Source organism: Lissotriton vulgaris, chromosome 1_2 (assembly GCF_964263255.1).
Source record: "Lissotriton vulgaris chromosome 1_2, aLisVul1.2, whole genome shotgun sequence".
In the NCBI taxonomy this organism is placed as follows: Eukaryota; Metazoa; Chordata; class Amphibia; order Caudata; family Salamandridae; genus Lissotriton; species Lissotriton vulgaris.
Window position 1 is genome coordinate 199,590,885 of NC_141686.1, and position 144,179 is coordinate 199,735,063.

Below are 144,179 nucleotides of genomic sequence, written 5' to 3' on the forward strand. Positions count from 1 at the left end.
AATACTGTGAAGGGCTACTGGTGGTCACGAGATCTTCCTGCCTATGCTGTCCAATTACCTGGGTTGATATAGTTTCAATCTGTGCTTTTCCACAGTTGTTGGTGTTGGCTGTCCTTATGCGCTGCCAGGGCCTACTTTGCGTTGTCCTGAGGATAGGTCTTTCTTAGGGTGATGCTGGGTTGTGGCCCTAGATCCCTGGATGCTGTGGGGTTTTCCGCACAGTTTGTTTACTCTGTGGTGGTTGACCTTTTCCTGCCATGTTGTCCTGTTGGATATCCTGTCTGATGCATGGCTTGCGGCAGATACGCAGGGTTTTCCTCGTTTTCTGGGATGGTGGTTTCGCCTGGCGGACTTTGTCTCTCTTTCCTGCATTTCCATGTGTTGCTTCTTCTTTTGGGGTGCGTGCTGGCTCTTGTTCGGCCTGTACTTCACTTTTCCTTCTCATGGGTTGTGTGGAGTTTGGCTGTTTGCGGGCCTTCCTTCCTGTCTTGGCTTGATGGGTTGAGTCTTCTCCTCGGCTGACCTGGTCCTGGTGTCTTGGTCCACTGTCTGTTTTTCTGTGGCTCCTTGGCTTTTTGGCTCCCTCTACTGACAGTCTGTGTGGTGGTGCTCTGTCTTCCTCTCGGCCCTTTCGTGGTCGGGGGTGGGGGAGGCTGTGTTCCGTTTGGTTCCCGGCCTCTGTTGCGCCTACGGCTGCCCCTGGGTGTTGGTCGTCCAGGGTTTTGGGTATTGTTGTGCCCTGGGAGGGGGGTCTCTGTGACCTGGTGGTTGCAGTTACGTCTCTTTTTCTTTGGGTCTGTGTCCCACTCCTGGTGTTCATCTGGCAGTAGGTTCCCTGTCTCCGTTGCTGTTTTTGTTACGGTTTTGGGGGCTCGGATCCGTTGTTCCTGGCTTGTTGGTCCGGTCTGCTTTCCGACTGGTGGGTCCTGTCGGGCTTCGCTCTTGGTTTCCGGATTCCTTTCCGGGCTGTCCCCTTTTTTGGGCTGTTTTCACAGTTGCTCCGTTGTCCTTTGACCCGTGTTGCATTTACCTTCTTCTTTGGGCGTCGGTCTCTTTTTGTCTCTGGGCGCTGTTGTGCTGGTTCCGGTGGCGGAGCGGGCCAAGGTTCCTCTTCCTCTTTGCTCTTGGTCCTGGCGCCCGTTGGTTCCTTTCTGCACGGTTCTGTGTCCCGGGGCTTTATACCATTTGGTGCCGCTGGTCGGTTGTTCCCCTTGCGGTCTGTCATTCCCTTCTTCCTGGTGCTTCCCTGGATTTGGGTGTTGTCTGTTTTTCGCGTTCCATCCGTCTGGCTGGTCCGCGGTTCCTGCGGTTTGCTGTGGATGGGTTCCTTTCTCTGGTTCGGAAGTTGCCTTTCGGCCTCTCTCCTGTTCCCCTGGTTTTTTCCGCGGTGCTGGCTCCTGCTGTGCAGGTTTTTTGCTGGTTGGCGGTTCCGCTTTCCTTGCACCTGTTGTTCTTTTTACTGCAGGGTCAGGTCTGGTCCATACCTGGGTGGGTGACCGCCTGGGGGGTGCTGTTGGCTTTTCCCTATGTGGCTTTTGTCCGGTTTCTGCTTCCACCCTCCTTGTGACTGTTCTGGCGATGGTGGCGTTGTGGCCTTGCTACGGTTCCTGGGGTTCGTTGTGGTTCTGGCCATTTTTCTTCTGGTTCCTGTTCGGGGCCTGTTCGTCACTTTGCAGGGGGTTGTTTTCACCCTCCGTCTTGGTTCTCTTCCCTGTTGGCTCTTTTGTGGGTCCTGCTGGGTCGCCCTTCTGCCCTTTGAGGTTGGTTGCGGTTCCAGGAGGTGGTGGCTGCCTCCACGGCTGTGGTTCCTTGGGTTTGCCTGTTCCTCCTGTCCTTGGTGTTTCTTCCGATTGGCTCTTTGGGTCCTTTCCCGTGCAGGTTACATGGCTCTGGTTCCTCTCTCCCCTGTTCTGGTTCCTACTTTGGCCTGGTGGCTTTGCTCTCCCGACCTGGTGTTTGGGGTGCGTTTTCAGCTCCCTTCTCTCCTCTTGTTGTCCTTGGACGCCTGTCCTTGGGGTTGGGCGCCACGTTGGGGTACTTGGTGGCGGCCGAGTTTTTTGATTCGTGCTGGCCTTCCCGTGGCTATTTGCTGCTTGGGCCTTCTTGGGGGGACCTGTTGCATGTCTCTGTTCCTGCTGGCTTCCATGTGTTGTTCCCACGACACTATGGCTCATTGGTGTGTCTTCTGCCTCTGGTGGTTCGGGCTCCCGCAGCTCTCTCTGGGCAGAGTCTCCTCTGTGGGCTTTGAGTTTGTGTTCAGGACTGTCTGCGTTTTCGTTCATGGACGCTGCTTGGGCCGTTTCCTCCTGTCCTCTGTTTTGTGCCCTCTGTGCTCGCTTCGGCGGCGCATTTTCTTTGTTTGGTTCAATTTGGTGCGGATTTGCATGGCCCCTGCACATTTCCTTGGCCTTCGGGTTTTCTGTGTGCCTTCCCTCCTATTTCTCCTCCTGCATAGTCTGGGGATGTAAGGGGGTTTGTGTAGGTGTCTGTATCGTTAACCTCTCTGTCTTTGATTTCTGCTCCTACTGCTGCTGGCGGGGGTCGGGTTTGGCCGGACTTCATTGACTCCGGCTCCGCTTTTTGGTCCACAGCTGGTTTTTGCCCTGATGTCACTTGCTTCTGACGGCCTGGCTCTTGTGCGGCTGTGGTTGGCGTCTTTGGGCTGTTCCTCTGTGGTGGCTCGTGGCGTCCCGTTGTCACGTCGGCCTTCGGCCCTTGGGTGCTGTGGTCGTCTTTGGGGTTCTTTTTTCTCTTGGTGTTCTTCCCATTGGGTCGTTCCTGTGCTGGGGGATCCTACCTCTGTGTTGGATTTTCTCAGGACATTTTTTTTGCAGGGCCTTGGCCTTTCCGCTTTGTCTTCTCAGTGGGCGGCGGTTCGTGCTTGTCGGGGTCCTGGAGCCTCCTTGGTGGTTTTTGCCCCTTTGGAGAGTCGGTTTCTTCTAGGCTTTCGGCTTAGTCGGCCGGTCTCTCCTGTACTCGTGCCTTCTTGGGTTTTTGCCTGCTGTTTGGGGGGGGGGGGTCTGATGTTGCCCCCTTTTGAGCTCTTGCTGGTGGCTGTCTTGTTCTGGTTGTCAGCTACTGTGGCTTTTTTGCTGGCCGTCACCTCTGCTCGTCGGTTGGGTGCTTTGGGTGCTCTGCTCATTTCTTTTCCCTGTTGGGAGTTCCTGCCGGATTGGGTTGGTTTGTGGCTTGTTCCGGTCTTTCTGCCTGGGGGTTCTTCCCGTTTCCTTTGGCAGCTGGAGGTGTTTTTCCTGTTTTACCTGCTGCGGGGGTCCCTTGTTCCCCCTTCCTTGGTGGTTCGCTGGACTCTCCGGTTTTTCCCACCTTTGTTCCCTGGTGTTTTTCCATTTTCTCCTGCCCTGTTTGTCTCCTGTGGAGGTGTGGCTTGGGGGATATGGTTTTCCGGTTCTGAGGTTGGTCAGTGGGTGCGTTTGGCGGTCTGCCTGCCTTTTCGGTCCTTTGGGTCTGTCTCCTCAGTCTCTGGTGCTGGGTCGTTAGACACGTTCTGTGCCTGCTTCCTGGGCTGGGGCGGCTGGAGTTTTCTATCCGGGAATTTGTTGGGCGGCCACCCGCTGTCCCGTCTCGTATTTGTGCTACCTTCTTGGCTTGTTGTTTTGCATGCCTCTGCTGGCTGTTTTTCTGTTGGCGTCTTGGACTTTGCTGTTCATTGATCTTTACTGATTTGTACTCAGCATGGATCCCTGGTGTCCTGCGTTTTTTGTTGGTTCTCTGCTTGTGAGTTCCTCACGTTGTTAGGACTGGGACGGGGAGGACCCATGAGGGGGTAATGTCTTATTACTTACCGGTAATCTTCATTACCCCGATTAGGGTCCTCCCCGTCCCAGTCCTGTACCCTCCCGCCCTCCCGCTGTGTTTGTGTCGGAGTCTTGTTGATAACAGGCATAGCGGTAGGTGGGAGGGGCTTATGTAGCTTTTGAATACTGGCGTTGTGATTGGCTGGGTGGAGGCAGGACTGCCTCACGTTGTTAGGACTGGGACGGGGAGGACCCTAATCGGGGTAATGAAGATTACCGGTAAGTAATAAGACATTAGTTGCTATAATGCATGAGTCAACGCCTCTATATAAGTTACTAGTTTTTGTTAATGTTTTTTCTGTCCAGAGTGTGTCTCACTAGGGGAGCCAAAAAAGTGAAGAATGGAATGCCCAAACTAATCTCAGCCACTCTTAATCACTCGGGCCCCATTCTAGTTCATCATTTTATGCCCACTAGGGCACTCTAAAGCAAGAACAACAGCCTTTATTAATCTGCCTTGTACCAGAGCTAAAACCAAGCTTCAAAGGCAGGAGGAAAAAACAATATTTTGGAGTCGATATTCAATTAACTTTGGGTGGAGTCTCTAACAACAAATTCCCACAGCCTATATTTTAATTTACTTCTACTAGAGTGACACCCTCTACAATGAAAAAGTGGATTGGTAACACCTCACAATCATCAAAGCTCACGCTACATTCAACCCTCACCAGGTCCCTTAACCCAGTTGTAATTACTACCATATTATAACTACGACTATAAATGGACCAGTGCTTAATTTGTGCTGGTGGCTGCCGGTTTCGGAATCAGCACTTATTTTGGGGGCCAGTGATTGTTATCAGACTTTGACCTAGAGGAAGAGAGAGAAGAGAAGAGTAGAATGGAAGAAAACCCTTGACAAAAAGAAAAGCTGGGATGAAAAAGAACCTATAAGTGTGAGATATAGAGAAACGTGGTGTAGGGTGCTAGTAGAACTTGGCATAAGGTTGAACCAAAACCAGGAAGCCTTAGCACTGGGTAACCCTGCTAGTTAGCTTGGTCGACGTCGGGCTGCTAAAAAAACATTAGGGGCCAGATGTAGCTAATTCATATTTACCGACTCTTAAATACCGAATTTTACCGATTCGGTATTTAAGAGTCGGTAAATATGAAGGGGGGGGGGAGGTAGGTAATTTGATTTTCAGAATTACCGAATCTGTAGGATTCGGTATTTACCGATTCAGTAAATACCGAATCGGTATTGCCCATTGATTCCTATGGGCCATGAAGCCCATAGGAATCAATGGGCAATACCGATTCGGTATTTACCGAATCGGTAAATACCGAATCCTGTAAGGGTGCAGGGGGTGTCACTTTGACACCCTCTAGCACCCCAAATACAGGAATGTGTGCCATGTGGCACACAGACATGCCTAAGGGCATGTCTGTCTGTCACATGGCATAAGTGTGCATGCACACATGTGCATGCACACCAGGATTCGGTATTTTACCACCCAATTGGATTGGGTGGTAAAATACCGAATCTGAAAGGCCTTTGGGACTCAGAAGAGTCCCATCTAATCTGGGTTTTACCGAATCGGTAAAATTACCGATTCGGTATTTTACAGAATCGGTAAATTTACCGATTCGGTAAATTTACCGAATCTGTAAAATGATGCCCCTACATCCCAGATTCGGTAAATTTACCGAATCTGTAAAATGATGCCCCTACATCCCAATCACCAAATATCGGTCGGTAACGGCCGAATTCGGCCGTTACCAACCGGTATTTGGGCTCCTACATCTGGCCCTAGGTCCCTGCACTTTTTCCCCCCTACTAAAAACTGCATAAACCTACTAGAATCCCTTAACCTAACCTTAACTATGCCACTTATCCTAATCCTAGCCCATCTCCTAATGCTAATCATCATTGTTTACATTATCTTAACCATCACTGTACACTAAACCGAACTGACCAGATACATATGTCTAACACTTGCTCTAAAATAACCCTACCTCACTCTAACATAACCCAACCCATATTTTTAACTCTTTACCTTACCGCAATTGTAACCTATAGCAACATATGAAATTAAATAAATGTCAACCAAAAACTACCCATTCACCTCAGTGCTAAAAATGCTACTGTTGTAGAGACTTATCAGTAATTTTCTTTATATATACTTTTTATTTTGGGGATAATGCTGTAATTTTGTACCACACATAAAATAGCATTCGGGTCTTTGCTGGAAATACCAACGGGTGGACAGCGGCTTTGGCTTGACCAGTAACAGAGGATTTAGAACTGAAACACCCCTTTTAGATCTTCTGCCACAGCAACCAGAGATAAAAGTATCACTCATTGACCGTGCCACAATTCAGGGTTACGGGTTGAACCCAATTGAGGTAGGATGATGGTGGCTCCTCCACGGGGGAGAGGGATGGTGCAATAAGTAGATCCTTCACACACCATCACACCACACACATATGAAGCTGCTAAACGCTATCCTAAGCCGACTGGACGGATTAGGGAGCAGACCTTCGGTTGCATCAGGAACCGGGCTGCCTTTTATCAGTGTGAGATTATCAGAACTTTTGAGTAGCTGCAGTTCAATACAGCAGTTTGAGGAATGAAGCTTAAGAGATGGGGAGAAGCAGAAATTCCTCTGACAATGGAATAGGCACAGTTATTGAGCTATCCTCTGGCTTATTGAAGGTGATATCTCTAGAAAAAGGCCTGGGGAAGAATGCAAAGAATTAACTCCAGTCCTATTTCTTTGCAGAGATGTCAGTGCAATCATGAGAAAAGAGGAGCAGAGATACATCAGGCATTGAGCCTTACTTTCCAAAGAGAGAAATTAATGCACAAATAAAGGATTAGTGCCCATAGTGGATTGGATGGCCACAGAGGCCGAAATACCTCCCACTCCCACGCCTTTGGAGGGGTAGGGTGAAAGCAATGAAGAGTCAACATTCACAAGCCTTCTCTTCTCTAAATAAACCCTCAATGGTATTGGTTAGTAACACTAGCAGGATACAGTCTACAATACACACATGGGAATTGATAGGATTCTTCTCACTAGCAGCTGTATTACAATAAGTGCCCCGGGGGCCCAACGGGCGTTCGCACTCCCTTTGCACTCCCCCGGGGCACTTTGGTAATACAGAAGGGGGCGCAGACGCTTATGCGTCCCCTTCTATAATACCGATAGCGCTGGCACACTTAAAGGGCCAGCGCTACCTTCAGAGGGTGTTCCTTCATTTGCATAGGGGCCTGCCCTATGCAAATGATGGAAAACGTCTGACTCTTTGCCCGCAACATATAACAGAAGCGGGCGCAGAGTCAAAGGAGCCCTCAGGAGGCGCGATGACAGTGCACCATTTAAAAGGTGGCACACTGTCAGTGCGCCTCCTGACAGCAGCTCTTGCAGGAGGGAAAGGGGGTCCCATGGACCCCCCAGACATCCCCGCCTGCAAGGGGATCTCTAAATCCCCTTGAAAGTGATGGAGCAGCTGGGGGCAGCGCATAAATCATAATAGGGTGCAAACAATCACAACGCATAATGTGTCCCAAGTCCTATGAAGGGCTCAAGTACTTATGCAGTGCCTGGGGGTTGAAGGGGTCTTCTCTCTTGATGCTTGAAGGGCTCAAGTGCTTCTGAGGTGGGTGAGGATTGATCGGAATCTTCTTTTTAGATGCATGAAGGGCTGAAGTGCTTTTGTGGTGGCTGAGGATTGATCGGAATCTTCTTTTTAGATGCATGAAGGGCTCAAGTGCTTCTGCGGTGGCTGAGAATTGATGGTAATCTCTCTTAATGCGTGAAGGGCTCAAGTGATTCTGAGGTGGCTGGGGAATCATGGTAATCTCTCTTGATGCTTGAAGGGCTTAAGTTCCTCTGCTGTGGCTGAGGATTATTGGGAATCTTCTCACTTGATGCATGAATGGCTCAAGAGCTTCTGGGGTAGGTGAGGATTGATCGGAATCTTCTTTCTATATGCATGAAGGGTTCAAGTGCTTCTGCGGTGGCTGAGGATTGATCAGAATCTTCTTTCTAGATGCATGAAGGGCTCAAATGCTTATGTGGTGTCTGGGGATTGATGGTAATCTCTCTTGATGTATGAAGAGGTTGAGTGCTTCTGCAGTGGATGGGGATTGATCAGAATCTTCCTGCTAAATTCGTGAAGGGCTCAAGTGCTTCTACGGTGGCTGAGGATTGATGGTAATCTTCTCACTAGATGCGTGAAGGGCTAAAGGACTTCTCCTGTTGCTGTGGATTGATGGGAATCTTCTCTCTAGATGCGTGAAGGGCTCAAGTGCTTCTGCGGAGGCTGGTGATTGATCGGAATCTTCTTTCTAGATGCATGAAGGGCTGAAGTGCTTCTGCGGTGTCTGAGGATTGATGGTAATCTCTCTTGATGCATGAAGAGGTTGAGTGCTTCTGTGGTGGCTGGGGATTGATCAGAATCTTCTTTCTAAATTCATGAAGGGCTCAAGTGTTTCTACGGTGGCTGAGGATTGATGGTAATCTTCTCACTAGATGCGTGAAGGGCTAAAGGACTTCTCCTGTTGCTGTGGATTGATGGAAATCTTCTCTCTAGATGTGTGAGCGGCTTAAGTGCTTCTGTGGCGGCTGGCTGTTGATACGAATCTTCTCTAGATGTGTGAGGTTCCCTAGCCTCTCTACTGTGACATAGTCTACTTTTAAGTAGGAACACAGTCCCAGAATTGCAGGGCTGTCCAAAAAATTGCTTCTATGAGCACTATACATTTCTGCTTTTATTTCTGCTAGATTAGGAATCATGAATCAGCAGATGATGCCGGGAGGCAACGGTATGGCTATGAATCAGCAGATGATGCCAGGAGGCAACGGTATGGTCATGAATCAGCAGATGATGCCGGGAGGCAACGGTATGGTCGTGATGACTCAAGTCATTCCCCAGCAGAATCCCATACAAGGACGTCTCAATGGTTTCCAAAACGGCTGGTGTCAGGTTCCGCAGCCCCTTGAGAGGTTCATCAAGGGGGAACCAAAGGCCTTAGGGGTAAGTTGGATCTTGCCTCCACTTCCACATCAGTGAGCGGCAAAGGGATTCAAAGTAATCCTGGAAGGTGAGTAAGAATGTGCAGAAACCCAGAGAACCACCTGTGAACTCATGAATCTTATGCAGACCAGTCTAGCTCATTAAGAGGTTTCATATCAATGTGGTCACAAAGTCCAAAATCAGGTGCACACAGTTTGGCAGCATTACAGATTCGCATAATTATCACAAGCGCCTGTGCTTTTCACTGGAAGTTACCATCAGGTTATATGTAGAGGAATTCATGCATGCAAAATGGTGCATTAGGGTTTATTAGTTGTTGAAAGCTGGACGCAAAAACTGTTTGCACACTTTATCCTCATTGCTTAACATTAAAGTATTAACGAATACTAAAACAAACTAGGACACATATTTACGAGTTTGGTGGCGCAGGGCAGCACAGCAAATCACCGTGCAGGGCTGCCCTGCATTACAGGAAAAGGGCAGGAATGTGCAGTATTTATTCAATACTGCACATTCCTGCCGTTTTCGCTTGCATTGCCGCTGTTTTGGAAGTCTAGCGCCAAAGCAGGAAGCCTTGCACCATGGTGCAAGGGTGCCTGTGTTGTAGATAGGATTGTTTTTGTGCCGGAAGGAAAACCTTCCGGCACAAAACGAATCATGAGAGGCTTTTACCTCTTTCTATGTGTGCTGCATCCTGCAGCAGACATAGAAAGAGGAAAAAACAAGGGGAAAAAAAAGTTATTTCTCCTCATTACTCCTTGCCGGGGAGGCGTATCTTTTTAGTGCATTCTCAGGATCACAAGGTCTTGTAAATCTGGGAATGCGTACAAAAACCATGGGAGTTGTGTGGGAAAACCTTTCCAACGCCCATGGAATGTCTACCCAGGGCAGAGTAACGCAACATAGTGATTTGCGCTGTGATGCGTTACTCCATATTTGTGGAATTACTCAAAGCCAGACAACGTGGCTTCAAAAAATATGACCTTTAGGTTTGCGTCACTCTTGCACCACATTGCGTGATATAATAGTGACGCGAAATAGGTCATAAATATCGCCCTAGAGAACAAAAGGACACATTTTCTGCACTGTGGTTTATTGCACCCATTATCGCCACCCACCTCGGAAGTAAGCCTTTTCTATTTTACTGTCTACAAATTAAATGTGGTGTCTTCTGCTGTCCTCTCTGTGTTTTTCCACGAAGTTAATTATTTTCTGTGTTTTTCTGTTTTCCTACGCTCTGGAACGATGCTACAGTGCATGTTCACTACCACGTGTATGCTAATCGTGTTCGTAAAACTTGTGTTTGGCCTTTGATAAGACGCGTTATTCTTATGTTGCATGCTTTTGTATAGCGAACACCGCACCTGGAAGGGCATCCCGGCGCTGTTCTCAATGGTAGTGATACCACGTGTATGGGTCTAAGGCTAATTTAGAGATACAGGGTCCATTCTCCATCGTCTGAAGATTATTTAGTAGTCTCCAGTGCAGGTCTTCAGTAATACTGGGTTTCGACCCCATTATTTGTAGGTGACATACCGAGCTCTGCAGCAAGCATGCAGACCACCGAGCTGCCCTACCCATCTATAGCGCCCTATTCACAAAGGTACATTTGGTCATAATTGTACGCTTACAACCAACTTTACCTCTTAATGTTTACAACTGAAATAACATCTTTTACATATGCCTGGAGTTTACAACGGCATTCCAGGCAGTGGTAAGCCCACATAGGGGAATGGAGGTCTCACCCTGGGGGGTGCAGGTATCTCTACAGCTGTAAAACACTCTTGTGGTACCACGCAGGTGGACGGCGTCCCCCCACTTATTTTACCGGGAGCTCGATAACTGGAGGAAATGGAGCCACACTTTCACTTTTTGGCCTCTCTGAGCCGGGATCGGAGCTCATTCAGAACGCTGCTCACGCGCTGGCTTCTCTGATGCAATCGCATCTAAGGGGTGAGCTAGGGGGGGCAATGAGTCTGATGGTGCAAGCCACCTTTCGTGACGTCACTTCCTGTCGTGACGTCAGCAACCCCCACTTCTTTTTTTAAGACTTCTCCTTGGCAAGTGGGTATTCACAAACACCTCTCATCCCTTTCCACTCTGAAACGGTCGGAGAATTGCTTCAGCAGATGGCTGAAGTAATGCCCTTTCAGCAACACAAAAACAGGGCTTTAAAAGGGAAAAACAGGTGCCTGAACACTTGCACCGCCAGTGTGCCACTTGTAATATGGGAAAAAGTGACGTACCAGCGGCACAAGAGGCTTGTAAATAAGCCCTTGACTGTGCTTCATAAAAAAACGCACACCGCTGCATTCAGCACGTGCACTGCATGGTCTTGAATGAGGCCCACTTTGCATGAGCGGAATGACTGTGACCTTCCAGCAGCGTCACGGGAGAGCAGCGTGCCTTTCCACGTGGTTGTGTGTGAAATCCAGGGTTGTCCACCAGACTTCCTTCAGGAGAGTTCAACTCTTGAGCTGGACTCCGCATGAAGCAACATGCCAGCTGAGGACATCTACCTGCCCGTCCACACACAGGTGTGCATCAACTTTAATGCAGAGCACCTCTGAACTACAATTTAGCCCGGTCCCCTCCAGACAGAAACATAGGCAAACCTGAACTGGCTTGGCCTACATAGGCTTTGTCTTTGAGAGGGAGAGGTGTATCTGGAATCTGGTGCCACAGTTGAATGCATTCAAGCTGCACCTCACTGACAGGAACTAAAGAGGCCAAAATGGTCTGTCTTTACTTGTTTCCCCTTAATCGGTACACAAGCATGGCAGCTCGTGCTGGATTGTTCCATTGAGGGCAAGGACAATTCTGATTTGCATTATGGCGATTTTTGTCTTCAATACAATGGGCAAAAAATTGATGGACTGGAATGCGGCTCATATTATTTACTAGTGGCCGAGATTAATTCAACCATTCCGCCCATCTATCCAAAATTCTCAGGAGACTGGAAAGCCTCATAAATGTTATGAAGCAGGAAGCATTTTGCAAACCCCAGTGAATACCTGTAAACACCGGGAAGGGGGCCTGTGAGGGACAGCAGACCTCCATCTATGTGTTTGCTTTTCTTGCACCTTGCATGTAATTTTTAATTTTATATAAGCAGTCAGGGACAGCTTCCCCTTCACAAATCAGTTACCAGCCATGGTTGGGTGCTGGTAGGCCATGACAATTTCAGCCTCAAACTATTTATGTATATGCTTCTTATCACTACTAATAAATAGGAGGAGGTTGTCTCTGTTATGCTGCCCTATATGTGCCATTCAGAATGATTTGCAAATATTACTTTGCATATATACTTTTTGTGAGAAAGTCCATTATTAGTAGTACATCAGAAGTAATTATAACGTCACTATTCTTGATAGGTCCAGTAAAGGTTTAATTAATTTAAACCTGAGCTCAACCCCTGGTAGCTGTGGCGCAGATTAGACAGGCATAACTTAAGAAAATGTGTAAAGCATCTAGAAGTACTAATACAGTTAAAAAGTTGAACACACAACACACTAAAAATCTCACTTCAATTTATAAAAATAGAGAATAAGTTAATGGACAAAATGACACTGAAAAGAAATAAATACAACAATGAAAACCAGACATGTGGATTTTTAGAAATTTAAATAAAGTTATTGTCAAAAAGTGTTACGTGCCAAACAACATCAACTGGTTGTGCTTGATTGTTATCTAGGTGCAATTTAGAGCAGGTTGTGATGCAGACCAAAACCATGTTCATCTTGGGTAGATATTTTACATTTTGACTTAGCTTCGAAATGGGAGTGAAACATTCTCCGTGGAACAAGGCAGCAAGTTGTGGTTGCAAAGGACTCCACAAGCTGTCAGAAGAAGTCTTGGTAAAGCTGTTGACTTTTGGTGAGAGAGTTCAAAGTGGGAAAAATTCAGAATTCACTCCCAAGGAATGCCCCTTGCTGGCCAGATACTTTCAGTGTTCTCACCTGGTGAAGACTACATTCTGACTTAATGTAATCAACAGGAGAGAAAGGGTCAGAAGGCCACTCTTATACTCCTTTGCAATACTAAGTTCAAATCAACAAAAGAGTGACGAGAAAACACTCAAATACAAGAAGAGAGGCAGTAAAACAGTTTGATTACTACCACCAAAGTACAAAGTCAGAGACGACAGACAAAGGTAGGATTTGCATGCACTGTGTAGAAAAAGAACCCTCAGGCACCAACTGAAAGTCGGTTGCCAGTTGTCTTCATTGGGTTCTTGTATAGAATGCGTAAAACTAGTTACCAACAGTGATGAATAGGTGAATTAAAAGGAGTGTGGACTACTCCCCAAACCAGAAAATTCTTTTAATAAGGGGGTAGTTCTAACTCCATTAAAACCAGTGAAAAAGCGGACATACAAATGGTTATGTTAGTTTGAACCATGAAGTCCTATACATAAAAATAGAGGGGTCGACATGTTTCTGCTATAAAGAGCCACTAGTCAGCTCAGCATTCGTCAGGACCAAACCAGTCCTCGCCTCTTGGCTGGCGCACGCTAAGGCGCCAAAGCCAGATGGGGCGGGGCAAGAAAAACAATTTACAAACTTGAGTGTAAATGTTGCACAGGTACTTCCTCGTGCGTCCTCTTCAAAGCGTAAGAGATGGGAAATCTGTAATATATCAAAAAATATAGGAAAGACAAAGAAGAGGTAAACTTCTAAACATTTCCCAATTTGATTGTCATTAACAAAAAACAATTATTGTCAAAGGATGTAAAAAGCAAAACCCACCAGACAGTCAATGAATGTGATAACACAGAGTCAATTCAGTGTGTCCCATCAAATAATGTTAAGCGGCTAATATCACCCGATTGCATTCACAAACATGTGCCTACAATAAACCTCTGCATCAACGTAGCAGTGTTTTTGGCGTTGTATCAGCCTTTAGGATATCTACCTCATCAAGACACACATAATCCATTATGATAAATGCGCCATGAGGGATTCCCAAGAAAATAAATGAAAAAGTGCCAGTTTATAAATAAATACGTTAAAAAACACACCTTCAGACAAAAAGGAACAGTAAGTCAAATCGTCTTAGGGTACCTATCCTACCTTTGTCTGCCGTCTCTGACTTTGTATTTTGGTGGTAGTAATCAAACTGTTTTACTGCCTCTCTTCTTGTATTTGAGTGTTTTCTCGTCACTCTTTTGTTGATTTGAACTACATTCTGACTTAGTCACTTTTTTGGAGCTTGGATTCCTCCAGTGGGGCACAGCTGCAACCCATAGCTGAACAGGGCTCCACAACGCCGGATACACATATGTGCTGTGGAAAAGCCCCAAGTGGGAACAACCTGAACCTTTAGCTCAGTGGCAAACTAGCCTTCATCGATTGACTTGGCAGGTTTTTCCCGGTCCTCTGGAAGTCTTTGGAGCCAAAACGTGTCTAATTCCCAGGTTTCTTAACTTGTTAGTAGGAGTACATTTAGACGCAGCCAAGGGTCCCAGGACCTAAGGAACAGCACTTGTGGGTGAAGGCTCACTCCAGCAAAAGCCACCAACAGGGCCAAGGTACATCCAGATGGAATTGGTCAGCTGTTTTTTTCAGGGAAATGGCTTCTAGCTGCCAGTTGTGTCCCTGCTGCTTAGCAAGATGTCCGCCAATTGGCCCTTGGATTCCCCTTTTTTGTCCCGGATACAAATGGGAACAGGTTGAGGCTTTTGGGTCTTCTGTCAGGTTTCAACATCAGATGCAGTCCTTCTATCTTCCACAGGTTCAGTGCTGTTCTGAAGAGAGTTTACACTGGGGGAAACAGCATTTACAACTCTGTCATTACATCGCATGACTATTACAACGCAGTCATTACAATGAATGTGTTGTTAGTACGGGATGCATTTACATCGCAAGTGATTACAAGGACCTGCTGTAGGGGGCGCTGAGGTATTGGAAATTAATTCCAACACCTTCCCTACTGTTGCGGAAACTGGAGTAGGAATAGTGACTAATACTATTCCTAAATCTAGCGCGCCCCCTACAGCAAGTCATTCTAATGACTTGCGATGTAAATGCATCGCTTACTAACAACACAATCATTGTAACAACCACGTTGTAACACATCGCGTTGTAATGTACTGTATTCGTACACGGGTAACAAATTCATGCCTGGAACCAGCCTCTTGGTCAGGTGACTCCTGGCTAGTACCTACCAATAACAAAAAAGTTCCTAGGGGTACCACTACCCATTTGTGTAGTCACTCCTGTGTGCCCTAATGCAAACAATCTCCCACTGCCCATATATGGCCAAATCCAACATGAAAGAACCTTTCTTCTCCTATGCATAGCTCCTGTGCCCACCCCAGATGTGTTGCAATGGAAATAAGCAAGCCTCCTTTGAGGTTCAATAAACCTGCTCTGGAAGCAGCCCCTCTCCCATTGGTATTGGAGCCTCCCTGAAGTGGTGGACAGAAAAGGGCCCTACCCAGGTGTCAGCTAACATTTGTAGGGGGAGCCTCTTTGCAGTTAATTAAGTTACTGGGCTTAGCCCAGGTGGTCCTCCTGTCAAAGCAACAGAACACCTTCCTACACCCAAGGTATTTGTCTCAGCTCTGGGAGTAAGTTTACACCTCATCAAGGGGCTATTCAGCTTCTGCATGCCAGTTGGAAGTGCATGCAAATGGCAGGTCAAAGGTTACATTTTAAGATACATTTTGCAAAAATATATATTACTAATCTGACTTTACCAGTAAATTGGGCTTGTAATAAAAACATTTAAAAGCCCAGGAATTAAGTTTACAGGAGTTTTCTAGGCAGAGATTATATTATTAAATTGAATATTGTATTGTAATGCTCTACTATGGTACAGCTAACCCTGCTACAGCAAAAATAGCTTTTGAGGCCTTGTCACTTTAAGGACAAATTAATATTTTACATGACCTATTTTAAGCTACTATGCACCGAATGTACTGTGTTAAAACTGCACAGACAGGGTACAGTCGGGTCTGCAGTCATGTTTTCATCCTGTCACTGTAGTGGGTTGCTCAATGATAATGATAATGATAATGCTATTTATAGAGCGCGCAAATACCAAAATGATGTCTCTGCGCTAAGGACAGCAAGAACCCCCACAAAACACCCCTCACTGAAACAGCTTTTTCTAAAACTAAGGAGGGAGCTCGCCTTCCTGATCTCAAGCGGGAGAGAGTTCCACAACCTGCAAGTGCTCTACTGGAAACTCCGCCCGCCACAGTGCAAGGTCCGAAACTTAGGCACCACCAGCAGATTTGCCCCAGCAGAGCAGAGCTGTCTAGCTGGCTGATACCGCACAAAAAGCTTCTGAAAAAAAGACGGACCATTATGCATCAGGGCTTTATGGGCCACACGGAAAGCCTTAAATTTAATTCTTTGCTCCACTGGCAGCCAATGCAGCTTCCGAATTTCCTCTGAAACAGACTTATACCTCGGCAGATTCAACAAGAGGCGAGCTGCCGAATTCTGCACTACCTGGAGTTTCCTCAGGCACTGCTTCTGGGCATTCAAATAAAGACCATTGCAGTAATCCAGCTTCGACTGTATGAGGGAGGTAATCACCACTTTCTTGGGCTGCGCTGGAATATAGATTAGTAACTTCCTCATTTTCTTTATACGGAAGTGGGACGCAGACACAATGGCATTCGTTTGTTGAACAAACGACAGTCTGATGTCAATCAACACACCTAAGTTTTTAGTTTTTGCCGTTGGAGTAGGCAGGGCACCCATTTCTACTGGCCACCAAAGATTATTTCAAGAGGGCTGTAAGTTCCCAAAAATCAAGACTTCCGCTTTTTGTCGGAATTAAATTTGAGACAATGCCTACTCATCCAATTGTTGATCACAGCCATGCAGTTTTGAAACTGCAAAGCAGGAGAGACCTGGTTTTTATATGCTGCTACCACAATCTGCGAGTTGTCAGCATAAGATTTTAACATAAAGCCAAAGTCTCTGACCAACGGAGCAAGTTCGGAGACATAGAACTCCGCATGGCAGCAGATAGGGAGTCGAATTGAACCCATCGAGAGACACTGCTAATCTCCTCTCCTGCAAAAAGGAAGCTAGCAGTGCCAGTGCCATGCCATCCACACCCATGATTTTTAATCGGTGAAGCAGGAGAGTATGATCGACAGTGTCAAACGCGGCAGAGAGATCGAGGAGGATCAATGCGGCAGTGCCTCCTCCATCCATGAACGCTCTGATCTCTTCGGTTACCTTAATGAGTGATGTCTCTGTACTGAGTTCCTTGCAGAAACCAAACTGAGAATGATCCAAGAACCCATCATCATCAATGAACTGAGTCAATTGATTGTTCATGATTTTGTCGACAATCTTTGCCGGCAAGGGAAGACGAGCAATGGGGAGATAATTCAGCGTATTGGACGCATCTAGAGTAGGCTTTCTTAGTAAAGGGAGAATAGATGTCTCCTTCCAGCCTTCGGGAAAACTGCCAAAAGAGAACAGCTTGTTGAAAATATCTGCAAGCACAGGACTCACCACATCAACCAGTTTGTTCAAGAAGGCCAATGGACATGGGTCCAAAGGTGAGCCTGCCTTGGAATCCTGTATATAACGGCTCACCATAGCCGCCGACACAAGAGAAAACTCCGTAAGACTACTCATGCCGTTGTCAAAAACCTGCCCCTTAGATGCCATTTGTGGACAGATACCATCCTTAAAAGCGCTAAAAATATCCAAAACTTTAGTTTTGAAAGTAGAGGCCAAATCATTAACAAATTGTTGGCTCTTCAACTTACCCAGAGCTTTAGAAACAGTAAGTTTGTTAATGACTGCAAATAGTTCTTTCGAGGAGTATTTTGCAGCGTCAATCTGGGCTTCGAAGTACTTACATTTCTCCGCTATCAGAAGATCTTCATAGGTCCTAAGTGCTAACCTATAAACCTGCTTGTCTGAATCCAGATAGTTCACGCGCCAGCGACGCTCCATACGACGGCAGTTCTGTTTCTCCTTATGAAGGAGATCAGAGAACCAAAGGGCCGATGGAGCGGGCCGGTTGCAAGAAATCTCGTAGGCACAGCTGAACTAATGGCGTCCGACAACCAGTTAATGTAGTTATTAACCGCAATATCCACATTATCAGAGTCTTGTGGAGAGGAGCACTCCAGTGTAAGTCGGAGGGCTGTTTTGCTGGCTTTGCTCCAAGCTTTACAGGTGGCTGCCCGTGGTGTAGTATTATAGACCTGCCCGGAAAAGCTCATAGGGAAGTTAAAACTAATAAAGAAGTGATCAGACCATGGGAGAGGTTTCACCTCTTTAATTTTGATCCCCTTTGTAGATGAGAAAATCCCATCCAACGTATGTCCCGCCACGTGAGTGGAACAGCCCACTAATTGGGGGAGTCCAACTGCGCCTAAAGTGTCTACAAATATAGCTGTCTCTTTATTATCAAGGTCCTCTAAATAAAAATTTAAATCACCCAGAAGAGTTAACTCCTTATTAAACAAAATAGTTTCTAGCAGCATGTCAAGATTTCCTAGAAACGTAGTTTTGGACCCTGGAGGACGATACACAAGAATGCCCTTAAAGGATACATTGGCACTGAGTCTAAATGTGAACTGAAGTGCCTCACAGGCGGAAGAGGAAAAAGGGTGAACAGTGACTAAAAAACATTCTCTAAAAATAATCGCTACACCTCCCCATCTTTTGTTCAGAGGCCTATCCACTCTGACAAATCTATACCCCGCTGATGTGGCCGTAATATAATCTGGATCAGACGCAGCATCTGCCTATGTTTCAGTTATAAAAAGCATGTCCAGCCCCGCCTGTTCTATCAATTGGGCTATTTCATACCTATGTTTCACTAAAGATCTTGCGTTAATGAGCCCGCCCTGCAGCATAGTATCACCCCGGGCATTAGGCCCATCGGAGGGCTGATGACACCCGGTAATACCTGATGGTAAATGACCATTCCTAGGCGTAAAAGCAAATCCACAACCTGCGCAACTACTATTTTCCCTCAAACTGCACAGACCGCAACCATCTCTCCCTTGATTAAATGCGTAAAGTTCTTCACCTGAGTAGCTTACCCGGAGTCTAGGTAAACCGGCAGCATTTAGTGCGCTAGGCGCGATCCAGGCGCGGACGGGCGCAGATGGGCTTGCCTTAGGCACGCCTTCGGCGCGATGCCATATAGCCAAATATAGAGCTTTCTTCCGGCGGGTGACTAGACCGCGTCCTGCCCGAAGTGGAGCCACGAGTGAAAGAAGAAACCGCCCTCCGCAACAAACGCATGTCAGCAGCGGCGGACCGTGGTTGGTCACAGGCAGGACAGAGCAGACAGTAAGTATGCAAATTTTAAAAACAAGTGTTACACTCGAAACAGTTAAAAAATATCTCAGCCTCCCAGTGAACAGTGTTAGCAGGGCTACTTGAGTCCTGGGTGCTGCAGTCGACTAGTGCCATCTAATTTACAGGCCCTGGTACACTTTGTACCATACACTAAGTACTTATAGGTAAGTTAAATATGTCAATTAGGATTTTAGCCAATTTCTATATGTTTTAGGGGTCAGAGCACGTGCACCGGGGCAGGGTTAGCAGACCCCCAGTGCACAGAGTAAACAAGCATTGGCATAGCCATAGGTCTTGCCTTTGGGACCTTATAAGTGTTTAGTTATCCAGCACAATATTCTTGGTGCAACAACATCAAGTGTTGCATGGCTAAACACTTATAATGTCCCAAAGGCGAGACCTATTGGCTATGTCAATGCTTGTATTATACGTTTACAAGATATTTCTCAGAAGCCTACTACAGTTGGCACCATCGGCTGTCCCTGGCAGCACTGCAAAACGCCAATACCGACGCTACGTGCAAACGATCACACGCAAAATTGACAGTTAGTCTATTTCAGGTCACCCAAAGCTAAAAGAATAGCCCTGGCATTCTGGAGTGGCCTTTTTAGGATATATTGAGGTTTATTGATTTTTTAAAGATGTTGCTGGTCTAATCTGTTTAAATTAAAGAGACAGCACCACCATGTGCTGGAATGGCATACAAACGTACCGGTAAAAAGAAATTAGTGTTGGTGCCAAGCCCAGACAAACACCAGTACAAATTAATCACTGGAATTCATGCAACTAAAAGTATTTTTTCTATTTACCCAGGGAAATGGCATCTGCAATCTTCGATCAGTAAGTACACAAAAAATGTCCCTTGCATCATTCTGCATATGTCATCACTCAGATCATCGCCTGTGGAATGACCAGGTCTCCATGAGCGACTGCGCCATCACACCTTTCTTTGCATATTTTGTGTATTTCAGCAAAAAGAACTGCTAATGGCAGAAATAGGGGAGACGTATTGTCTTTGCCAATGCTTGGTGGTGGATGGAAAGCCCTCGAGTAACCTGAACATGCTTGTTACGTTGCAACGTTTCTGTAATATGACCCGCCAAGAACGTAGATGACGTTAGGACCAACCCAAAGATCAAATGAACTCATCTGACAGTGAGTGAATAACCACAGAGAGAAACCGGAAAACACTGCACCCCGTGATGTCACACTCAACAGCATGCACACATACACAAAGGACAGGTCACAGGGACCAACCAAGACACCACCCTCGTGCAGCTGACCTCTGGAGGAAAATGCTTTCATTATTAGTGTATGGAAAAGAAGGTTTCAAAGTTGTGCTTCTGTGATGTGATTACTATGAATTCAAATTTCTAAAAATTTGCCTTTTAATAGCGAAACCTGATATTTAGATTGTTAATGTACTCCTTGTTCTGCCAAAGGCTGCAGGAAATGGACAGAAATTTGAGCAATGTGCAGTGATGGCAAGAGAAGGGCAGGGTGCGGTGGGGCATTGGCTTTGGGTGTCAGTGGCATAGAAGACTCAAAACAGATAGGCAAGGGTGGTAGGAGGTGGGCAGATGTGGAAGGAGATGGACAGGGCCAGTAGGGGCCAGACAGAGGGTGGCAGAGGTTGGTAGGGAAACTCATTAGGTCGGTAAAGTGGAACAAGATGGGCAGAGTGGAAGAAGGTGGCAGGAGGTGGGCACGAGTGGAGCAATTGGAATGCTGTTAGGGGATAGGCGGAGAGTTTCAGGAGTTGCCAGACATACTCCTTAGATGAGCAGATGGGTGGGGATCAGAAAGAAAAAGGTGGCCAGAAATGGAAGTTGGTGGCTGGAGATGGGTGGGCAGAGCTGGTACTTTCATGCGTTGGGCAGAGTGGCTAGACAGGGGGCCATACAAACTTTACAAGGAGAGGTGGTTGTTGGATACAGAGCACCCGAAAAGGGTTTTGGGGCCTAGGGGGGTAAAGTTTGACAAGGGACTAGCAGGTTTGGCAGCAGGTGTCAGCAGGTAAAATGATGGGCAGCCCTGACACGTCACAGGCAGAGATATCAGGAGGGGAAGTGGGTGAACACGTTCCAGCAGGAAATGGGCTTTGGTGGGTAGCAGCCTGACACAGTCTGACAGGACCCGGGCAGAGATTGATGGGAGGTGGGCAGGGATGTACAGGACATGGGAGGGGGTAACGAGAGAAGGTGGGTAGATGTGGCAGCATAAGACAGGGGATGACGAGTGGGGCTGGGAGAACTCGGGGAGTTAGAAAAAGTGGGTAGGGATGCCAGGAGATGGTCAAGGTGTAGAAGACGCCACTGGGAGCTGGGGTGGGGGAGAAGGGAAGAGGGTGGCCAGAGATACAAAGGTGGTGACAGCCAATGGTGGAGGGAAGCAGGTACTGAGGGGCAGGAACGGGAGATGGGGTACGCAGAGATGAGTGTGTGGTGGCGATATGAAAGCAGGAAGGCTGAAGATGAGCATGGGTGTGGTAGAAGATGGACAACACATGGTGGCAGGGGAAGGGATGGTTAGGGCAGGGAATGGGAAAAGGGTGACTACAGGAGTGATGGTGGCATTACAAGAGTAAAGGTTGGCAGTTACTGGTAGTGCCAGGGAGCAGAGGCGAGGTAACAAGAGAAGGGCAAATAGTGAAGGAGGACAGGTGGGGCAGAGAATGGGTAAAGGGCAACAGGAGGACAGGATCGGAACAAGACACAAAATTGGCCCAGGGACAAAATAAAACAAGGTGCTTTGCATTTGAAGAGTGAGAGGTAAAAAAATAAGACGTCAAAAGTGAAAGTATGGGTGCGCGCGAGCATGCACGCTGACAAACACGCGAGTGGTGCACGCTCAGCACCGCCAAAAGTGAAAGTAATCACGCTCCAGATGGCACCTCGGTCGTTGAAAGCTGGCAGCTGTACACGTACACGCTCGAGTGAACGCAATCTTTAGGCAATAAAAGCTGGTGGGTAACACTTTGAAAACCCACTTACTAAATGTCTCGCCTGAGGCAGTGCATGCGCTGGCTCAGGCGAGACCTAAAGAAACTAGCAATAGCATCCAGCAAAAAGTGGGGATGACAATGCAAAAGTGGCATTTTCATGCACTTTTCAACTCGCAAAGTAACATTTGAACTTAACCTTTTGAAGTTGCAAAGCCTGTGATTATTTGAACTGTATGCTTTGCAACCACAAACAAGTGTTTGTACTTAGGGTCCATAATTCTAACTCTGGGACACTAATCCACCAATTGCACTGCATCCTAATCAAACTATACTCCATCCTAGAGACACAAATCCAGTCAAAGCACAACATCTTAGAGACAGAAATCCCTCAATACACAAGGTCATAAGAAAGTATGCACCTCTGTCTGCCACAATATACATACTAATCCAACACATTCCACTAGACACACTGTGCCTTAGGATTGCTAACACACCCCATTTGTGTTTAAGATACAACCCACTAGAGGTGTGCAAACATGTAAAGTCAGTTGACTTGAAACTTAGCATACTTTTTTTCTTTAACTTTATAAGATTTGCATAAAACAGAATGCAGCTCTTCATGAAATTGTTCCTTTCGCAGTGAGGCCGACCAAGACGCATTAACCTTATAGTCCAGATTTTACAGGATCTGCACTATACCAAACCTGCAGCTATTCTCACGGTGCTACAGTGGAGGTCTACAGTGGGCCTGGGCACATGGGCTTGGGACAAGAAAGAGAAACAGAGGCACTGGAGATCATCACACTGCATGGTTGCACAGCTGACTTATCATACACTGCAGGAGCATTGATAGCTACAAAAAAGAGTTAGTTAGTTTGGCTACCAGGTGATCCTTGGAGTTTGATAGTGCATTTCATATATATATTGACACTTTCTTAATTTCCCACTAATACGCGCTATTTCTTCTAAACTGAAATCCAATCTGAACTGACTATATAACTGCAGATCATGCTTGGGGGTCTAGTATTCTATTCACTCAAGAGAGCTACCCTCAGAAGTAGGAAAGAACATCCTATGAATCTGTTTATATTCAATGTGACGCGATGACAACTGTTTATCTCAGATGTACATTTTGTAATCATATATTTACTATTATTAATATCGACATCCCATACAACATTCATTTTGTGGCAACTTGTTTACACAACAATTATTAGCTGACAACCCACACAGAACATGAGGAATAAACACGTGTTACAGCCTCCAAAATCCTAATGGAAGACTTCTAATGAAACTAACAAGATCAACAGAGTTTGTAATCCGAATATGCGACTGCTTGTGAAAAGAATGAAGAGCTACAAGTTCATAATCCTCCAAGAGGAGTTCTTGTGGGAACAAACGAGTACCTTAAATTTGCAATCTCAATGGATGACTCCTTCGCGAACACAATAAAAAGGCAAATCTGTACCCTTGAGAATTATGATGCTGGATGGCTCTCCATTTTAAAGAAGTCCTCTGTCAATGCCGAGGAAGAATTGTTTTCAAGGGGCCCGATTCACAGAATGAATTTAAGACTCAATCCTAAACTTACTACTATTTTGGTTTTCACAGAATGCACTTATTACTTTTGGCATTCACAGAATGAACTTACTACTTTTGGTATTCACAGAAGTTAGTATTTTGACTTAAGTCTGTCTTAAGTCTGTCTTAAGAGAAACTTAAGACAAAATCCTAACTTCTGTGAATACCAAAAGTAGTAAGTGCATTCTGTGAAAACCAAAGTAGTAGTAAGTTTAGGATTGAGTCTTAAGTTCATTCTGTGAATCGGGCCCAAGGATTCCAACAAGAGCGCCCAGATGCAGCTGCATTGCATCTCAGTTTCCTAGAAAGGATGAAATGGATTAGGATATTAAACATGGCCACCAGCATTGGCGTGTCTTATCAGGGACCCTGGGACTCTTGGAACATATAGTCCTTCCTGCCTTTACACAGCTCATTCATGGAGTGTCCCAGTCTGAGGCATGTAGGGCTACTCCAGGTGAGGCCCACACTTTGCACATACTTTCGTTCTCTTCTACTCCTAGAGACATGCGCGTTCCTGAGCCTCAGAGTAGCATGCTGTATCGGACCAGCCCGTAAAGGTAAGCACAGTTTGTGCAGCATCCTGACACGGGGCGCTCAGCAGCGTCCCCTGTTGACGTCCCTCCCTATCACTGCCCATCAAAGAGAATGATTCCACTGCTACCCTCACCATCCCAGAACCGTGGGGTTATGCCATGCCTATATGTCTGACTAATATCTGGACATGCAAGCCAGCCCTATTGACTTTATCATTGTGTGTTAAGTAATTTGCCCCTAAACTGAAGATACATAAAACCCTTGATTTTGGAATGTTAAACTCTTCCAATGATTTCGAAAATAATTTCAATCTATTGTCAATATACAGCTGATGTTGCCTCTCGAGGTCATTTCAAAATATTGCATCCTGTGCCCGAGTGCAATAGTGAGTAGAACAATTATATGTGATGTCATGAACTGTTGCCATGTCAACCACTTTCAATAAGTGATGTCAACCTCTTTAGCAAGACACCACAGTCATGAATACATTAACTAGCTGCATCTCTTTTGTATATGGAAAAAATAACAGATCAGTATCAATATATTGAAAAAGGGGTATCAAAATCATCATAGCAATGTTTGTAAAATACCTCTGTTCATAACATTTGGTTGTGTCCTTGGAGAGATATACAAGTAAAGGTATACAAGTTTGGCCAATCAAATATGTTGCTGTTCATTATATATTATATTGCATAACCTGGCAGCATGCTCCAAGGCATAACGACACTTCCGACCAAATTTACAAAGAAATCATGCAACGCCGGGCAGCAAGTAAAGTTACTGCACTGCTCTGCCTCTACGGGAGAGAGTAGAACAGCACCAATTCAAGTAAGATGTGGCACTATTCTACTCTCTTCTGGGCTGGCACACTTTTGGCTTCCATGCGCCAACACAGACACCCTTGTGCCATAGTGAAAGGGTATCTTCGTTGTGGTATGTATAGTTTTTGCACAGGAGGAGCCCCTTCCTGTATAAAACCATACCTTAAAGGCATCATTTTCCTCTTTGTATTTGTGCTGTTGGAAACAACTAACATGCAACGAGTGAAAAATGGGGAGAAATTAAAACCTTTCTCCCCGTTAAGCCGGACTTAGGTAGGCACAGGATGTTGGTGCAAATCCCTGTCTACAGGTCCTTGAGGATGGGATTTGCACCAAAGCTCATGGGTGGTTGCATGTGAATGGCAATACACAGCCCTTTGAACACCAGCTTGGCGCAAAGTAGCGTGAGGCAGAATATTGTGCAGCTTTGCATTACTTGCATCAGGAGAATAATGCAAACCTGAAGCAAAATTTTGGCAAATCTTGTCCCTGGTATTTTATTTGGCACAGCTGCTAACTTCTCCAGGAAACCTGGTTATTGCAGTGCTCACTGTTTCAGAAAATTACTGATGAAGTGGGTGTGAAGTATGCAGTGCTGTTTCAACGCATAAGCACCCTGCCCCATGCAACCCTGTGCTGCCCCATGCAAACCAGAATTTAACACCAATTTTGCAATAAACATTTTAATTCCTGTGAGTGGTTGTTTAGACAGGGCCCAGTGCACTGCTTTGTCCTGGGGCCTATAATGCTGTTAAGGCGGCCGTGGTAGTATGCCCTCGGCATTTATACTCAATTCTTTTACAATCCGATTTATCAGTAAAGGGCTGCTCTTTAAGGACCGACAATCTGCTTATGTGAACTGAATCAGATTTAGACATGTAAGTACTTTCCTGTAGGGATCAACATCAATGATAAATATGTATGGGCTGACCTCGCAACCTGCTGCCCACCTCAAAATCCTGGCTCTGCGCAGTGGCCTTTCATAAGGCCTTCGGACAGCTACCGATGTGCCGCATTTAGCTCTCAGAAGCAAGTGCAGTATTGATGCTCTGGGCTGATGCTCACCCCCAGGGAGAGGAGAAGCATACAGCAATGTGGAGGAGTTTGGTGGGGAAGGCAGAAGGCCCACAACTCCGAACCAGCTCTCTCATGCTCCTGCATCGCTCTCTCCTGCTTCTGCCTAGTTTTCACTCCTTTCTCCTTCCTTTCGCACTGTTTCTGTGAGTGCTCTCTCCTGCTTCTGACGCGTTTTCCTGCTTTCTCCTTCCTTCCCCCCATTTTTCAGAGTGCTCTCTTCTGCTTTTGCATTGCTTTTAACTTCTTTCTCCTTCCTTTCTCCCTGCCTTCCTAGTGCACTCTTCTGCTTTTGCCTCATTTTTACTGCTTTCTCCTTCCTTTCCTCCCCTTTTTCCTAGGCCTCTCTTCTGCTTTTGTCTCGTTTTCCCCACTGTCTTCTTCCTTTCCCCCTGGTTTTTCTAGTGCTCTCTCTGCTTATGCCTTGTTTTTACTGCTTTCTCCTTCCTTTCCCCCTGTTTTCCTAGTTTTTCCCTCTGCTTTTGCCTTGTTTTTACTGCTTTCTCCTTCCTTTCCCCCTGTTTATCCTAATGCTCTCTTCTGCTTTTGCCTCGTTTTTACTGCTTTCTCCTTCCTTTCCAGCTGTTTTTCCTAGTGCCCTCTTCTGCGTTTGCCCCGTTTTTACTGCTTCCTCCTTCCTTTTCCCCTGTTTTCCTAGTTTTTCTTCTGCTTTAGCCTCGTTTTTACTGCTTTCACCTTCCTTTCCCCCTGTTTATCCTAGTACTCTCTTCTGATGTTGCCGCGTTTTACTGCTTTCTCCTTCCTTCCCCCTGTTTTCCTAGTCCTCTCTTCTGCTTTTGCCTTGTTTTTACTGCTTCCTCCTTCCTTTCCCCCTGTTTTTCCTAGTGCTCACTTTTGATTTTGCAGCGTTTTACTGCTTTATCCTTCCTTTCCACCTATTTTTCCCAGTGCTCTTTTCTGCTTTTGCCTCCTTTTTACTGCTTTTCTCCTTCCTTCTTCCTGTTTTTCCTAGTGCTCTTTTCTACTTTTGACTTGTTTTTACTGCTTTCTCGTTCCTTTCCCCATGTTTTTCCAAGCACTCTCTTCTGCTTTTGCCACGTTTTTACTGTTTTCTCCTTCCTTTCCCCGTTGTGTTTTTCCTAGTGCTCTCTTCTGCTTTTGCCTTGTTTTTACTGCTTTCTTCTTCCTTTCCCCCTGTTTTTCCTAGTGCTCTCTTCTGCTTTTGCCTCGTTTTTACTGCTTTCTCCTGCCTTTCCCCCTGTTTTTCCTAGTGCTCTCTTAAGATGGGCATCTTGAACTTGCCCTCTGGGACAAGGTGGTCAACTGTGACATAGTGAGGATGTTAGGTAATATATGCCCAAATTAAGCTGTAGTAAATGTAAGCATATACAGAGGAGTTATTTGTTTTGTTTACTAAAAATAAAACTTTATGTTAAAGGCAAAATATTTATATTTTAACAAAATAATAGCTCATATTAAAAAAAGTAGTAAAAAAACGTGTCCTACTAAATATTACAACTAGTATGCTCTCACAGCAACTATTTCCCCAAAAACCTTTTCACCTTGTATGTAATGCTAGATTTTCCGTAAGCAGTCCCAGGTATATATGTATGCTCATTTCATTTCAGTATGTGGGAAAATACTAGCAGTGTGATTCAAATATATTTTCTACTTAGGTTTGAAAATCAAATTCAATGGTGACAGTAGATTTTTGATAACGGAAGTAGAAAAGTAACTTTTAAAAGTGTACTTTGTAGTACCTTAATGACAACTAATTTAGACCCCGTGTTGTCTCTCAGCCCAATCGGGAGGCACAATACACATTCCTGACACAGAGTTAAGGACCCTGCTCCTGGAGACCAACTGCTTGGGCTTTAAGCCCACGTAACAGGAATTCGCAATACTGGAGGGGAACACGAACAGTTGTCAGAAAAAGGATATGCTTCATTGTATTGACTAAGTGATGCCTACATTAATTTCCAGGGTCATCTTAGGGTTTACTGTTCCAACCCTTGCAGATGTTGATACTGGAAGAGAGGAGGGCACCACATATAAATAAAAGGGATGTGTGTCGTTACAAAGCATACTGTTACTCCGCATACCATTACAACGCGGTATTTACAACGCATACCGTTACAACGCATAGCGCTTTGGGGTGCTGGATAGTGGTAAGTATAATTTACTATTCTAACTCCAGTCCCCGTGGACCCTAGGGAAGGTGTTGGATAGTAAATGAAACTTACCTCTTATCCTAGAGCGCCCCCCAGCGCAATGCGTTGTAACGGTATGCGTTGTAATGCCTGCGTTGTAGTGGTAGTGAGGAGTAAAAATTGCGTTGTAACAGGTGTATACCAAATAAAAGAGTGAGTAGGGGTGAGCCAGAGCCCCTCCAAATGGAAGAAGAGTTGAGCCATCTTGGATTTAGGGCTTCTGGGAATTTGTACAGTAAACCAAAGAGTAGGTGATGAAAATAAAGGTGTGGATAGGGTAGAAGGTATACAGTATTGGGTGTTGGACATCCTTCAATTACTGGCTCGTGCTCAATGTAATTTGTGCACCTCACCCCCAACTCTTCTGAACATTTCTGGACCTGGGACGAATCATAGAGTTTTTCGACTGCTGGGGATGGGACTCCTGGTAGCATGGATTGCTCTACAAGGGTCAAATCCTTTGAGGTAGCAGCTGTCAAGCTCTGGAATACGCTCCCAGCCGAAATTAGGCACATCTCTGAACTTCTCCCATTTAGGAGAAGGATTAAAACCTGGTTATTCCCCAAGATAACCGTCTTATAACTCCTGCTCCTGTGTTTTACTTTCATGCCTCCCTCTGATCCAGTCAGCGCCAAGATGCCTGCAATGGTCACAGTGCGCTTAACAAATGCCTAAAATAAATAAATAAATAATAAATAAATAAATGGTGGACCTTCTGTTTGCCTACATGGATAAAAAATGTACACGCCCTCCGCTCTGATGTAGGCTAAGCTGATCACTTGGTACTTGATCCTGTGAGATCCCTGGCTGGAAAGAGACTAGATAGCCTGCCATGAGGATCTATGGGCTACAGGAGAGACACCAAAAGGGATTTTCCCAGCATGGAAAATTACTGATATTTCCCCAGACGTCCCGACCTCAAAGAAACAGAAGAGTTTGCTGGTGAATGTTCCTTGTTTTCGTTCCTGCTGCAAGGGTAATGCCCCTAAATGGAAAAAGGATGTTCAAACTTTCATTGATCCTATTATTATTTTTGACCATTTTTAGACTTTTAAATTACATGTCACTAGTTCTCTTTGTCTGATTCGAACTTCGAATTCGAATCAGACAAATTCGAATTCGAATTTCTTTATATATGATTCTCTATTTCTCTAAACCAGTTTTGGAACGTTATTGGGTTGTTCCTGATTTTATAATAATTGCTGGTACTGCTTGGAGTTAATTCACATTTTTCTGGGGAATTACATACTGCTTGTGCCAAGGTTATAATAGGTGGTTTAGAGTTTTTCTAGGAGATGGGTTTTAGCCTAACCAATAGGTGTTTATTAGGTTGATGAAGGTTCCTTAACACCAAATAAAAATCCGAATTCTGACACAGTAGATATTAATCGTGATGATATTTTATCAACTGTACTAATAGCTTTTGATGGTACACTTTTTTTGATGGCCACTCCAACCTAAGCTGTAATACGTATGCATTTAGCCATAGTTATTGTCTGCTGTCTGAACCTGTATTATCTCTAAGACCTATATAGTAACTCGGCAGTCTGTGTCTGCAAGATATGTCAAAGCTGAGGGATTTATTTTCTCTGTAAGGCTCAAGATTGTGAAATCTGTAACATCTGTTTTTTTTTCATTTCTGCCTTTACCAAGTCGATTCTCAATCCTCTCTTTTGAAGGTGAAAGAAGGGAAAGGCAATGTAGACACAGCTGAATAAGCTCATGATTTTAAAAAGTTATATATCAGTAAGCATGGTGACTCTTTAAATATGTACAGGAGGCTAGAGATTCAGATGTCCCAACACAAATCCTACATGTTGATGTGCAGGAGGGTTGCAGATTGCCCAACTTCAGTTATGCAATCAGTGTTAGATTCTGGATGAGTAGGTCAGAGTTGGGGTAGCTGAGCTCAAAATCTCACTAAACACAGACCCATTGAATAGGTTGTAGAAAAAGATTCAGACCAGTGATGCCACCCAGAGACACACTTTGCTTCTGCTAATGTCTCACATTTCTCATTTCAGGTCGCCCAGATCCTGATTGGTCTCATGGAGATAATCCTGGGCATCATTATTGCCATTGCATCGGGAATGGTATTTTCCATTGCAGTGATCATCGGCATACCCTTCTGGATTGGATTGTTAGTGAGTACAAGAATATCATTCAATGTCCACTGAATGACACATGTATGCTAATACACAGGTTATTGGAGGTGCCTGACCTTCCTCAGAAGCCAAGTGCTGAGAATGTGTGGGCACTGGGAAGGCGTTTGCATCCACCTTCAGTCAATTCCAATTATAGATATAGATATATTTACCGTGCCATGCACCTACAGATATCTGCTCATCGTGCTTCCTGCAGCCAGATGCCATGCCAAAGTGTGATTCATCTGTGATACTGTCCATGTATCCACTGCTCTTTCCACTTTTTGGAGGTTTTGTGAATGCCGCATATTTTTCTCACTTTTTTTATGGACAACCTGGCATCTTCCCAATGACCTTGAAATACAAGGCTCTTAAAATCACAGTTCAAGACCAGCATTACCTTTATTACAGGTTCTCAAACGAATACTTACGGTGTACTGGAAACTCGTATGAGTTAAAATTACAAGCAAAAGCACTTTTGTTGATTAAGAGAGGTTAATAAAAGAGTGCAAGAGAGAGAAGAGGAAAATATATATTGAAGCATACACTTCTGAAAAAGTTTGTCCAGATACTGCCGTAGCTGTCTGAAACGTTCATTCAACGACATATCAGTGTTCAGATTTTAAGTGTTCTAACCTACAAAAGCCCAGTCTTCAGTAATAGGACTTGAGCATGCCTTCCACTCCTGCTTAATATTGTTTACAAATATATTTTTACTACCACCTCATTTATGCATATTAAAACGTTGATATTAAAAGTTGCTACAAAGGGAGACCTCACTACATTAATAATGAACGCCAAATCAAGGGGTATATTATCAACGGCCAGCGATAATTATCGGTGGCCATGCTTAGCGATAAATTTCTTATCGCAGGCTCTCTCTGGAATTTATCACCCTGGTAGCGCGTTATTAACACGCATTTCTTCAGGGTGATAAACATTCCAGAGATAGCGAGGTTATCGCCGTTTTGCAGGGAACATCGCTGGTTTTCCAGCGATGTTCCCTGCAAAACGGCGATAACCTTGCTGATACGACCCACAGGGTTGTATCAGCATAATCCACCCTAATGTTAGGGATAGGTAAGTCTGCATTTTAGCAGACGTTAGTTTTTAGAGAAAACAGCGGTTTGCTAAAATGCTGGGGCAGCCTTGTAAATATCGCAATGTGAACATCAGCTATATTTTACAAGGTAGTCAATCAATCAATCATTGCATTTATATAGCGCAATACTTACCCAGAGGGTCTCAAGGTGCTGGGGGAGGGCGATCTGCTACTGCTCGAACAACCAGGTCTTGAGTTGCTTCCTGAAGGCGAGGTGGTCCTGGGTCAGGCGGAGGTGGGTGGGGAGGGAGTTCCATGTCTTGGCGGCGAGGTAGGAGAAGGACCGTCCCCCTGTGGTGGCTCTACGGATGCGGGGGACGGCGGCGAGGGCGTGGCTGGTCGATCGAAGCTGGCGTTTGGGAGCGTAGAAGTTGAGGCGGCTGTTGAGGTATCCTGGGCCTTGGCTGTGTAGGGCTTTGTGTGCGTGGGTGAGGAGACGGAAGGTGATTCTCTTGTTGACCGGGAGCCAATGCAGATCCCTCAGGTGTCCGGAGATGTGGCTGTGACGGGGGATGTCCAGGATGAGTCGTGCTGAGGCGTTCTGGATCCGCTGGAGTCTCTTCTGGAGTTTGGCGGTGGTTCCGGCGTAGAGGGTGTTGCCGTAGTCCAGACATTATAAAGGGGGGTAGAACCCATGCAATCGCGGGGACCTGGGCGTCAAGTAGTAAATGTAAAGAGGGGTCCCCGTGGGAGGTAATTATTTATGCACAAACAATAAAAATTCAAAGGGAACTAAGATGGTACTCAAAGGAAAAAGATGTTGTCATTTATTCAACGATTTACAAAAGGGGGTGGTGATGAACAGAGTGTCTGAATTGAGCAGACCACTCTTACCCAGTCCAAAGATCAGGGCTTGATCCATCACCGTTATTTATCTCACTGCCCCATCCCAGCTCAGAACCTGGCTATATGCAAATCAGTCTGTCCCTGGCCCAGTGCATCATGGGAACAGGGCAGACTAAACTACCAAGCCAATTCTTTACCAGAAAGGAGACAAGCTACCGGGGACCGGTTTCTGGCATTTCAGCCTCTTCGGCCCGGCTTGCTTGAATCCTGATGGAGCAGTGAGAAAGGGACTCATGTCTGAGTATACCCTGCCACACCTATAGTGGCCAAAATCGATTTACAAAAGGGGGTGGTGATGAACAGAGTGTCTGAATTGAGCAGACCACTCTTACCCAGTCCAAAGATCAGGGCTTGATCCATCACCGTTATTTATCTCACTGCCCCATCCCAGCTCAGAACCTGGCTATATGCAAATCAGTCTGTCCCTGGCCCAGTGCATCATGGGAACAGGACAGACTAAACTACCAAGCCAATTCTTTACCAGAAAGGAGACAAGCTACCGGGGACCGGTTTCTGGCATTTCAGCCTCTTCGGCCCGGCTTGCTTGAATCCTGATGGAGCAGTGAGAAAGTATTCTGCTTAATTCAGAGACTCTGTCCCTCACCACCCCTTGTTGTAAATATTTTTGTCCACCCTAAGCGTGGAAGGGTATACTCAGATGTGAGTCCCTTGCTCATTGCACCATCAGGATTCAAGCAAGCCGGGCCGAAGACGGCTGAAATGCCAGAAACCGGTCCCCGGTAGCTTGTTTCCTTCCCAGTGTAAGAATTGGCTTTTGTAGTTTGGTTTGCCCTGTTCCCATCATGCACTGGGACAGGAACAGACTAATTTGCATACAGCCAGGTTCTGAAACTGGGATGGTGCAGTGAGCTAAAAAACGGTGTTGGATCTAGCCCTGATCTCTTGACTGGGTAAGAGTATTCTGCTTAATTCAGAGACTCTGTCCCTCACCACCCCTTGTTGTAAATATTTTTGTCCACCCTAAGCGTGGAAGGGTATACTCAGATGTGAGTCCCTTGCTCATTGCACCATCAGGATTCAAGCAAGCCGGGCCGAAGACGGCTGAAATGCCAGAAACCGGTCCCCGGTAGCTTGTTTCCTTCCCAGTGTAAGAATTGGCTTTTGTAGTTTGGTTTGCCCTGTTCCCATCATGCACTGGGACAGGAACAGACTAATTTGCATACAGCCAGGTTCTGAAACTGGGATGGTGCAGTGAGCTAAAAAACGGTGTTGGATCTAGCCCTGATCTCTTGACTGGGTAAGAGCATTCTGCTTAATTCAGAGACTCTGTCCCTCACCACCCCTTGTTGTAAATATGTCATTTATTCAACAACACAGGATAACAATTTAAAGCAATATTTGCAATCATTTTGAAGTGAAACGAGAAATCGGAAAAATGAAAAGGCCCCAAGAGGGGGAGGAGGGAAGGGAGTGTGCTCAAAGGCTGTGTGAAAGATTATAAAGATAGTACACAGACTTAAACATAATGTACATATATCCCAAAATCAACAAGGAAATATAAGTTATTCCAAAAAACCAAAACGGCCTACATCAATTAAGGCAAGTATTGGGCAAGTATTTCAAAAGTAGTGGGGCATTCCACGGTCACATGTATAAATCAATCAAATACAGGGAATGTGCCGGATGTCCCAAAGTGAAGAGGTGTCGACGTTTCGACCCCTGTTTGTAGGATCAATTCAGTCCTTTGCCGGGGTCTTCATCAGGACCATTGTAGTGGGGGAAGGGACGAAGAGGGGCCGTCCTATCTGAAAACTGAAAACCCATGTCAGGGGATGGAGTATAAACTTTAAAACCTAAACAGTCTTTGTACTGTACACCAAGGAGGTGACTTAGTTAAAAACAAACTAAAGCCATGGAGTCCGGGTCGTAGGACCTCTGGACAGAGGGACCAGAAGCTGAATATGTAATTAATCCATAAACATGCTTGTAAATTAATTATATTATACAATACATCAGGGGCACATTAGCCAAGGATCAATGATGTCTGCTCAGAATGGGGGACCAAATAGCAGTTCATGTAGTGATAAGGGACTTAGATTAACTCTAAATCACATAAAGACCTTGATTCCAGAGGGGGGTCTCAATGTGTTATTTCAGTGCAAGGGCACGGTCGACAGGTGAAGAAAAATATGGGCGATTACCTGAAGTGGAATAAAACACACTCCGAAAAGTTCAACTGAAAGGGCTGCCGGTTTTGAATAATTATACTGCTGGGCAAGTCTAAATAAAACCATTGAGTTCACATTAGTCAGAGTTACCTCAGCGGGTGCTAATTTTTAGCTAAGACAATTCAAAAGATGGGATTACCTCAGTCTATTTTACCCAGCTTGCTGTGATATTGCAGGCAGGCATAAGCGCTGTGCTGATTCAATTGGCTGTAGATTTAAAATATAGACACATTGATTAAAACACGAGCGCAACATGAAAGTCTGACAGGCAGACTCCACATTTGCGTATGTCCGTACCTTTATGGGGTCCGTTCAATACTTTACGGACTAGATAACTGAGTGCAGAGGGACCGGTCGACTCCGTGTTGTCACCATCGGGTCCTAAAACAATCATGAGGGATCGTAAATAACGCAATACTAACTCCTCAGAGAACCATAACAAGCGGTACCTAAGAGTTCTACACTTACTTAGAGATCAGGGCGCGAGGCAGCAGAGCGTCTTGCTGCAGTCGTGACTCCAAAACACTGTTCACCGCTACGCGAAGCAGCAGGGTAAATCACCACACTCCGCAAGCCGCTACGCGGAGTTAGGGGCGGGGCTTACGGCGTGGCGTGAGTCAGAAAAAATAGAGGAAAGACTCGGATGTGATAGGGACGTGATCCTCTCCTCAATGGCTTGCGACAATGGATTACATGTGAAATCTAGACCGCAGCCCTTTCACGCAGAATTTGCATATTAGCTCACACATATAATTAAAAGAATCTTTCAGAGAATTTGCGAGCGAGCAAAGGTTAGGTTACACATATAAATAAGATGAATTGTCAGAAAATTAAAGCTCGCGCACAGCCCATGCAAGGGAGTGAAAGCGAGCGCACACAAGCAAATTTACTTATTTAAAAAGATGTCAATTCAGTAGATGTTGTTAAAGAGAAGTGAGATCACACAATATTAACACTCAATGTTAACACTTGATATTCTACGGTACCCTTGTGGGAAAGTACTCGTGCACCTGTCTCGCAGGGTGGTGTAGACGAGTTACCTGGATATATCAAATAATTAAATGAATGGGAATGAACCCGTAGGGTGTGTAGAGATTATCAGTATGGCTTATATGTGGCAGTGAGTTAGTTTGTCATCTCAGTGCGGCCAGTTGTGCAAGGCTGCCGTCCTGTTCATTTAGGCCATTTTTAATGGAGTCCAGGAGAGACATCCATTTGCATTCTCGTACGTTAAGCACCACAGCTAGATTTCCGCCTCTCCTCCCTAAGGACACTTTCTCGATTACCAACCACCGTAGATCTTTCACGGTGTGCCCAGCGGTCTGCCAGTGGTCTACCAGGGGGGCACCTAGAACCTTGCAACGTAGTCTGCTGCAATGTGCAGAAATCCGAGATTTGATTTTTTGCTGGGTTTGCCCCACATATACTTTGCTACATGGGCATGTTATAATATAAATAACACTGTCAGTATTACAATTAGTGTGGTGTTTTAATCTGAAAGTCTGTTGTCCATGGGTGAAGGTCTTGGTCTGGATGGTTGTCTCGCAAGCGATACAGGTCCCGCATCTAAAGTGACCTATCACAGGTGGTAAGTTCCATAGGCTTGTAAGTGTTGGAGAACTCTCCGGTTCCAGGTATGAGTGAACCACCATGTCTCGAATGTTTCTGGATCTCTTAAAAGAGTGGAGAGGGAGCTGTGGTTGATCAATCTCCTGAGCTATTAAAGGCCAGTTCTTGTTGATCACTTTTTTGACATCATTACTCCTTGTAGTAAAGGTGGTGACACAGATCATCCGGTTCATCTCAGGGTCCATGCGACCTTCAGGATTCAGCAAATTCTCTCTTGGGTTATACCAGGCTCGCTTTCTAGCACGTCTCACCATGCGTGTAGGATACCCCTGTGAAACGAGGCGATCCTTGAGGATCTCTGATTCCTTAAGATAGTCAGTCCGAGAGGAACAGTTTCTTCTAATTCTCAGGAATTGTCCCACAGGGAGATTATCTTTGAGGCCTCTTGGATGGTGGCTACCATATTGTAATAGAGAGTTTCTCTCTGTCGGTTTCCTGTACAGAGTAGTAAGAAGCTGTCCGTTTTCCGCATAGATGGAGATATCAAGGAAGGGTATTGATTTATTGCTCGACTCAAGCGTGAATTGGATATTGGTGTTACGTTGGTTCAACCAGGTGTGGTACTCATTTAGTTGATCGCCGTTTCCTTGCCAAATACACAGGACATCATCGATGTATCTGACCCAGAGGGTCAGCATGGATGAAAAAGGATTATTCGGTGAGAAAACGTATTCCTGCTCAAAGTGATCCATATAAATAATGGCCAAATTGGGGGCAAAAGTTGCGCCCATGGCTACGCCCTTCGATTGTACGTAGAACTTCTCTTGGAAAATGAAGAAGTTTTTCTTCATAGATATGTTCAGTAGGTCGATGATAAACTCCGTTGGGACCTGGAAGGGAGCAGGTCTGTGATTCAGTGCAACCTCCATTACGTCTAGGGCCTCCTGTTGAGGGATACTAGTATAGAGTGATATAATATCACATGTGACCAATAGCATAGTACTTGGATCAAAAGGTCTCTCATCAATCATCTGTATGACTTGGGTCGTGTCACGTAAGTAAGTTCTTGTATTCAAGGCAAGTGGCTTCAGGAAAAAGTCTATGTATTTACATAGCGGCTCTAGTATTGAGCCGCACCCGGATACTATAGGTTGCCCGGGGGGGCTATCAAGGTTTTTGTGGACCTTTGGCAAGGTGTAAATGGTTGCCAATCTTGGGGATTGTTGATTCAAGAATTTGAACTCTTGGTCACTCAAAAAACCTGATTCCAAACCTTTTTGTGTGATGGAAAGAATCATGCAGGCTATCTCTTTTGATGGATCATTAGATATCTCTTGGTAGCTGACTCCGTCGTTCAGTTGTCTATGGATTTCTTCTTTATACTTGGACAGATCCTGGACAACGATTGCCCCGCCTTTGTCGGCGGGTTTGATGATGACTTCTTTGTTGGAGGACAAATCCGTAAGTGCTTGTTTTTCTTTTTGGCTGAGGTTAAATCTAACAAACTTTTTGGTGTTTAATGTTTGTTCAGCTGCTTTCGTGACTATATCCTCAAACGCGAGTATTCTTGGGCTCATGGCATAGGTAGGTGGAAAGAATGTAGATGGCTCCCTTAGGCCAGTGATGGATCCTTGCCGTCTAGTTGTTTGATTCCGAAAGAAATACCGTAGGCGAATCTTCCTGAAGAATCTACAAAGTTCAGTTTTCAGTTGGAATTTGTTGGCTGTAGCTGTGGGCACGTAAGAGAGACCTTTGCTTAATACCTTAACTTCTTCCTCTTTAAGTTGGTAAGACGAGATATTAATCACAGGGTTCTCCTTAATGGAAGGTACTGGAGGGATGTTCGTAGCTGTTCCCATCACCACCGGTATGTGTTCCTCCGGGTCGAGATTTCGCCATGTGGCTCTGCCCGAAATGTCACCTGTTTCGGTGATTTGCCTCTGTTGCCGTCCCAACCTTGGTTCTGTTGCTGGCCTCTCCCTTGACCCCGGTTCCAATTGGTACCCCGCCCTCGGGGGGGACGCCATTGTCCACGGCCCTGCTCTAAAAAATGAGGTTGAAATTGAGGGGGGTATTGTTGGTAGTTGGTATCCCCGGGTGGATAGTTGTAGGAGGTACTAGGTCCGGCCTCACTGTCACTGCCGGAACTGTATGAAGAATCCGAAAAGGTGGAAAAGTTCCGTCTTCCTCTGAAGCCCCCGCGGCCTCGGTTGGAGAAACGACCTTGCGTGTCCTGCTTATAATAATCTGGCTGCAGATAGGGATACACAGATTTCTTGTCAAAGGTTCTCAAATCTCTCGCTAATTTCTCCAATTTTTTGGTCTGGGCGGTTATATCAAATTCCTTGATTGATGTTTCAAGATTCTCCAGAGCTTCCTTACTCTTAGTCAGGGTACTGTCTCCTAGGATCTCAGCTTTTAGATCTGCAATTTCTTTGCTGAGTGACACTACTTGTTCAGCAGCTGTCTCTACTCCCAGCACCATCCAGTGCCGGGAGCAGTTGTTGGCCACGTAACTAAACCCTTCTTTAAATTTAGGGACGTCTATAAAGATTGCAGGTTCGATCTTAATTTGCAACCCTACTGGTATGATGTTCTCCTGCAGGTATTTAGTGAACAAGTGTCCATGTAATCTGGTACGGATGAGCTTCTTCTCTAGTCTCTCTAGACGAGATATTTTGTCGTTCAAAGTGACATCAATAATGGGTGCAGTGGTGGATAAAAAAGTGGTGGATAGGTCTTTGGTGAGTTGGCTAATGTATGCCTCTGTGTAGGATAGGATCTCGGGATCCGCCATGGCAAAGTAGAATTAATCTACGTAAACCTCGCAGGTAGGCACCTGCTCAGAAGACATTATAAAGGGGGGTAGAACCCATGCAATCGCGGGGACCTGGGCGTCAAGTAGTAAATGTAAAGAGGGGTCCCCGTGGGAGGTAATTATTTATGCACAAACAATAAAAATTCAAAGGGAACTAAGATGGTACTCAAAGGAAAAAGATGTTGTCATTTATTCAACAACACAGGATAACAATTTAAAGCAATATTTGCAATCATTTTGAAGTGAAACGAGAAATCGGAAAAATGAAAAGGCCCCAAGAGGGGGAGGAGGGAAGGGAGTGTGCTCAAAGGCTGTGTGAAAGATTATAAAGATAGTACACAGACTTAAACATAATGTACATATATCCCAAAATCAACAAGGAAATACAAGTTATTCCAAAAAACCAAAACGGCCTACATCAATTAAGGCAAGTATTGGGCAAGTATTTCAAAAGTAGTGGGGCATTCCACGGTCACATGTATAAATCAATCAAATACAGGGAATGTGCCGGATGTCCCAAAGTGAAGAGGTGTCGACGTTTCGACCCCTGTTTGTAGGATCAATTCAGTCCTTTGCCGGGGTCTTCATCAGGACCGTTGTAGTGGGGGAAGGGACGAAGAGGGGCCGTCCTATCTGAAAACTGAAAACCCATGTCAGGGGATGGAGTATAAACTTTAAAAACTAAACAGTCTTTGTACTGTACACCAAGGAGGTGACTTAGTTAAAAACAAACTAAAGCCATGGAGTCCGGGTCGTAGGACCTCTGGACAGAGGGACCAGAAGCTGAATATGTAATTAATCCATAAACATGCTTGTAAATTAATTATATTATACAATACATCAGGGGCACATTAGCCAAGGATCAATGATGTCTGCTCAGAATGGGGGACCAAATAGCAGTTCATGTAGTGATAAGGGACTTAGATTAACTCTAAATCACATAAAGACCTTGATTCCAGAGGGGGGTCTCAATGTGTTATTTCAGTGCAAGGGCACGGTCGACAGGTGAAGAAAAATATGGGCGATTACCTGAAGTGGAATAAAACACACTCCGAAAAGTTCAACTGAAAGGGCTGCCGGTTTTGAATAATTATACTGCTGGGCAAGTCTAAATAAAACCATTGAGTTCACATTAGTCAGAGTTACCTCAGCGGGTGCTAATTTTTAGCTAAGACAATTCAAAAGATGGGATTACCTCAGTCTATTTTACCCAGCTTGCTGTGATATTGCAGGCAGGCATAAGCGCTGTGCTGATTCAATTGGCTGTAGATTTAAAATATAGACACATTGATTAAAACACGAGCGCAACATGAAAGTCTGACAGGCAGACTCCACATTTGCGTATGTCCGTACCTTTATGGGGTCCATTCAATACTTTACGGACTAGATAACTGAGTGCAGAGGGACCGGTCGACTCCGTGTTGTCACCATCGGGTCCTAAAACAATCATGAGGGATCGTAAGTAACGCAATACTAACTCCTCAGAGAACCATAACAAGCGGTACCTAAGAGTTCTACACTTACTTAGAGATCAGGGCGCGAGGCAGCAGAGCGTCTTGCTGCAGTCGTGACTCCAAAACACTGTTCACCGCTACGCGAAGCAGCAGGGTAAATCACCACACTCCGCAAGCCGCTACGCGGAGTTAGGGGCGGGGCTTACGGCGTGGCGTGAGTCAGAAAAAATAGAGGAAAGACTCGGATGTGATAGGGACGTGATCCTCTCCTCAATGGCTTGCGACAATGGATTACATGTGAAATCTAGACCGCAGCCCTTTCACGCAGAATTTGCATATTAGCTCACACATATAATTAAAAGAATCTTTCAGAGAATTTGCGAGCGAGCAAAGGTTAGGTTACACATATAAATAAGATGAATTGTCAGAAAATTAAAGCTCGCGCACAGCCCATGCAAGGGAGTGAAAGCGAGCGCACACAAGCAAATTTACTTATTTAAAAAGATGTCAATTCAGTAGATGTTGTTAAAGAGAAGTGAGATCACACAATATTAACACTCAATGTTAACACTTGATATTCTACGGTACCCTTGTGGGAAAGTACTCGTGCACCTGTCTCGCAGGGTGGTGTAGACGAGTTACCTGGATATATCAAATAATTAAATGAATGGGAATGAACCCGTAGGGTGTGTAGAGATTATCAGTATGGCTTATATGTGGCAGTGAGTTAGTTTGTCATCTCAGTGCGGCCAGTTGTGCAAGGCTGCCGTCCTGTTCATTTAGGCCATTTTTAATGGAGTCCAGGAGAGACATCCATTTGCATTCTCGTACGTTAAGCACCACAGCTAGATTTCCGCCTCTCCTCCCTAAGGACACTTTCTCGATTACCAACCACCGTAGATCTTTCACGGTGTGCCCAGCGGTCTGCCAGTGGTCTACCAGGGGGGCACCTAGAACCTTGCAACGTAGTCTGCTGCAATGTGCAGAAATCCGAGATTTGATTTTTTGCTGGGTTTGCCCCACATATACTTTGCTACATGGGCATGTTATAATATAAATAACACTGTCGGTATTACAATTAGTGTGGTGTTTTAATCTGAAAGTCTGTTGTCCATGGGTGAAGGTCTTGGTCTGGATGGTTGTCTCGCAAGCGATACAGGTCCCGCATCTAAAGTGACCTATCACAGGTGGTAAGTTCCATAGGCTTGTAAGTGTTGGAGAACTCTCCGGTTCCAGGTATGAGTGAACCACCATGTCTCGAATGTTTCTGGATCTCTTAAAAGAGTGGAGAGGGAGCTGTGGTTGATCAATCTCCTGAGCTATTAAAGGCCAGTTCTTGTTGATCACTTTTTTGACATCATTACTCCTTGTAGTAAAAGTGGTGACACAGATCATCCGGTTCATCTCAGGGTCCATGCGACCTTCAGGATTCAGCAAATTCTCTCTCGGGTTATACCAGGCTCGCTTTCTAGCACGTCTCACCATGCGTGTAGGATACCCCCGTGAAACGAGGCGATCCTTGAGGATCTCTGATTCCTTAAGATAGTCAGTCCGAGAGGAACAGTTTCTTCTAATTCTCAGGAATTGTCCCACAGGGAGATTATCTTTGAGGCCTCTTGGATGGTGGCTACCATATTGTAATAGAGAGTTTCTCTCTGTCGGTTTCCTGTACAGAGTAGTAAGAAGCTGTCCGTTTTCCGCATAGATGGAGATATCAAGGAAGGGTATTGATTTATTGCTCGACTCAAGCGTGAATTGGATATTGGTGTTACGTTGGTTCAACCAGGTGTGGTACTCATTTAGTTGATCGCCGTTTCCTTGCCAAATACACAGGACATCATCGATGTATCTGACCCAGAGGGTCAGCATGGATGAAAAAGGATTATTCGGTGAGAAAACGTATTCCTGCTCAAAGTGATCCATATAAATAATGGCCAAATTGGGGGCAAAAGTTGCGCCCATGGCTACGCCCTTCGATTGTACGTAGAACTTCTCTTGGAAAATGAAGAAGTTTTTCTTCATAGCTATGTTCAGTAGGTCGATGAAAAACTCCGTTGGGACCTGGAAGGGAGCAGGTCTGTGATTCAGTGCAACCTCCATTACGTCTAGGGCCTCCTGTTGAGGGATACTAGTATAGAGTGATATAATATCACATGTAACCAATAGCATAGTACTTGGATCAAAAGGTCTCTCATCAATCATCTGTATGACTTGGGTCGTGTCACGTAAGTAAGTTCTTGTATTCAAGGCAAGTGGCTTCAGGAAAAAGTCTATGTATTTACATAGCGGCTCTAGTATTGAGCCGCACCCGGATACTATAGGTCGCCCGGGGGGGCTATCAAGGTTTTTGTGGACCTTTGGCAAGGTGTAAATGGTTGCCAATCTTGGGGATTGTTGATTCAAGAATTTGAACTCTTGGTCACTCAAAAAACCTGATTCCAAACCTTTTTGTGTGATGGAAAGAATCATGCAGGCTATCTCTTTTGATGGATCATTAGATATCTCTTGGTAGCTGACTCCGTCGTCCAGACGGCTGGTGACGAGGGCCTGGGTGACCGTCTTCCTGGTCTTGGTGGGGATCCACCGGAAGATCTTACGTAGCATGCGCAGGATGTTGAAGCACGACGAGGAGACCGCGTTGACTTGTCTGGTCATGGAGAGGGAGGAGTCCAGGATGAAGCCCAGGTTGCGTGCGTGGTCTGTTGGTTTGGGTGCGCTGCCTAGGGCGGGGGGCCACCAGGAGTCGTCCCAAGCGGTGGGTGAGGATCCCAGGATGAGGACTTCCGTCTTATCTGAGTTCAGTTTCAGGCGGCTGTTCTTCATCCATTCGGCTACTTCTTTCATCCCTTCGTGAAGGTTGGCTCTTGCGGTGGCGGGGTCGTTGGTAAGGGAGAGGATCAGCTGGGTGTCGTCGGCGTAGGAGATGATGTTGAGGTGGTGCTGGCGTGCGATGTCTGCGAGGGGGCTCATGTAGATGTTGAAGAGGGTTGGACTGAGCGAGGAGCCTTGAGGGACGCCCAGATGACTTCGGTGGCTTCAGATCTGAACGGAGGGAGGCGGACCCTCTGTGTCCTTCCGGCGAGGAAGGAGATGAATCATTCCAGCGCCTTCTCCTGGACTCCGACGTTGCTGAGGCGTTGTACTAGGGTATGATGGCAGACAGTGTCGAAGGCCGCTGAGAGGTCGAGGAGGATGAGGGCCGCTGTTTCTCCGTTGTCGAGCAGCGCTCGAATGTCATCGGTGACTGCGATCAGGGCGGTCTCGGTGCTGTGGTTGGCCCGGAAGCCAGACTACGAGGGGTCGAGGGATCCGTTCGTCTCGAGGTAGTCCATTCGGTGTAGACCCAGTAATGCCCACTTTGCATCTCATTAGAGATGCAAAAGGAGGCGTCGGGAAAAAAGGGTGCTAACATGCAATTATGCATGTTAGCACCCTCTTGTAAATAGGGAGATAGTTTTATCTCCGCTTTTTTTGCTTTTTAAACCAAAAAAACGGAGATAAAGCACTTGTTAATATGCCTCTTAGTGCTTCTAATATCCCCAACAAAAATTAGGGCCATACTCTACAACTCCATAATGTCTCTATGTCACCATATCAAGGAACAAAATATCATCCTGACAGAATATCGTGACAAAAATATCAACTACCATGCTCCTGCGACAGTAGGCATATAAAGGTAAGTGTAGATTTCTATTGATAATTCCATGTGTATGTTCTTCGAAGATAGATATGTATATTACATATACATATACTGTCATGGTAGATATATGTGGACATACATGTGGAATTACTAATATACTCTTATCTTTATAATAGAATAGTAGTTGCTAGTGGTCCACCTATCAAAGTGAGGTTCTCTTTAATTCCGCAACCCTCGTGGAGGACTTCCGGGACCCCTTTAATGGTTAAGGCACTTGCCTGGAAAAACAGAGCAATGAGTAAGACAGCACGCTGTGTACTATGCTGTGTTAAGCTGTCCACAGCACATGTGCAAACTTCCTGAACAGGCGTGTGCACTGCAGAAAAAGCATTTTCTGCTCTTGGGGTTCACAAGCCCAGGGCCTGATTCACAAAGGTAGACTTAGGTCTCAGTTTACTCTTTTTGGTATTCACAAAGGCAAGTTACTCCTAGTAACTTTACTAGTGGTGGTAAAGTTACTAGTAGTAACTTACCTTTGTGAACACCAACAAACAGCAAACTGGTGGAGCACGATCTTACGTCTAAATTGGTAACGACGCCCTACAACAGTTTCAAAGTTCAGGGATGCGCCATATTCACAAGAATGCGGTGCACCCTTGTGTAACCCCTAGTGCTGGTGCTGAAAAAGCTGCATAGTGCCAGTGCAGGCACCTTAGCGCCGTTTTGCTCGGATGCCTGCGCAGCAGGGGCAATTGTTTATGTGCAGAAAGGGACACCTTCCTGCACATAAACAATCTTTACAGGCGATTTCCTCTATCTATCTGTGCTGCAGAATGCAGCACACATGGAAAGAGCAAAGTACGTGGAAAAATAAAACATTTCTTCTCGTATTGCCTGCCTAAGACCAGGTATTCCTTTGTGGTATATTTGGTGCTGCCCTATGCCTTGTAAATATGGGGCAGCATCAAAAAGAAATGGGTATTGCGGCGGAATGCCCACTTCACCACCCAGTGCACGTTATTTTCACGCTAAGTGCTGTGTGAATAGGGGCATTATTTTGAAGGCGATGTTAAGCCATGTTAAGTGACTTAACACGCCTTGTAAATAAGGCGAATGGAGTTAAGGCCACTAGAACGTCGGAAAAAGTGACGTTCTTGTTAATGCCCCTTTTTTTCTTTCCAGAGTTTTAAATAGCGCAAACTTGACCCAAATCGTGTATCAGAGCGCTTTACATGGTACCATGTGCGTTACATGTGGACACGTTCATTTTTTTAGTTTTTTTTGTTAGGCACGGGAAAATTAAGTGATTTGCCCTGAATCACAAGATGTTCAGTGTCATTGCCGAGACTCAAACCCAGTTCCCCAGATTCGAGGTCGCCAGCCCTAGCTGTTACCTTTGTGAATGGGGCCCCCAGTCTGCCCCAACTGCCCCTACTGCACTTACTAATAGTGCACAGAGGTGCAAAGCCACTTATCTTACCTTTTTGCTATAAGCACCCTTGAGTGGAGTACAAGGTGTAGTGACAGGTCCTCCGCAATGGTGGAGGAGCGTCACCCCACTGCCTGGCTCAGAGCCAGTAAATGAAAAACAAAATGATGTCATCATTTTATTTGTCATTTTCCAGCTCTGAGCCAACTTGTGGAGGGAGGGGCGGGGCATTGGGAGGAGGAGCGTGAAGTCCACCCCACTCCCTAAGTGCGCATATGTGTTTTGGCCGGCTATCCCAGGCCGACCAAAATACCCATGCACACTTTAGGTTTTCGCCAGCCCAGCTGCAAAGAGCAGCTGGGCTGGAGAAACCCCACAGACTTCCTTTTCTAAGCAGGGCATCTTTCCTGCCTGCTCAGACCAATCCCTGGGATGCTCTCATATGAGAGCAGCGTGGGGATTGCAGGGTGTCCATGATGTGGTTCCAGTGTTTGCTGGGACCAGGAAGGAGTGTGCTGAGTGTGACGCGGGAGGTAGGAGGCAGCTCTAGGTACGTTTTTAATTTTTTCATATTACTACCACCCTCGCACATGCTCTCCCTCCCGCACTCCCCCATAACCCCACCTCTTTATTGTGGCGGCCGAGAATGATAAGTTATATTTAATTGAAATGAGCAATACCTGTATCCCTGCATCTTCTGGTGCATTAATCTTATTACTATCAGAGTACAGCCCCCGAACAGTGCCTCATGAGTGCCCAGGGTAGATGACAAATGTTGATTTAGTTGATGATGATGAATTATCACAGACAGTTCGTGTTCTTTTCTTTTTAGTTCATCATTTCGGGATCCCTGTCCACTGCAGCTGAGAGGAACAAAAGCTTATGTCTGGTATGCATTACTTTTGTCACCTTCCCCTGTGCTTGATTGTTTGCATGTTGTTCCCACGAAAAGTAAACATGTTATTTGATGCTCTAAAGGTGAATGCTGTTCTGCTTACTACAATGGAGTAAACTGTGGTATTGCCCAAATCAGAAGGAAGTTTGAAGTGATTGTTGGTCACAGAAACAACAAGGCGGTGTGGATCTTATGCACGGTGTTGTTGCTCAGTAATCCATATGGGGATCAAGCCGCTGATCTGAACTTCATGCAGTTAACAGGCCCATACCTTGTGTTTACCTCTCCCACTAGAACTTATGGGGTTGGTAGTCCACTTTTCACTGAACTATCTCGGCTTCCGTCCATGTGAAACTGTCATCAGCGGATGCTGCTCCTCTGGGGTGGGCTCAGGGGCGGTCGCCCCCTTCTGCTGTTCTCTCTGGGGATTGACATGCCAAGACTTTCATGTTTTTCTAAAATCTTGGAGAAACATGTTAACTCTTTGCTTAGTTCCTATGTGGAAACTTCTAACCTTCTCCATGGCTCTCAATCCGGGTTCAGGGCTGGTTTCTCGACCGAAACCACTCTCCTTGGCGTGTCAGAATCCATCAGGCAAAGGGTGGACAACGGGGAGACCGTGGCACTCATTTTATTGGATCTGAGTGCCGCATTTGACACCGTCTCCCATCCCATCCTATTGTCCACCCTGAGAGAGGTGGGTATCGATGGCACCGCCCTGGCCTGGATCTCTGATTTTCTGTCTAATCGCACGTTTCAAGTTTTCTCCTCTACTTCTGACTCCTCTACTTTTCCTTCCTATCACGGTGTTCCCCAAGGTTCTATTCTCAGCCCCTTGTTTTTTAATTTATATGTGAGACCTCTTGCTTTTTTGGCGGAACAGGCAGGTCTCTCTATTTACTCCTACGCTGATGACACTCAGGTCATCTACTCCCTTTCTACTAATAAGCATCTCCCCTTCTCCTCTCTTCAAGCTGGTCTTACACAGATCTCGGCATGGATGTTGGAGCACAAATTAAAATTAAACGGGGAAAAAACTGAACTTCTCCTGTTTGGCCATGACACTCCACTCTGGGGCCCACAACATTGGCCTCCGGAGATGGGCCCTCTCCCTACCCCAACCTCTTCTGCTCGCAATCTTGGTATCCTCCTGGACAACCAATTGTCCTTCAGGCAGCACGTCGTGAAAGTTTCCGCCACCTGCACCACCATCATCAGGTGGCTTAGGAAAATCTCGTGGATGCTGCCTTCCGACACCCTGAGAACTGTAGTCCAGGCTCTTGTCATCTCTCGCCTGGACTATGGCAACATCTTACTTTTGGGTGCCTGTAAGGAGGTAACGAAGAAGTACCAGGTAGTACAAAACATGGCTGTTCGCCTTATTTGTAATCTACCCGCTAGATCCTCAGCCTCGTCCCATATGCGTAAATTACATTGGCTGAAGATCGAGAGTAGGGTCAAATTTAAGGCACTTTGCTTCATGCATAAAATAATGTCCGGAAAAGCTCCTCGCTACTTATCTGCCCTGGTTCAGCACTATCTCCCACCACGTACGCTCAGGTCCTCTACCCAGAACAAGTTCCGGATTCCGCGCATCAAGAGAACAAAAATGGGAGGGCGCTCCTTTTCCTTCCTGGCTCCCTCTCTTTGGAACTCTCTACCTCCCCCTCTGCGCTCTGAAAAGTGCTTCCTTACCTTCCGCAAGGGAATTAAGACCTGGCTTTTCGATCTGTAAAACTGCTGACTGGACCCTCCCACACTTTTGTATACTGCGATTACTCTCAGCGCCGGGAAACCTACGGGTAGCTGTGCGCTTAAGAAATGTAATAATAAATAAGTGTCATCCAATCAAGTAATTGCAACTAACAAGCTCAATAAAAGTCACTCCAGGAGATGTTCAGTGTCATTGCCGAGACTCAAACCCAGTTCCCCAGATTCGAGGTCGCCAGCCCTAGCTGTTACCTTTGTGAATGGGGCCCCCAGTCTGCCCCAACTGCCCCTACTGCACTTACTAATAGTGCACAGAGGTGCAAAGCCACTTATCTTACCTTTTTGCTATAAGCACCCTTGAGTGGAGTACAAGGTGTAGTGACAGGTCCTCCGCAATGGTGGAGGAGCGTCACCCCACTGCCTGGCTCAGAGCCAGTAAATGAAAAACAAAATGATGTCATCATTTTATTTGTCATTTTCCAGCTCTGAGCCAACTTGTGGAGGGAGGGGCGGGGCATTGGGAGGAGGAGCGTGAAGTCCACCCCACTCCCTAAGTGCGCATATGTGTTTTGGCCGGCTATCCCAGGCCGACCAAAATACCCATGCACACTTTAGGTTTTCGCCAGCCCAGCTGCAAAGAGCAGCTGGGCTGGAGAAACCCCACAGACTTCCTTTTCTAAGCAGGGCATCTTTCCTGCCTGCTCAGACCAATCCCTGGGATGCTCTCATATGAGAGCAGCGTGGGGATTGCAGGGTGTCCATGATGTGGTTCCAGTGTTTGCTGGGACCAGGAAGGAGTGTGCTGAGTGTGACGCGGGAGGTAGGAGGCAGCTCTAGGTACGTTTTTAATTTTTTCATATTACTACCACCCTCGCACATGCTCTCCCTCCCGCACTCCAGGAGATGTTTAGGGTACAGGAATCCCAGCACGTTATGGTATTCCTAAAATGGCCTGTCCCTTCCCGAGAGTGGGAGGGTACGTGTCTGTAGGCATGGGCGGAAAATCCGTTCCGCTCGCGGATTTTGCGGATTTTCGGGAAATCCGCAATCCGCGAGATTCGCGAATCTCCCGCAAAATCCGCAAATCCGCGAGCAGCGGATTTTGCTCGCACTGCTCGCACTGTTCGCGTGAGTTCGCGCCCCGCGAATAAGTGCAAAATTGCAGAAGTACGATCTTAGCAAAACTGAAAGTAACTACTTACCAGGTTCAAAAGTTCAGGCTCATCATTAGTAGCCATTTCCTGTAGTGCTTCCTGAGGGGCCCCTCCAGAGTTCAGTTGCCAGTTGAAACTATTATGTGACCCTGCTCTGAACCTCAGAATAGTTACACATATGCCACAAAGGTCCTGAATTACAGCTAAGGGAGACAAGCAGGAGCCAGGCTGGAAGTTAAAATCCATTAATCAGCCCCTAATTCATTATTGTCAGTTGGGGCAGGGCAGGTGTTGTAACTAATTTTGCAACAATGAAAGCACTTAGCAAGTGCAAAAGATCACTAATCAGGGCGCACTAAGGAAGCAGGTGCCAGCTAAAAAAATATTCTGTGACACATTAATCAGCCCCAAATTAATTCAGGTCACTTGAGGCAGGGAAGGTGTGCTTTGCTTTGCCGAAAATAATGTACACTGGACAACCAGAGGGTGTGGTGATGAAACAGAGGGTGGCATGGGTGGGCCAGAGGGTGGCATGAGTAGTCAGAGAGTGGCAGTGGTGACAGAGAGTGGCAGTGATGAAGAAGAGTGTCCCAAACAGGCTGGACACGTAGAAACAACAAGTTCGCAAAACTTGCGACCCGACAGGTAAGTTCGCAAATTGCGAAATTGTAAAAACCCTCGCGAACTGGCAGAAACACGGGCGAACACAAAAAAAAAAAATCCGCAAATTCGCAGGAATTCGCGGATTTTGCGGATTGCGAATCCGCAAATCCGCAAAATTCGCGAACGCGAAATCCGCAAAATTCGCTCATTAAGAACTTTTTCAAAGATGTTTAATTTAGGACCCAGAGCTGGAGTCATTTCCAGGTGTGTATAGGACTGAGAGCTGGAGCAGCAACCGGGTGCATGGCATGTAAAGGACTTCAACCTGGAACCATTACCAGGTGTGTAGCTACTATAGGACTTAGAGCTGGAGTCATTACAGGTGTGTGGCATGCATAGGGCTCAGAGCTGGAGTCAGGGCTCAGAGCTGGAGTCATTACAGGTGTGTGGCATGCATAGGACTCAGAGCTGGAGTCATTACAGGTGCGAGGCATGCATAGGGCTCAGAGCTGGAGTCATTACAGGTGTGTGGCATGCATAGGGCTCAGAGCTGGAGTCAATACAGGTGCGTGGCATGCATAGGACTCAGAGTTGGAGCCAGGGCTCAGAGCTGGAGTCATTACAGGTGTGTGGCATGCATAGGACTCAGAGCTGGAGTCATTACAGGTGCGTGGCATGCATATGGCTCAGAGCTGGAGTCAATACAGGTGCGTGGCATGCATAGGGCTCAGAGCTGGAGTCAATACAGGTGCGTGGCATGCATAGGACTCAGAGCTGGAGTCAGGGCTCAGAGCTGGAGTCATTACAGGTGCGTGGCATGCATAGGACTCAGAGTTGGAGTCAGGACTCAGAGCTGGAGTCATTACAGGTGTGTGGCATGCATAGGACTCAGAGCTGGAGTCATTACAGGTGCGTGGCATGCATAGGGCTCAGAGCTGGAGTCAATACAGGTGCGTGGCATGCATAGGGCTCAGAGCTGGAGTCAATACAGGTGCGTGGCATGCATAGGACTCAGAGTTGGAGTCAGGACTCAGAGCTGGAGTCATTACAGGTGTGTGGCATGCATAGGACTCAGAGCTGGAGTCATTACAGGTGCGTGGCATGCATAGGGCTCAGAGCTGGAGTCAATACAGGTGCGTGGCATGCATAGGGCTCAGAGCTGGAGTCAATACAGGTGCGTGGCATGCATAGGACTCAGAGCTGGAGTCAGGGCTCAGAGCTGGAGTCATTACAGGTGCGTGGCATGCATAGGGCTCAGAGCTGGAGTCAATACAGGTGCGTGGCATGAATAGGACTCAGAGCTGGAGTCAGGGCTCAGAGCTCGAGTCATTACAGGTGCGTGGCATGCATAGGACTCAGAACTGGAGTCAGGGCTCAGAGCTAGTGTCATTACAGGTGCGCAGCATGCATAGGACTCATAGCTGGAGTCATTACAGGTGCGTGGCATGCATAGGGCTCAGAGCTGGAGCCACTAACAGGTGCGTGGCATGCATAGGACTCAGTGCTGGAGTCATTACAGGTGCGTGGCATGCATAGGACTCAGAGCTGGAGTCATTACAGGTGCGTGGCATGCATAGGGCTCAGAGCTGGAGTCAGGGCTCAGAGCTGGAGTCATTACAGGTGCGTGGCATGCATAGGGCTCAGAGCTGGAGTCAATACAGGTGCGTGGCATGCATAGGACTCAGAGCTGGAGTCAGGGCTCAGAGCTCGAGTCATTACAGGTGCGTGGCATGCATAGGACTCAGAGCTGGAGTCAGGGCTCAGAGCTAGAGTCATTACAGGTGCGCAGCATGCATAGGACTCATAGCTGGAGTCATTACAGGTGCGTGGCATGCATAGGGCTCAGAGCTGGAGTCATTACAGGTGCGTGGCATGCATAGGACTCAGAGCTGGAGTCATTACAGGTACGTGGCATGCATAGGGCTCAGAGCTGGAGCCACTAACAGGTGTGCTGCATGTATACGACTTAGTGCTGGACCCATTACCAGGTACACAGCATCTTTAGGACTCAGAGCTGGAGCCATTGCCAGGCACGAAGCTTGTATAGGAGTCCCAGCTGTAGCCATTACCAGGCAGGTGGCTTGGATAGGACTCCCAGCTGTAGCCATTACCACATACTTGGCATGTATAGTGCTCAGAGCTGGAGACTGTACCAGGTGCTTGATCTCTATATGTTTCAGAGCTGGAATCACTATCATGTGAATGGGTTGTAGAGGACTCACACCTGGAGCCACTACCATGTGCTATGCTTGTATACGACTCAGAGCTGGACTCATTACCATGTACATGGCATCTAAGGGGCTCAGAGCTGGAACCATTACCAGGCACACGGCTTGTATAGGACTCCCAGCTGTAGCCATTACCAGGCAGGTGGCTTGTGTAGGACTCCCAGCTGTAGCCATTACCACATTCTTTTCATGTAAAGTGCTCAGAGATGGAACCTTTGCCAGGCGCTTGACCTCTATATATATTTCAGAGCTGAAATCACTATCAGGTGAATGGGTTGTATAGGACTCACACCTGGAGCCACCACCATGTGCTATGTTTGTATACGACTTAGAGTTGGACCCATTACCATGTTCATGGCATCTAAGGGTATCAGAGCTAGGCCCATTGGCAGGTGCACAGCATGTGTAGGGCTTAGAGCTTTAGCCATTACCATGTGCATGGTTTATATTGGACTCCGAGCTGGAGCAGCTGCCAGGTGCATGTCTTGTATAAGAATCCCAGCTGAAGAAAGTACCATGTGCTTGGCATTTATAGAACTCACAGGTAAACCGATTACCATGTGCTTGCCATGTATAGAACGCGCAGGTAGACCGATTATCAGGTGCTCTGCCAGTATAGAAATCAGAGCTGGAGCCATTACCAGGTGCATGGCTTGTATAGGACTTAAACCTGGAACAATTCCCGGGAGCACTGCTTGTATAGGACTCTCGGCTACAGCCATTACCACGTGTTTGGCATGTATGGATGTCAGAGGTGGACCCATTACCAGGTGCTTGGCATGCATAGAAATCAGAGTTTGAGTCATTACAGATGCACAGCTTGTATCGGACTTAGAGCTGGAGCCATAGCCAGCTGCACAGTTTGAAAAAGACTCAGACTTAGAGTCATTACCAGCTGAGGAAAGTCTTGCCACTTTTACCATTCCAGGCATGTGCTCAAGTGGCAAGGTGCACAATCCTCAGTAGATTGGACTATTGTAATGCCCTTCTGCTGGGGTCCCCTGAGTTTCTGTAGGATAGGCTCCAAAGGTTGCAATCAGCGGCTGCTAGATTGGCCCTGGAGCTTCCTAGAAGAGCACATGGGCCGGCTGCCTTTACAAACTGCATTGGCTACCTCTGCGACAGAGGATACAATTCAAGGCCCTTTGCCTGGTTTCAGGGCTCTCCATAGAATCGGCCCTACTTCCCTGCAATCGAAATTCGCCTGGTATACACCGACCAGGCCGCTTCGATCTGCAGCGGCTAGGCTGGTGAAGGTACCTAGATTCAGGAAGGCTAGAGCAGGGGGCAGAACCTTTGAGGTGGCCGCTGCCAAATTATGGAATCTGCTCCCGCTCGAGATTAGGCAAACCACGGAACTTCTCCCGTTTAGGAGAAAGATCAAAACCTGCCCGTTTCCTAAGTAACCTGCTGTTTGGTCATGCCCTGTCTGATACGTGTTTGCCCGTTGAGCTAGTTAGCGCCAGGATGCCTGCAAGGTGACAGTGCGCTTTATAAGTTAAATAAATAAATAAATAATAATAAGGTGTGCAGCTTGTACAGGAATCAGAGCTGGAGAAATTACCAGATGCGTGGCATCTATAGGATGCAGAGCTGGAGTCATTATCATGTGCATGACTTGTATAGGACTAAGAGCTGGAGTCATTGCCATGTGCAATGCTTGTATAGGACTCAGAGCTGGAGTCATTACCAGGTGCAATGCTTGTATAGGACTCAGAGCTGGAGTCATTACCAGGTGCAATGCTTGTATAGGACTCAGAGCTGGAGTCATTACCAGGTGCAATGCTTGTATAGGACTCAGAGCTGGAGTCATTACCAGGTGCAATGCTTGTATAGGACTCAGAGCTGGAGTCATTACCAGGTGCGCGTCATCTATAGAAATTAGAGCTGGAGTCATTACCATGTGCAATGCTTGTATAGGACGCAGAGCTAGAGTCATTACCAGATGCGCGTCATCTATAGAAATTAGAGCTGGAGTCATTACCATGTGCAATGCTTGTATAGGACGCAGAGCTGGAGTCATTACCAGATGCGCGTCATCTATAGAAATTAGAGCTGGAGTCATTACCATGTGCAATGCTTGTATAGGACGCAGAGTCATTACCAGGTGTGCAGCTTCTATAGGACTCAGAGCTGGAGAAATTACCAGATGTGCGGCATCTATAGGACGCAGAGCTGGAGTCATTACCGGATGCGCGTCATCTATAGAAATTAGAGCTGGAGTCATTACCATGTGCAATGCTTGTATAGGACGCAGAGCTGGAGTCATTACCAGATGCGCGTCATCTATAGAAATTAGAGCTGGAGTCATTACCGGATGCGCGTCATCTATAGAAATTAGAGCTGGAGTCATTACCATGTGCAATGTTTGTATAGGACTCAGAACTAGAGTCATTACCAGGTGTGCAGCTTCTATAGGACTCAGAGCTGGAGAAATTACCAGATGTGCGGCATCTATAGGACGCAGAGCTGGAGTCATTATCATGTGCATGGCTTGTATAGGACTAAGATCTGGAGTCATTACCTGGTGCATGACTTCTGTAGGACTCAGAGCTGGAGTAATTACCAGATGCGCAGCATCTATAGGTGTTAGATTTAGGGGTCTATAGTCGGCAGAGGTAGGTACCTTGCGTCTAGTCAGGCTAAGGGGGTACACTACTAAAATAACCCCTGCTCTCCCCCTTGGTAGCTTGGCACAAGCAGGCGTGCTCATCTCAGAGGCAGTGCGTAAAGCATTTGTGAACACATACAGTAACCCAGTGACAACACTACAGATGGACACAGCACAAGTTGTAGTATAAAAATAAGTATTTTTATATAGAATTAACACAAGACCACAAATGATAAAAATCCAAAATACTGTACTTAAAAAATGCTAGAAATAGCTTAGTTCTTTTTAGATGTAAAATGCAACACTTTGAGTTCAATGTACCTTTGGATGCATAACGCTATACAACGAAAGTGTTGCAGGAAAGGTGATGCTTTGGTTACTTACACGCAAGAACGGTGATGCGTCGGGTCCCTACTGCTGCATAGGGGATGCGTTTGTTCTTCTCCGCATGGGGAGGTGATGCGTCAGTTTCTTACTGCGCTTCCGTGGCGATGCGACCAGCAGTGCCGTGATGCGATGAAGATCCGTTGCAATGAAACAAACTGCAGACTTCTTCTTGATGAGACAACGACGCATGCCCACCCGACGGCCGTGCAGCAACTCAACAATTCTTCTGAGCTGCAACAGGCCCTGCGACACGCTTTTCTGGTGATGTGACGGCATCTGCTGCGACGGCGACACTCTTCTCCGGTGATGCGACAACGGCTGCAGCGGCGGCACGCTTCTTTCTCTTGAGTTGCGCTTCCAGCTCCCGGCAACATGCAGTCTCTCAGAAGGCCTAGTTCAACAGTATGCACTGAAGTTCCCAGCAAGGGAAGGCAGGGGAGCTGGTTGGTGAAGTGTGTTGTGCCTGAGACTTCAGCAGGAATCAAGCTCTATCTCAAGCCCAACTTACAATTTGATTTGAAAGTAGCACAAACTCCTTTCTACTTTCTTTGGCAGTCAGGCAACCACTGCAGGCCAATCCCCAAACAGTACTCAGCTTAGGGATAGTCTCCTCCTCAGTTTCTCTGGTTCCTCTCCTCAGCAAAGGTTCTTCTTGTTTCCCAAAAGTGATCTAAAATTCTGGGGTCTGGGTCCCCATATTTATACTAGCAAATCCTTTGTCCTCTGAAGGCAGAGGATCCTGTACCCAGTCCAAACCAGTTCTGTGCAGTCCTGGAGCACTTTGTTGACTAGACTCCTTCTTTCCTTTGACAGTTTGGGCCAGGGACATCAGACGCACCACAGGAGGTGGAGCCAGCATTGTGGATGGCAGACCCAGCCCTATTCAGGTCCCAGGTGCAACTCCTCCCACCCATCTACATGCAGATACCTCTATTTAGCCCTGTGCTGACTCACCCTGTCTCCTGGAATCCCCCAGCCCTTTTCACTCAAACTCCAGGCAAGGAATACACAACCTAGCAGAGGCAGGCTTGGATAGTTAGGCAAGAAAATACCTACTTTCTAAATGTGGTATTTTCAAACACAGAATGTTAAAATTAACTTCACTAAAAGATGTATTTTATCATTTTGAGTTCAGGCATAATAAACTCAAATTTCTACAAAGTTCCCTTAGTCAGTTAAGATTATAAGATGTTATAATCAAACTGCCCATTCTGGCCTACGGGGAACAGGTAGCCATGAAATAGAGAAAAACTAAAATGGCTGTAATTCACTATCAGGACATGCCACACACATCGGGGCATGTCCTACCTTTTACCTACAATGCACCCTGCCTTTGGGCCTACCATAGGGTTGTGACTCATATGCAAAAAAAGGAAGGTTTAGGGACTGGCAAGTGGGTGCACTTGCCCAGTCAACATGGCAGTACCAGACTGCACACAGGCTCTGCAATGGCAGACCCGAGACACACTTTTACAGGCTGCTTCTGTGGGTGGCACAACCAGTGCTGCAAGCCCACCTGCAGCATTTGATTTACAAGCCCTGGGCACACGCAGTGCCCTGTACGATGGTCTGACAAGTAAACCAAACCAGCCAATCATGGAGTCACTAATCAATACATCAATTTACAATAGGGAGAGCATTTGCACTTTATCACTGATCAGCAGTGGTAAAGTGCCCAGAGTCATAAAACAGCCAACAACAGGTGAGAGAAAATAAAGGAGGAAGGCAAAAAGTTCAGGGATGACCCTGCAAAAAGGGCCAAGTCCAACAATAGGAGGCAGGGCTAGGGCCATTACCAGATGCGCTGCATCTTTAGGAAGCAGATCTGGAGTCATTACTAAGTGCAATGCTTGTATAGGACTTAGAGCAGTAGTCAGTTTTAGGTGTATGGCTTGGTACTGATGTTTGTGGCAATATCAGGGTGTTTATTATTCCTCTCAACCTACATTTTTTCTGAGGAATTTGATTTGAGGGAGTGTGTATGCTGTGCTGTTACTGCCAGTCTCGGTGCACTGACTGTGCTTCTACTTTTATAATCTTAGGGGCAAGCAGACTGGGGGTGTGAGAGGTTTGAGGGGAGCAGGCAGTTGTGCAGGCCTCACTACCAAATCAGAGCCCATGTGGAGGCCCTCTGACATAAAAGATCCAGTGTCAGCACTTGTTTAAAGCAGTAGAGGCTGGTGTCAGAGGAGGGTGGCGGGGCAGAAGTGAGGTTTGAAATTGTGGAAAGGAGACAACAACGAAAAAAAGATCAAATTGGGGGAATAAGAGAACTTACCTTTAGCCTGCCGCATCGCCGGTCTTCTGCTCTTCTCGTGGCTCCACTGCAGGCACAGGCTCCCAGACTCCCCTGCGGCAAATTCTGATGCTGCTCTCATGCATGAGAGCAGCTTCAGGATTGGCCTGAGCGCCAATGATTTGCGCTCCCAAGGAGACTGGGAGCCTGTGCTTTACTGTCTCCAACCCAGCAACGCAGCTGGGTTGGAGACAGCTTCACTGTGTATGCCGGTTTGGCCAGCCTGAGACAGCTGGCCAAACCATCATGCACCCTGATAGAAGTGCGCATCACTGCCCATTGGTGCCCATCATCCCCTTAGCCCCGCCACCAAGATTCACTGGGAAACAAAATAAACTAATAATAAACCCAGGTTTGGTATCGTTTTCTTTTTCTTTTTTTACACTGATGGCAGGAGGGGCGATACTCCTCTGCCATAGCTGAGGAGCTGCCACTGGTTTAAAGTAGTACCTTTCTCTCTAGCATAAGGGCACCCACTTTCTATGCCCAAACTGGAGAAGTAAGCATAAGAGACATCATTTTGTGAACATCAACAGAAACAGAAGGACAGACATCAGGAAGGCTGTGTATCCATGACAACCAAGAAAACAGCAACATTACAGGTCCAAAGCAAAGCTGAGACAAGGTTGCTTGCAGGAAACAATTAGACGCTTGAAAGCACAGAGAGCATGCAGGAGCCACCTAATGCAGTAGCAAGTCTGAGAAAAAAGATAACACAAACACATACTGTAAAATTAAGAAGGACATAGATAATAATTGTTCAACAGAGAGTGTAGTAGTGCATCAAAGACTAAGTGAAAGTAGGCAGAGAAAAAAAGCCTTTAGAGAAGAAGAAAGACTATAAAAAAGTGAAACAGGATTTTAAAGAAGTAAGAAGGGACTATAATAAAAGAACCCCTTTTAAGAAACAAAGAAAACAAGATTCTGAGGTGCCAAGGACCGGATTAGAAAGAAGAAGATTAAGGGCTGATATCTGGGTGTATGTTAATATGCTATGAAAGTGCACACACACGAGCTAACACTACGCTTCTTCTCGTGCAGGTGAAGGGAAGTCTGGGAATGAACATTGTGAGCTCCTTGGCTGCCCTAGTTAGTGGCATCTTGTATGCAATCGACCTGGTCATCGCCTCCTTAGTCTTTTATGGAGGAACACAGAATCAGGAGCTGGATGATGACGTCTCCAGGAACTTGGCTGCCACTTTGGTGGTAAGTGATTCACTTAAATTCCAATCATGTGCTACTCGCTATGGATCTTCATACACTACTGGTGGTGCTTCTTTTAGGGCCCGATTCACAGAATGAACTTAAGACTCAATCCTAAACTTACTACTATTTTGGTATTCACAGAATGCACTTACTACTTTTGGCATTCACAGAATGAACTTACTACTTTTGGTATTCACAGAAGTTAGGATTTTGTCTTAAGTCTGTCTTAAGTTTGTCTTAAGTTTGTCTTAAGACAAACTTAAGACAAAATCCTAACTTCTGTGAATGCCAAAAGTAGTAAGTTCATTCTGTGAATACCAAAATAGTAGTAAGTTTAGGATTGAGTCTTAAGTTCATTCTGTGAATCGGGCCCTTAGTATCTATGAGACTCTACAGTGCATTGCAAGATCTGCTTGTGTGTTCCCCGTACTAGAAAGTGCACAGGCCACAGCTAGTGCTGCTTGAGCGCTCCTCATTGAGTCTATGAGATAGATTTTAACGTTCATTCCAAGATCTGCTCGAGTTTTTCTCATCCTGGAAATGCACACACCGCTGCTGGTGCTCCTTTAAGAGTCTATGAGAGTCTACAGTGCATTTCTAAATCAGCTACAATGCTTCTCATTCTCAGAGTGCACACACAACTGCTGGTGCCTCTTGCAGACTCTGTGAGACTCAATTGCGTACACCAAGAGCCCTTTGAGTGGGCAACATATCCCAAGTGTGCAATACTGAAGCTCCGCGGTGTCTCCAATGATTCCACTTGTTGCAAGAGATTAGAATTTGTTGCTGATACCCACTTTAAATCACTCCATATTGTAACAGCAGGCTGAGCTTGGGGTTCTTTGAGAAGGTTGCTTGTCATTCATTTAAAACAATTGATAAAGAAAGGTATGTGGGGTTGTATGGTTTGTTAAAGTGCTGTAGAACAAAAGAAAAGGCCAATAAAAAAGAGGAATCTCATTAAAAAAAAGACTAGTGTTCAAAAACTACCCAATCCAATAAAAAAATGCACAGCAAGGATATCCTTCTGGGTGTAGATGGAGTTCGCTATTTTAGCCATCTTAATCTATTTTTTTCAAGTCAAGTATACTTTATTGTACAATTAATTAAAATCATTACAATATACAATCATTTAAAAAGCTATTAAGAAGGAGAAAATAAAAAATCTCACTGAGTTTGCTAAGAACCAAAAGAGTAAAAGTCTTAAAATGATTGTTCGAGCTGGTGGAACTAAAGTGCTGATGTGTAAGGCTTACTCCTGCGTCTGGTGGCAAAGTTTGCATAACTTTTTAGATGAGCACTATACTCGTTAATATTAATGTTTCTTGGTTCGGTGCCAGGTACCTGGATTGACTTGATTAGTCCTCTAGTCTTGATCTTTTTTATTTCCTTCTGAGCCTGAAAGTTGTGATAAATGTTATCCGAGAGAGGTCTCTAAATGTATTGCAGAAACAGGAATAATAGTTTAACTTTGTAAAATAATTAAATATTGTCACTCTTGCATGGTGGCTGTCTGATTAGTTCTTGATCTTTTGTGTAAGTGCAATCTGGATTGCATCAATTAATTTTCATAGTCTGGCCACAGTTTGAGTTCTATTAGCAGAGGAGCACAGGGCTGAGACTTCTCTGCATCGTCCAATGCCATGAGACCTGCAACTTGGGACTACCAGACATTGCCGCTTTCTGGCTAGCTTTGGCAGCAACATAACAAATGGAGCCAGGATTCACGATGGTAACTGCAAAAACGACAGGCAACTGAATTGTTTTACCGGCCGCAGGATAGATTGAAGTCCACAATGGGCAATGCTAGAAGTCTCATAAAGGAGATTCTTTTCCGAGCCAAAGCTGTCAAAACTTGCTCAAAATAAGGCAGAGGTTTTCCCAGCATCTAAGAAGAGTCCAGTGTTAAAAGGTTGGTTTGGTGGTGTAGACTTTCCAGGTCCCTTACATAGGAAATTCTCTTGACCTGTGTATTCACTGTCTTTTTCCAGGCTATTGCCGGGATGTCCAGGTTGTGCAAGTTTTGGGCTTCTATTTCAAGTAAACTTGTTGCAGCTACCAACTGTTCCTGCCATGGAGAGCCTTCTACTACAAAGATTACTTTATTTGAGCTTTCAGTGATAATTCTGAAGCATGCAGTGTTCTGCTATAGTATTTTATTAGATCCCCTGAACATATCCCCGAAATCCGGGCAAATGAGACACAGCTGCAGCCTTACTCTAGCTCTCCTGGCCTGTCGTGGGGTGCCAGGACCTTCTTATAGGCTGTAATTTGAAGGTTCATGAAGAGCTTGTTAAGGCACCGGAAAAAACTAGATGACCATAACTGAGAGAGGTAACAAGTTGTGCTCTTAGAACTTTTAGGATGGGTTCAGCTGTTGGACTGCGAAGACGCTGGTTTAGATGTCACATACTGTAAATGATGCCGGCCCCCTTGCTTCTGAGATGTTTCAGGTGGGCTGTGGGTTTTGCCCCTTCCGATAGCCTGATGCCCAGATAGTTGTACCTCGTGCATGTTTTGATTTGCAGATCTCCTACGCGCCATTGGGCTCTTTTCTTTCGATGGTACTTCCCAAAAATGAGTATCTTGGTCTTCTCCTGGTTCACTAGGAGATTGTTCTTTTGACTATACCTGTGTAAGGTATTAAGGGCTTTCTGTCGGCCTGACCGTGTTGAACCATTATTGCAATGTCATTGGCATACTGAAGAATTTAGATCCGCACTTTCCCCAGCCTTGGTGTTAGTAAGCTTGCCCCTTCCAGTGCTTTTCCCAGGTCTGATGTATATAGGTTGAAAAGTAGGGGTGCAAGGACACACCCTTGTTTTTGCCCGTCATTAGTTGACACCTTGGCTGTTGAAGTCATTTGACTAGTCTTAATGCGAACCTAAGTCCCCTGATGTAGTGCAATTATTGCCTTTAGCGGCTGTTGGGGGATTCCCCAAGAGTCTAGTTTTTCCCACAGCTTCCCTCGATCAACCAGGTCAAATGCTGCACTATAGTCCACGAAACAGCAAAAGAGGGGAAGTTGTAATGACTGAGTTGCTGGGGTGTGACAGGTGTCCCAGTACTAAGATGTTATCTGTGGTGGCACTGTCAGGCCTAAAACCGGGTTCAAAAAAAGGAAGAATGTTGTCTTTTGCACATGCTTCTAATTCCTTCAGTAGTATTCTGGCATACGCTTTTTCTTCTATATCTAATAAAGCAATAAGCCAATAATTGTCTGGTTTAGTGCTGTCCCCTTTTTTGTAAATGGGGAGAGAATAGAGCCTTTCCACGACATTGGAATAATTGATGTGGCAAAAGCATACCTAAAAAGCAGTGTGAGCTGTTCTGCACAAAAAGCAAGTGAGGCTCTGAACACTGATGCGGGTACCCCATTGGGTCCTGGAGCACCCTCTGTCCTTTTCTTTCTGATTAATGTGGTGACCTCGACCTCTGTGATGTTTGATATTTAAACAAAGTTATGTGTAACTGGAGAGGGTTGTTGTCAATGAATGTAGGACGAGTTCTGGTGGTTAGCATACTGCTTTGCGTGTTCAACCCACTCAGCGGCTGCCATTCCATTCACTTTTGTCTGACCGTTGTTACTGTGTTGGTTGATGTATTTCCAGAGTTGGATGTGGCCCCTTTCTTTGAGGATGGTGAACATTTTCCACCATTCCGCCTCGATTCTTTTCGTTCGTATCTCCCAAACATTCTTCCTGTGTTCAGCATGAGGAGCTTTTATTGTCTGTGTTTGGGAGTTTTTAGATCCTTTTCTTTTTGCCTTTAAGGCCTTTAAGAGACTGCGTTTGGTTGAGTGTAGTTCCATTGGTTTGATTTGTAATGGAAGTCGATGAGTGTAGGCAGCCTGCACTTGGGTATTTCCAGATTGCTCCCCTAGGGCAAGTTTTAAATTCATTAGAAGTGATGTCCAGTGCTCTGGGGGGGATGGGGAGGGGGAGGAGGGGAGCTGCCTTACACATGACTATGAGGTTCGACTCTTTGTGTTATCCACTCCAAAAGTTTTGAGCCAAGATTTGTAGTCCATTTGATTCTGCTCAGAACTTCATGGTGTTCTTCTCCTGTTGAGACCCCCAGTGCTTGCAGTTGTAATGCGGTTTTCCCATTTAACTAAAGAGTTACCCTCAGCGGTCTGTGATCACGCTCATCCCTTTTCTCCACTTCAAAGTTGTTAAGGTGTGCTACCAAGTGTTTGGAAAAAAAGATGTAATCAATTGTGGACTTATCCCTGAAGGTGGGGAGAGGGATCCCGAGGGATCTGCATCCGTTTGGATGGCGTGTGCGGAGACCAAGTTATGATTGTGAAAAACGCTTTGCAGGGGTGCAGCTTTGGTATAAGTTGGTGAGCGAATTTTCAAGTTCCCTAGCTCTCAGATATTCATGTCACCAACTATCACCAGTAGGTGTGAAGCGTATTTATTTAAAAGATGCTCCATTTTTGTTGACAGTGTTTTAGTACCTGTTTTTCTTGCTGAGATGCGGGGTTGACATAACAGTTAATTAACAGAAGACAAATTGACTCATTGTTCCTTTTTAGCCCACTAATAAGTGCCGCTTGCAGATCCGGAGTGTTCCTTGCAATTAAAGTTGTCTCTATTCTGCGGGCTTTATTAATGAAGATGAGAGACTGCCAGATGCTCTCCCGAAAATATTGCATTTTTTGGCTGCGGAATGCAGTTCATAGAAGCCTGGGAGGATTAGGGGGTCAATATCACAAGGTTCTTGAATGCACAGAATGGCCTTTTCTTGAAAGCAATTGATAACTGCATCAAACCCAAGAAGTATTTTTAGGCCAACGACGTTCCAGGATATGATGGACAACTGTGGGATAATTCCCGGAATTCTGGTACTAATCCGGTGGCAGGCGCCCTTTATGATATTAGTGGTGCCGTCGTGGTGGCTGGCCTTCTGGTCGGGTCATAGTTCCTTGTACGGGGGCTTGCGTTGACCCACTGGTGTAAACTGTCACGTGATCTAAAGCGCTTGTTATCCTATAGGAATTTATAGGATTTTGGCTTATCGACTTGGCTGTTCCCAGATTGATTACTCGCTGTCCCCCTTAGGACTGAATAAACCACATTCTTTAGGGGGAGTACAGTTAGCACATGGGGTTATTTCTCAGGGACGGGAAATGCAGTGTCAATGCCCTGATCTGCATTTAATGATGATTCTTCTGGTGTTACCCCACCCAGGCGTGACGGCGCAACCTTATTGAGGTTGATTCCCCATGGGAGTCACTGGGATGGCTCAGGAACTTGACCCAGAAAAAATCGCCCGATTGTGTTTCTGCCAGACTGGGGATGTGCTTAAATAAGCGAAGTATGTTGCGCCTGTTTAGGATGTCGTAATGGCCCTTGGTGTAATATCTGGGCATGAGAAATACCTCGTGGGTTGCTTTGCTAGCTTGATCCTCTTTAGGCAGGGCTCGTAATCCTGTCTGTCCGACACTTGAGTTGAAGCTTGAGTCGACATACCATTGATAGGTCTCTAGACTAAGAATGGGTCTTTGAGATGGCAAAGTAGTTGCATCACAGTTCCTCTTGGGGTCTGGGTGGGAAGGACCTTGGATGGTGAATTCACCAATTTTAGATCCTTTTTCCATATGCGAGGGTGATTGGCTGTTATGCTCCGACTTTGTGGTATTTGGTAAGGAGACTGGTTGAATTGCAGTTCCCATGCCTAATAGGCTAGACGAGTCCCCTGATCCGGTGGTTGGATATGATGTTCTAACAGGCATGTGTTTTATGTCTTTCTTAATCTTGCTTCACCCAGTAATTTGGAATTGCTCATTCACTGAAGAGGTGGTCAATGAAAGCCTAGAAATGGACACAAATCATTGACTAAAACAACACTGTCTATTTATCCTCTGTCACCCATTATTATTTCACCTTTATCTAGCCATTCGACAGGATGCATAGCATTGGCAGAAACAGGAACCCCACCTAGATGACCGGCTCATGCTGTCGTGTGAGAGAGTGACCCAGACCTCAAAAACATACTCATGGTTGATCATCAAGGATAGCTTACTATGTTGGATTAAAATGTTGTGAAGAACATATATAAATGGGGATATTATTTTTATGGTGACTGAACAGCTAAGTACTAGCGCTCCATGCTGGGCTACTCCATCCCGCTTGATAGAAACAATCCTCACTCATAAAGCCCACAGTCAATAGACAATAGACTCATTCAAGGGATATTAGACATGGTTACAAGTGAATGCCAATGGGTAAACTCTCCAAATTGAATATTATTTAAAGTGGTCTTTAATTAATCACTGCCAATCAGCTACCACCGATGTTCCTTAGATAGCTTTTTATTTAGCACTGAGAGGGGTGTGTATGGTAAGTTAGAGTCACCATCTGGGATTTATTTCAGTTGAAATGGGGATAGTGTTGTAAGGTTTACCCAAGTGTTACTTTGTAGAGTTTTTCATGATGTTGACGGTCTACTCTTAAATCAATGGCAATACGGAGATAGAGAGTGAGTCTTAAGTTGGTTTTGCCTCTCATGAAAGGTCGGATCAAGGCTTGAATTTTGAAGTTTTATATTAACTCACGAACACTCTAAGAGTGAAACTATTGTAAACATAGTCTTGTTGAACTTGAAAGAAAGAGTTTGTATTTTAGTAAGACTGGACTACAGGCAAGACTTTCAGGGAAAACACAAGTGGGATGCCTTACTAGAAGAACAAATCCACCTAGTAATCAGTCTGTAGTCTTGCTATGTCACATGAAGGCCATAGTCAACCAGCCCTATTAGCTCTTACACTTACATGCAATGTAGAGTAGTGAGAGTTTGGTGGCTGTGGTAATGAAGTTCAAGTAGCCAAAGAGAAGTTTAAGATGATTTATTTAGTCTTATTTGAAGGTTGGTAAATCCATGTACAGCAGTCCCACTAGGAGCAGTCTGCCTGCTGCTCAGCCCATACACCAACTGCCACACTACACCTCACAGTCACCCAAACATTCCATTCATCATCACCACTACAACATTCCACACCTCATTTTCACAGTGGCTGAGCAGCTAGGGGCAAAGCAACAGGGGAGAAGCATAGATGCATATACAAGATACTACATATCATCCCCCCTTATATAACACAAAAAATAAAAATGCAAAATGAAATAAAGTATTGACAAGACAAAGGTTGCTATAAAGAAAGGTTCAGGCATCTGGGGCAATTAAAACAATTCTTAAGTGTGCAGAGTTTTACTACACACTATGTTTACAAGTCGCAGTTAATGAGCCCAAATTTCAGGATACAATGTTTTAAGCATTTTCCTTTGAACGGGGCAGGCTGTCAATTACCTTTTGCCTCTACCAAGTATTCAAAGCTAAATCTTAGGATGGTTTTTAAGGGGGAGAGGATCTTGGCATTGAGGTCGCTATTTGCACTTTAGATGGGCCAGAGGAGATTCAAGAACACAAACCTCTACTAGATAGGGTTCAGGCGATACATGGCAGCAGTCAACACAAAGCCACATCCAGATGGCAATTGAAAAAATGCCCTGTTAGACTCAGAGAGGCACTCACATTTTTGAATGTGTTATGTTATGTTATGTTATGTGAATTTATATAGCGCACGGCTGCCCCAGCCAAGGGGCGTCCCGGCGCTGTGAACTGACCAAAGGGAAGAATGAAGATGTACAAAAAACAGAGTTATTGAAAAAGATGGGTTTTGATGGCTTTCCTAAAGGCTAGAAGATCATGCATCCCCCGTATGGTTACAGGCAGGCTGTTCCATAGCTTGGCGGCAAGAAGGCTGAAAGAGCGTCCCCCAACTCTAGCAAGTCTGGTGCGTGGGATGGTCACTAGATGTTGTCCCTCTGAACGGAGAGATCTGGTGGGTGTATACTCAGACAGGAGGGGGCTCAACAGTGGGGGAGAGGCGGTTTTAAGGATCTTGAAGGCTAAACATAGAGCCTTAAACTGGATCCTTCTTCCCACCGGGAGCCAATGCAGTTTCCTTAAAGTTCCTGAAACAGAAGAGTGGCGAGGTAGGCCGACCAGGGCTCGGGCAGCCGCATTCTGGACTCTCTGCAGTCTGGTGGTTTCGGCCAGGTTTGCTCCTAAAAGGAGAGAGCTGGCATAGTCCAGTCTAGAAAGGATCGTCGCCTGGACGATGAGCTGGCGGGTGCGGCAGTCAAAGAACTTCAGGATGGGCCTGATGTTGCGTAAGATGCCGAAGCACGTGGCGGCTACTTTCTTAGTGTGGGTGGTGTATTTTAGAGCCGAGTCAATCCAGACACCTAGATTTTTAACACAGTCTTTCGGCTTGGGGGGAGAGCCCAGAATGTCAGGCCACCAGTTGTCTCCCCAGGAAGCGGTGTTCTTTCCCAATGTCTACCACTTATATTGTGATATTGGTACCCAAAGCCAGAAGACTTTGGATAAAGCTGGAGGCTAATTGGAATCTGTTGATGCTGCAATATGTAGAAATTAGCAGGCCATGGCCTTTGTGGTGCTTTATACTTTCATGCTCTATGAATCTTGGCAAATCGGAAGTGCTTCTAACTCACCTGATGCTTGCCCTAAGATCTCTACTCTCCTTAAATGTGTGATGCTCACTCTATTTACTGTGACTTTCTGTGATTCACAAGCCCGCTGGTGCTTTTTTCTGTGGGGTTACAGAGTTTCAGAGTGCTCACCAGCAGCTACAAAACCAGGAGCAACCTAGTGAGGCTGTGTGAGTCTTGAATACCCCCAACAACAACTTGGTGTACCTGATTTTAAAACATGGATCAAGAAGAGGTCATTGCGATGCCCTTAAGAACAGGTGGTCCCCATGGTGAACAGGCACAGTGGGTTGACACTTACTTCCTATCCTGTGTGGTGATGGAGAGCGGAGAGAAGATGTGGCCTTGCAGCTAGAGCTACAGACTTTGGTAACTGCAGAACCAGGTTTAAATCCTGGCCTTGGCTCAACATCTCTGTGATTCTGAGCAAACTACATAATATCCCTGCGCTTAACAAAATATGTAACACAATCTACTTTCCTTGTAAAGTACACTTATGCCGTTGGGCCAAGTATACACTAAAAAAACTGCTAGAATAAAGGGTGCCTGAAGAGACAGTGAAGAGAGCCAGGCTGGGAGCCCTCCACCGAATAACTGCTGGCATATTACTGCAACAGCTTACACAAGCAATCTGCCTCACAAACTTACTATACTGTTTTACAAATAGGACGGCTTGGCTCTCTGCCACATGGCTTACTCAAGCATGTGGCAGAGAGCCAACCCGTCCTATTTGTAAAACAGTATAGTAAGTTTGTGAGGCAGATTGGACTATTAACATGCTATAGAAATAACATAAAGGTAAAGTAATTGTCAGAACTCCCTTAAAAGTTCCATTGGGCATACTGGGGCTACTGGGCTCAAAAGTGGAGGCTTAGGCCTTTTATTCTGGATGTCCCGGGGCATGACTTACAATGTATGAAACAAGCTCACTGGGCCTAGTACCCCTTCTGCACTTGACTTTCAGTGTTAGCTGTGGTCAAGCAGTCAAGGCTCCCTTGTGGGAAGTTTAGACACAGGTCACTGAATACAACTCATAACTAAAAGTGCAAATGTTTTAGTTATGAGTTGCAGGGTTATCCCCAAACCTTTCACTTCTTCCTCCTTTATTTTTCCTGACCTGTGGTTGTTGGCAATAGGACTCTGGGAACTTTACCACTGCTGATCAGCCCCCAGATCTAACAGCAAACATACAAACAATAAATCAATGCCCAGTCAAATAAAAGTATTTTATTTCTAACCCTACACATGCAAAGGTGTCAATCATTCAGATGCAACAACAAAATCCCTTTCAGCTCAGAGATCTAGTAGTTGTCGGGAAAATCCCTGTCTCACTCTCTTCTGTGTAATGTATTTACATTTTCCCCCCATTCACTGATGGCCGCATCCAGGGAATGTTTACCATTACGCCACACTCAAGGGTTCCCCTTTGACTCTTCAGGATTTATTCAAAAGTGTCTATGGTGATGGCGCACCATTAGCAGCAAGTCCCCACAGGGCCCAAGGGACGATTCATGTTTTACCCACTATGACAGAACAGAAGAGCTCAGCAGTGCAGCAGGTGAGCACCCGTGAGCCCTGCTCTGCTCGGAGAAGCCAGGCAGCCTGCGACCTTTGTGGCAGCACCCAGCGGTGCAGGCTCACTCTCCTGAGTGATGCTGCCAGAGTGGTTTCAGTTGTTGGAGCAGCTCCCAGTTTGTGAAGATGTGGTAAGCTTGCTTTACCCCGGGGGAGTAAGAATCCTTTCTTCAGCTCTTCACCAGAGCCGAACGAGACTACAATGTCATCTATTGCGTCCTTGGAAGTCCGCAGTGGTCAGTAATGGGCAATTAGCTCGCAGTGTGGGTCCAACCCCCTGATCATAGCCAAAGTCTCTCCTTCGGACACGGTCGCCAACACTCAAACTGGCAGCCCCTCCTGGCATGCATGATTGCTGCGGTACTGGACAGTATGAAAACAGGCTCCTCTGATGCAAGTGCCCCAGCCAAGATGATTACAAGTCTCAGCGCTTCTCACAGTAGCAGTTATACTAATGGCCATCTTTGACATATGGGGTCACTGCAGTGCAGCCATATGGGCTCCTCCAATCCTGCACAGCTTTTAACTCATACTTTAGTCCTCAGAAGCCCTCCTCTGGCATACGCGGGTCACCAAACCTACACTCATGCACACAGACTAGGGACCAATCGGTGCACAGCTGCATCCTCACACCTTGCTCACGAAGATCTCCCTGCAGGGCAACCCACTGGGCCTCCCTCCCTCCAACACTCTCCTCTTCCTCACAGGGCACACTGATGTTGCCAAGAAGGCAGCCACTGGTGCTCCTGGCTCCAGAGCAGGTGGCCTAGGTTTTTTGGATAATGTTCCCTCACTGACCTCACTGACTAGCAGGCATGTTTCCCCAGTCCTGGTCACAGGCAGAAGTCACGCAGAGCTCCTCCTTCTCATACAGCCCGGCTGGCTGCGTGGCAGATGACTACATTCGGGGTCTCCTTCTTGTAGTCCATTTGTAGACACCAAAAAGCAATTTAGAGTCTGAGTCTTTGAACTTTCATGTTGGGGTCTGCTTCTTATGATGTGTACTTCTGTCTTTTTCTTCTTTCCTCATAAAGGGCTGTCTGTCACAGCAGACATGTCTCCGAAGCTGATTGACCCACAACGCAATTCATGGGAGTGACCAGAGTTAACACCTGGATGTCAGCCATAGTGATTTGTGCATCAAAAAGTTAATTCCAGGCTCCCAGCCCTACTCTTTATCATTCCCTTATCAGCCCATCTCCTTTCCTGAGATGTGTTCAGGCCCCTTCCTTTTGATCTATCACTGAATCAAAAAGCAATCTTTTGAAGTGTAATGGGAGGATCGCTTCCTCCATTGTGCCCCACCGAGCTCCTGTGAATACAGCAAAACACTAATATGGCTCGGGGGATTCCTCTACTGCTCATGTCTTAACCAGGTAGGGCTGGGCTTTCCAGAATGGAACCCAGTGACCTCCATTTAATGTACCAATGTGGCTCAATTACTTAGTGTACATTCACATCACACTTACTGCCCAGTATTGTCACCTTTATGCATTGTGCCACTACAGTCACACATACATTCAGCTCACACATTCATCTGTGCGCACTTAGTACTGTAGACTTATTGTACTGTAACAGTGTGAACTATTTGTAAACACTCACACTGCCAGCACGCACACTCACCATTTGCGCTGCACAACACTTCACCCTTCATGTTTTGTACTTCACGCAAGCACAAATACATCCAGCACATGACTTCATTGTGCCCACACTGCCCAGCACTACAATTTTCATGTCATGTATTCCTCACAGGTGTATATACACCCAGTACATGCACCAATCTTAAATGTACTATACAGCACTGCTCTATCCCTGTACTGTACCCTTCTCAGGTGCACTTAGAGCCATCTCAGAGTCACTACTCATACCCTTTGCACCATTTCACATCCACCTGATGCAGGTCAAAGGTGAGTGAGGCACACAAAAGTGAAACTTTTCAAAAGATGAGTTAGCCTGTTAGCCTCACTCCAGTGACACAGGTAAAAAGGACCTGTTCATTACAACTGATCACTAAAGAGTATGCTACCACCACTGTACTCATACTGCTTAACTCCTGGTGAAGGTGGTAGCCTTCCACCACTATGAGGGTAGTACTTTGGGCACCCCTCCCAGTCCAACAAGTCTGCAAGCCTATATCCAGGAGCACACACAAATTATCCGTGTTTGACGATGACAATAAAATCAGAATTAAGGATTCAGACAGCAGTACAGTTGGGTACTCAGGTCAGGGGAACACATCTCTTATCATTCAGGGGACTGTTCCATCCCAACAGCGACCAAGGAGAAATAATATGTTTTTGTTAGTTTAAGGCAGCCTTCCACTAGACGAAGTCCTGATGAAGTAGAAGAGGTTGGCCACAGAGAGGCCCCTTTGACTTATGGCAAATCCCTACTATTGAACATGTTAAAAGAGTTGACCACTACCAGGTGGAATATAGAATATATGTTTTTTTAGTGTCATACAGGATGGAGTATTGGGATTTTTGTTGTTTAGTGTAAGATGTATATATTGTCATGGTACATTTAAGAGGTTTATGAATAACACTCTATACTTACGTATATATATTTACCTTCACAATATTGTGGTGGTCGATATTTTGGCAGTACAATATTAAGAATGAGATATTCTTACAGAATACCTTTCCAGATAGCTTACACAGTTGAGCGTGAGTTAAGAGAATTGCAGTGCTATTGAACGAGTATATACTAAGCAAATGAATGTAACAAAAATTAAGTCTTATTTCTGTACAAAAAACTAGGCTTTCCTGTTTTCAGTGTCTATGTTAGGTAAATTCTGGTGGGGTTTTTTCAGTGTTTTTCAGTGATTTCAATACCTTAAAAAAAGTGGTTACATATTTTTGCACAGTTAAAAACAACATAAACAGGGTTTTTCCGGTGTTTATGGGATGTTTTACTTTTATTATTGCTTGCCTTCTGCACTGATAGTGCATGGTATATAGACAGTGTATGCACAGTGTATATAAGGTTCAAATACATTTTTACAAATCAAACTTATTGTAGCACATCATACAATACTTCTTCAGCAAGTTTGTAGTCATGGGAGCTCTGTCTTTCCTTACCATGTAAACTTTTATCTGTGAAAAGGCCATCTCAAAACTGGCACTAGAGACAGGCAACTCCAAAACAGCCAGTACACAATTTGTTAACTTTGGCCCCTGACATAGCTTTACATTCCAATACTGGTGCACCTGAAGATTGTGATTCTCTGGGACAGCTTCCGAAACATATGCTTTGAACTGGATGCATATGCCCACAGAGTTATTGAAGCAGTCAAAAATGAATGTATGACATTACAATGCAAACAATTACAACGCATGCTTTTACAACACAGTTTTTACATCACAACTACCATTACATCGCATGATTTCACATTACATTTCATTACAACACATTTTTTAATGCATACCATTACAACGCATAATACTTTTAGGGCAACAATAGGGTAAGTGTTGGATAGTGTAGGGGTAGAAATTACTATACCCACTCCAGGGAGGGCAACAGTAGGGAAAGTGTTGGATAGTGTAGGGGTAAAATGTACTATTCACATCCACCCCAAAACCCATACCCACCCTAAAACTAAAACAAAAAAAATCTGTTACTTACCTTATAATGTATGGTGATGGCATACATTGTAATGGTATGTTTTGTAATGGAATGCGTTGTAATGGCATGCTTTGTAGTGACATGTGTTGTAATGGCAGGCGATGTATTGGCTGCAGTGTAATGGATGTTTCCTGTCAAAAATAAGTCCAGAGAAAATTCCCCTTTAAGAAGGGGATCTAGAACTTGTACATAGTCCCACAATGAGGCTTCATTGACTTCAAATGCCAAGGTTGGTGAAGGAACATCTCTATGCATCATTGCAAGCTATTTTTCATGCATTGTAAAATAACATTTTCTGAATTGCTCCTCAACATTTATTTTCTTACCAAGTGGCAAGCATTCTAATATGAAACATGTTGCAGTGACAAAGTCACTAAAAGATTTGCCCAGCCTACTCTCAAGGAGATATTTCACATCTACACCAATTACGCTGAACACTTGGTAGACCTGGGTGTTTTCAGGCTCTAGATTTTTTTATTATGTCCACTATAGCAGTCATGTTTTTTCTGGAAAAATCTATGAATGCAGTAAAATGTACTTTTTTCACATCACTGTCAGTATGCAACCAAAGATCCTCACATTTCTTGCCTTTGGCATCATCTATAAGCAAAGATTCTGTAAACTAACGTCACATGGATAATATAGCATTCACGGTCTCTAGGACTGAGAATCACCAGCTAAATGACACAATTGGGATGACTCTTTCTTTGATTCTTTGATGCCACACAAGTCGCAAAATGAGAAATATGTGTGTTTTAGTTTCCACGCATAATGGAACAGTGCACCAGAATTGACTACAAAGTTAATAACATTCTTCATTCGCTCTAAAGATTGTAAAGATGCTTTCATCATACCATCTAGCAAGTGGCAAGGATCTCTTACAGGGAAGCACTCGAGCTCAGGTGTTGATTTTGACAGGCCATCACACAACGTTTTCATATACGTAGCTGAATCTCTGCAAATACAAACAACATTAATACAATCTTTGTTGAACCTGGTAAGAACTTTTACCAGCAGTATTCCATTTGACACTGCGTCATGTTTTCATCACTATACCAGATGCTTCGTGCAGGGGCGTAACACAGGCCCCTGCAGCCCTGTGGTGTGGGGAGCCCCAAGCTCCAGGGTGCCCTCGTAGCCCAGCACTGAGCTGCAGAGCTACTGATTGAGCCTGGAGGGGGCCCCTCAACGTGCCTTGCAGGGAGGCCCGTTGAGTTTTGTCACGCCAGGGGCTTGGTGATAGCACTCATTTCACATATACCTGTCACTACACCTTGTATTGAATACTTAAAACCTGGGGTTTTTGTCAATTTACCTACTATCAATACTGATTCGCTAGAAAAGGGGGCTGATTTATCAAAGCGGTTCACCCATTCTCTGTCTGTGGATAAATATGATGGTACATATTGTGAAAGATTCTTATGAAACCAGCCATTTTGCCTATCAGTGAAAAAATCGAACAAAGCTAAAATACCAAATATGATTTTGATATTTCCTAATTCTCTACAGTTTATAAGAGAAAATAAATAAGACTGTTAGACTTGGCATCTATTGGCGTGTTTCCCCTGTCGTTTTGCTTTCTGAACTCCTGGTTTTGACTCTGTTTTTGCTGGTTTAGTGTCTCTGTGCTCTTTCTCACTGGTATTCCGTGTTTAAGTGTTGTTATAGATTGGTGATTCCATGATTGGTTATTTGATTTACTAGTCAGTCCCTAGTACAGTGCACTGCGTGTGCCCAGGGCCTGTAAATCAAATGCAGCTAGTTGGCTTTCAGCACTTGTTGTGCCACCCAAACAAGCAGCCCTTCATATGTAACTCCGACCTGCCACTGCAGTGTCTGTGTGCAGTCTAGTATCGCCATGTCGCAATGTCGACTTCGCAAGTGCACCCACTTGCCAGGCCATAACCTTCCCTTTTCTTACTTGTGAGTCACCCGTAAGGTAGGCTCAAGGAGCCACTGTGTGCCCAGATGTGTGTGGCATCTCCTGATAGTGAAATACTTCCAATTTAATTTTTCATTATTGAAAGGGTATCTGGCCTATAGGAAAGCATGGGAGTTAATGTATAACAGCTTATAAATATAACTTCCCATTGGGACCAGATAGGAAAATAAAGTTTAGTATGCCTGAACTAAGAATCTAAAGTTGCATCTTTTAGTTAAGGTGATTTTTACATTCTTTGTTTGAAAATAGCACTTTTAGAAAGTAGGTATTTTCATGCTTAGCCATCCTATGTGCCTCTGTAAGGATGTGTATTGACTGTCTGGCTTTGGAGTGACGGGGCTGGGGATGTGCAGTGGCTCCACAGAGTCTGGATGAGTCAGGGCTGGGCTGAATAGACCTGGGCTGCATTTAAAGTAGTGGGAGGAGATATCCTTGCACTTGAATGGGCCTGGTCTGCTGCAGACAATGTTATCTCTGCCTCCTGCTGGGAAGCTGGGTCAGAGAGGACCAAACTGGTTTGGACTAAGCTCAGACACTCTCTGCCTAAAAGGACAAAGGAATTAGGGGAATAAATATTGGGGCTCAGACCCCAGAACTTTAGAACTCTTTTGGAACCAAGAAGACTGCCAACAGAAGAGCTGGAGAAGCTGTGAGGAGGGACTACCACTTTGCTGCGTGCTTTGCTGTGTTACCCTGGAGTAGCTGTTTCTGTCTTGAGCAGTGAAAGGACTGGACTGAACTTTCTGCAACTTCCTTTTTGTGAGTTTCTCCAAGGGCTTGAGGTAGAGCTTGCTCCCTGTTCAATAAGTCTCAGGAACAGCAAAGACTTCAAGTTTGTCTGTTACCAGCACTGGGGACTGTGTGTTTTGTGCTACAACAGAAGAAAAAGCCCTGATGCCTTCAACAACGCAGCTGCTGACTCCATGTCCTAAGGGCACGGCAGAGGGCACTGCAGCACTTTGCAGCGCAACCCTGATCTCACCGATGACGACACCTGATGCCCCCACTGAGCCGCTGCTTGCACTGTGACCTGTGGGCACCGCACGCCACACCGCCACACCGCCTCACTTCACGCTGCCACTCTAGTATCACCGTCGACATCACTCCACGCCGTCATTGACGGCGCTGCTTACACTGTGGTTTGAAGGCACTGCTCGTAAGTTACAGAATGCACCATCCTCATCCCACACCGCATCTTTGGCCTACCGACGCTGGCGCTGTCAACTCCAGTTCGTCAGCAGACACCAGCACCGCGACGTGCACAGCATCACTTCGCACCGCAGCCATGGTCTCACAGATGCCGCTGGATGACCATCAACAAGCCGCTGGTTGCACCGCGACCTGAGGGCACCGCACGCCTCACCACTGCACTTTGCACCCCAGCCCTGATGCCCACCAGTGCTCCTGACTTCACCTGCAAGGAGTTTGATCTGCAACACGTGTGACTTCAAGGGCCCACCGACTCCTGCACCGTCCTCTGGAACCAACGCCTGGCAATGTCGGCCCATCAGTGCTCATCAAGAGGTCGCCAATGCCCTACATTTGTAAAGGTACTGTTTTGCGTGTCTTCCCAACACCATAGCTGGCCCACGGCCTCTGGAACCAACGCCTGGCAATGTCGGCCCATCAGGGCTCATTGAGAGGTCGCCAATGCCCTACATTTCTAAAGGTACTGTTTTGCGCGTCTTCCCAACACTGTAGCTGGCCCACGAAGCCGCGGTCAGCCAGAACTGTTTGGATTTGTTGTTTGTGATGCCGTAATAGCCCCAGATGGAGCTATCGACTTCAAGGAACTGTATTCAAAATCTATTTTTGATTATTGACAATTTCTGAGAAGTGTATGGTGGATTTTTATTGTTTTTGGTCTTGGTTTGGAAATATAAAAATATTGGATATTTTTCTAAACTGGTGTGGTGTCCTTTTATAGTGTCTTCACAGTATTACTGTTGGTTATGTGCAAATGCTTTACACACTGCCTCTAAGATAATGAGCCTGACTACTCATGCCAAGCTACCCAGGGGGTGAACAGGGGTTATTTTAGGAGTGTAACTCCCTTTTCCTGGATAGAATGAAGAGTCCCTACTTGGACAAAGGTGTAAACCCTTGCCAACTAGAGACCCCCATTTCTAACAAAGACCTAAAACATGTTTTTTATCCAGCATCTTAAGAACAAAGACCACAAAACTGAAAAAAGAAATAAGAAACAATATTTTAGTGACATCCCTAAACAACAAACCTCAAGCAGAATAATGATTGCCCAGTCTTTCTTACTACTACCTTCTATAAGAAGACACTGGGCTACTTCCCTTTCAGTGGGGTTTTATCTGTTATTACAGGTTTAAAAATAACACAGGATAGCCTAGGTGTAATACTGTCTGGTCAGTGCATTGTTTATGTTATCTGTGTGCTAACATTCTTTCTTTAATGTTATAACCCTCACCAGCAGCCAAGAGCCAGCTTTGACAGTCTGATCTTGCCACCCACTGAACGGCAAAGCCTAAAAGAGGGGATCTTAGAAATGCAGTGCGATATTCAAAGTACATGGTGTTAGAAATGGGGTCTCTAGTTGACACAGGTTTGTACCCTGTCCTAGTAGGTACCACCACTCTAGTCAGGGTAAGTCAGACACACACCCTAAATTAACCTGTGCTCAACCTCTAGTAGCTTGGCATAGAGCAGTCTGGGTTAACTTAACACCTTGGCTGCTAAGGGGTTTTCCCGCTGTGTGCTGGAAAGTGAGATATACCATTGTTCATGACAAGGTCAACTCGTCATAAGCACAGCTCCACTATGTCTCATGACGAGCTGACCTTGTCATGAGCATGGAAGAGGTTAAGAGCAAATGTGGAGTATTTATGCAACACTTAAGATAGAGTAACACAATGAAAACACCATAAAAAGACTCCACACAAGTTTAGAAAAATAGAGAATATTTATCAGAATGACACAAATACAATAAATAGAAGTCTAGATATCAATTTTTAAAGATTAAATGTGAAAACAGTTCTTAGAAGTCACTAGCGATCAAAACGTTACGTGAGGTCGCGAGGGACTGGTGATGTCAAAGTTCAGGCCAACCAGGATAGAGAGCAGCCCGTCCCAGACAGGTCCAACTGAAGAAATTCCATGGATGGAGCTTTTGTCAACTTCAAGAGTTTAATGCGTTGTTGTCATGCTGGTGAGAGGGTCACATGAAGGGGTTATTTTAAAAGAGGTGGAGCAGAAATTTGAGACCAGAGTATAATATGCAAGCGAGCATGGCAAGTGAGCTGAAACTGAAGTAGGGGAGTCCGGTGGAGGGTTAGGGAGCTCCCCCCCCCAAAGAAATGTGATTCAGTGCAGATGGGCCAGTGGGCATAGAATCAATTACTGGTACAACAGGCATGGATTTAATAAGTTTCTTAATCTGAGCAAAATAAAATAACTGGCATGCAAAAATGCCAAAGCAATGCAGTGTTCTGGATAAACACACTCTCTGAGGGCTTCCTGGCTGATCATAGGCGACTTGGAAGTTTATACACTTTCCCACAGAAAGTAATGTAGAAACATACCTGCGCAGTACTTAAGTATTTAACACACTTCAGTGTTCACCTTAATACATCACATTGTATTACCGCATTGAGAGGCATTTATTTAAAATGACATCTTTTAAACATGAATTTAGAAATATTTCTGCTCCCGCCCTGATGACAGAGTAATTAGTGAACTAAGATACAATTACGTTATGTGCACCCTAAATGTCATCTAGATTAGATAGTGCAACATCATCTTCTATTGAATCAAACGCAAGATCTTTGTGCAGTGCACCTCTTAAACTCATGTATTTGATGGTACTCTGATATGTGACAATAAAGCAAAAGAAGACTAGTGAGGAGCAGCCACCGCCTAGTGATATCTCTTTGTGTCGTCAAAGTAAAATGCTCTCTTCTAAACTATTGTGGGATGATTTAGAATATAGGTGAAAGACAGAAAACTTATTCTAATTTTTGCTAATTTAACATAGTGCAAGCTTGCACAAAGCCACAAAAGTGCTTCACAGCCGGCAGCCTTGAGTAGAAAGGCACATCAAATAGTCAGGAAAAGGCAGAAGTGCTTACCTAAGCACCTCAAAACCAACGTGGAGGATACCAACTGTTAGAAATGGGGGTCTCTAGTTGGCTGAGGTAGGTACCATAGGCCAAATAGGGACCCTTGCTTCCCACATTAGGGAAAGGAAGGATACCTTCTCAGATAGCCCCTGCTCACCCCCTCAGTAACTTGGCACGAGCAGCCAGGCTTATTTTTAAGGCAAGTGTGTAAAGTATTTGCAACAACGCTCTCAGAAACTCAATGATGACACCACAAATGGACTCCACACGATTTACATAGAAAAACAAGTATATGTTTATATAAAAAGATATACGATGAGACCACTCCGTGGGCACTCTCCCTGGGAGAGTGCCCACGGCCCACTAAATCCGCCCGGAATCTGGGCGTGATGATTGACACCTCTCTCTCTATGGACCAGCAGGTAAACAGAATGGTTTCTACCTGCTGGGGTATCATCAGGACCCTGAGGAAGATTACTCATTATCTCTCTCTGAAAGCCCGTAAACAGACTGTAGTGGCCTTAGTTACTTCCCGGCTAGATTATTGCAATGCACTCTACTCGGGCATTAACTCGGGCCTGATACAACGTCTGCATACTGTACAAAATGCGGCAGCTAGGTTTATTCTTGATGTCCCCAGCCGCTCATCTGCCACCCTAGCCAGGAACAGTCTGCATTGGCTCCCGATTCAGGCTAGGATCTCTTTTAAGATCCTATGCTTTGTCTACGGGGCGCTATCTGGAGAGGGCTCTGAAGATATACGATCTCTTATAGTCTCTTACACTCCGTTCAGAAGCTTACGCTCCTCCAGTAAGAATCTCCTGACTGTTCCTTGGGTGCAGAGAGTCAGGTGGGGTGGAAGGGCCTTCTCTGTTTTGGTCCCCAGGTTGTGGAACACCCTCCCCCCTGAACATAAAGCACAACCCGCTATTGGTCCTTTTAGGAAGGCATTAAAAACATGGCTTTTTTCAGAGGCTTATCTGTAAGTGGGCTCCCGGTACATATATTCTGTATTATTTATGTTAGGCGCCTTGATGCCCATGGGCTAAGTCGGCGCAATATAAGACGGCTTTTATTCATTCATTCACACAATATAAATCCAACCTTTGCGTATTTGTAATATTACACCTGGACGGTTCTTAGGCCATCCAGCCCTTGTAGGTTCTGGTGGTATTAATGAGCAATTCTAGATGATCCAATACAGTCCTAATGCAATGCTATGCAGTTCGTAATGAAAGAATCAGGCACATCGCAATGTAAACATAATTGGTTCGTTATGCAGAAATAATGCAATGCGTAATGCAACAATCAGGAGGTTCGTAATGCAGAAATATTACAATGCGTAATGCAACAATAAGGCAGTTCATAATGCAGAAATAATGCAATGCGTAATGCAACAATCAGGTAGTTAGTAATGCAGAAACACTTCAATGCGTAATATACTCTGGCACCGATCACAGTGCTTTAGACGGTCTCTCATACTAACTCACGGTCAGCTTCCGCCAACATATCCCCCCAACACGATTATGGTGTAAACCAAAGTGCAGCTCCGCACTCTGGCCCCGGTACTGCCGCTCCTTGGCATGTACGGGCCGCGTTACGAGCTGAAGCAGAGGCTTGCGCTGCAAGAATGGGAGAGGCCAAGAGCATCTCTCTCCGAGCCTGTACCCCACCCCAGGGGGCGATACACATCACCTGGGGGGTGCGACCTCGCTCTCCTATCCTCTTCTGCTGACTTTGGCCTCCGATGCGATTTTGTGGATTTCGGGCCATTGGCGGTAACGAAGATCTCAGGCTGCAACGGGGCACATGCACACAGCCTTGCTGAGACTCACTTGAGCTTCGGGTGCACACGATCATAGGGCAATCCTCACGAAGGCCTCAGGCTGCAAGAAGCATATGCACACAGCGTAGTAGAGACTCACTTGAGTTCCGGGTGCACACGATCACAGGGCAATCCTCACAAAGGTCTCAGGCTGCAAGAAGCACACGCACACAGCGTCGCTGAGACTCACTTGGACTCCGGGTATGCATGATAACAGGGCAATCCTCACGAAGGTCTCAGGCTGCGAAAAGCACATGCACACTGCGCCGATGAAACACGCTTGAACTCCAGGTGCCCACGATCACCGGGCAATTCTTACGAGTGTCTCAGGCTGCAAAAAGCACACGCACAAAGTGCCTCGGAGACACATCTGGAAACTTTTGTGTCCTGAGTTTCCACAACAGGGAGTCAGTTCTCCTCGGGCCCTTGGTGACGGGTTACTTCCGGACACAGCAAAGTCCTTTCAAGCAGGGGGACACAGCACACAGCAAAGTCCCTTAGCCTCTCCTTGGTTAAATCAGCAAACTGCAGGCCAGCCCCAGAACACACAGCAAGGGTCAGTCCTTTCCTTCAGTGTCTTCAGCTGTTTCTTCCTTGGCAGAGGTTCCTCTTGACCACAAAGTAGTTTCAATCGTTTTCAGTCTTGATCAATCCAACGTTTAGGGGTTTCAAGCTCTCATGGTTATACCCCTCAAAGTCTTTGAAGTCTTTGTGTTCAGGGCGGCACTGACCCCTGTCCAAACCAGCTCTGGGTGTATCCCTGCCAGTGACACCTTCTTCCTTTGATTGTGGGGGTCTGGATCCTTAATCACTTAGCAGGAGATAGAGCCATTGTTTTATAGCAGCAACCCCAGCCTCTTCACCTCCAGGGGCTACTCCCCCACACTCCAGATGTGGGTCAGCCTGTTGCTGTCTCACTTCCTCCCCTGGGTCAAGACATTCCCCAGATCCTATCACTTTTAGACCCCGACAGTCAATCCACAACCAGGCTGAGACACACAGAAATGTTAGAGTACAAAAACCCAGCCATTCTAAGAGTGGTTTCTAAACAACAATTCAAAAACCACACTCATAAAAATATGTGATATTTAATTGTGAGTTCAGGCACACTAACCTTTACCTCTCCATCTTAAGCCTTGGGGAAGATAGGCTGGAAACATATTACACAGCCTCCCCATTCTATCCTATGGGCAAGATGGCCTTTCACAGTGAAAAACGAAATGGAGAGTATTTCACTGTCAGGACATGGTACACACCTTGGTACATGTCCTACCTTTCAAGTGCACTGCACCCTGCCCAGGGGGGTACCTTGGAGGTTCCATAGGGCTGTCTGATGTGCATAGAAAGGGAAGGGTAAGGCCTGGCAAGTGGGTGCACTGCAATGGCAGGCCGGAGTTTTTTTTTATGGCTACTTGAGTGGGTGGCACAATTAGTGCTTCAGGCCCACTAGTAGCATTTGCATTACCAGCCCCGGCACACAGAGTGCACTTTACTAGGGACTTTACTAGTAAGGAAAACATATCAATCATGGACAACCAATTACCATTACACTTTGCACAGGGAGCACTTGACACTGATCAGCAGTGGCAAAGTGCCCAAAGCATCTAAGTTGGCAACACCATGTCAGAAAAAAAGCAAAAAGCTTAGGGAACTTTAGCCAAAAAGGGCCAAGTCCAACACAACCCCCTCTCAGCCTAAAGCCAGGGTAGACCAATCAACTACCGTGATGGACTTCCCTGCTTGGGGCGAAAGAACACAGATACAAGCCCCCTACCGCAGGGACACCCGCCTGTTCTATGCCTTCCTGACCCCAGGAGGTTCTCTTTGTCACTACTCCCTGGGCCACCTATGCTGCTCCATGGTAACTTCCTGGCTGTCGGCGGCCCTCCAGGGGTGCTGGTCCCTTGCCAACCCCCACCTTGAGCGGTACTCCAGGAAGACCCATCGGTCAGGATACTGTCTCCAGTTATCCCACCCTCCAAGTTAGAGGTGGGTTTACCCTCATCTCTTCTGAGGAACCTAGCCCGACTGCCTGGGCACTGTCCCACGCGTTTTCCCATGGGGACACACTTCTCTCTCTTAACCTTTCATTTAGATTTCTGTCCCTGCCATTTAGGAATGGCACCCACAACCTTCAGGACAACTAAAGTTCTGGTTACAGATGCCCCACCCCTCCTGATGCTAGGTGGTCTACCTCACACAGTTGGCAAGGAGGTGCTAGGCCTCCAACCTGATGCTCCTCTAAGGAACCCTCCAGTCTCTGGGGTAGGGTGGTGAACCCCTAGGGACGCTGCTCACACTCACTCCCTCTCCTTCGAGACAGGGTTCTAGCCCGCATGCCCCCACTACTCTGGGATCTAACTACTCTACTTTGCTTCTCTTCCCTCTCTAATGCCTCCTCAGACCCTTGGACCCATGACGAGGGGTCGGGCCCTTGTGCCAGCTCCCGGTAATCAAAGAGCTTGCAGCCTAACAGGGGTTGGCTTAGATCTGGAAAACAATTACTGAGCCTAGGCTCCCTGGGGGCCAAACTGAGCAACTCCTTCAAATCATTTCCATGCTAACAAACACCCAATCAACCAGTGCCGCTTTTGCACTCATTCACACTTGGCACATGCTGTGCGCTGCCACCATTCAAACTGGACTCTGCCTGTTTAACCTTTATGTCCAGTTCCCTCATGCTTAATTCATGAGCTAAGAGAGTCCTCTTCTCTTCCAAGGCAAGAGCGTTCCTGCTCTCCTCTGCTCGCTTTTCACTTCCATTGAGCAGATTTTTCTCTTCTGCTTGAGCTTTAAGTTTTAAAACCTCCAACTCATGCTCTCTGACCCTTTGGTTTGCCTCCAGCTCCTCTGGTGAAAAACTCCTCCCTGAATGGCTACTGCTAGCCCCTGAGGCATCCCCTCAACATCACCTGTCCTCTGAGCCCCTTTGGCTTCCCACCAGGCCCTCAAGGCCATTTGCAGATCCTCCTTCTTGGCGCTAGTTTTCATGGGACATCCCAAAGCTCTGCAGAATTGCCTCAATTTGCCAACTTTGTAGTTAAGCAATGCCTCAATGTCAAACTCTAATTCTGCAGCCTCACTGGCTACTTGACTCCTCTGAGACATGATGTGTGGCCTAAAGTCGCTCAAGAAAAGAACCAAAAATCAAAACCCAATATGTGGTTATCAAAACTAGTGATGTACACCAATTACTGTGAGTGAATTTGCAAATATACTTTCAAATCCCACCGCTGTCACCAATGTTAGAACTGGGGGTCTCTAGTTGGCTGAGGTAGGTACCTTAGGCCGAATAGGGACCCTTTCTTCCACGTCAGGGAAAGGAAGGACACCTTCTCAGATAGCCCCTGCTCACCCCCTTGGTAGCTTGGCACGAGCAGCCAGGCTTATCTTCAAGGCAAGTGTGTAATGTATTTGCAGCCATGCTCTCAGTAACCCAATGATGACACCACAAATGCACTCCAGTTGATTTTCATAGAAAAACAAGTATATGTTTATATAAAAAGATACACGATTAGACAACACAATATAAATCCAACATATGCGTATTTGTAATATTCCTCGTGGCCGGTTCGTAGGGCAACCAGCCCTTTAAGGTTCTGGCGGTATTAATGAGCAGTTCTAGATGATCCAATGAAGTCCTAAGGCAATGCTATACAGTTCGTAATGCAAGAATCAGGCATTTCGCAATGTAAAAATAATGCAGTTTGTTATGCAGAAATAATGCAATGTGTAATGCAATAATCATGCAGTTTGTAATGCATAAATAATGCAATGCGTAATGCAACAATCAGGTAGTTTGAAATGCAGAAATAATGCAATGCATAATGCAACAATCAGGTAGTTTGTAATGCAGAAATAATGCAATGCGTAATGCAACAATCAGGTAGTTCGTGATGCAGAAATAATGCAATGTGTAATACACTCCGGGACCGATCATAGTGCTTTAGACAGTCTCTCTGCCACTCGTACTGACTCGCGGTCAGCCTCCGCCAACATATGCCCCCAACACAGGCTTGGTGTAAACCAAAATGCAGCTCCGCACTCCGGCCCCGGTACTGCCGCTCCTCTGCAAGTACGGGCCACAATACGAGCTGAAGCAAAGGCTCATGCTGCAAGAATGGGAGAGGCCGAGAGCGTCTCTCTCCGAGCCTGCACCCCACCCCTGGTGGCGACACACATTACCTGGGGGGTGTGACCTCACTCTACCCTCCTCTTCTCGCGACTTGGGCCTCCGATGCGACTTTGTGGATTCCGGGCCGTTGGCGATAACTAGGATCTCAGGCTGCAATAGGGCACACGCACACTGCGTCGCTGAGACTCACTTGAGCTTTGGGTGTACACAATCACAGGGCAATCCTCACGAAGGTCTCAGGCTGCAAGAAGCACATGCACACAGCCTTGCTGAGACTCACTTGAGTTCCGGATGCACACGATCACAGAGCAATCCTCACGAGGGTCTCAGGCTGCAAGAAGCACATGCACACAGTGTCGCTGAGACTCACTTGAGTTCCGGGTGCACACGATCACAGGGCAATCCTCTCGAAGGTCTCAGGCTGCAAGAAGCACACGCACACAGCATCATTGAGACTCACTTGGACTCCGGGTGTGCACGATAACAGGGCAATCCTCACAAAGGTCTCAGGCTGCACAAAGCACACTCACACAGCGTCGCTGAGACTCTCTTGGACTCGGGGTGCACACGATCACAGGAAAATCCTCACGAAGGGCTTTGGTTGCAAAAAGCACACACACACAGCATCGATGAGACTCGCTTGGACTCCAGGTGCCCACAATCACAGGGCAATTCTCACGAGGGTCTCAGGCTGCAAAAAGCACATGCACACAGCGTCGCTGAGAGACACCTGGAAACCTTTGTGTTCCTGAGTTTCCACAACAGGGAGCCAGCTCTCCTCTGGCCCATGGGGACAAGTTAATTCAGGACACAGTACACAGCAAAGTACTTTCAAGCAGGGGAACACAGCACACAGCAAAGTCACTTAGCCTCTCCTTGGTTAAATCAGCAAACTGCTGGGCAGCACCCGGAACACACAGCAAGGGTCAGTCCTTTCCTTCAGTCTCTTTGGCTGTTTTTTCCTTCACAGAGTTTCCTCTTGACCACGAAGTAGTTTCAATCCTTTTCAGTCTTCCTCAATCCAACGTTCAGGGGTTTCAGCTCTCATAGTTATACCCCTTAAAGTCTTTGAAGGCTTTGTGTTCAGGGGGGCACTGACCCCCGTCCAAACAGTTCTGAGTGTCTCCCTGCCAGTGATACCGTCTTCCTTTGATAGTGGGGGTCTTGATCCTTAATCACTCAACAGGAGATGGAGCCATTGTTTTATGGCAGCAACACAGGCCTCTACAAAAACAACAATTGATGGACAGAATGCAGAGCAATGTCATACATTCATCCCAGTACAGAGATCTGGGCCTAAATCCATCGTTTTTTTGCACTCCACACCACCCCCAGTTCAGACATGGCCATATGCAAATCAGCCTTGACCCTGTGCCTCATAGGAACAGTCCAGCCCGAACTGCCAAGCCATGTCTTTCCTGGACCGGAATCAAGCATCCTAGGACCGGTTTCTGGCTATCAGCCGTCTTCAGCCAGGATACCTTAACTTCAGTGGTGTGGAGAGCATGGGACTCACGGCTGAGCATACCCATCCACTCGGGTGACAAATGCAAAAACAATAATTGATGGACAGAATGCAGAATAATGTCATACATTCACCCCAGTACAGAGATCAGTCCAGCCCACACCACTGGAGTCAAGCTATCCTGGCTGAAGACGGCTGATAGCCAGAAACCGGTCCTAGGATGCTTGATTCCGGTCCAGGATAGACATGGCTTGGCAGTTCGGGCTGGACTGTTCCCATGAGGCACAGGGTCAAGGCTGATTTGCATATGGCCATGTCTGAACTGGGGTGGTATGGAGTGCAAAAAAACTATGGATTTAGGCCCAGATCTCTGTATTGGGGTGAATGTATGACATTGTTCTGCATTCTGTCCATCAATTGCTTTTGCAGCAACACAGGCCTCTTCACCTCCAGGGGTTACTCCTCCCCCCCTACACTCCAGATGCAGATCAGCCTGTTGCTGTCTCACCTCCTCCCCTGGGTCAAAACATCTCCTAGATCCTTTTTTTTTATTTTAACTTTTTTTTATTGATGTTGACAGGATGACAGAGAAAAAAAAAAAAACAAGAGAGCAAAAATCAGCAAACATTCGTAAGACAATCGTAAGTTGTTTACAGAAAGGAAACTAGCGAAATTAAATAATTAAAAAAAAAAAAAAAAACAGATTAGTTATGGTGTGTGGTCATCTTAATTAAAGTTGCAGTTACATTTTTAATACATGAGAGTTTCACATTTCAACAGTATGAAAACAAATTCCTGATTTTAATCTATGAAGCTACCCCAGATTCTATCGAATTTTTTTAAAGATCGTGCTCCCCTGAGATTAGCTAGAGCCAGTTCCATAGCATGTACCTCTGTTACCAATGTCCACCATTTCCAAACCGTCGGAGTATCTAGATCTATCCAAGCCCTAGCTAAAGTTAATTTAGCACATGAAAACAATATAGTCGTTAAAGGAGATAGTGGAGATGTAGATAAATTAAAATCTATCAGAACCGAAGCGGCCGTGATGGTGGGCAGTGGGATATTTTTTATTCTTAAAACCCTCAGTATATCATCCCAAAAGCTCTTAAGTTTGGGGCATGAGTACAAGATATGAACTAGATTAGCTGCTACAGCCGAACATTTGGGACATTTGGTACGGCTACTAAACGTAGGGTTCGGAGACATCTCCTAGATCCTATCACTTTCAGATCCAGACAGTCAATCCACAACCAGGCAGAGACACACAGAAATGTTAGAGCACAAAAACCCAGCCACTTCTAAAAGAGTGGTTTCTAAACACACAATGCAAAAACCACCTTCACAAAAAGATGTTTTATTGAATTGTGAGTTCAGGCACACTAAACTTCACCTCTCCATCTTAAGCCTTGGGGAAAAAAGGCTGGAAACATATTACACAGCCTCCTCATTCTGTCCTTTGGGCAAGATGGCCTTTCAACAGTGAAACACGAAATGAAGAGTACATGGTACACAACTTGGTAATTGTACTGCCTTTCACATACACTGCACCCTGCCCAGGGGGGTACCTTGGATCTACCATAGTGGTGTCTGATGCGCATAGAAAGGGAAGGGTAAGGCCCGGCAAGTGGGTGCACTTGCCAGGACAACGTGGAAGTTAACAAGCTGCACGCAGGCACTGAGGTGGCAGGCCTGAGTACTCTCTTTTAAGGCTGCTTTTGTGGGTGGCACAATTAGTGCTGCAGGCTCACTGGTAGCATTTGCATTACCAGCCCCGGCACACATAGTGCACTTTACTAGGGCCTTTACTACTAAGGCAAACATACCAATCATGGACAACCAATTACCATTACACTTTACACAGGGAGCACTTGCACTTTGACACTGATCAGCAGTGGCAAAGTGCCCAACGCATCTAAGTTGGTAACACCATGTCAGAAAAAAGGTCTAGGGGGAAAGTAAAGGGTTTAGAGAACTTTAGCCAAAAAGGGCCAAGTCCAACACCAACCATGAAACTGGGGTGTGTGGCGACAATGCTCTGGATGCCTTGGTCACCCTAGGAGGGACTTTTCTTCATGATATCTGCAGGTTGGTCATAATCACCGCAGCCTGGAAGAAAGCAGCAGGGTCGACCTGCAGCAGCAGTCGGATAAATCCAAAGTAAACTTGTGTGTCACTGCAGACTAGGCAGACAAGACATTTCCTTCTCGATGGGGCCTTCAGGTGCCCACAAGAGAACACAGGGAAATACACTAATGTGTCACTTTGGCGGTATAATTTGGAGGAGCTTGCCAAGAAAGAAAAAAGAAAGCAGAGAGCATAGTCCAAAGACTAAAGGACTGGATTGGCTGCACTGATGTTGACACAGTTCACCAATCACACTGCAAATTACGTTCCCCGCTGAAACTAGGGTGTGGTGTGTGGAGCCGCTGACCAGGATTCAAGCAAGCCGGGCCGAAGAGGCTGAAATGCCAGAAACCGGTCCCCGGTAGCTTGTTTCCTTCCCAGTGTAAGAATTGGCTTTTGTAGTTTGGTTTGCCCTGTTCCCATCATGCACTGGGACAGGAACAGACTAATTTGCATACAGCCAGGTTCTGAAACTGGGATGGTGCAGTGAGCTAAAAAACGGTGTTGGATCTAGCCCTGATCTCTTGACTGGGTGAGAGTATTCTGTTTAATTCAGAGACTCTGTCCCTCACCACCCCTTGTTGTAAATATTTTTGTCCACCCTAAGCGTGGAAGGGTATACTCAGATGTGAGTCCCTTGCTCATTGCACCACCAGGATTCAAGCAAGCCGGGCCGAAGAGGCTGAAATGCCAGAAACCGGTCCCCGGTAGCTTGTTTCCTTCCCAGTGTAAGAATTGGCTTTTGTAGTTTGGTTTGCCCTGTTCCCATCATGCACTGGGACAGGAACAGACTAATTTGCATACAGCCAGGTTCTGAAACTGGGATGGTGCAGTGAGCTAAAAAACGGTGTTGGATCTAGCCCTGATCTCTTGACTGGGTGAGAGTATTCTGTTTAATTCAGAGACTCTGTCCCTCACCACCCCTTGTTGTAAATATTTTTGTCCACCCTAAGCGTGGAAGGGTATACTCAGATGTGAGTCCCTTGCTCATTGCACCATCAGGATTCAAGCAAGCCGGGCCGAAGAGGCTGAAATGCCAGAAACCGGTCCCCGGTAGCTTGTTTCCTTCCCAGTGTAAGAATTGGCTTTTGTAGTTTGGTTTGCCCTGTTCCCATCATGCACTGGGACAGGAACAGACTAATTTGCATACAGCCAGGTTCTGAAACTGGGATGGTGCAGTGAGCTAAAAAACGGTGTTGGATCTAGCCCTGATCTCTTGACTGGGTGAGAGTATTCTGTTTAATTCAGAGACTCTGTCCCTCACCACCCCTTGTTGTAAATATTTTTGTCCACCCTAAGCGTGGAAGGGTATACTCAGATGTGAGTCCCTTGCTCATTGCACCATCAGGATTCAAGCAAGCCGGGCCGAAGAGGCTGAAATGCCAGAAACCGGTCCCCGGTAGCTTGTTTCCTTCCCAGTGTAAGAATTGGCTTTTGTAGTTTGGTTTGCCCTGTTCCCATCATGCACTGGGACAGGAACAGACTAATTTGCATACAGCCAGGTTCTGAAACTGGGATGGTGCAGTGAGCTAAAAAACGGTGTTGGATCTAGCCCTGATCTCTTGACTGGGTGAGAGTATTCTGTTTAATTCAGAGACTCTGTCCCTCACCACCCCTTGTTGTAAATATTTTTGTCCACCCTAAGCGTGGAAGGGTATACTCAGATGTGAGTCCCTTGCTCATTGCACCATCAGGATTCAAGCAAGCCGGGCCGAAGAGGCTGAAATGCCAGAAACCGGTCCCCGGTAGCTTGTTTCCTTCCCAGTGTAAGAATTGGCTTTTGTAGTTTGGTTTGCCCTGTTCCCATCATGCACTGGGACAGGAACAGACTAATTTGCATACAGCCAGGTTCTGAAACTGGGATGGTGCAGTGAGCTAAAAAACGGTGTTGGATCTAGCCCTGATCTCTTGACTGGGTGAGAGTATTCTGTTTAATTCAGAGACTCTGTCCCTCACCACCCCTTGTTGTAAATATTTTTGTCCACCCTAAGCGTGGAAGGGTATACTCAGATGTGAGTCCCTTGCTCATTGCACCATCAGGATTCAAGCAAGCCGGGCCGAAGAGGCTGAAATGCCAGAAACCGGTCCCCGGTAGCTTGTTTCCTTCCCAGTGTAAGAATTGGCTTTTGTAGTTTGGTTTGCCCTGTTCCCATCATGCACTGGGACAGGAACAGACTAATTTGCATACAGCCAGGTTCTGAAACTGGGATGGTGCAGTGAGCTAAAAAACGGTGTTGGATCTAGCCCTGATCTCTTGACTGGGTGAGAGTATTCTGTTTAATTCAGAGACTCTGTCCCTCACCACCCCTTGTTGTAAATATTTTTGTCCACCCTAAGCGTGGAAGGGTATACTCAGATGTGAGTCCCTTGCTCATTGCACCATCAGGATTCAAGCAAGCCGGGCCGAAGAGGCTGAAATGCCAGAAACCGGTCCCCGGTAGCTTGTTTCCTTCCCAGTGTAAGAATTGGCTTTTGTAGTTTGGTTTGCCCTGTTCCCATCATGCACTGGGACAGGAACAGACTAATTTGCATACAGCCAGGTTCTGAAACTGGGATGGTGCAGTGAGCTAAAAAACGGTGTTGGATCTAGCCCTGATCTCTTGACTGGGTGAGAGTATTCTGTTTAATTCAGAGACTCTGTCCCTCACCACCCCTTGTTGTAAATATTTTTGTCCACCCTAAGCGTGGAAGGGTATACTCAGATGTGAGTCCCTTGCTCATTGCACCATCAGGATTCAAGCAAGCCGGGCCGAAGAGGCTGAAATGCCAGAAACCGGTCCCCGGTAGCTTGTTTCCTTCCCAGTGTAAGAATTGGCTTTTGTAGTTTGGTTTGCCCTGTTCCCATCATGCACTGGGACAGGAACAGACTAATTTGCATACAGCCAGGTTCTGAAACTGGGATGGTGCAGTGAGCTAAAAAACGGTGTTGGATCTAGCCCTGATCTCTTGACTGGGTGAGAGTATTCTGTTTAACTCAGAGACTCTGTCCCTCACCACCCCTTGTTGTAAATATTTTTGTCCACCCTAAGCGTGGAAGGGTATACTCAGATGTGAGTCCCTTGCTCATTGCACCATCAGGATTCAAGCAAGCCGGGCCGAAGAGGCTGAAATGCCAGAAACCGGTCCCCGGTAGCTTGTTTCCTTCCCAGTGTAAGAATTGGCTTTTGTAGTTTGGTTTGCCCTGTTCCCATCATGCACTGGGACAGGAACAGACTAATTTGCATACAGCCAGGTTCTGAAACTGGGATGGTGCAGTGAGCTAAAAAACGGTGTTGGATCTAGCCCTGATCTCTTGACTGGGTGAGAGTATTCTGTTTAATTCAGAGACTCTGTCCCTCACCACCCCTTGTTGTAAATATTTTTGTCCACCCTAAGCGTGGAAGGGTATACTCAGATGTGAGTCCCTTGCTCATTGCACCATCAGGATTCAAGCAAGCCGGGCCGAAGAGGCTGAAATGCCAGAAACCGGTCCCCGGTAGCTTGTTTCCTTCCCAGTGTAAGAATTGGCTTTTGTAGTTTGGTTTGCCCTGTTCCCATCATGCACTGGGACAGGAACAGACTAATTTGCATACAGCCAGGTTCTGAAACTGGGATGGTGCAGTGAGCTAAAAAACGGTGTTGGATCTAGCCCTGATCTCTTGACTGGGTGAGAGTATTCTGTTTAATTCAGAGACTCTGTCCCTCACCACCCCTTGTTGTAAATATGCAGGCTCACTGGTAGCATTTGCATTACCAGCCCCGGCACACATAGTGCACTTTACTAGGGCCTTTACTACTAAGGCAAACATACCAATCATGGACAACCAATTACCATTACACTTTACACAGGGAGCACTTGCACTTTGACACTGATCAGCAGTGGCAAAGTGCCCAACGCATCTAAGTTGGTAACACCATGTCAGAAAAAAGGTCTAGGGGGAAAGTAAAGGGTTTAGAGAACTTTAGCCAAAAAGGGCCAAGTCCAACACCAACCATGAAACTGGGGTGTGTGGCGACAATGCTCTGGATGCCTTGGTCACCCTAGGAGGGACTTTTCTTCATGATATCTGCAGGTTGGTCATAATCACCGCAGCCTGGAAGAAAGCAGCAGGGTCGACCTGCAGCAGCAGTCGGATAAATCCAAAGTAAACTTGTGTGTCACTGCAGACTAGGCAGACAAGACATTTCCTTCTCGATGGGGCCTTCAGGTGCCCACAAGAGAACACAGGGAAATACACTAATGTGTCACTTTGGCGGTATAATTTGGAGGAGCTTGCCAAGAAAGAAAAAAGAAAGCAGAGAGCATAGTCCAAAGACTAAAGGACTGGATTGGCTGCACTGATGTTGACACAGTTCACCAATCACACTGCAAATTACGTTCCCCGCTGAAACTAGGGTGTGGTGTGTGGAGCCGCTGACCGGCTGGACTCTCAGTCAGAGCTTGTCATCATTCGCAAGCTGCAGTACTAGCCAGGCTAGTTAGAGACAGCAGGTCCGTACTGGCAGCGAGCATCAGGGTCAGGGTCAGCTCGGCAGCAGTTTATTTATTATTTTTTTCCATGTACATAAGGAAACGTTTCATGCATGGGAATAAATAAAGATGTATATGCTAAAGGAGGTACTATTGCCTCGAAGGATATTGATGACGGGGCTCGCTGCATGTCCTTAACAAGGTATCTACGTTTGAAGTTTGTATACACGTTTTTACAACCTTCAGGCTCAAACTAAACTTGTATTTGAACAGGCAGTCTAGACCTTGATGAACAGTGCTATGTTCCTGAGGGTCCACCTGTGGCATCCTGTTCCTGGTCACACATTTTCGGGTCTGTCAGTGCAATGAATCACCTGGTCATACCCTCAAACTGAACTTCCAGTATACATATGCTTCTGTATGCCCACACCTTCCTTCTCAGTGGCTCTGGCCTTCCTCAAATTATTCCTTGGGGGAGCTGTTCCCTTTGCCTTTTCTTTGGTTGGCAATTTTTCCTCTGGATTCTTCAAAGGTTTTGATGTTTCATCTGTCAGTTTCTCCACATCTGCAGGCTCTGATTTTACTGGCTTTCTCTAAAATGTTGACATCTTGGCAGTTTGTAAACTCTTCATTGCAATGCTCCTACCTCTTCTCCTGCTCGGGCAGCAGTTTAACCCCTTCAACGCTGATGACGAGCTGGGCTCGTCATGGCGTAGCCTCCTCGCACGCTGATGACGAGCCCAGCTCGTCACGTAACATGCGATTTAAAAAATCTCAGCGTACGAGCGGAATTGCGCTCGCACGCATGAGGTTAAAGCAATACCAAGAAACCTAGACTTGCTTTCTGATCCCGGATGCTGGCTGACCCAAGTGGCTGGTATTCCATTGTAATCACTGGTGGAAGCAGAAGTCCGTGCCAACAGGGCAAGTAAAAACAATCATTTGAAATGCAATAGGTCTCACATTTGCCAGGGTTAGAGCTATTGGTTTTGTAAATTACAAAGTGCCCGATTCACAGAATGAATCTCAATCTTAAACTTACTACTATTTTGGTATTCACACACAGAATGCACTTACTACTTTTGGCATTCACAGAAGGAACTTACTACTTTTGGTATTTACAGAAGTTAGGATTTTGTCTTAAGTTTGTCTTAAGACAAACTTAAGACAGACTTAAGACAAAATCCTAACTTCTGTGAATGCCAAAAGTAGTATGTGCATTCTGTGAATACCAAAATAGTAGTAAGTTTAGGATTGAGTCTTAAGTTCATTCTGTGAATCGGGCCCAATGTTTTTTACCTATGTGGTTTGGTTTGAAGTGTAGTAGATGTATGTGGTGTGGAGTGGTATAATTTAGGTTGTACTGGAAATCTTAGTTGTGGAATGTGTGGGGTTGAATTGTGTGGTATGGTGTGTATTTGTGTAGTGGAGTAATGTGGCATGGTGAACAGATAGGGGTGAGAGCTGCTCGAAATAGATAGAAAGTAAGATAGAGAGGGATAGGTAGTGTGTGCAGGAAGTGGTGAATGATCTCGAGACAGATAAGCAGAAAGAGTGTGAGAGAATGAAGGGAAGAGCAGTCAACAGACGCATAAAGAGGGAGGACCTGTGTATGCAGAAGACACCAAAAGAAGAGGAGGAGATCGCTGATTTGAGGGACAGAAACCTTGAAAAGGCACGGGAAAAAAACTGTGCTTAGTACGTGTGAGCTTGTATGATAGAGAGGAAATAGGGAGTGTGAGGGAGGGATGAGATGAGGCAGTGGGATTGTGAGATGAGAGGTGGTAATGGCAGTGTGAAGGAGAGATGGGTTGGAATTTTGTGTTGTGGAATTGTGTGGCGAGGAATTGTGTGGTGTGGTGTGAAGTTGCGTAGAGGAAATGTGTGGTATGTCAGTGTCATACCTTTGAATGTTGTTTCCTAGAATGACTACTTATCCATGCTCAAAATGACAACCATGTGTTTACTACTGCTACGTATTATTGTACTTTCACTTATAACTAAATTCCTCATTGATCAGTGACAGACTTTATAGGGTAAAGCTTCACTCACTTTTTAAATGCATTTCCATGTACTTACTTTGATAACCTCTCCTAAGGCATTCCTCTAAAGAAGATTATGACAGTGGCTTCAGGTGAGCTTGAATGTTGATCAAGTGAAAATATAGCGGTTTAAATAAGGAGGATTTTAACTCTAGTAATCCCATGTGTAAGTGGTAGCTTGGCTTTTTAAAAGAAGTTGTAAAGGGAACTACTTTTCATCCATGGAAGCATATATCTTCTGGCAATGTGCCTGAATAATACTAATTAGTGCAACCACACAGCAACCTCCAAATGAATAATACTAAACAGTGCAACCATACTGCAACCTCCAAATGAATAACACTAAATAGTGCAACAATACCTCCAAATGAATAATACTAAACAGTGCAACCATACTGCAACCTCCAAATGAAGAATACTAAATAGTGCAACAATACCTCCAAATGAATAATACTAAACAGTGCAACCATACTGCAACCCGCAAATGAATAATACTAAATAGTGCAACCATACTGCAACCTCCAAATGAATAATACTAAATAGTGCAACAATACCTCCAAGTGAATAATACTAAATAGTGCAACCATACTGCAACCTCCAAATGAATAATTCTAATTAGTGCAACCATACAGCAACCTCCAAACCTCCAAATAATAACACTAATTAGTGCAACCATACTGCAACCTCCAAATGAATAATACTAATTAGTGCAACCATACTGCAACCTCCTGATAATAACACTAATTAGTGCAACCATACTGAAACCTCCAAATAATACCACCAATTAGTGCAACCATACTGCAACCTCCTAATATATAATGAATACGATTTTTGAATATGGGTTATTTAGAAACACACAGTTACACTGATGTGGTAGTTTTAAAAATGTAGCATTAAATTTCCAAACACATTAAGATTTCATCTCTTACCCAAAGATATGGCAGAGACAATTTACATTTTTTGAAGCAGGTAAAAAGCAAGCAACACAGTTCGATCTTATTATAAAATCCTAATGCCATTTGAAAAAAGTAGTTTGCTAGGGGCGTGGGGCTGTTGATTTTAAAAGAAGCAATTCGAAGCAATAATTTAACCAACAGTCAATAACATTTAAGTGAGAATATTTATACACCATTTGAACATTGTGTTTCTTTGGTGCGTAAGAAAGTACTATAACTTTACAGGAATTAGAAGTAGATTGCCTTCTTTGGATTTTGGTTTCATGTTTCAATTCTAACTATCCCCGCTACTCTGTTTTTGTACAGCTTTTAAGGGTATGGCTACATTTCACTCCACTGTATAGTAGAAAAAGTCACAAAAATATCAGAGCTAAGCGCAATCCATCACGTGATGTAAAAGCATATACAAACAAGCTCATACTAAACTATGCAAATGCAAGCTCCTCCCCTACTTAAAACACCAATCAGGGGTGCTCTGAGGATCTTGCAGCCCTTTGCCTTCAGTCTACCATCAAGGATTGGGCAGCTGAGGAACATGTTGGTAATGGCAAGTGGACTCCATGTCACCAAGATACAGTGCTCCAGCTGCCTATTCTTTTACACCTCATAGTTTTTGGGAAGGAGCAACTGAAGTGGACTAGGACTACACTTCCCAGAATGCTTTGGATTGCTAATCAAACTCCAGCATTGAGGACAGGAAGAGTACTTGGTGACCTGAAGTCTTGTGCTACAATTATGCTGAATAGGGGAGAAGGTGGCATCGGGAGGCATGGTTTGAAGGACATGGGATAAAAGAGGGGTGTTAGTTTATAGGGGAAGCTTGAGTGACAATGCAGAAAATGAGGGCAGGAGCAAAGAAAGACAGATGGGTGTAAAGTGAAGAAGGTGAGGGAGGGTCTGCAGAAGGATTCACTGAACAGATTCACAAACATCAGAGGGTGGAGAGAATTAAACTGGACAGAGAGCAGAGTAAATGAGGGTGCTGAGCGGAAGGAGGGGACTCCATGGGAGTGGAGAAGAGGAGGACTCGGGGGCTCCCACATTTCGCTGGTGAAGTAAATATTGAGACATGTGAGGGACAAGAAAAATAAATGAAAAAAAGTGACTTCCAGATGAGACAAATTGCAACAGTTACGTGATAAAACTTGCAAGATATGCTGAAGGGGCCCCCCACACTCACATCAGTAGGGAGGGATTGAGGGGGGCCAGCCCAGTATGGGTAAGCCTGGGGCCAGTCGCACTGCGGGAGCATTGGGGGCCTCTGTTCCACCCCTGAACTGCAATAGACAACCCTATGTGTAACTGGGTGGAGGTCGATATCTATTACACTCAAAGAACCAAACTGCAATGTAAATAACACACCCTCAAGGGTGTCTCCAAGAGTGAGGAAACGAATATGAACCATATTGGAGAGTATAAATGCACACAAAATTAAGTCACAGGGCCCGAATCACAGAACTAACTTAAGACAAAATCCTAAACTTACTGCTTTTGGTATTCACAGAAGTTAGGATGTTGTCTTAAATTTGTCTTGAGACAGACTTAAGACAAAATCCTAACTTAAGTCCGTCTTAAATCTGTCTTCAGACAAACTTAAGACAAAATCCTAACTTCTGTGAATACCAAAAGTAGTAAGTTTAGGATTTTGTCTTAAGTTAGTTCTGTGAATCGGGCCCCTAGTTATTGCTTATGCATGTATTAAATGCCAAATCATAGCTGCCAACAATTGAAAAGAAATCCAGGGACACTTTTCAGCACAGGGCTGCTGCAGATAGAAAGTTATTCTTTGTGTACCTGTGTGTAATAAAGAGGAACAGTCTTTGCAACAGTATTACCCGGGACAGTCTCCAACTTACCGGTGCACTGTCCCTGCAAAAATGGGACAGTTGGCAAGTATGCAAAATGTGCCAGAAACGACAGACCTCACCTCTGAAAATATTTTTCAACAAGTAAAAGCGCAGACATTGAAATATGTGGAATACTGAATATTAGGAGAACTGGTAATCTCATTCGGAGAAAGGAGACTGGTACGCGTATTTCGTTTTCAAACAGGCCAGTGATTTACGAATAAATATTAAGGTTACGTATGAGCTGCTAGGCGTTACCTGGCTTGTTTTTCCAGCATGTAATCCCACATCAAAACAACTGACCTGCATCCTCAAAAAAGCCTTTCATGGTTTATTTCGATTTCTATAGAATATAAATCTTGTAACATAAACCCGTGTATTGAATTTTGCAGAAGAAAAGCACGTTTTACCTTTCAGAAACAGTTTAAGTAGGATTAGACTTGTGTTTGCTTGATAAACAAACAGAAGTGCAGTAAACATAAATACAATTGAAATTTAGCCTGCTTTGATTCACTAGTTGAGAAAAGTCATTTAAGAAGACCAGGAGGGCAGTGAAATAACAAATACACAGTAAAATAGCTGAATGTGTAGATAGATCTACTTACATAGATCTACTCACGTCCAGCCATCTGAGCGGCCCCTCCCCCATTCCCAACATCTAATTCCCAATAAAGATAAGGAGCCTCCTCCCATTGCCGAACAAAATAAATAGTCTGCAACTTTTAAACAAAATGAATCTTCTGTTTACAGAAGACCAACAAAAGAAAGACCGATTTACTCATGAATAACTAAAAAAAAAACTTTTCACAGCAGGGACACATTACGTTTTATATGGTGAAGTTTTCACTTTAACAATGCAACATTTTAAAACTAGGCTTATGTACTGGGAATTGTCCAATTCCATAAAAACGTATGAAATCCGCAGGTCAGTCTCCCCTCTCCACCTCTGCAAGTTTGTCGGAGGACATGCAAATATTTGCCAACCTCTTGCACCCCTATTACAAGTCATCTTAAAGCTTCAGCAACAACTGTCTGCAGCAACTCAGGAGAGTCTCAGTGCTTCCGTGCATGATAGGAAGGCAGGAATCTGCACTACGATTCAGGGTCAGACGGAAGTCCAGGTCTCAAGTAAAACAACAATCTTTATTGGCTAATGTTAGACTTGGCTTTTTCAGCAGGTTTACCCCCAGGCTTTTTGCTTTTTGGCCTACTGTTTTTGACTTTGCTTTTTTTGATTTTAGGACTCTGGGCACTTTGCCACTGCTATTCAGTACAAAACTGCATATGCTCTCCATGTAAATTGTGTATATGGATTGATGTTTCCTTGATTGCCTTATTTGATTTATTAAAAGTCCCTAGTACAGTGTACTGTGTGTGCTCAGGCCCTGTAAATAAAAGGCTGCTAGTGGGCCTGCAGCACTCATTTTGCCACCACACAGGCAGCCTTTCGAAGGTGTCTCAAACTTGCCACTGCAGTGTCTGCGTGCAGTTTTTACTGCTATGTCAACCTGGAAAGTCCACCCACTTGCCAGGTCCAAACCTTCACTTTTCTTACATGTACGACAGCCATAAGGTAGGCCCAATGTACCCCTGTGAGCAGCGTGCAGCTTATGTGAAAGATAGGACATGTACTGGTGTGTTTTACATGTCTCAACAGTGAAAGACTGTGTATTTCGTTTTTCACTATTGCAAGGCTATCTGTCCCACATGCTGACATAGGAGTTGCTTTGTAACATCTTACAATCATAATTTTCCATTGGGACAAGATAGAGGAATGGAGTTTAGGCTTTGGGAAGTCAGGATTTAAAAAGACATCTTTTAGTAAAGATGATTTTGATATTGTGTGTGTGAAAATACCACTTTAAGAAAGTGGATATTTTCTTGTCTAACCATCTATGTGCGTTTTGTGTATTAGCTGTCTGGGCTTTAGACTGACAGGGCTGGGTTGTGCACTCACACTAGACAGACACCAGGAGGGGGTTGGGAAGGTGGATTGAGATGTCCTGCCTTTCCTGGGTGACTTATAGCCAGGCTGAATAGACCTAGCTACATTTAAAGTAACGGGAAGAGTTGTTTGTTTCACCTGAATGGACTATGTCTGTCTTCCACATTGTTGTCTCTAACTACTAGAGTGAGCCTGGCCTGAGCCAGGCAAAACTGGATTATTTATGCCAGTGGAACTTTGGTTGTGCCAACTTCAATGAGAAATTTATTATTAAAATTGGAGCCCTCACCCCAGAACTTTAGATTACTGCTGGACTAAGGAACCTGCCAGGAAGAACAGCTGGAAGAGCTGTGAGGAGAGACTACCACGTTTGTGCATAGTTTGCTTGGTTGGCCTGCAGTTGCTGCTTCTGTTTTGAGCAAGGAAAAGACAGGACTGTTCTTTCTGCAACCTACCTATCTCCAAGGGCTTTATGTAGAGCTTGCCTTAGGTTGGAAGTCTCAGGGAAATCAAAGACGTCAACATCTTCTGGGTCTCACCTCTGGGACCGTGTGTTTCAGTGGCCAGAGAGGGAAACCGCAGTCTGATGCTGTCACCGAGACTTCCGGCGGTTCGTTACCTGAAGGCACCACAGGGGGCACCACCACACTTCGCACCGCCACCCTGGTCTCACTAACAACGACGTCCGCTGCAGCCACTGAGCTGCTGCTTGCACCGCGACCTACGGGCACTGCACTTCACACCGCCTCGCTTCACCAAAGTCACCAATGCCTGCACTGTGGTTTGGGGCATTGCTTGTAAGTTACACGCCCCCGTCCGACACCGCAGTCTTAGTAACTAACCTTTTTAGGTTGAGTGTTAGCGATGACCTGTTGTATCTCTCTCTGGGGCTTTGGCAAGCTCATCCTTTGCCATTGGCTGTTAGCTGCAGCATTGAGAAATGCTGGCTTCTTATTGGTCCATTTCTGACAAAGTCCCTCCTTTGTTTGTTTAGTTCTCTTTCCAGTGATTTCACTCTGGGAACATTTTAGTTGGCCATCACTAAGCATGGGCGGAAAATCCGTTCCGCTCGCGGATTTTGCGGACTTTCGGTAAATTCGCGATCCGCGAACGCTCGCGAATTTACCGAAAATCCGCAAATTCGCACGCAGCAGATTTTTTTTTTCTTGGTGATACAATTTTGCGACGCAATTGCGAACATGTAGGTGCGGCGGGCAGCAACAATCTCGCACTCGCAAAATTAGAAAATTTGCAATTCTGCACAAGAAATCAACTAGCAAGCAGCATAGACCTTCTGAAAATGATGATTTTTATCAGAATAACTCCTCAGGTTGACATTTGCCTGCCATTTTTTGGATTTGAGGCCTTTTGACTTTCTTTGGATCACTTTTGGATTAGAAATCAACTTTCACAAGTAAGTTTGTTTGGGGCATAACATTTGCTGTTCTGCAGAAAAACGAGTTTTGCTAAACTGAAAGCACTCAGCAGGTGCAAAAGTTCAAATTTATCATTAGTAACCATTCCCTGTAGTGCGTCCTGACTAGGGGCTCCTCCAGAGTTCAGTTGCTAGTTGCAACAATTGTATGACCCTGCTCTGGCCCTCACAGCCGGATCATAGAATAGCTACAAGTAGGCCACAAAAGTCCTGGAAAAATAAATTTGCAGATAAGGAAGCAGGTGCCAGACTGGAATTTTAAAACAGTGACACATTAATAAATCAACCCCAAATTAATTCATGTCAGTTGAAGCAGGGCAGGTGTGCTTGCTTTTTCCCCCCATAATCTACAGTGATGATGATGAACCAGAGGGTGGCATTGATGTACCAGAGGGTGGCATGGGTGAAACAGAGGGTGGCAGTGTTGAAACAGAGGGTGCTGTGAATCTGTGATGATGAACCAGACGTAGAAACAACATAGTCGCGACCGTTGCGTGGCGACAAGTAAGTTTGCAATTGCGAACTGTTACAAAATCCTCGCGAACAGGCAGAAACCCTTGCGAACACTATAAAAACAAAAAAGTCCGCAAATTCGCGAGAATTCGTGGATTTTGCGGATTGCGAGTTCGCAAATACGCAAATTCGCGAACGCCAGATTCGCAAAATTTGCCCATGCTTAGCCATCACAAAGTACAGAGTGTGATGGGCCTCTCTTCCGTCTTCCTATATGGTTTTATTTTGCTTTTATTGGCGGCACCCGCGCTTTAGTTAAAACATGTAAAGCTAAAGCGCAGGTGCCACAATTGCTTTAAAAGTAAAGCAGTCGGAGTAAAATGCTATTTTTTTTCAATTGCTTTTCTTTTGTAGCAATTGGGGCACCCACGCTTTACTTTTGGATGTTTAAATCTAAATTGCGAGTGCCGCATTGCAATATTTTATGTACATGGGTGTTGCTTTCACTTTACAGCGAGGCGCAATTGTCGGTGCTAGCAAAGCCTGTACCACACTCATGCGATCACAGGCAATAATACACGTACTTTGAATGTGGCACAGGCTTCGCTAACACCGACTAATGCTAAAGTTTAAGAAAATCTTTATTGGATATAAGAGTGCAATGAGGTAAAAAGATACAATATTGATATCCAAAAAACAATGCAAGTAAAAACTATATGAATAAGAAAAGGGAAAACGAGAAAGAGAGAGAGGAAGAAAAGAAGGGAAAAGGGGGGAAGAGAGAAGAAAAAAGGGAACTCAGCAAAGAAAGAACAATATCAATATCTAAAATGCAAGATGTTAAAAGAAAACTTGCAATATTCCAGAGAAAAGTTGTATAAAAATAGGGAAAAAATGCATACATAGAAACAGAAGCATAGGAGTAAACAAGAACATATCATGGTGGTTTGGGTACTTCTTCAGTACAAGGGGAGTGGAGCATGGAGGATTTGGCTGAGGAATCTAAGAAGGTAGTAATGGGTAACCACAATAAATCACGTTTGATAGCAATCGTAACAGGATAAACATATGCTCTATCTAATCTATGATTAAAACAAACACCATACCACCAAGCCTGAAAGGAGATGGACGACGTATCTTTCCATGCTTTGGTAATTTGTTGAAATGCTACTGCTAGGAGAATGTCAACAATAGAAGTGTTAGGCTACCCAGGAAAATATGTGTAAAAGAAAAGGGGAAATCAGTAGAAAAAATTGTATTAAGTTGTTGCCAAACTTTAGACCAAAAAAACACGAACCAGTGGACAAAAGAAGAGCATGTGTTTGAGGTCTGCCCATAATTCCGAGCAGGACCAACATTTGGAGGGAAGAGAGGAATTTATCGTATTCAACCTGGCAGGAGTGAGCATAAGGCGATTATAAATGAAAAATTATGTTTGGGTAGTACTGGCTGCTCTAGAAGACTTCCGTATCTTATTCCATATATCTTGCCACAAAGAGATAGAAAAAGAAACCTCCAAATCCAATTCCCACGCCTGTTCCACTTTCGACTTATCTCTGTCAGCAGAAGACTCATGTAATTTTTTATAAATCTGTGAGGCAGAAGAGGAGAATGACAAAAAGGATAAGGTAAGAGGAGAAGAGGAAGAATTACAAGAGGCGGAAGAGGCAAGAGAATCATAACTGGTCTGAACAGCAGCAACTAATAAATTGTATTTGGAAAGAAAGGACAAAGGAAGAGAAAAACGAGTTTGAAGGATAGAAAAGGGAATAAAAGTACTGTGCGAAAAAAGTTGATGAACCCAAAAAAGGCCTTGAGTATACCAGGCCTTCCAAAATAGAGTTCTATTATTGATTTTAATAAGAGGATTATACCAAAGAGGAGACTGTAAAAATCGTGTACGCCCATCATGACCATTCAGAAACATTGGAAGGAAAAGTTTCCTAGAATTCTTTAGAATAGGTAAAGACATCTGCTTTGGAACACGAGGTAATAAAACAAACTCCTTAAAAGAAAAAAGATGAAAAAAGGAGGATTCAATGTCAACCCACAGGGAAAAAGAGGCAGCATCGAGTAGTGATTCAGATAAAAAGGAAACAGAATGAGAAAGAAAAAAGGAAGTATGATACCATGAAAAATCCGGAAAATTAACTCCTCCCAGATGCTCGGGACGTCTAAGCTTAGAGAAAGACATTCTGGCTCTTTTATTTTGCCATAAAAAACTAGACAAAATAGAATAAATCGTTTTATAACATGACTTTGGAATAATAATAGGAAGATTAGAAAGGAAAAATAAAATAATAGGAACTAACATCATTTTAATGGAATCTAATCTCCCCCACCAGTATAGAAACAAAGGGTGCCATCTTGTCGTTGAATTCGTGAGACTGGTATGTAAATGTTTAATATTAAGGGCGACAGTTTCTTTGATTCAAGGAGCAAATCAGAGACCCAAATACTTGATTTTGGAAGGACTCCAATGAAAAGAGGAGACCAAAAAATCAGCATGAAAACAAAATGTATTAAGGGGAAGAATTTCACATTTATCGACATTTAATTTATAACCTGACACAGCCTCAAAATCAGAAATCTCAGAAAGGAAAGCAGGGACAGAGATTTGAGGGTTAGAGATGAAGAGGAGTATGTCATCAGCATAAGCAGATAAATTTACTTGTTTTTCACCATGAGAAAACCCAGAAATATTAGTATTAAGCCAAATTTTTGTTAGAAACAGTTCTAAAGCAAGAATAAAAAGAAGGGGTGAGAGAGGACAACCCTGACGAACTCCACGAAACAAGGGGAAGGAAGGAGAGATAAGACCATTCAAAAATAAAGGATCTAGGAAAAGAATACAATAATGAGACATAAGAGAGAAATTTAGACCCAAAACCAAACCATTTAAGAGAAGACAAAAGAAAAGGCCAATTAACCCTATCAAAAGCCTTCTCTGCATCTAAGGCTATAGCAGCCAAGGAGTGAGGCGAGGTTTGTGATTTACTAAGGACATTGAAGAATAACCGAGTATTATCTGAGAGATGACGACCCTTGATGAAACCACATTGTTCTTTACCTATCAGCTGGGGTAAAATCTCGTCTAAACGTAAAGCTAGAATTTTTACAAAAATGTTATAATCAAGAAATAGGTCTATAATTTTTACATAAGGTATGATCCTTATTGTCCTTGGGGAGAAGACAAATCAACGCCTCTTGAAAAGAGCCTTCCCATTTCTGAGAGGATATAAAGAAAGAAAAAAGTTAATATAATTTAGGGACAAGAAAAGTGAGAATAAAACTCAATGGAAAAGCCATCCGGGCCAGGAGCTTTCCCTTTTTTAAGAACGCGAATAGCCTCTAAAATATCTGCAGAGCTAATATCCTTGTCCAAGGAGGAGAAATCTACATCAGAGATAGAAGGAGAAGGGATGGAAGATAAATATCGATCAATGGCTGAAGACAGAGGGGGAGATTCAGGAGTATAAAGAGTCTGGTAAAAATTTGAAAACTCAACCAAAATATCCTCATCCTTATGAAGGATGGTATTAGAGGAGGAGACAATCGACTCAATTTTCATACGTTCTTTTTTAACCTTAAGGTAATTCGCCAACATATTTCCAGCTTTATTTTGTGAGGAATAATATTTTGCACTGGATTTAGGCAAAATTAAATTGGCAGATTCGGTGGATATCTTATTGAAGGGAAGTTTGGCAGTGATAAGATTATTAAGGTCAGACTGGTATTTAGATGAATAATATACATGTTCCAAGTGTTTGATGCAGGAAGTAAGAGAGGACATAGATTGCATGGCTAAGCGTCTCTTTTTGACGACATAAGAAACAATGAAGTCTCTAGAAGCAGCCTTAAAAGTGTCCCAAACCAATTGAGGGGATGTTTGAGGAGATTCATTGTCAGCAAAGAAAAGGGAAGCAAAACTAAAAAAAGCAACAAAGAAGGAAGTATCCAGAAGTAAGGAATTATTGAACCTCCATCTTCTATTACCTTTACTGGGAGGAAGTAAATCAAGCTGAAGGGAAACTGGGGCATGATCTGAAATTAAAATGGAACCAATATCAGAGTGAGTGATGAGTTGTGTAAGGGCTTTGGAAATGAAAAGATAATCTATACGGGATTGAGAAGAGTGGACTGGGGAAAAATATGTATATTCTTGCAAGGTAGGGTTGCACAGCCTCCATGAATCAACTAGGGACCTTTGAGAAATAACCGAAGTAAATTTAGCATGTGTTAGGGAAGGAGAAAATCGGGAGTTGGATTTACGGTCAAGGAAAGGGTCCATAATCATGTTACAGTCCCCACCCAAAATAAAATAATTATCAGTGTAATGCATCGCGGAAGAAAGAATGTGGGGCCAGAACAACTTATCAGGAACAGTAGGAGCATAAACATTAAAAATAGTCAATGGAATTTTGTTGACCAACAATGCTACAACCACCCACCTACCCTCCGTGTCATTATCTTGTTTAACAAGCTGAACATTCAAACGTTTATGACATAGAATAGCAACACCATTACGTTTTCCAGTCCCCGGTGAAGCAAAAACCTGACCCACCCAATTACGGCGTAGTTTAGAGACCTCAACATCTTTAATATGTATTTCTTGTAATAACACTATATCTCCTTTCAAGTGAGCTAAGTGGGAAATAACACGTTGTCTCTTAATTGGAGAACCCAAACCTTTAACATTCCATGAAATTACATTAATTGACATTTAAAATTCTAAGAAAAAGTTGAAACATATGAATAATAACCAGCAAAACAATCCAACAACTAGCGATAACCGGAAAAGATGCAGGTATATAAGAAAAAGGAGAGAAAAGAAAAGAAGACATAAGGGAAAGAAAATATGGAGATGTCATGTAAGAAGTATAGAAAAGTGGAAAAATGTCATCAAAGAAAGAGGAGAATGATGGATGAAAATGGAGAGAAAGATTTAAGAAACAAGAAAGTGAAGAAAAGAAAAGAAGAGAGCTGAGTAAAAGGAAAGGAAAAAATAGGAAAAAGGGTGCAAAAAGGAGACAAAAATAGAAATTCAATATAAGAACAAAACACATACCGTAAAAATGCACAAGTACTGGGGATGGAGGAACCATAAAAGAAGGAAGCACAACTGACCGAAGACCTCCACGAAGACGCGGCAAAGGGAGGAGCCACCAGGCAATTGAGGAGGAACAAATGAAAAACAATCTCAGGGACCACAAGACCAGCAACTAAAGGAATACAACAGAGAAAAATAACAAATATGTCAAACAAAACATGAAATTAAGACACAGCAGCTATATGACATAACATCTTTACGAAACAGCCAACATTGGGAGCAGGTCAAACAACCACAGGGGGCATCACCATGAAAGACAGTAAGACCAACAATAATCATGGCTGTGGTATGTACATCGATTCGGCATGACAGGAATCCAGGAACTGCTGTAAGCGAACAGGATCTTCATAAGATGTTGTGTTGTTATTATAAGTGACCCTAAAGATGCAAGGATGAAATAATCCGTAGCGGGCATTCAAGGCCCGTAAAACCGGTCTCATGTCCAAAAATCTCTTACGGCGATCTGAAGTAGCCTTGGCATAGTCTTGAGCAAAGAAAAGATTAGAGCCATTATACGAATTTTCCCTTTCTGTTTGGCTGCATGAAGGACTCGAAGAAGATCAGTATACTCCAGAAAATACAGGATGACACCTCTAGGTTTCATGGAGGAAGTGGAAGTTGATGGACGAGACGCTGGACCTAGACGATGAGCACGTTCAATATTCAAAGGAGGTGTAGTTGGAAGATTGAGAAGAGTGGGAAGAAAAGATTGAAAAAACAAAATTGGATTTGACCCTTCAAGATTTTCAGCAAGGCCATAAATACGTAGGTTATTACGTCTATTTCGATTTTCCAAATTTTCAACTTGCTGTTTGAGCGAAGCAATCTCTTTCTGCATAGTAGGAACCTGGACAATGACCGTTTGAGCTGAAGCCAATGAACCCTCAAGATCCACCACTCTTTGCTGTGTGTGAGACCAATTATCCTCAAGACTCTGGAGACGGGAATTAGTCTCTGACATATAAGGTTTAAGGTCTCGGATCTCCTCCAATATAAGCTCCATAGAAATAGTATTCAACATGCTTGTAGGACATGGAGGATTAGCTTTAGGTCTCTTCCCTGAGATAGCATTCGGAGACAAAGAGGAAGATTTGGAAAGTGGTTTTGTGGAGCGTAAACCAGGAGTAGCTGAACCCTTAGTGGTAACGTTATCCGATTGTGAATCATCGATCGTTTCTTGCAAAACACTAAAAGGGTTATTATCTTCCAAAGGCACATGAGAAACAGTGCGTTGTTGAAGGGCAGCAGAACGGTTGGTACGTGACGTTGCCATTGTATAAAGAAATCAACTGAAAAACGCACTGCGTCAAAAGGAGAAACCAGCACAAGACTGCTAATGAAAGGAGAATAAATGACAGGAAATGGCTCAACAATGACGCTTGCCTCTAGTTAATAGTAATCGGAAGCAAAACAAAATGCTATATAGAAGCAAGAAGAGGACATTGTAGAAACAGCAAGCTGCACATCTTCACCCTGAGGTCAAAGTGAGGAAAACATCAAAATCAAAATGACGGACACGTCCTGAGGAGAACTAGGAGAACTAGAAATATGCTATTCAATCAGCATAAGAGGCTCAGTAACCATATACGAATAAATATCCAGCATGTCAAAGGTGAGGGAGTCCAGTAGAACAAATGCGGCAAAAGACGGCAGAAAGATGCAACCAAAATGGCAGCCGCGGTTCAAACACGAGCCTTGAACTTGAAACTATGAAACTATGAAATACCAGTAAGGACAGCTTCTTGTGGGCTGGAAAGCACATGTAAATGTGCTGCGCACCTTCCGCCACACTTCAATACTGGTCCGGTAATCCAAGAAGGAAGAAGTCGCCTGGAGGAGCCCCCGTCACCTCACGTCGTAACGGAGCTCTCCGGATCTGCGGCCATCTTCCTTGGCGCCGTAGTCACTCCCCCCTAACACCGACTAATGCTGCTTGTTTAAAACGGTAACAGGTCTGCCACACATTAGGAGCGTTGCAGCTCGCTCTGCAGGCTTTTTGTTTAATTTTTTTTAAATGAGTTAAATACCGCAAACTCAACCGTCGCAGCGCCTTGGCTAAACAAACACACTCAAACCGGAAGCTGCTGATGAGGATATTTGCATAATATTGCTCTTGAATGCATTATTTCCGATATGAGTTCAAACAAGAACGTGGCCTTTCTTCCAGTGTTAGAGTCGGAAAAAGGGGCACTGTGGACCAGAATTGCTGCATATGGGGCAGTAAGCTTGCATTGAAAGCAGGAACATTGACTCCACTTTTTCGATGCAAAATGTTTTTAGCTGTGCCCAGCCAATGCCTGTTACTTCATGGGGATGTAAAGCAAGCGTGTTCCTGTTCGTAGGGTCCAGCTGAGTATTTTCAATACATTATACTATTTTTAATACTTTCGAAGAAGCGCTCCTAAACTCACATTTTCCCTCCTTGTGGTGTCTATATTTGAAATTAGATGAAACTGATGCACATGCAGTTTTGCAAATATTACATAATAAAGGTGACTTTAGGGTCATTATTATTAGCACCGAAACGCCTCCTTGGTGCTGCGTCTGGGTGTTTCTTTTCCAGCGCGAAATAAAATCACAATAATTAGGGGTTCGAGTGAAAACAACTTCAGTGATCGTTTCAGACAAATCATATAAAGAATACTTTGAATGAACCGAGGCAATGCAACAAATTGTTATTGGTTTATTTAGATTAGTTTCAACTAGGAAAGTGCGTAAAACATTTCGTCTGGTTTGAAGTTATGTTTAAGAGGTTTACATCAAACATCCTTGCTCTTGATTCATAGTCAGAGGCCTTGAGCTCTGCAGAGATGTAAAGCATGTTGAAAGTGACTCGTAGTGTCTATCCCTCAGTGTGCATGGTTCATCTGTCCCTCAGTGTGCAAGGTTCATCAGTCCCTCGGTGTGCAAGGTTCATCAGTCCCTCAGTGTGCATGGTTCATCTGTCCCTCAGTGTGCAAGGTTCATCAGTCCCTCGGTGTGCAAGGTTCATCAGTCCCTCAGTGTGCAAGGTTCATCAGTCCCTCAGTGTGCATGGTTCATCTGTCCCTCAGTGTAGTGTGCATGGTACATATGTCCCTCAGTGTGCAGAGATCATCTGTCCCTCAGTGTGCATGGTTGATCTGTCCCTCAGTGTGCATGGTTAATCTTTCCCTCAGTGTGCTTGGTTGGTCTGTTTCTTAGTGTGCACGGTTCATCTGTCCCTCAGTGTGCATGGTTCATCTATCCCTCAGTGTGCATGGTTCATCTGTCCCTCAGTGTGCATGGTCCATGAGTCCCTCAGTGTGCATGGTTCATCTGTCCCTTAGTGTGCAGAGCTCATCTGTCCCTCAGTGTGCATGGTTGATTTGTCCCTCAGTGTGCATGGTTAATCTGTCCCTCAGTGTGCTTGGTTGGTCTGTTTCTTAGTGTGCACGGTTCATCTGTCCCTCAGTGTGCATGGTTCATCTATCCCTCAGTGTGCATGGTCCATCTGTCCCTCAGTGTGCATGGTTCATCTGTCCCTCAGTGTGCAGAGCTCATCTGTCCCTCAGTGTGCATGGTTCATCTGTCCCTCAGTGTGCATGGTTGGTCTGTTCTTCTGTGTGCTTGGTTGGTCTGTCCCTCAGTGTGCGTGGTTGATCTGTCCCTCATTGTGCTTGGTTGATCTGTCCCTCAGTGTGCTTAGTTTGTCTGTCGCTCAGTGTGAAGGGTTCATCTGTCCCTCAGTTTGCAGAGTTCATCTGTCCCTCAGTGTGCATGGTTGATCTGTCCCTCAGTGTGCTTGGTTGGCCTGTTCCTTAGTGTGCACGGTTCATCTGTCCCTCAGTGTGCAAGGTTCATCAGTCCCTCAGTGTGCATGGTTCATCTGTCCCTCAGTGTGTATTGTTCATCTGTCCCTCTGTGTGCAAAGTTCTTCTGTCACTTAGTATTGTGGGGGCGGGGTAGGTAGGAGGCTATTTTTAAACAAGCATTTGCAATGCAATAGGTCTTGCATTTGCAAAAGTTTGAGCTATTAGCATGATAAATGACAATGCCTTTTATTTATGTGTTTTAAAAACCTGCAAGCGATGCGTAAACATGCACTTTGTACTTATAGTTGTTGCTTACTGTCGTAGTATGAGGTCGACAAGAGGCCAGGTTGTGGTTCCAAGATGTAGTTTATTAGATTGTTCAGTTACAGTGCTGATAAGGTAAGTAGCAAATATAGTAGGTAGACCAGTAAGTAAGTTAGTATGAAGGACCCACCAGGAGCAGCTTCCTTCTGCTCAGCCTGGAGTCAACTGACTAACATGAGTTACCCCACATTCTGTGACATCATACAACATTCTAAATATCCTCAGGCTGATCAAAGAGGGAAGACAGGGTGGAAAGGAGGAAGACAAGAAAAGAACTTACAACACTTACAAGAAGCAAGGCTAGCAGTAAAAGAGGCTCAGTTACTGCCAGCCTTGCTTCTCGTAAGCAACAACAATAAATACAAAGTGCCTGTTTCTGCACTGCTTGCAGGTTTTCAAAATGCATAAATAAAAGGCATTGTCATTTACAATGCCAATAGCTCAAACTCGGGCAGATGCGAGACCTATTGCATTGCAAATGCTTGTTTAGAGTGTGGTGATTTTCAGACACCTAGAAGACTTGTGCTTTGTGATTCCTTCTCATAGTGGCCACTTTCAAAATAGACAGAGTCAGACGTATCTTGGTTTAAGCTGATCAGATTCTGCTTTTTGCAGAATGAAAATGTCCATAATCCTATTGTGGTCACCTAAACAGATGTTTTTTCCTAAAAGTAAACTAATAAGTTCCATAGGGCTAGCAAGCATGGCAAGAGAGCAGAATATGAAACACAGATTCTAATTGAGAGCAGAATATAAAAAACACATATTCTAATTGGGTAATACAAAGCCTGCATAACTAGTTTGTTCCATTAACCTGTCAGGTGTAATACCAAGTTAAGGTTACTGATTCCTATGAAGATAGTATATTATCCAACAGCAGCCCCTCCATTAGCATTAGGGTAGAGGAGCATCGCACCACCCCCCTCCCCCCCCCCCCACCACTGCCACCGCCGCCGCAAAGGAGAGAAAATAATTTGTAATAAAATGCATTTATTACCATTTTATTTTTCTCTTTCACCAGTCGAGCCCTGTTTGGGGGTAGGGCCTCTGCTGCTGACTGGCAGCAGGTAAGTGGTGCTCACTCCACCTGTTTACACTGCACAAGGTATTTTGTCCGGCTGTCTATCGACGGCCAGCCTGACTTGTGCAGTGTAAACCTGCCTGTCTTAGACAGCTAGGTGGGGAACAGAAACAGGCCCCCATTGCCTCCAGGAGCATCAAGGCAGCCTGCTCCAGCCAATCCTGGCTCCTCTTTCATGCTGCTCTCTGCAAAATGAAGGCAGCGTCAGGATTTGAGTGGAGAATTCCCCTGCTGCAGTCAGAGCGCCGAGGGACTCACGAGGACAGGAGGAGGCAAGCCAGCGGAGGTAAGTGCATTTTTTATTTTTCATTTTAATCAATTTTCAGCATTGCCTCCAACTTCAGAGCTCTCAGTCGTGCTTCGTTATAAACACTGGGCCCGATTCACAGAACTAACTTAAGACAAAATCCTAAACTTACTACTTTTGGTATTCACAGAAGTTAGGATTTTGTCTTAAGACAGACTTAAGACAGACTTAAGTTAGGATTTTGTCTTAAGTCTTTCTTAAGTCTGTCTTAAGACAAACTTGAGACAAAATCCTAACTTCTGTGAATACCAAAAGTAGTAAGTTTAGGTTTTTGTCTTAAGTTAGTTCTGTGAATCGGGCCCAATGTTTATAACAAGCCATAACTGACGGATACATGCGGCTGGTACCCTAAATATTTGGGTGGTTCCCCTACCAAATGTTTAGGTTGCCAGCCACCACTGATGCTATCTTCTTAATTCTGGATCTATAGAAAGCATACAAAATACTTGTTGCATCCAAAAGCATTCACAATCAGAAGAACAATAAGAAGCATTGCAAGCTAACTGTAGCTTACCCCCTTAATAGCCCAGAGAGTTGTTACATTTTCAAGCGAGTGTTGCCGCAGGATTATTTAGCAAACTCCAAAGTTCAAGATCATTTTGCAGGATTAGCGCTAGGATTAGGATAAGAGTCCGGAAAACGTTTAGTAAATTAGTGTAAGGGTTAGGATTATGAACAGGGTAAGGGCTACAGTAAGGGAAGAGTTTGATGAAGGGTATAGTGTCAAGTTAAAGATATGGGTAACTATTATGATTAGAGACTGGGGCTTAGATGTATTTGGGATGGGGTTAGGGAAAAAACCTTAAGCTACAATTAGGGCAAGGGGGTAGTGTCAAGTTTGGGGTTATTGTTAGGGTTGCGGGTAGAGTTATGATTGGGTTACCGTCAGGGAGTCTGACTTATGGGTTACATTTAATAGTTATGGAAAGCAATGTAGTTATGGTTAGGGATAGAGGTTAGGTTTCATGATTGAATGGAAAATGCTAGAAATGTTTTAAGTTGTGGAAAAATTATTGCTAAATGTATCTCACTTTTTCTATTTCCCATTTGAAGATTACATGTTATCACTAAACGTTTCTCACTTTAAGTGCCTCGCTTAAAGATTTCTCACTTTATTGCTGGATTCCCACAAAGGATATTATGTTGTTTCTGTCTTTTCCAGGCAGTCGTGAAGGGGATTGAGGGTCTGCTTCTGGTTCTCATGGTGGTAGAGTTCTGCATCTCGATGTCCACCTCCATATTCGGCTGCAAGGCTGTGTGTCGCGACTCCAGTGCAGACGTGGTAATAAAGTCGACTCATCCGGTCCTACTGTCTCCTACTCCATTCACCACTTCTTTCCATTGCTGTAATAATGATATAGAAATGCAACTACTGGTAACATAGGAAGGGCATTTCTTGTCTATATTAGGAGTGGTGAACCTGTCAGATGTACTACCAAGTTAATAGAAACTTATTAGTAAGGTTGATAGGTACGTTGATGCTGGGTGTAGGAACTATAGTTGTTGATGATCAAGACATGACAAATATCTGTTTATGAAAATTAGACTGGGAACTAATAACTGGGAACAAACAGTGCTACAAACTGGCAAAACTTTTATAGTAAACACTACGTAAAGATAGGAGTCCATTATAATTAAGCAAACGATTACACAGGTATGGATTGGAATTACTACTTTAGTAAAATCTACCTTCCCAGGCCTATCTTCCCCAGTGTTTACTTTTTAATGTATGTGCACGTGACCTCACCTGTGTGAGCTGCTGTTCGTGGGGTACTTACCTACCTGAGTTCGGAGGTGTCATGACAGTATCTCAGCTTACGTCCGCTTACTCTGCAGAACTCTTCTTCATGGAGGGGCAGTGATAGCTCTAAAAATTTCCCTGATCCTCCAAAGTTTGGATAAGGGATTAAGGAACAAAGAAAACAAAGAACACATTACTGACTGTCTTATTCATCTATAGTTGTAGATGAAAGAACATATGCTTGCTTAATTTTTGCTAAAATACAAAAAATTGTCAGGAGGCAGCATTAAAGATGGTATTTTGACTTTCTTATGGACCCTAATATTGGTCTCTGAGAAAAACAAAAAATCTGAACTTTTGGGGATCATCTTGGTCAAGGAGCAATAATGTCAGTGTCAAATTAAGAATGAGGTCAAAAACAGAAAGCTTCAACTACCTTTAATTGATAAAGTTCTACTTCTGCTGCCCGCCAACCAAATGACAGAACTAACCAGAGTCCTAGTGAGGGCTTGGTTGGACAACCACAATAAAATATACACCGAACCCAGGCAGTGGCCTGAAAGAAAGAAGGTAGAAAGAAGGTAGTAGTAGAGACAACAGGATCAAAAGAGTTCTTTGTCTAATGAGAACTAAGAGGCAAAGAAGCAATCTTGAAGAAATATACTTGCTGGATTCTCAGTCCAACATGAAATGCACCCTATAGTCACAGTGAACTGCTATGGCCCTCATTAACAGTAGCCTGAAAATGTGTGGTAAATCCTGTTACTGCGCCCATAGGAAAAATGAGTTTTGTGATTAAAGCTGTATCAATGGATAAAAATTGGTGGGGCAAACCTGGCAATATTTACGGGGGTAAATTGGCAAGTGAATACCGCGTTCTGTGGGTTTTGTTCTGGTAAGCATCAAAATCCACATGCTATTCACCCGTTTTAGGGGCGAACTCATAAAGGGCGATAATTATTGCATCCAATAAATAAGGAACACATCGGTGTCAGCTTTAATCTGGTGCAATAATTATTACACCAAACACTGGCCCACTTGGAAGGAGGGACTTAGTGCGACCAATCTGTAGTAACTAGTCTGCCTAGTAGTCAAGTCAAAAGAATGTTTTCTGAAGAACCAGCCAAGACATATCAGCACCCTCCCATATCTGGCATGGGCTGAAATTGAAACTTTACCGCTGGGTCCAAACCTTAACCTGGCAAATTCGTTGGACCGTTGTCATGATGGTTTCCTGAGGAGCAAATTAGGTGATGTCTTGTGCATCAAAGAAGCATGACATTCTCAAGAAACAATTGAGCAAATTGAAAATGCTGGAGTGTCTTGATGATGCTCTTAAGCATATGTCTGGCACTTACATATTGGTTAATCATAATCAACCGATGCTGCAAGCTTTTCCAGGTGTGCTCTTTACAAAAAAAATTAGAAAATATCCCTCTTACAATCCTATCAGGGGAGAGGAATCCACCTCAAGCACCTGAACGCAGTAGTGTAAGAGAAATTGGTGTAAATACAGCGGTCCCTGCTGTACATGGTATATGTTAAATGCTTGTTTTCAAATAACCCAAGTGTTAAGGCTGAACAATAACCGAGCATCTGCTAAAAATTATCAGAAGCTCCATTGGCTCAAAATTCAGTAAAGTACTGAAAGCAGTGTGTTTCTGATAGGAAATTCAGAGCCAGCTCTGTCCTCGGACACACCCAGTGAGCTGAGCAAAAATCAGTAAGATTTTGGGGAAGTGGGTGTCTCAATACAGAGCCCAAATCTGGCTGGTTGTAAGAGTGGCAGGTCAAACTGTTAAAACAACATGCCTTTTCAGCAATTCTAACTGGCCACCCTTACCACCAATATGGATAGTTGTCTTTATTCGAACCCTAATGTGTGGGTAGTCATTGGGCCACCTTTAGCATACCAGGGCGGTGCAGACACCCAGAACACAAGCTGTTTTCTGTGAAGCATCGAATGTATATATTTATACTTACTTTAGATTTGTTTTTTGAGTGCTCGGGGAGAACACAGATAACATTCTTTCATAGTCACATTGGTGGCCCTGAGTGGGTATCCATGGTAACCATACCCTTCTCCCCTAGTAGCACCAAGGAAGATAATTAGGCTCACTTTCCCCTGGACATTGCTGAGTGCTTCACACAACTGGCTACCAACTTTATTCAACAATATATTTATAGTTTTTGTAAATTTCTCAGTCTACAAGTGGCAATCTCGGAGTGTTCTGGTGATAAAGAGCCAGGCATGAATCACATTTTATTAGACAAAATAAACTGGGGGGCATATTTATGAAAAGGTCGCACGGTGCAGCACTGCAAGTCACCTTGCTGTGTTGTGCTGCTGGACTGGGAAGGGGCAGGAATGCGCTGTATTTTCAGGAATAAAGTGCAGTCCTGTCCTTGAACTGATGCCGTTTTAGCAGCCTAGCGGCAACGCAGGCATCCTTGCATCATGTTACAAGGGTGCCTGAGTTGCTTCCAGGATTGATTTTGTGGAGGAAGGTGCATGAAACCTACACAAAACAATCCTTAGAGGTATATTCGTTTATCTTTCTATGTGTACTTCAGAATGCAGCACACATAAACAGTGGAAGTAACGAGGAGAAATAAAGATATTTCTCCTCACTAAGCCTCTCCTGGGAAGGCATATCTTTTTGTCTCATTCCCAGTTCTAGTACATCTGGGAATGCCTCAAAAGCCATGGGAGTTGCCTAGAAACACCCATGCAAAGCCCATGTTTCACCTCCCTGGTGCTGAAGAAGGCAATGCAGCGATTTATGAAGCATTGCTTTAGTCGAGATTTATGAAGCCACTCAGGGCCCCCATAAAGTGGCCTTGCGTGGCTTCCTTAATCACATTTTTAAGTTGTATTGCTCTTGCACCACGTTGCGTGGTGCAAGAGCAACGCAGTTAGGCTTGCAAATATGCCACATGGTGTAAAGGCTGTACATGGCTTTTCTTCTTAATGTAGTTTCAGCTCCTTGCTCTTTATCGTAGCTCTACAGCAGCATATTTGAGGCTGTTGAGTTGAAAATGATTGGACAAGTGTTACTTCCATTGATGATATAGATATATCTTCAAGGTACGCAGAAGTGCAGATAAAATAGTACATTTATACTTACCTACATATACTTACCTGCTCGATATGTTGACAGTGGATATTCTGGACATAATATTACAGTAGGTTGAAAATATAAACTCAATGGGCCCGATTCACAGAATGAACTTAAAACTCAATCCTAAACTTACTACTATTTTGTTATTCACAAAATGCACTTACTCATTTCGGTATTCACAGAAGGCACTTACTCATTTCGGTATTCACAGAAGTTAGTAGTCCTAACTTTAGTACTCCTAAATGCCTTCTGTGAATACCGAAACTCTTAAAATTAGGATTTTTCTCAGTTTAGGAGTCCTAAAGTTAGGAGTCCTAACTTTAATTCTACTAAATTGAGAAAATCCTAATTTTAAGACTTTCGGTATTCACAGAAGGCATTTAGGAGTCCTAAAGTTAGGAGTCCTAACTTTACTACTACTAAATTGAGAAAAATCCTAATTTTAAGACTTTCGGTATTCGCAGAAGGCATTTAGGAGTCCTAAAGTTAGGAGTCCTAACTTTACTACTACTAAACTGAGAAAAATCCTAATTTTAAGACTTTTGGTATTCACATAAGGCATTTAGGAGTCCTAAAGTTAGGACTACTAACTTCTGTGAATACCGAAATGAGTAAGCGCCTTCTGTGAATACCGAAATGAGTAAGTGCATTCTGGGAATACCGAAATGAGTAAGTGCATTCTGTGAATACCAAAATAGTATTAAGTTTAGGATTGAGTCTTAAGTTCATTCTGTGAATCGAGCCCAGTATTTTTACATATACGTCCTAATGCAGAATGGGTTGTGTATTTAGAGATGATGATGCTCACAAATGCATGCTAGTGGCAGAAATGCAGACTGTTAGAAACAGAATCAACAAACTTCCATTTAACCTTATAAAACATTATCTCCTTTTCTTCCATAGGCGGTAATCATCCACCACAACCACCCGAGCGTTCAAGCAAGCTGTCCCACAGTTGCACCTGCATCACTACCACCACCACCACCACCACCGATGTACCACCAAAAAGACCAGTTTTACTTTGCCTGAAAGTGAAAAGTGAAGGGATGAAATCAATTGAGAGTATGAAAAGGAAATGAGGACTTTTGTTACTCTTTTTTTTCTCAACAGGTACATGTATTTAGATTGTTATTTGCCAACGACGGTAAATAAATCCACTGGAGAAATGTAGCAATTCATCACAATTGGCTTAGGTAATATTGGCAGCAAAATTACCACCGCTGGTCATTTCATTAGTGCCATTGTTAATTTCATTAATCATAGTAATCCACATTGCAGAAAAAAGGCCTGCAACTAATGGAATTGTTTGCCCTGTAAAAGATTGACACTAAGCTGATGTTAAAATGAGTAAAACCCATACACAGGTTTACTAGCATGACAATTTGATTATGTGTAGTCACTCATTGACTCAGGACTGTTTGTGTCCAGCAACGGCCCTGTCTCTGTCCCCAGTGGTTAATTTGAGCCAGTGGTTTCCGGCGCTCGGCACCCCAACTTAATTCTTAGCACCAGTGCTTGTGACAGTTTGCCACATGGTGGCACCGTCTGCCAAATTTGGGCATGAGCACAACAACAGTTTTTTATTAATTTATTATACATTAACAATAACTAACAGGTGCAACCCACGTCACTTTTTTTTAGCTTTGGAGGCCCTGAATAGTAGAAACTGCATCACTTTATAGGAGTGTGATGGCTTGTCGTTTTCTTGGTACAGAATTGGCAGCGCTGGCAGGGGCAATGGATGGTGCAAGCTGTCTTGTCCTCCTGACGACAGCCCTGGCACTTATTGGTTTACAAATTAATTACTGTATTTCTCCAAAACTCAAATGAATTTTTGCCATACTGTATTTTTACCACCTGGTGGAAAATCTTAAACCCAGCAATAGATTTTAACCCCACGGTGTTTGTGTACTTCCTGAATATATTGAAATAAATGTTCTCCTGGCTGCAATTTCTTTAACCCGAGTAACAATTACCCCAACGATAATTCCATTCCCACAGTGGTAATGTCCAATTGCCATACAGCTAAGCGGTAATCTTGACAGAGGTGATTCCCCACTGAAAGTCAATTTTTAGGTCTGGTGTTGGCTAACATCTTTTGATTTAAAAAATATATATATATGTATAATATACTAATTTAAAGAGGGCTTTACGCCAGCTATCCTTATCCATTGGTCTGTTGTCGTGTCAGTTACCTTTTGCATATTGCTTGGGGAAGGGGTCTGCCCACTTTCGTCATTGGCTAAGTTCACTTTAAGGCGCTGCGTTTTGCTCTTTAGCAAGGAGCACATCCACACACAAGGTACACACAAGGCAGTTTTCAGTGCCAGAGTTTTTACTTTATTACTTTGGTCTTTACTTTGTGTTTGGAGTCTGATGTGACAGCAGGCTGCTATCTAGTAGCTTACCCCTGTTGAGCACAGGACCCATTCCAGCTTTATCTGTTCCTGTCTCCTGCTAATTGTGTTTTGGATTTCTATTGGTGTGTCCTTTGTTTATCTGACTGCAGCTATTTCACAGCATCCCAGTTTGTCGTTTGAAACTGCTCTTCATGTAGTTGTCATTTTGAGGTTGAGCTTCCATTGAACTGTTATATCTCTTCTGTGGGGTTTGGCATAACCCAACAATTGTCATTGGTTACTATCTGTGGCATTCAGAAATGCTGGCTTCATATTGGTGCATTTCTGTAAAAGTCCCTCCTTTGTGCGTTTAGCTCTCTTTCCGGCGATTTTGCACAGAGAGCATTTAGGTGGGCCATCACACTGTACAGAATGTGATGGCCCCTCCTCCTTTGAGGCTATTTGTAGGTGAACAGAGCGCTTTTAGGCATTTTTGCACGTGCTGCAGATAAGTGCGAACTGAGTATGAAATTGATTTTTTTTTGCTTGCTCCTTTATTTTTTTTATTTTTATTTTTTGGTAATCCTCATATATCACAAATGGAACTCTTGATGGGAAACTGGCTCCTTCATGCACTGCTGGCCATTCTGTAACGACCCTTGTTGATTTCGACCAGATACAAGTTGGTTTGGCCGTACCCCCAAGTAGCCACTACCTTCCCCTCCAAACTCCTTTTTTTTCGCCGATCTGTGGGCGCCCCATGCTACTTAGGAGAACGGGGAACCAGCAGGGCTCCAGACAAATCATTGGAAAACCAATCATCGGGATTGCCATGCCACCAAGGCTGCCCAAACATTCGTCTCACTTCTAGGATCACATGCCACATCTGATTTGCTTGTTAACATAATCTGTCTCAGGCAGTTAGCGAAGGTAGGGGGAGATGGATCTTTCCACGCCCTGCAGATCTCGCGCCTTGCTAATAGAATAATGTAAAATACAAATTTTGTGGGAAGCTCGTTCACCTGATAATCCGTGACTAGCCCAGACATTACTGTGAACCTAGAGACTGATATAGGCTTTAAGAGGACTTCTTCCAGGAATTCCTTTACCTTCCCCCAATAGTCAACCAATTCAGGGCAGTCCATAAACATATGTACATCGTCTGCCCTCAAGAGGCCACACCTTGGACAGTTGTAATCTATATTTGAGAATTTAGCCAGTTTCTTCGGAGTTATATACACCCTGTACATAGTGAATATGTGATTTCTTTTCAGTGCAGCCGGCTTGATTACAGTGTTTAACACCCTGAAGGAGTCGTGCCAAAAATCCGTAAAGGACCCGTTAGCCGGAGTGAGAGCGTTACACCACAATTTACTGATTTCGGCCTCAGACACCTCTTCCCTCTCCAACATTGCCGAATACCAGAAGGCTATTTGACTCTTCCACTTACCCCTTCTAGCGACCGCCTCGAATTTGGGGTTAGGGGGGTTATTCTCATAGAGAGATGCAGGTCTCGTTGTCCACCAACCTGACAATTGATAATCCCATTATCCTTTCCAGTACCATTAATCAAAAAACTCCAAGGAAAATTAGGCTCATTTATTTGGAATGCCAAAGGCCCTCGAATAGCGTGGAAGAAATTAAGAAGAGGTCTACAGACAGGAGGGCTAGCCTTTCCAGACTTAATGTTGTATTGCCACGCTTTTCATTTTAAGCATTTTAGAACAATGGCGGGCCCTATGGACCAATCATCAATGGGTTTGCTATTTTCCGCGTTATTAAAGGAGGTGCCCCAGGGATCAAGTTTCTTCCTGTACAAGTTTGGGGACCCAAAATTCTTTAAAAAAGTGAGGTTGAAGATTTTAAGGTCAGCTCTGAAAAATTGGGTATTTGTAAGGAATAAACTAAACATTTCTTATTATGCGCCACAGGCACCCATATGGGATTCACCAGGCCTTCCAGCATGTCTAAACGATCAACTTTCTTTACCCTTGAAGCTGGCTGGGCTGGAGTTGTGGGGAGACCTGCAGGAAGATGGCCAACTTTTAAGTTGGGACATATTGTCGAACCTAACTAGGGGATCCCTGACGTGGTTTAAATATTATCAATCGTATTGATTTTTTTAACAGAAAGCAAAAAAACTGATGTACCAACTAAAACTGTTGCTTTTTCCGCTCCCATTTTACACTCCAACCCTGCATTCCACAGAAAAGAAACCGATTGTACTTAACTCACGCTCTTGACTGGATTTTCTGAATGCGGTTATTTCCATGTTTTGTTGCGATTATGCTATAATGCGTCACCAACACCGAATGGCTGCCTTGGGGACGGATAAGGAACTCTGTGGTTTGCGGATTTCGGGTGGGAGGAAGTAAACCGCTTCTTGTTCGTTTGTGGTGTTCTGTAGTTAAAGGCATCACTTGGTGTGTTTTCACTGTGTACCCCAGCTTATCCTACCACTTCGACCTACCACATGCACACCTTGTTGAAATAATACAGAATACCTTAACAGCAGGGTTGTGTGCAAAGGCCCGCTTGGGTCATTTTGTCAAAAGAGAAAGAAACATTTTTGCAGAAAATGTATTTTTCTCACATTATTCCATTATACACTGCAGCCTCAGGACGGAGAAAAGAGAGTTAAAAATACGAAAAATAACTAAATAAAAGCAACACAGAGTGGTCGAAAAGTGGCTTTTTTTCATACCCAAACACATTAGCACCACTTTACAGAGTTTGCCATGAAGCGCTACTTTAATTTTCTTGTCTTTCTTTGAACAGCATTGTTTTCCCTGGGTGTGGAAGTGCACCATTCCTGGAGGTACTGCAATACCTGGTTAATGTGTGGGGTGGAAAAGGTTTACTGTGATCCTTATCAGCCGTCATCCTTATTTTAGTTTATAAAATGTGTTCTGGGATGTAGTCTTTTTAAACCATACTGCTTACAGTTTGTAACTGACATTAAAACGTATCCCTTGCAGTGAGGTCATATCCTTAACTTTTCAGGAAAAAACACTCTTTCGTTTCTAAATAATGAGTATAAAAGCGTTAAGGTAACCATGGTGTTCCTGTTTACATTTCACATGCTTTACTTAATCTTGCATTCCCTATGGGAGTTTGCTTTTTCCAGGATGCTATGACATTTTTTTCAGGGCAGCATATTACTTCTTGTCTATTGCATAATTTGAATTGAGTTGCATCCAGGTGTTTATAGGGGGGCACAATTTGTTTGTAGCTGAAGGCAATGCGAGTTTCTGTCAGTGAGCAGAATGGTGTTCAGCGGGTGAACGATGTGGCACTATGGCCAGAGCTGCCAAATTTGGAACTGGGTAACCAGGTTCGGAATTCATCATCAGTCCACCAGACCACTCTCCTGAGGGAGCATATTCCCATGCTATACCTTAGAAGGCCCGTTAGACCTTAGAAGCCCCGGTGCCTTAGCACCAGCAGGTGGACACTAGTGGGGGCAAGTGTGGGTTAACCTTAAGGGCCTGTCCACCACAATCCATACTTAAGATCACCTCCAGTCTAGCCTACCAAGCAGCACACCCTCGAGCGACAGTGATTCTCACTGATGTCACAGGACCCTTGAGACCAGTCCGCCTCGCCCACTGGTACCTCCATTAGCCTTGTTTCAGCAGTAGTAGTGCAACTCATCAGGGATCGGCAATGCAGGATTTGCACACACAGCGAGTCAAGTTTGCAAAGTTCATGGTCTCTCTGCTTCATGCACAACACTTTTAATATGTGCTGCCTTCTTTAAGCCCACTGGAATTATACAGCAATGGAGGGCAGAGTTATGTTGCGGTGTTGACTATATTATGCAGCAAGAACAGGCTGCAGAGTAATGCAGCACATTTTCTGATACTTTATTATTTTGGCAGCTTTACACTTACTAACAGTCTCTGGAAATACTTTGCCTTTTTAGTACCAGTGTGTATGCAAATGCAGCAGTGAGAAGAGTGACCAGTCAACCTTTGTACAGGGCCATCCTCTTTGCAGCGACACAAGTCACATTTGTTAGTAACATTTGAGATTTCAGATTATGCAGCAGATTATGTAGCATCTGGCAAGTACGGCAGAGACAGAATTATTTCAAAAACATTTGCAAACTAGGATATTTTTCCATTGATGTTTAAACTGCTGTTGTGGAAAAAGGGAGGAGAAGTGCTGTTGACAGATACTGCATGGCTTGGAGACAAATGGCGTGTGATTCCACTTTTATGCGTATTTGGGATATTCTGCGATTGGAAACATATCCTACTTTGTGAATGTTTTTTAATGTCAGTAACTCATATTAAACCTTAAATGAACATGTGTATCCACTGGTTAAATTAAATAACTTAATAGGCTGCAATTTATCAGTGAAATGCCAAACAAACACTAAAAAGGGGGATGTTATGCTCTTTCTGGCCACACCTCTGACTCCAACCACTGATCCAATCCTCAGGTTATTCCCACACTGATTCTCTGCCCACAGTTCCCCTACTTGTTCACCCCACTTCGACCTTTGATTTTGTGTTCAGTAATAAAGCCTGAAAAGTGGTTTCCTGCTCACAGATAGTCATCTGTTGTCCTAAAAATCCAAGCCATCGCCTCAGGCTACGAAATCAGAAGCAGGCAAAGAACAGGGGCGCAGGTAGGGCTCCCTACGGCTCATCCCCCATTCCGCACGCATAAGGATGTATTGCGAGAAAGGCACAAAAACAAAAACAGGAAAGCCTCATTTCAAGCTTGGCCCTGGAAAGTTGAAGCAAATACACTAAGAAATCATTAATTCTTCCAGACAAACAAGGATTTGTAACGTAAAATGTGGCCCTTTTAACACAGTTTCTTATTAAGGAGAAGGAACAGTAAATCACAGAGACAATAAAAACACACGTCACATAATTCCACACCAAATGGCCTAATTCGACTACGCTACACAACTCCACAACACACCACATACCTGCAGTACACTTCACAGATTTCAACATCATGCCTCAAAATGTAACAGCACACCACATAATTCAACTCCACAGCACACAATTCACTCCAAAACACACAATCTTATTTTACATAATTCCACTACAGTTAATACCATTTAATTACTATCTACATAATTCCACAGCAAACCATGCCACATATTTCCAATACACAACTCCACACCACACAATCCCACAATAAACAGTTCCAACACAACCCATGTCTACTTTGCATTTCCACCAACCCGGTCGTCTGTTCCCCACACACCAATTGCCCCTCTCATCACTAATCTACGCTTACAGACTCCTACGTAAAAAACTAGACTGCCCGAACTACACCCATCTGCTGAAAGTCATGGCCGCACAAATCCAGCCCAGCCTATCGTATGGCTTAGTCACCTGGTGTGGAAAAGAAGCAAATCTACTGAACGAGCTCCAGACCAGGATCTACAAGACCGTTTTTGAGCTGCCAAAATCTGCCTCTCCTTCTCAGGTTCGACTGGAATTCGGCCTACAGCACCAGAAACTCCGGGCAATGAGTAGCTTTGTCAAACTTTGTCATACATTCCGCTGTTCTAACCCGGAAACCCTGAACAAATTATGCTGGGACGAAATTAAGCTCCAGATGAACTTAGAAACACCGAGCTCATGGGGTAGCTTTTTGAGAACAGCTTTGACCGAGCTGGAATTACAAACAGCGTGGGAAAACGGGGAAGATAGAGCAAGCTTCGGCAAAGTCGTAAACGCCGCAGCTAAAAAGAAATCCTTGCTGGCTGACAAAAAATCAATCTCTAAGCGTCGGCATGGGTGGACAGTCATCAATTCATACAGAACCCTAAAGCCTCAAAATTATCTATCCGCTCATTTCAGCTTGCTTTTAAAAAAGAGCTTTACAAACTACCGCATGGGCTTGCACGACTCAAAAGACCTGTATCCAACTTGGAAAAAGCCCTATCTCTCCGCAAACTGTCGATTATGTGGTTTTAAATCAGAATCTGTAACTCACTTATTATGTGCTTGTCCAGCAGTTCTGGAACAGAGGAGACAGTATTTAAAATTAATTTTTAATGAGTTGAACATCCGTTCATGCAGACAAGCAGTGATAAGCTGGCTGGAAGGCGCTTCCATTATCCTGGTCTGCAGGGGCGTCAAATTCATGACAACGGTCAGAAACCTCCTACGGCAAGCAGATGGAGAGTAAACAAAACAAGCAGGACCAAAGTCACCTTCAGTAGCCGACCAACAACATTAACGAATGGACAGCATGCTTACCAGCAATTAGCTGCAGGTCGCAAATAGTGGTGTATGAACATTAAAATTTGGAACACTGGGGTATATACTATGCAATTATCTTTTCTAAAAGGTCCCCAAATTCTTAAAAAGAAATATACACCCTTTTTATATAATTATGGAACCATGTCAAAATTCAGGTGTACTTATAAATGTAATGAAATTTTTACTATGTTTTTATGGATACGGGGGGGGGGTTTGTAATGATTTTAATTAATCAAACAATAAACTTATACAATTAAAAAAAAAATTTAAAATACACTCCCTCTGACTACCACTCCCAATCTCATTACCCTTCTGATCTCGCAATTCCACTGTCCCCTCTCATCCCTCTCACACTCCCTGTCTCCTCTCTATACTGCCTGCTCACAAATGCGACGTTCTTGTACCTCCTCAAGCTGTGCACTAGTCCATCTCTCGCAAACCCTCCCACTCGTTTCTCACTCTCGCACCTCTCTTTCACTTTCTAACGCAACCTTCCCACCTCTCTCATACTGCTTTACTTCATGTATTCCAGCACAGTTTCTTTCCTATGCCTTTTCAAAATGATTGTCTCTCAAACAAACACTCCCCTCTTCTACTTCGGGTGTCTTCTGCATACACAGGCACTTGCTCTTTATGTCTCCATGGCCTACCTGTCTTACTCTTTCTCACAAGCTCTATTTGTTACTGTGTTTGGAGTTCATTCACCACTTCGTGCACCAACTACCTATCCCTCTCTAACTTCTTTTCTATCTATTCTGTGCAGATCTCACCCCTATCTATTCACCATGCCACATAATTCCACTACACAAATACACTACACACCAAACAATTCCCCACCGCTCAATTCCACAACTAACCATTCCAATTCAACCCACGTAATTCCACTCAAAACCACATACCTCCAATCCAGACCAAAACACATGGGTAGAAGACATTGTCATTTACAAAGCCAAAAGCTCAAAGTCTCGCAAATATGAGACCAATTGCATTGCAAATGCTTTTTTAGTATGCTCACACTAAAGTGCATTTATAACTGCACTCCCTTATATCATGTTGGCCTGTATCTTAATTGAAGACTACAGTTATATTTGTGAACCAATCTGTATGTCCTGCTTATATGGCTTTCTAGTTTCATTTCAAAGGTCTTGTATTTTGTTATATTTGTAAACAAATGTAGTTTGTATGTCCTGCTTATATGGCTTTCTCGTGTGCTTTCAGTGATCTTGTATGTCGCTCTTCGACACATTCAACTATTATATTACAAATTAAAGCTCTGCTACCAATTCTAATTCCCTGCCCTTTCTACCTATCTGCCCTTGCAAATTTATCTATTTATCTATACAACCCTATCTATCTTAGTAGCAGGGGGTCCTTCTATTTACATTGCAACGCTATCCATCTCTACAGCCCGATCTATCTATGCAGCCCTCTCTGTCTATACAGACCTATGTATCTATACAACCCTATAAATCTACTTATACCACCCTATTTACCCAATCCACCTACCTATACAACCCTATCTATTTGTCTATATATCTATCAAGCTATACAAGCCCATCCTGCTATATAACTCTATTGATACAGCCCTCTCCAGCTAGCTATGCGACTCTATCTCGCTTCACAACCCTATCTGTCTAGCTATAAAGCCTATCTTTATTACTCTTTCTATCGATACACATTTATTTATCAATACAAATCTACATATCTATAAAACACTATCTCTAACCCCATATATCTGAATTTGCAAGCCCCTCTGTTTGTAAGAACCGTTCACAGAAATGTTAAAGAAATTTCTGGTGTTAGCCAAGCCCTTTTGATTTTTACTAAAATGATATGAATTATATAGTTACTTATCTGGATTGACAGTCAGACTTCATCTTCTAGTCTGTTGTTGTGTCATTCACATTTTTCATCCAGCCACTAGAGCATGCATCATGTGGCAATGTGTTACCACACTTTAGTTAATGGCAGTTTACCATTTGAGTTAAGCAGGCTGCCCTTTTAGAAGAAGCACATGCACACACAAAGTAGTCTCCTTTTGTGTAAAGGCTAATATGGTAATTTGTGTTTTTTTAAACCGAAAAAACATGTTTGCCTTTAGCAAATGCTGTGTTTAGATTCATGAGTGCCCGGCTGCTTTCCCAACAATAACGTTTTGCACTAGTCATGACAGAACAAAACCAGAATCGCCAAGAGGCGAGCAGACCACGGCTAGCGGACCAATTGGCTTTGCCAGTGCTTGTTATGTAATGGTGACCTTATATTAGGTTCAACAGCATGCCAGTGGCAAGTAAAATAAGGGTTTATTGCTAGACGTGTGGTTGTGTAATAGGGAAGGGTGGAGAGGCATAATCATCACATAGGCCTGAGTGAAGGGGGAGGTAAATGTGTAAACGTGGAAAGCAAAGAATTTACATGTAAACGGTTTGACTCTTTGCATTGAAAAACATTCATCTAATGTATTTTTCTTTTTTCATTCCTGGTAGCTATTTTAGAACATTCATATTTGCTAACCACGACTGCCATGCCTTTGCATAAGGTACTTTAGGACTGCGGCTTTGCAGAGAGGAGCGCTGGTGTGCTGATGTCTAACCAGAGAGACCCACTCTCTCTCTCTCTCTCTCCTCTGTTGCTAATGCAAATCATCACATTTGCATTGTTCCAATCTCATGACAGCATTCTGAGCAAGATGCATTCTGGGACAACCTCTAGCTTACCTTAGCGAGGGAGTGGGGCCAAGAGGCTGGAGATTCAAAGAATGGGGGTCTGATTGGCTCGCATCTTATACTTGGCACCCAGACGACCCCTGTCTTACACAGCAAGCTGCATGTCTAAGTTAGAATACATATTATTTGAGTTAAGGAAAAGTGGTGTCCGTCCTTTCAAATTGTTATTTGGCTCCTTTGAATTTTCAAAATGTTTTGATATAAATGGGATTCCAAAGCTTCGTTACACGCATAACTTTTAAAGAAGCAAAACTATACATAGACTCATGAGATCCCGTTTTAAATATTAACCATTTTGACTTGAATGGAGGAACAGGAACACCGTTTTATTGAAACCGTTCTTTCTACCTTTCACCGAAGTATATTTTGTATAAAACATATACAACATAGCAGAAAGCAAAACGATGTGTTTTTTGTTTGTAATAAAATGCGTGCCTCTATTATTCCGCGTCTCCCAGCTTCAGTTTTGAATTAATCGCAGGGCTTTAAGTGGGCCGGGTCTCACCGGTGCTGAGCACCAGCAGTTTTTTAAAGGAGGCCTCGAAACGGGTCTCTACTGCGCTCTGTTTTGTGCCCTGGCATAGGCGGTCTGTGGTTTTCCCGGACTACAGTGGCAGGCACATCGATGTGCACTGCTCACACTGCTCAGTTCTCCACTAATGGAAAAGTTACGGCATGACGTCATGCCAGGTGGAAGTTGTAGGGGAAGGGAAATCCTTTAAAGAGAATCATTTTTAATCTTTTTGCCTCGAACTCCAGCAAAGAGATCTTTACAATTGTCAGGGAATTTATTGCCCATGTAAGTCAATCTGCCCCCACTAAGACCTGGGCATCGGATCTGGCACTTTTCTTTACTACAAAGATCAAGTTAATTCAGGACTCTTTTCCTCCTCGGCCGGTCTGTGCCTTTTTGGGTTCTGAGGCTAGTCCCACCTCATCGGTGCTTTTAGGTCCAGTCCTGTCAGATTTTCCGCCTCTCTCAACTGCCTCGTCACTGTCGCTTTTGGCCAGTCTTAAATCTGGTTCGCCACTTGATCCATTTCCGGCCAAATATTTGGCGAAAATGGCGGAAGTGGTAAATCCGTTGGTTAATCCCCTCCTGAATATTTCCCTAAGTCAGGGTGAGGTTCCATCGGCGTGGAAACAGGCCATGGTGATTCCCCTTATTAACCCCTTCGATGCTCATGACGAGCTCAGCTCGTCATGAGGCACAGTTGAGCTGTGCTGATGACGAGCTGAGCTCGTCATGAACAATGATAAATCTGAGAATCCAGCGCTGGAGAAAAATATCCCTAGCAGCCAAGGTGTTAAGAAGCCTGGTCTGGCCCCTGAGGTCTTAGCCAACTATAGACCTATCTCTTTGCTTCCTGCGCTGGCTAAGACCCTGGAGAAGCATGTCCACAGCGTTCTATCCAATTTTCTGGAATCGCACGACCTGTTACATCCTACCCAGTCGGGTTTTCGCCCCAATCTTAGCACGGAGACGGCGCTTCTGGAGGTCTCCGAGGCCATCAAGGATACACTGGATGCGGGTGGCAGAGCCATGCTCATTATGCTGGACTTGTCGGCGGCCTTCAACACCGTCCCCCATGAAGATCTGTTGGTCAGACTCTATGAGATTGGTCTGAGGGGGACGGTGCTCAGCTGGTTTACTTCCTTCCTGGCGGGCCGTCGACAAACGGTCTGGGCCTCCTCCTGCTCTGCTGAGATGCCGCCATTGGGAGTCGGAGTCCCGCAGGGCTCGGTATTGAGCCCGACTCTTTTTAACATCTGTATGACCCCTCTGGCGGCTCTGGCCGAGTCTTTCGGGGCCCAGATCGTATCCTACGCAGATAACACTCAGCTGCTTTTTACCTGCCGGAAAGGAGAGGTTTTTGACGGAGAGAGCATCCGTGAGTGCCTGAGTGCTGTTTTTAACTGGCTCCAACTGAACAGCCTCAAGTGCAACTCTGACAAATCAGAGGTGCTTTTCTTCGGCTGTCAATCCGATCCTAACTGGCAGGTATGGTGGCCGGCTGATATGTCTCCTCCCGGGCGATCGTCTCAGCTCGCTAAGAACCTGGGGATTAAGATAGACAACGGTCTGACCCTCAGATCACAGGTCCTGGCCCTCACTGGCACTTGTTTTGGTCTGCCCCGTATGCTGCGGAAGTTTTTCCCTCTGCTTCCGAGGATCACAGGAGGGTGACGGTACAGGCCTTGATTGGCTCACGTTTGGATTATATACACAACAAACAATGGGAGGAGGGTCGAAGGGCGGGTTTACCGACTGACCAGGTACATGCCCCAAACACAATATTATAACAACAAATAATACCTGGGAGTCATATATAGTAAGTCAAACAGAATGGATCACAAAACCAATACTACGCAGATAACACCCGTGAGAACATCGTGCATGCTGGTAAATGCAGGCCAAGTCAAGGCTCAAGAGCATATGGAGAAAATAGTTCCCATCAGAAGCCACACTGTACCGCCCTCTTTCTCATCATTTGGGTTCTCCTTACCCAGGAGACAAAACGGCCGGTCTGATGTTACCGTGACCGATAAATGTGACAAGTGGGTAGTATGTTTTGTACAAAAATTGAAGTGGCTACTGAAAAAAGCAGTGTATGGTGGTAGGAGTGAAAAAGTGAAGGGTTTTAATAAAATTAGGTGAATCGGGTAGAAAAACAAATTTTATTAGTATCTCCCAATCCCTAAGGTTAAAAAGCAAGTGCAAGTGCGGGTTTGAAATAATAACCGTACTTGATGGTGGTCAACATGTTTCTGCATCATTAGAACAAATTTTCAAATGCATTCTTCAGGACCTTGTTATACAACACTACTGCTTTAGAATAAATAGTAATGAAAAAATATCACCTGAAAGTCCCAGGTGTGTACTCAACCGTATACCATATGTGATGGTTGAGAGGCTTCACCCCACCTGGCTGCAGCTCAGGTTTGAGGAGCACCGCTCTGTCCGTCGGTGTCTCCTGGCAGTCATCCGAACTGTCTTGGAGGGCACGTTTGGATTATTCAAACGTCTTATATCTTGGCCTGCCGGAATATCTCCTGCAACGTATGCAGGCGGTACAGAATGCGGCAGCACGTGCCATTTTTGGCCTGCATAGGCGAACTAGAGTCTCTGGCTTATTACAATCGCTCCACTGGCTGTCTATTCGCCAGAGGATAGTTTTTAAAGCCTTAACACTCGCCCATACGGCCTTCTATGCAACAGGGGCGAAATATCTGCGGAAGAGGTTTTTTGCCTAATGCCCTCTCCGATCGTTGAGGTCTGAGTCTTTGTTCTTGGCCACTGTTCCCCGTGTGAGGAAGACACGCATGGGAGGGCGCTCTTTTAAGCTGCGGGCCCCTCAACTCTGGAACTCTTTGCCCCTGACTCTTCGCAGCACTTCTAATCTGCTGACTTTTAGGAAGGGCCTGAAAACCTGGCTCTTTGCCTCTTAGATCTCTGCCCTCCTGACCTGCTTTTAGCTGTTTGCTGTGTTTAGCGTTGTCAGACTGTCAAACAAAGCGCCGGGACACTCATCTGAGTAACCGAGCGCTATAAAAGACACAAAATAACATAACATAACATAACATAGCATAACATAACATAACATAAGTCTCGTCTAGGCAGCGCATGCGCTGTCTCGTCGAGAGATGCTGTGAACAGTATAGTGGGGGAAGCTCAGCCCACTTTCCCCCCATGCTTTTGATTGGCTCAAATCTGAAATGCTGCATTCTGATTGGTTGCCGGCTTATTAGTCCCGCCTCCTGACTGCCATGACAACATTTTTGTCCTTCGATGGCTATCGGCCCCTTTACTTAAAAAACTGTTTTGTTTCCCTACCTCTCCCTGTTCCCTCCCGTAGTACGTAACTTGTTAGACCGCTAACCTCACCCTACCCCCTCCCATTCATGGCTTCTTTCACACGTGCACTGCTGTTTAAAATACAATCGGGCTCGTGGAAATACGAGTCCGATTGATTTTTCAATACTTGTTTTTAATTTCATTGGTGGGTGATTTGGCACTCTTTGTCTCGCATTCGCGTGATGCTTTACACATCGTACGCATGCAAGACAAAACTCCAGGCCGGGATCGCTAAGGGGAGGAGCCGCTTCAGCTGGAGGGTCACCTAGCAACCAGGACTCCTGCGCCACGTCACCACGAGGGCCGCCCGAAAGCAAGTCTCGTCCCTGACGACCGTGCTTGTTCTGGGAGCTGTGGTGGCTGCCGGCCTCTCTGGGTTTGCCTTCAGTTATTAAATCGCCTGACCGGTAATTCTCACCTGTGCTGGGCTCCCCACAGAGGTCATACTCCTTAGGTGACCCTCATATCTACATGCAGCAGATGCATATTTAATGTGAATGTCCTGAATGCGGTGTCAGCTTCCATCACATGTATCTTCCCGGTGGGTTAAACCTGCTCGGTCGCTACATCTTCTATAATTATTCCACCCTCTTGAGTCTCTAACGGGTGGAGTGAGCACAGATACATCTCTGGTGAAACCATTAAGTCTATAGAGGAAAACACTCTCTAATAGGGCAAGGGGGGTAAAGAGGGTGGGCGCACTGAAGCACGGGGAAGATCATCCGGCCCTCTCCAGATCAGGGTGATTTAAGGCAGTGCGTTAAATGGGCCGGTGTTCACCGGCACCGAGTGCCGCAGTTTTTTATGTTTTCCCTTTCAACGCTGGAACTTCTCTTCGTCCAAGGACAGTCAGTTCCGATCTATAAGAGGGCAACAGACAGGACAGGCTTGTGGCCCCGGCGACAGTGCAGAAGCAGAGAGTGCTGTGGAAATCGAGACAGCCGTCAGGATGGAGCGAGTGAAGCCCTGAAAAGCCGCTTCGGAATTATTCAGCTGGGGCTCAGGTACGTTCCCTCAGGGCTGTTTGTGGTTTTAGATGCCCTGTGACCGTCATTGACTGAAAGTGCAGATTCCAATCAAACCCTGGGCAGTCACTCACGCTGCAGGTGTGTGGCCCGGGGCCTAACCTTGCCACGTCATAAAAAGCAGGAAGAGGAAATATAATGTATTTACAACCTGTCTCCCGAGAGTACACCTTAAGCCCCTGTCTGCGGGCAGCGGGGGAGGGAGTGAAACAGGCACTAATCTTGGGGGTTTATTGATTCTCTTCTGGAGACAGAAGGTGTAACTGAAATATTTATTAATAATTGTGTTATTTTATGAGCACAGGTGTCATGCGATGAAGTGTTATACTGTGCGAACCGCAACGCAAGCCGCTGCCAGCGCTGCCTTGCACTGATCACCTTTCAGTTGGGCAGGCGATTGTTGGGCAGGCTGGCAGTCCACCCATCAGCGTGCACACTATGGTCTCTACCTGCCCCAGCTCACCTGTGTCCCAAAAGCAGCATTAATCTGGTTAAGTGACATGCGTGCTCCACTCATTCCATTGGCCTTTCACGCAGCAGCGCGCTGAGGCCACCCGGAAATCCTTTACATATCTGCCCTAACATCACTTTAAGAAGGAGTAATTTACACATGCACTTTGTACTTATAGTCCTTGTTTACGAGAAGCAAGGCTGGCAGTAACTGTGCCTCTTTTACTTCCAGCCTTACTTCTTGTAAGCAAGCACTTTAAGTACAAAGTGCGTGTTTACGCACTGCTTGCAGGTTTTCAAAACACATTAATAAAATGCATTGTCATTTACAATGCCAATAGCTTAAACTCTCGAAAATGCGAGACCTATTCAATTGCAAATGCTTGTTTCTCTGGATTTCCCTTCTCTTTTTGAAACTCGGGAGCAGCAACATTGTCATGGTGTCACCAGTGCTTTCCTATATTTAATGAAGGGGGCTAACACGTGAGAAACTAAGGGCACCTTACAGGTAAATCAAACACTGACGCACACAGGCACAAAGTTTTTTTTCTTTTCAAGAAACAATGTTTTCCTGAAATTAAAAATCCCTTTTTCCGATCAGACCAAGCAGGAAACTGCTGCTAAAGCGGCGATAATGGACTTGATAATATGACCTTGTGAATTCCCATAGAAGCCCAGGTTCACACCAGAACCTGGGCTTCTATGGGAATTCAAAAGGGCATATTATCAAGCCGCTTATCGCCACTTTAGCGGCAGGAAACTGGAGCTAAAGCAGTGATAATTTTAACAACGTTCTTGATAATATGCCCCAAACATCGCTCCGCCTTGAAAAAGTTCAGTGTTTTCAGTGGAGCTGCCAAAGCAGCATGCAGTCAGAACCCACTTTCTGTGACAAAGTTTAATTCATTCCACAGTATTCGATTATGCGGAGCATCGATTTTCTGATAGCCAAAACCCATTTCTCCGTTTAACAACTGGGGATATTATTGGCATCAGGGCAAATTGTTCACCGCTTAATGTTTGAATAAAGCAATCAATAGCAATAAAGTGTCTGGGTTACGTTTTTTAAATCATCTGAAGTGACTTGTAATGTTTGATCTCTTTGACCTAGAATTTTTGTACGGAGAAATCTGCAAATTATGGAGAAGCCAATGGAGACAAGTGGTATAGGTACATAAATAAGTAGAAAACGCAGCAGTTGCAGAACTATCTGTTGGACCTGGCACTCTCTGTAGGGTCACCCGCAAACTTTTTGTCTTTTAAACTCCACTGTTTGCTGAATTTGTTTTTGTTGGCCGTAGGACTCTAGGCACTTTACCACTGCTATTCTAACCTGTACTACAGTACCCATTTGGCATGTTTAATTTATTTGTACGTCCCTTGTAGAGTAGCATACCATATATCCAGGGCCTATAAATTAATTGCTACAAGTGGGCCTGCGGTATTTATAGTGTCACCCACTTAAGTAGCACTTTAAAACATGTCACAGGCTTGCCACTGCAGCCCGAATGCAGTTTTAAAGTGCCAAATGAAAAGGAATTGTGGCTATGGCATACAACCTCACATATATATGGTAGCAGAGACAAATCTTGGGAAAGTCTTAAAGTGAATGTAAACTCAAAATGTTGTTGCGTGGTGCTTTTTTTGGTAATCGACCCTGCCACCTGGGGTGTCGTAGCCGGAATGCAGGAATCCTGGTTAGCAGTGTTTAAAAAAACAACCAAAGCACATGCAGACAGACTGTTTTTAAAGTATAGCTGAGATATAATAATCTTCTTATTCCAAAGTTGTAGAGTATAGTTATAGGCACTTTATTCTCCTCACAGACATATGAGAATTCAATGAATATACATTCTTCGTTAGACAAAGGCAGCCGACACGTGTTTCGTACGAAGACTTCCTCAAGGCTGTGTGGTTAAAATGTTCCTGAGCCAAAAATGTCTTTTTGGGGAGTTTCACTAACTCTGTGGAAATATCACTGGAAGAGAGAATTCATGCGGGAGAGTATGTGCCAGCACGGGACCGTGAAAAAGCTTTCAGCTTGATGCAGCCTCTTGAGGTCTGTGCTGGATAAGGCGAGTTGGTGTTAAATCCCCCTTGGGCAGCCTTAACCTCCCCTTTTTATTACATATCAGTCACCCCTCAGGTAGTAGTAACCCATAGGGCAGCATGCTGTGTAATTAAAAGGTTGGACATTTACTTTTCAGTTTTACATGTCCTGGTGGTGAAAAACTTCTACATTCATTTTTTACCACTGTGAGGCCTACCCCTCCTAAAGGGTAACATTGGGATTCTTAATTACATTTTATAAACTGTAATTTCCAATTGGGAGCAAGTTGCTATATCATGTTCGATGTCTTTGGAATTGTAAGTGAAACCCTTATTTAAAAGCGAGGTAGGGTTTTTGAGTAAAATTATGAAAATGCCACTTTCAGAAAATTAAAAGACACACAATTGATGGACGGAATGCAGAACAAATCAAAACATTCACCACCAATCAAGAGATGAGGGTTAAATCAATCATTCTTTTGCTCACCATGCCACCCCGGTTTAGACATGGCATATGCATATCAGTATTAAACCCTGTGCCTTATGGGAACAGTCCAGCCCAAACTGCCAAGCAAGGTCCTCCCTGGACCGGAAACAAGCATCCTAGGACCGGTTCCGGGTTTTACCCCTCATTACTATGGTAGCTAAATATTCAGGTTCTGGAAAAATCATTTGCTTTCATGAAAACCCTCACCCACCAACCTAGTTGGTGGCATGCTTCATCTTCGGGTCCCACCCAAGGTGGCGAGTACTACAACGCCTGTGTTACAGCGGAGCTGGTTTTTCAGTGTGAAGATAGTGCAGTGAAGCGTACAAAAAACTGTCAACAGGGTCCCTTTAAGTGAAGTTTATTTATTTAATACTGGGCCCTCTGGCAGTGCTTAAAAATCGGTGGATATGTGTATAAGTAAATTATTTCTCTAATGTCCATGAGAATAATATCAGGTCTACATGTTTCCAGAATATAAACATTTAGCTTCCTTAGTGAGTTCTAGTTCTTCTTGATTTTGTCCATAACTACCAGGGGACGTTAACTGGCCCCCAAGGACACCCCTCTCTTTTTGATACATTCAAACCTCTTGCCACCTTAGGCAGCCACAGAATTCACACATTTGTTGACATAACGGCATCCTCCAATAGTTTCAGTCAATGGTCTAAGGATGCTTGATCTTTAAGTGTTGCTCCAAGCTCTTCATGCAGGTCTTTATCTTATCCTGGACTCAGCTCTAGTTTCCCAAGACTTAAGTTATATTTTTCAAACTATGATACCCTGCTTCATAGTACCAATACAGTCCCCCATATTTTATAAAATGTAAAATTAAATTCAGATGCCTTTTTAACAGTCCTTTTCAGCAACTCAACTATGCTGGATTCAAGTGGAGTATAATCACCAAGTAATCACAGACTGTGTTGCAATTACTGAAAGCGTCATTTGTATTTATGTGAGCCCTGAAGAAGTCTCAGTGTGAGACAATACGCTTCGGCTATGATCTTTTTGAGATTTTAATGAGAACTTAATAAAGACCAGCCTTTGCACAAAAAAATACAATCGATTGGACTTTGGATTTCTCTTCATGTGCTCACTGTTGTGAAGATTGCTATATGATTGCATTGTAAAGTGCTGAACCTTTGTGAATTAAAGTATACAGAAGTTATGAGTTATAAAACATTTTAGTGATAATAGTGTAAAAAGAACAAAGTGCCAATTGTGGATATTTGGCCACTGAGGAACCTGTACATACATTTCAGGCTGACTGCGATGGAGTGTGGCCCAGCTACAGGGAACCTATTAGGTCCATTGAACAAAGTACCATAAATCCTGGTTGCGTAGTGTTATGAGGATGGCATCAAAGATGCATCATGCTGCCAACTCGATGCATCAGTTATGGAATACTATGTTATTAGTATTTGTAAAGCGCATGTATATCTATAAGTGTCTTGGTGCTATGAAAGGCTGGTGCTTGTCTGAGATTAGGTGAGGCAGCATCTAGAGGTCCTGTTGCATCATCGTCGAGCATCCTGCCTACAGACTTTGCTATACGAAGTCTGTTGTCGGGGATGTGGGCGCAGTCGGGTGATGTGTCAGTTCCGAAGAGCTGTGACGCTGCAATGCAGAGTCTAGCGTTGCAGTTGAGGCTACCTTCAATGAGAGATGCAAGGACCTGTGCTGGGATGCTCTGTGCCATCGGGGTGATGCATCGGTTCTCAGCAATGCAAACCTTTTGCCTTCCTCCTCCACTTTCTTCTGATTTCCTACTTACAAGTCCCTAGTACACTGGTACTATAAGTGCCCAGGACCTGCAAATTAAATACTACTAGTGGGCCTGCAGCATTGATTGTGCCACCCACTTATGTAACCCTTTAAACAAGTCTCAGGCCTGCCATTGCAGTGCCTTCGGCTGCAGTTTAAACTGCTATTTCGACCTAGCAAAAGAAACCTTTTGTCAGGCCCAAACCTTCCTTTTTAATACATATGTCATCCCTTGGGTAGGCCCTGGACAGCTCAGAGGGTAGGGTGTGGTGTATTCAAAAAGTAGGACATGTACTTTTAAGTTTTACATATCCTGGTAGTGAAAAACTCTTACATTCATTTTTCACTACTCAAGGCTATCTCTCCCGTAGGAGAACATTGGAGTTGCCTTATTGCATTTTAGAAGTGTAACATGTGTCCCCCCCCAGCTGCAAGTGGTGAGACCAACCCAAACCCGGGGTAGTTGTCATCACTAAGGCAGAAGAACGTAGATATACCATCATCATTGGCGTGATTTGACCCACAACTGTGTTCCACCGTAACATCCATTCTCTGTAGGGAGATAGACCACCTAAACAGTTTGGGGTTTTTACCCCTCATTTGTATGAGGGTCTGTGGTCTGTCTAAATCTGAAGTTGAGTTCCAAACAAGTTTGGACTCAGCTTTTTCAGTGCCCAGACCACAGCAAAGTCCTCCCTCTCAATCGTATGCTACCTCTGCTCCCGTAGAAGTAGGCTCCTGCTAATGAAGGCTGCCAATAGTTCGAGGCCCTCCTCATTTAACTGTGCTAAGACTGCCTCTGTACATTCTCTGAAGCATCTGACTGCACTATAAACTCCTTAGGGAAATCAAAATCCTTGGGTACGAGTGCTGTACACATGGCCTCTGAGAGTGTATTAAAGGCTTTCTGGCAGGTCTCTGTCCAAATCACCTTTTTGGGCTGTTTCTTTGAAGTCAGCTCTGTTAATAGGGCAACAAGAGCCTTCACTTTGGTCTGAGATGTAGGGGGTTGCCAGGCCAGGATAGTTTTAATCTTTTCCAGGAGGAGCTGGACTAGCCCCTCCCACTATCCTATCTGGCGCTTACTGGATTTGATAGGCACACCTGCCAGCTGCAGGGCCTTAACTGCTTCGAGGTGGCGCACATTTTGCCGCTGTGCGGGTGAATTCTACGCGTGTGCAAGTCAGACAGCCCCCAGCCCTCCGATGCACACGCCCACTGTGACGTCAAACGTCCGGGGGCCGTCCGATGCACAGAAGAGGTTAAGCACCTCCTTGAGCTGTTGACAATGATGTCGTCCAGGTAGGTGGCAAAGAATGGCTCCTTCCCAACTAGGACTCTGTTGACTAGCCTCTGAAAGGTGGCAGGGGCTTTCTTCAAACAAGGGTATACTCTAAACTGGAAGTGGGCCTCTGTAGTTGACAATGCTGACCTCTCCTTTGCCCCCTCAGTCATAGCAAACTGTCAATACCATAATGTCAAATCAAAAGTACTGTGATATTTGCTAGTGCGCAGGAGGATGGGGTATGCATCAGTCTTTGAGAGGTAATTGAGACTCCAGTAGTCCACTCAGAATTCTGGAGTGGCGCCCGGTTGGGCAGCCTTGGGTACCAGCACCATGGGGTAGGACCAGGGACTGCTGGAGGGCGCAATCACTGCAGCGCCAGCATCTTTAAGATCTTTTCCTTGATACTGGCCCTCAGCTTGTCTGACAACTTGTGAATCTTATTTTTACTAGGTGGGCTGTGACCTATGACTATGTCATGGTCGCACCAATGTGTGAGCCCAGGGGTGAGTGAGAACAGAGAGGTGGACTCCCACGGTAACTGGTGACAGTCACTCTACCTCTCTGGGCTCAGTGCAGGGAAGAAGTTGACACCCTCCACTGACCTATCATTTTCCTTGGCAGACAAGAGGTCAGGGAAAGACTCAGCCTCTGAAAAACAAAATGTGAGGAGGGTCAAAGGGGAAATAATTTAAAGACCTGTCAACTCATGCCCCTATAGTCAGAATCAATACACAAGAAGAGTAGACCAGGTCTGAGGTAGTGTGCTGCCTTGAATGGTGTACGAAGGTCATAAGTGCATGTGTGAAAGGGTATATGTTGAGTCACGCTGGGCCAGAAAAATTCCCATCAGACCACCCTCGTGGCGGCATATCATCATATGGGGATAGGTGGTCGTTCCTGCACCGTACATGTCTTTTAGTGACGGTGCGACAATAAAGGAGCGGCACACTGAGCCACAGCCATGCTCAGAAAGGGAATTGTAAGGTAAGTGCAGTGCTCTGGTTTTACTAAAATTGACTACCCAATCTAAGGAGAGTGCCTATAAAGAATAGAATAGGTGTCAAGATTAAAAACACGCCTAGTAGTAGATGAGTGGCACTACATTATGGCGCAGTGCAGAGTGGTCTACTAGTTTCAGCTTAACGGAGTGTGTACTCCAGCTTTCATCAGGACCTTTATAGGTGATAAGCTACTGCAACGAGATGTGTTAGGTGTACACATACGAGAAACATGTAAAATACGTGAATTGTGCTGAAGGAAGTCAGATATCTCCCCACAGCTTGTAACCTCAAATGTCCACAGACGACAGAAAGGGAATCTTCTTCCTGTCAGAAAAAACAAAGCATATATTGTATGCCATTACACACATGAAACCACTGGCCCCACAAACACCAACAAAACAGAACACACTTGCAGGAACAATTTGCGTTCCGCATAATACATAAGCATACTAGCTTCATCACATGGAGGCATTCCCTCCTAGTGATACTCACCCAGCTTTGTGTGGGTGAACGCCCCACCTCGCCCGGCAACCGCTCGGGAGAATGGGGCCCCGCTCTGATGTGTAAAGAAGAGAGGGACACAGTTAGCACAGAAACTTAGCAAATAGGGGGGAACATGTCTGAGAGCATGGCCCTAGATAGAGTGTCTACCACCGGACTTATGAGTTAATGGTAGACACTCTATCTAGGGCCATGCTCTCAGCTAAGTTGTAGCAATAGGTTTCTTGCAGTTCCAGTGCTGCTTTATATTATATGATTTGCAGTGCTTATTATATATATAGACATATTGCCAGAAGGGGGTTACCTTTAATATGGATGGTTTTTAAAGATTTTTGAAACTCTTCCAGGGCTAGTTACCTACCTCAAATAATCAGTGTCAGGTTAAGGGATGAGGTTGTTGTTGGCAGGGTAGTGGGCAGTCTACCATATGTCTATTGGGTAGTATGTGTATAACTAGTAGGTTGGACACAGAAGTATTCTGTGCTAACTGTGTCCCTCTCTTCTTTACACATCAGAGCGGGGCCCCATTCTCCCGAGCGGTTGCCGGGCGAGGTGGGGCGTTCACCCACACAAAGCTGGGTGAGTATCACTAGGAGGAAATGCCTCCATGTGATGAAGCTAGTATGCTTATGTATTATGCGGAACGCAAATTGTTCCTGCAAGTGTGTTCTGTTTTGTTGGTGTTTGTGGGGCCAGTGGTTTCATGTGTGTAATGGCATACAATATATGCTTTGTTTTTTCTGACAGGAAGAAGATTCCCTTTCTGTCGTCTGTGGACATTTGAGGTTACAAGCTGTGGGGAGATATCTGACTTCCTTCAGCACAATTCACGTATTTTACATGTTTCTCGTATGTGTACACCTAACACATCTCGTTGCAGTAGCTTATCACCTATAAAGGTCCTGATGAAAGCTGGAGTACACACTCCGTTAAGCTGAAACTAGTAGACCACTCTGCACTGCGCCATAATGTAGTCCCACTCATCTACTACTAGGCGTGTTTTTAATCTTGACACCTATTCTATTCTTTATAGGCACTCTCCTTAGATTGGGTAGTCAATTTTAGTAAAACCAGAGCACTGCACTTACCTTACAATTCCCTTTCTGAGCATGGCTGTGGCTCAGTGTGCCGCTCCTTTATTGTCGCACCGTCACTAAAAGACATGTACGGTGCAGGAACGACCACCTATCCCCATATGATGATATGCCGCCACGAGGGTGGTCTGATGGGAATTTTTCTGGCCCAGCGTGACTCAACATATACCCTTTCACACATGCACTTATGACCTTCGTACACCATTCAAGGCAGCACACTACCTCAGACCTGGTCTACTCTTCTTGTGTATTGAAAGACTCAGCCTCTTCTACCTCTTCCTCTTGTCACTGGGAGCATGCTCATTTCAGACCGCTCAAAGTGTGGTTTGAGGCGATTCATGTGGAGTACCCTTAAGGGTTCTAGGGGTCTTGAGATCCGCCAAGTAGGTGGACTTCCTCTTCTGCTCAGTCATCTCATATGGGCCTGTCTAGCAATCCTAGTAAGCTTGGGTTTCCACATGCTTTATAGCCCACACCTTCTGTGCAGGTTAAAAATCTACCAAAGTGGCCTTCTGGTCATTTCAGAGTTTGATAACGTCTTGACTGGCCTCAAGATTTCTTTCTGGCTTTTTCCAGAAGTGGTGCATCTGGCTGTGAAGGGCCTGCATGTAGCTGACCACATCCTAAGGAAGTTTCCTGGGAGCTTGCTCCACCCCTCTTTCACAAGGCTATGAAGTCTCCAAACCCTGAGGTCATTGAGGAGTTGAAAGCGGCAAAGCCCCATCCACTTCTGTGGCACTTCCTTGTAGGCAAAGAGAAGGGATGGTAGGAAGACATCCCACTTTTGCCTTATTGGCTCAGGACGGCCTTTCATAATGCCATTTAGGGTTGTGTTGAATTTCTTCACAAGATAATTGGTTTATGAGGTGATAGAGTGTAGAAATCTTACCCCATATTCATCCCATATGCACTTCAAGTACACTGACATGAAGTTAGTGCCTCAGTCAGAAAATACCTCTTTGGGGAACCCACAGAGGTAAAAATCTCCACCAGGGCCCTTGTCACGGCAGGTGCAGTCACTAACCTCAGAGGGATGGCCTCTGGGTAGGGAGTGGTGTGGTCTACCAAGACCAGGCTAAAACTGTTGCCAAAAGCTGTTTTAGGATCCAACGGTCCAATAATGTGAGGTTTACCCTCTCAAAGAGAGTGTCAATGTCAGGTAATGGGGTAAGGCTTGCCTTGAGCTTTTACCCTGACCTCCCACATGCCTGGCAGTTGGGACACAACCTACAGATTGCATCTGAGGCCATCTTCTGAGGCCAATAGAAGTGGGCAACAAGCCTTAAAAATGGTCTTGTCTTGCCCTGGATGTCTTCCAGGGGTATGTCATGAGCCATACACAGTAGAAAGGTCTTGTAACACTGGGGGACCACCAGCACATGGGCTGCCTCAGAACCAGGAGCCTTCGACTCGCTATATAGGAAGTTATTCTCTCAATAGTTCAGGTGACCTACAAAGGAGTCATCTGCTGCCTGGGCCTCTAGAGTGGGTACTCTTTCTGCGCCATGCAGGGTTCCTTCCTGGTGGGCCTACTCTGAACTTGCCAAGCAGCAATCTCCGGCAGGTCACCCGGGGTGGCAATGTCCTCCCCAGTTGCCCAGGGGCATCCTCCTCTGGTGCCCCGTCGACCTCGCCCATGCAAGCTTCAGGGGTGGGTTTCCTGCACCCTTTCCCCTTCTCCTTCTTGGTAGCTGTCTGGGCCATTGCCCCATGCTCCAGGTGCCCTTAACTTCCTTCCCCGGCAGCCATGAACCCTGTGGTCCTACAGACCCATTCAGGCAATCCCAACATCTTGAAATGTGACCTGAGCTCTACCTCCATCCAGATAGTGTGCTCCAGGTCGTTGTCCAACGGACAATCTACAGGCATGGCATGGTTCACAGATACTTTAAGAGAACTTAAGACCGTCACCCCCCCACACTCAAAGGGAACTAGAGCCGTTGACTTTCATGATTTCCGTGACTATGACTTGGTAGAATGTGCTTTGGAGGGGATGCTCTGAAGAAACCAGTTGGCACCTCACAGTAGTCATCCTGGATCCTGTGTCCCTCAGGTCCTCCACTTGTTGCCCACTGATGGTGACCCACTACCTGCACTTAAATGTATTGGCAGGAATATGGGCTTTTGACACCATCTCCTTATCCCCCAGGGAAACTAGGGTCACCTCTGTCTGCTTCCCAAAGCTAACTTGGACTACCTCCTCCCCAAGCGCTACACTCGCCAACCCAGGTGTTTGTCCTCCAGTGCCCTCTTGGGATATTTGGAGTGATCCTTGTAGTGCCCATACTTATAGCATTTAGTGCATTGCATCATAAACCTCCCAGTCTACTTGTCAAAGAACCCCATCTTCTTAGGCTCTCACTGGGACAGGTTAACACTATTCCTGTGGCAAATATTTTGGGGGCCTTTGAGAACTCCTTATTTTTAGGTTTTTCTACCGCCTCATTCTTCTAGTAGGATCCTTGACCATCCTTATGGGAGTCCCTCCCTCCCAGATACTTTTTGGGACACTCTGGTGTAGGCCCACAGGTCCACATCCTCAGCAAGCTTCTTGGGGTCAACTCTGGATAAAAAGTGCTGAGCATGCGCTCCCTCAAAATCAGATTGTACAACTAATTGCTATTGTTAACCTTGCTGCCCTGCACCCTAATATTCAGTCCCTTGCTGGAGTGGTCTACAAAATGTATCCAGGACTGGTTGGTGAGCTCCTGACTATCCCTGAACCTTTGGCTGTACTTTCCAGGGTCAGCACAAACTTAGCAATCAAGACGGCTTTCATGTGGGTGTACCTGGTTTGATTCCCAACATCTAAAGTAATAAGAATGTCCCACCCCACTGTGGGCATGCGTTTAGACAAACCACCCCCAGTACTCTTATGGAATCTTGTGAACCATTAGGGCTATCTAATAGGCAGAAAATTAATTGTCAAGGTCATCTACAACAAAATAATGGGGCACCAGATCCTTGGGATGCAGACA

The 144,179-nt window shown here is 44.9% G+C and overlaps 1 protein-coding gene across 1 annotated transcript; it reads left to right on the forward strand.

Annotated features, from left to right (window-relative positions):
- Positions 1–5,181: 5,181 nt before the first annotated feature.
- Positions 5,182–117,414, forward strand: LOC147734919 (membrane-spanning 4-domains subfamily A member 4A-like). Its single transcript, XM_086953686.1, has 7 exons — positions 5,182–5,203; positions 8,656–8,795; positions 30,243–30,362; positions 46,242–46,298; positions 58,335–58,499; positions 112,685–112,804; positions 117,289–117,414. The coding sequence occupies exons 1-7, from the start codon at positions 5,182–5,184 to the stop codon at positions 117,412–117,414; spliced, it is 750 nt and encodes a 249-aa protein (XP_086809812.1).
- Positions 117,415–144,179: the final 26,765 nt, after the last annotated feature.

Excerpts from the sequence above, each read along its gene's own strand:
- LOC147734919 (XM_086953686.1), top strand. The coding sequence starts at position 5,182 with ATGCCTAAGGGCATGTCTGTCT. Across the intron at positions 46,299-58,334 it reads GGAACAAAAGCTTATGTCTG|GTGAAGGGAAGTCTGGGAAT; the intron begins GTATGCATTACT and ends CTTCTCGTGCAG. Across the intron at positions 58,500-112,684 it reads ACTTGGCTGCCACTTTGGTG|GCAGTCGTGAAGGGGATTGA; the intron begins GTAAGTGATTCA and ends TGTCTTTTCCAG.